The following is a 135,747-nucleotide window of genomic DNA, read 5'->3' as shown; positions in this document are numbered from 1 at the left end:
ATTTCAATTCTCTAGTTTGTCTTATTAATCTATTTCTCTCTTTTTAAACCGGTATCAGACTACTGCTTTATAATGTAGTATGAGGTGTGAAAGTGCTTTATCCTTACTTTTTTTCATCATTTTCCTTGATATTCTCTTGTTTTCCCAAATGAGTTTTATAATTTAACGAGTTCTGTAAAGTATTCTCTTGGCTATTTGATTAGTATAGTATTAAATGTAAATTAGTTTTGTAGTATTGTCATTTTTATTCTATTGGCACAACCTAGCCATGAGCACTGAATGTTACTCCAGCTATTTAAGTTGTTCTTTAATTCTTTAAGGAGTGCTTTGTAATGGAAGCTATCCAAGTGTCTTGTGTTCTTTGGAAAGCTGATCCCCAGACATTGCAGGCATTTTGTAGTTATTTGGAATGGGATTTCCCTTTTTGTTATTGCTTCTTGTGGCTTGCTATTGTTATATAGAAATGCTATTGATTTTTGAGGATTTATTTTATAGGCTGCAACTTTGCTGAAGTTATTATCTCCACAGAGGAACTATAAGAAAAAGATCTTAATGTCATCCATAATCCTTGATGGTGTAGGTATTGATCTAGAGCAAGACATCCTGGAGGATGAAGTCCAGTGAACCTTAAGAAGCAATAAAGTTAGTGGAGGTGATGGAATTTTAGCTGTTATTTAAAATCCTAAATGATGATGCTATTAAAGGATGATGCTATGCACTGAGCATACCAGCAAATTTGGAAAATTCAACATGGCCAATGGATTGAAAAAGATCAGTTTATGCCCCGATCCTAAAGAAGGGTAATGTCAAAAAATGATCAAATTACCAAACAAATTACCAAACTCATTTTTGTACAACAACAAGGTTATGCTTAAGATTCTGCAAGTTAGGCTTTAGCAGTATGTGAATTGAGAATTATCAGAAGAGCAGGTTGGTTTTCAAAGAGGTAGAGTAACTAGAGACCAGATTGCCAATATTTGCTGGATTATGGAGAAAGCAAAGGGGTTTCTTCTATGGACTTGACTAAGTAAAGCCTTTGACTGTGTGAATGACAACAAAATGTGGCAATACTGGAGAATACTGGATCATCTTAGTTGTCTCCTGAGGAATCTGTACGTGGGTCAAGAAGTAACAATTAAAACTAAACATTGAACAACTGATTGGTTTAAGACTGGGGAAAAAGCACAAGGCTGCATACTGTCACCTTATTTATTTAAGTTATGTGTAGAGTATAACATACAGAATGCCAGGCTGAATGAATCAAAAATTGGAATTAAGGTTGCCAAGAGAAACAGCAACAATCTGATATATGCATATGATATCACTCTGCTGGCAGAAAATGAAGAAGAATTAAGAAACCTCTTGATGAAGGTAAAAGAAGAGAGTGTGAAAGCTGGCTTGACACTTAAACATCAAACAAATTAAGATCTTGGCAACTGGTCCTATAATTTCCTGCAAATAGAATGAGAAGAAATGGAAGCAAATGTCAGATTTTATATTCTTGGGTTCAAAGATCACTACAGATGGTGACTGCAACCATGAAATTAAAAGATATTGCTCCTTGGAAGGAAAGTTATGGCAAATCTAGACAGCATAATAAAAAGCAGACCCATGACCTTGCCAGCAGAATATAGTTAAAGCTCTACTTTTTCCAGTAGCAATGTATTGGACTACAAGTGCTGCAGCATTGAAGCTTTCACATTGTGGCACTGCAGAAGACTTTTGAGAGCCCTCTGGACAGCAAGGAAATCAAATCAGCCAATATTCAAGCAATTGATTCAGACTATTCACTAAAAGGTCAAAGAGTGAAGCTACAGCTTAAATACTTTGGCCACATAATGAGAAGAAAATTCGTTGGAAAAGACCCTGATGTTAGGAAAGATTGAAGGCAAAAGGAAAAGAGGATGAGAGAAGATGAGATGGATAGCGTCATGGAAAGAAAAACATGAACTTGGACAGACTTCAGGAGATAACGGAGGATAGAAGGGTCTGGTGTGCTATGGTCCATGGGATCTCAAAGAGTGGACATGGCTGAATGACTGAACAACACACTGATGATCTCACTTAGTGTCTGCTGATTCCCTCGGATTTTTCAAGTAAACTATCATGTCATCAGCAAACAGAGATAGTTTTATCTTCTCTTTACCTATTTTTATTATTTTAATTCCTTTCTCTTGTCTTATTGCTATTGCTTACATTTCCAATACTATATTAAATTATAGTGGGAGAATATGCATCCTTGTTGAACTCCTGTATTTATTGGAAAAGGTTCCAGTGTATCCCTATTGCATATCATGCTTGCTTTTGGTTTTAAATAGAGGCTTTTGATGAACAAAGATCTCTCTATGCCTAAAGAGTATTGTACTTTGTCAAAGTATTTTTCTACATCTATTGAGATAATCGTATGGCTTGTGATGTTTTGGGTTTTAATATGATTAATTCTATTAATTGGTTTCCTAATTTTGAATCATCCTTATATCCCTGGTTTAAATCTCACTTGATCACAATGAGTGATTTTTTTGAATACATTACTGTAATCTGTTTGGTAAGACTTCATTTAAAAATTTTGAGTCATTCATTAATGATATTGGCTGAGAATTATCTTTTTGTTTCATTTTTCCTTGGTTTAGGTGGTAGGACTATATTTGTCTCACAAAAGAATTCTGTTAGGCTCTCACTTTTCCATTTTTTTGAGAATACTTTGTGAAGTATGCATACTAACTTTTTAAAAAGTTTAATAAAATTCTCCTATAAATTCTTTAGGTCCAGGGTCTCAGGGTAAACCTCCACTCCTCCCCACCTTTGGTAGTTTCTTCATTACTAGATCTATTCTTTTTTAATGAGATTGGGTTATTTAAGATCTCTATCTAATCTTGTGATAGTTTGGGTATTTTATATTTTTGAAAATATTCCTCTATTTCTTTTGTGTTCTCAGTTTTTCAAAGCATATAACTTTGCATAGCATGTGATGATTATTCTTTATATTTCTTCTAGTATTGCTTTGATTTTACCATGCTCATTTGCTCTTTTATTGATTTGATTTTCTGTTCCCAACTTCAAAATTAGAATAGCTAAGGGTTTGTCAATTTTATTAGTCTTTTTAAAAAAGCTTTTAGCTTTATTATTTCTTTTTTGTTTTCAATTTATCTATTTCCCTTCTAATTTTTAATATCTATTTTTGGTACTTATTTTAGCCTTATTTGTTTATTTTTTTAATAATTTTAAATATCATTGAATCATATCAACATGGAAAAAATCATATTAGTAACTCCAGTCATTAGATAAGGCAGATATTACTATCTTTAAAAGAAAGGTGCTTTTCTTATAATTTCTTCAGTGATATGATAAGGAATAGAATTAAGTTCATCTCATAGCCCTATACGTGAAGAGCTCCATGGAGGCAAAGTCTGGCAAGGGAGATGAAATTGCACCCAAAATGTAGTCCTAGTTTTGTGCAACCTCTCCATGGTTGACCACTTAAGGAAGTCAAAGTCAAGTGGAGGGCAACCAATAGGGTTGCAGCCTTGTGGCTCTAGCAGGGATGTAACAACTTTTAAAGTAAGTGCTTCATCAATTTTATGTAATCCCAGTCCCATGCCAATGGACTTTGGTAGAGATTAATGCCCTGCTCCTGCATGAAGGGCAAGATGGAGTTGTCAAGGGCGGAAGAGAAGAGAATGCTCTCTTTGAGCTAGAAAATCCCTTTGAGTTCTACAGTCACTTCTGGGAAGAACCCTACATGAGAGGAGCTAGCAGTCTTCATCATGCCCTTATCTCCCAGTTTATTGCCCTAGAGCCTTTAGGGCATTTTCCCTTGGATCAGATCTAGGACTCTCTTGGTTGAGCTGAGTTATCTTCCTCCCATTTTCACTTCTTATTGTCTAGTACATGTTCTCTTGTGTATACTTTCTTTGGTTTCTGTTTGGCTCTCAAATTGGATAAATGAGTTGTTTTTTGTTTTTGTTTTTGCCAATTGCTCTGTGTATTTGTTGTAGAATTGGTATTTGGTGGGAAAAGGGGTCAAATCTTGGATAGAAAACTTGGAGTCCTGTTTTTCTAATTAATGAAACAGTGATCCAAAGTTAGATTGCACCTAAAAACCACATCCCCTAGACTAAAAATATTTAAGGGAGCAGATATGATTCTAGCCCAGTCTTCCATCTCTCTGAGGAGAGCAGAGTGGTTAAGCCTCTGGCCTGCACGCCTGCTTTCTTTCCTGGCAGGAATTAAAGTCTCCCTTGGAGAAGGGTGGGAGGAGAAGGGGCTAGAAATGTCTATTCTGCCTCCCTTCAAGCCACATGATGACATCCATATACTACATGTGGAGGACAGCCCTCACCACATTTATAAGCAATGACTGGTTGATAGACCATATCTGGACAAAGTATATTTAGTGTCTTCTATGGCTTCTGCCTCTAACTTTTTTTTGTTAGGAGGAATTCATTACTTGTTTTTCAGGCTGGGATTTTGTTCACAGAGCCGGATTAGACTGCATCCCTTTGAAAGAGGGTCAGAAGATTTGGCTCTGGAGACAAATGTTGCTGTCTGGAGCACCTAATGATATAATCTTCTCTGTCCTTTGTTACTGTAATCATCACCTGAGTGGAGTTCATATCATCCAATGTCACGATGATGTTTTAAACAGATTAGTAAAAGCAGTGAGTGTCAGAGACCACTGAGGTTTCAGGGGAATCTAACTGTTCTTGGATTGGAAGAGCTACTTCAATAGAACTTTGTAATTTTAGATCATTAAGAACTTAATGGTTATAGCCACTGATACCACCTTTTCCTTCGAAAACAGATACTGTGCATCTGATTAGGCCAGAGCTGACAAAAGGTTAAAATACCCACTAGTGGGTCAGCATTTGATCCACGAGTCAGTACAGAGTATATAGTGACATTAGGTGGGAGCTTTGGGAGGTTGGCACCTGGACAATAAATCTATGTTATCTAGATTAAAAATTGAACGAAAGTATTGCAACCTTATGGGAAAGTTAATGGTGTTTTGTTAGATGAAGAAAGGGAAAAAACAAGGTTTAGAGAGGCAGTGACTTGGTGTGTTCAAAAATACACTAGCTCTAGAGTCAGAGGACACGAGCTCAAATCCCATCTATGATGCTTACTACCTGTGCAATGTTGGCCAACATTCCTCTGAGCCTCAATTTCCTCATCTGTAAAATTAAAGACTTAGATTAAATGATTTCTAAGATCCCTTCAGTTCTAGATCCACAACTTGCCCAAGATTATATGGAAAGTTTCAGTGACTTTCATTAAAATCTATCATAACTAAGTTTCCCACCAAAGCAGTGGAAAAGGATAATACAAACTGGTGAGCCCATTTACCCTATATTTAAAAGACACAGTTTTGGAGATTCCAAGTTTTTGAGCTCTCTAGTGACATCCAGAGGGCTATGCTCAGAAGAGGATATTGGTACCACTTACTACTATACCCAATAGCCTGTCATCTCAGTCAATATCATCCCTATCTACATATGAGGACCCTGATATAGGTTGATAGTGAATGAAGTTAATCCTAGGTAAAAGTCCAGAATTTTCCACCAAAGCTACATAAGTTACTGGGAGAAGGAAGGTCACTGGGCTCTACTTTGGTCAAACAGATGTATCTGAGTGAAGATAGGGGGAGTTAAAAGGGAGCTAGCCTAGCTGGGTCTAGTGCAGTTCTGCCCCCTGCCTGACTTGATGTTAGTGGGCACAGCCAACAGAAGCTCCTATTCTCTTCACACTCTCTTTCATTGCCATGGAGGGCCAGATCATAAACAACCATGGCCCCAGTGAAGACTAACATTTTGAACTGAGTAAAGTCTGTACTTCTCCTTGTCTCATCCTTATCTCCATGCCCAGGTACCCTGTTCCTTCCCTATTTGGAGGGGTGTGAGCTGTTCCTTTCGTCATTTCTCCCTCCTGCATTCCATTTATGTGGGAGGTATTCAGGATGATGAACCTGTCTAGAATGGCATTCTCAGGAAAGGGATGCTTGTCTCTAACTTCTGTAGAACTGCTTTCTCCATCTTTACCCTCCCCCCAACCCAACCCAACAAGGCCTATCTTGGTGAATGAGCCTCACTTCCTAAAACAGTAATCAGGAATGTTACTCAACTTCCACACATGGATCCATAGTCAAATTCCTTGTATCTGGTAGATCAATTGGGCACCCAGAGAATTCGGTAGCTGAGATAACAATTGCAACCTTACTCTGGTTTTAGTTCTGGGAGCTCTCATCTTTCCCCCAGAATGGGCAGACTTTTAAGTCTGTTGTCACTACCTGACCCAGTCCCTCACTACACCCCTCTAGGTGTAGGTATCTGAGTCTTGGGTTCCTTTCTCTCCTGACTTCTGTGACTTTTCTCCCCACCAAGACCATTTTTAGATCTTAGGCTCCAACCTGGAGGTTATAACCCTGAGGAACCACAATACCTCAATGTTACTTCCAAATGGATTTCATTTTTTTTTTTAGCTGAGAGCCATCAACAAGACTCCTCACCAGCTGGTACAAGCGCACTGACCCCAGAGTTCTGACTTGACAGGACTCTGACCCGATGGTTGTTTGGTTCCCCCATTTGATCTCCCATCATAGCTTTTCACAGAAAACAGGCTATTTTAGAGAGACCCTTGAGAGATACCATCATAGGCTGCCCTGATGTTGATTGCCCAAGTCTGACTGACAGTGTCCAATTGACAAATCCTGTCTGACTCCCTGATGGGTTCTACTTGACTGATCATTCCCACTTATCAGTGTGACTGTATCTAGTTGGCTGATTGACAGTTCTTGTTGTGTTTGACATCCTGAATAGTCCATTTGACTAGCTGAATGAAATATGGTTACCTAGTGATGTCTGATTGTCTGTGTCTCATTGACTGATTATCTGATGGGCTACACTGACAGTATCTGACTTGCTGATTGACTCTGTAGCACCAGATGACACTAGTTAAATGACTGATCATCTAACTGTATGTTTTTAATTGGTGGCTGTGTGTCTGCTATCGCAGGGCTTTAGCATGTAGCAGATGTTCAATAAACATATTTTAAAATTTGAATGAATCAATAGCCAATCAAGTGACTGTCCATGTCTGACTGACTTCAAGGCACATGAGCTAAACTTGGTTAAACGCTGGCATTTATTTAGTGTTTTAAGGTTTGCAAAATGCTTTATATGGCTTCTTTTATTTGATCCTCAAACAACACAATAGGGTAGGTACTATTATTATCCCCATTTTATAAATGGGGAAACAGGTTGAGTGATTTGTCCAGGATCACATAGCTAGCAAGTGTCCGAGGTAGGATTCAAACTCAGGTCTTGCTGAATTGAAGTCTAGCAATTTAGCCACTTAGCTACAGCAACTGAACTGTTGTTCAGTTACGTCTGATTCTTCCTGACTCTTCTTGGGGTTTTCTTGGCAGAGATACTGTAGCAGTTTACCATTTCCTTCTCCAGCTCATTTTACAGATGAGGAAACTGAGGCAAACAGGGTTAAGTGACTTGTCCAAGGTCACATAGCTAGTAAGTGTATGAGGCCAGATTTGAACTTAGGAAGATGAATCTTCCTGACTACAGGCCTGACACTTCATCCACTGTGCCACCAAGCTGCCTTGGGCAGGGCTGGGGCCACTACCTCCAGTTTTCTACTTCCCTCATCACCATTATCTGCTCTTTTCCTCTTCTCTCTTCCCTACTGCCCTCTGTGTTTTCCTCTTTTTCCTACTTCCCAATAGAACCAACTAACTGCCCTCTCTTGCCCTTCTCTCTAACTTCTACCCTGGCTCCAGGATCTGTTGTGACAGGACTAGGGTCCACACATTGTCTCTGGAAGAACTCTGATTTTAGAAGAAGTATGGGTTTGCATGCAACATTCAAATCTGTAGCATGTTTTCCAATCTCAGTTTTTTAAAAATTAATAGAAATCTATTTTCTCTCCCTATTTTTAACCATGTTGAAAAAAGGGGAAATGAAAAACAATTTTTTTGCAACAAATATGCATAGTCAAGCAAAATAAATGTCTTCATTGTCTGCATGCACACATATACATATATCGTGTATATAATTCATATATGCATCTATACATACCTATATACACATGTATGTTTCATTCCATCACCTAAGTCTACCACTTGGATGTCAGGAGATGGATGGTGTGTTTCAACATCAGTCCTCTGGAATCACGGGTAGTTATTGCATTGACCATAGTTCTTAAGAACTTTCAAGCTTGTTTGTCTTTACAGTGTTGTTTTTGTATAGATTTTTCTCCTGCTTCTGCTCATATAAAAGTCTTTTAAATTGTTCATTTTTATAACACTGATGTTATGGTATAAATCGTTCTTCAGGTTCTGCTCATTTCTCTCTGTGTTAGTCCATATATCTTTCCATGTCTCTTTGAAATCATTTATTTCCTCATTTATTATAGCATAACATTCCTTCACATTCATATACCATAATTTATTAAGCTATTCCTCAAATGATGAACAGTCCTTTAGTTTTTATTTTTTTTGCCTCCACAAAAAGAGTTGCTATAAATATTTTTGTACACATAGGACTGTTTCCTCTTTCTTTGATCATTTTGGAGTATAGGCCTAACCATGGTATAGTCGGGTCAAAGGACATGTACTATTTAGTAATTGGTGGGATATCCTTCCTAATTGCTTTCCAATATGGTTTACCTTGGGTGGGTTTTAGCAGCAATCTCTTCTTCCCTCTTACTTCATTCACTGTTTTTGCTGATGGATCCAAAAGTTTCAAAGTATTTGGGAGCTGGGGAAACGGAACCTGATCCATGCTGCAGAGTGGTGAATCTGGGTATCAGTGTTTTGGGAGGAGCTCTTCACCTTGCAAATTTACTGTAGGCATTGCTGAATGAAACCATTTTGGTGACAAAATGGTATTGTATAATGCTCTGTAGCACTGATACACCAGGGCAAGTCTGAGGTGTCTTAGAGTTGGTTAACTGTAGTTTTCAGGATATGATACCATTTTTTTCCTACCATAAATTGACTTACATTTAGCCAATGGCATACTTCGTGATGGTTTCTTTCCTTCCTTCCTTCCTTCCTTCCTTCCTTCCTTCCTTCCTTCCTTCCTTCCTTCCTTCCTTCCTTCCTTTCTTCCTTCCTTCCTTTTTCTTTCTCTTTCTTCCTTCCTTCCTTTTGTCTTTCTTTCTTTCTTTCTTTCTTTCCTTCTTCCTTCCTTCCTTCCTTCCTTCCTTCCTTCCTTCCTTCCTTCCTTCCTTCCTTCCTTCCTTCCTTTCTTTCTTTCTTTCTTTTCTTTCTTTCTTTCTTTCTTTCTTCTTTCTTCTTCCTTCCTTCCTTCCTTCCTTCCTTCCTTCCTTCCTTCCTTCCTTCCTTTCTTCCTTCCTTCCTTTTTTCTTTCTCTTCCTTCCTTCCTTCCTTCCTTCCTTCCTTTCTTTCTTTCTTTCTTTCTTTCTTTCCTTCTTCCTTCCTTCCTTCCTTCCTTCCTTCCTTCCTTCCTTCCTTCCTTCCTTCCTTCCTTCCTTCCTTCCTTCCTTCTTCTTTCTTTCTTTCTTTCTTTCTTTTCTTTCTTTCTTTCTTTCTTTCTTTCTTTCCTTCTTCCTTCCTTCCTTCCTTCCTTCCTTCCTTCCTTCCTTCCTTCCTTCCTTCCTTCCTTCCTTTCTTTCTTTCTTCTTTCTTCTTTCTTTCTTTCTTTCTTTCTTTCTTTCTTTCTTTCTTTTGTGAGACCTTATTCTCAAGAGTTGGGGCAGCTAGAGTGCTGGGCCTGCAGTGAGGAAGACTTCAGTTCAGATCTGGCCTTAGACATTTACTGTGACTTTGGGCAAGTCACTTAACCCTGTTTGCCTCAGTTTCCTCATCTGTAAAATGAGCTGGAGAAGAAAATGGTAAACCACTCCAGTAACCTTGCCAAGAAAATCCCCAAACTGGATCACAGAGAGTCAGATGTGACAGAAAGTGACTGAGCAATATTCTTGAGAGTAGGCACCACAGGGTACGAAGAAGCATTGGAGTGCTTGGGTTCTAGTCCCAATTTGATTACTAACTCACTTTGTGACCTTGCTAAGATTCTGCTTTACCTTTTAGGCCTCAGGTTTCTTTTATGTAAAACCAAGGGATTGGAGTAGGTGGCTTTTAAGGTCCCTTCTACTTCTTAAGGTCTAGGATTCTAAGTGTGTTGATGGATACAAACTGCTTAAGGATCTCATGAGTCCTCTAACACCTAGCTTCCTGGCTTCCTTTAAGACTCAAGTTTGTACCTTACCTTCCTCAAGAGGCCTTTTCCAGTTCCCCACTGCTAGTATCTTCCCTCTGAGATTACCTCCCATTTACTATATGTGTGTCTCTCTCTTTATCTCCCTTTCTTTATCTGTCCCTCTCTCTTTACATCCATTTATCCATCCATCTGTCCATCTTGTATGTACATAGTTATTTGCTATTTGTCTCCCCCATTAGAATATAAGCTCCTTGAAAACCCTGTTTTTGTCTTTCCTCCCATATTTCCAGCGCTTAGCAAAGTGCCTGGCACATAATATAAACGCTTGTTGACTTGTTGGCTGGAGTCTTTGTGGGTGAGCAGAAAGATAATAGATAAGTTTCAACAGAGAAGCTTTGGAGCGAGTTACCTTGAATTGTGCTGATAAGATGTGGGACTCTGAGACATGAGTTATGACCCAGAAAAGAGATCTTGAAGACACTGTGGATTATTCTCTATCAGTAGAGGTTTTAAATAAAGTCTGGGTATCTTTGGGGATGTTGTACTGGGACTTCTTGGTAAGGTACAAGTTGATTGGGTGCTCTCTAAGGGGTCTACTCCAACTTTGAATCGTAAGTTTAACTCATATACAGCTTAGAAATAAATGTTAGCACTCCATGGAACAGAAATGCAATTTGTGATGCTATGATATTGGCAGATTTGAATCAATACAATTCAATAAGCCTTTAGTAAGTGCCTACAGTATTCACAGCACCATGATGAGGGCCAGAGATGGAAAGTTGGACCTTCCTTCAAGTATTGATAGTTTCATACAGTGTATACATAAAGTAACAGCAAAATACTAGGCCTTCAAGAAAAGTGAGACCTGCTCAGTCTTTAGTGCACAAGGGATGATGATTTGATTACAGATCTGTTCCAGGGATGTCTCCCATGTTCCTTTTCAAACTGAGGTTTTTCTAATCCTAAAAGCAACAATCCTTCCTCTAGGGAGTCTTCATCCCTATATATAATATGTTCTAGCTGATAGCAGAATGCCTGTCTCTTTATGAATTTATTTCTTCCTTTTCCTCAGACCCCAAAGCAATGGGTTTTAGCATAGTATTTATTAATTACAAGGGATGGGGTAGAAGTATACATTTAGAGCTGAAAGGTACTTTAGAGGTCACTAAGTCCAATCCCCTTATTTTACAGAAAAGAAAACTGAGGCTTCAGAGAGGCTGAATGATTTATCCAGGGTCACATAACAAGTTAGCATCTGAAATGGGATTTGGAAGAAAGTCATCCTGAATTCAAGTTCAGCCCTTTCCCCATGATCCCAAGTGAATAAGAAGTTAGGGAGTGATATGAAATTATTTAGAGGAAGTGACTGAAGCTGTACCCTACAGAAGATAAAGGACTGAACTATGTGGTCACTAAGAGGGAAAGGAGAAGGAAAGAGAATAAGCATCTGTGTAGGGCTAAAGATGTACCAGGCACTGTGCTAAATGCTTTTTACAAATGTTATGTCATTTTATCCTCATGACAACCCTGCTAGGTAGGTGTTAATATTGTCCCCATTTTACAGTTGAGGAAACTGAAACAAACAGAGATCAAGTGACTGGATCACACAGCTACTTCTTATCTGAGGCCATATTTGAGGTCAGGTCTTCCTGATTCCAGGCCCAGCACTCTCTCTACTTAATGCCATGAGCTACCTCCAAGATCCCTTCAAACTCTGTAATTCTAGGTGCTGACAGTACCTGCAGTTTTTTGGCAGCATAGAAACAACAGAGATTAGCACTTAGACAGTAATTATAATTAAATAAAGTCGGTAGCTCCTAGATGGTAGCTGGGGTGAGCTTTTCTCATGCCCTAGCTTGCTCTCCTCAGCCAGGTGCACAGGAGGCTGATGTTTTGGGGTGTCCGTTTACAATCAATGAGACGATATCTCAGATTCACCTCCTGAAATGAGGGTAAGGTTTGTGCTACTTCCCTTGGGTACAAAAATTCCTAGTTACAGTTCTGGAGTCCAGGGTGTCTGTCTAAATACCTATTTTACTAGTAGGTGGAAATAACCGGGTCATCAGCTTGCTAGAATGAGTTTTATATACTCCTGTTCCTATCTTCCTTCACAAAAAGGGCTCCACAGTGTTGGAGACAGGAGCTGACTTTCCGGCATGTACTTCCTGAATATTCCCCAAGCCCCACTAATTAAGGAGCAGAGGATCATAGGTTAAGACTTGAAAAAGACTTCAGAGGCCATAAAGTCCAACCCCTCATTTTGCAGAGGAGGAAACTGATATCCAGGGAAATTAAATGACTTAGCCAAGGTCATACAGAGTAGTGTCTGAGGTGGGATTTTAGCTAAGGCACACTTTTCTTCTCTTGGGAAGTTAGTCATGCTTGGCTTCTCCCCTCTAATAAGCATGAAATCAAATGTTCATTATCCTTCCACTCCCTGAATGTGCTCTGCTCCTGTGAATGAGTCAGCATGGGATCAGCCTGAATGGAATCAGCCATTGGAATAAAAATGGATGTTCATAATCTCTACATTTCAGCAAAGCCCCATTCTGTCCCAGTTTCCAAAGTATACCTGGTAAAGCATTTCTTTGAGAGAAGATATCAAAAGCCCAAATTCCTGATGCTGGGGCAAGGGATAGGAGTAGTCCAAAAAAACTTATGGGATCGTAGAATCCTATAACTGGAAGACACTTTACACTTTATTTAGTTGAACATTTGCCCATATTATGAATTCTATTCACACCATCCAAGGCAAGTGTTTAGTCATCCTAGACTTAGAAATGATCTTAGAGATTACGAAATGATGGGCAGTGGTGCTGGACCTGAAGTTGGGGTGGGGTGAGCCCTGCCTCAGATATTTACTAGCTGTGTGACTCTGGACGAGTCACTTAACTTTCAGAACTTTGGTTTCTTTAGTTGTAAAATGGGGCAAATAACATCTCTATCACCTACTTTGTGGGGTTTATGAGATCATGGGATTGTAGATGTTGAGCATGAAGGAGCTCAGAGGCCATTTGACTCAATCCTCTTATTTTACAGATGAGCTAACCAAGACCAAGGGAGGTAAGAAGTAAAGTGACTGGCACTGAGGTCACATAGAGACCAGGTGTCAGAGGGGGAGTTTTTACTTAGGCCTCTGACTCCAAATCCAATGTTCTTTCCCCTGTGCTGCTTCGAGGAAGGGGTGGTTAAGTGGCATGGTGGGTAGTATTGGGTCTGGACTCAGGAAGACCCATCTTCCTAAATTAAAATCTGGATTCTGACACTTACTAGCTATATGACCCTGAGCAAGTCACCTAACCCTGTCTGCCTCAGTATTCTCATCTGTAAAAGGAGCTGGAGAAGAAAATGGCAAACCACTCCAGTATCTTTGCCAAGAAAACCCCAAATGGGGTCATGAAGGGTTAGACATGACTGAAACAACTGAACAACAGTTGCTCATGTGGAGTGGCTTATGTTGCCTTTGAGAGGAAAATGTTTTCAAAGATCTAGATTCTGAGAGAACTTTAGAGATCACCTTCCCAAACTTCTTTATTTTATAGATGAAGAAACTGAGGCCTAGAGAAGTCAAGTGACTGACTCAAGATCACATAGATTGGGAGCTTCAGAACCTGGCCTGGTACCTAGACCTTCTGACTCCAAATCCAGTACTTACAATAGCAGCACTTACCTTCTTGTTTTTCTCCAAGAAACAGTGGCCTCATTTATTGGAGATGGGCACCAAAATGAGCATCAAATTGAATAGACCTTTTCCGGTCTCTGCCTCCACCCTCACTCCCCTTTACCATGATCCTCACTTCCTCGCTGTGCTCTGATCTACTCCCAGCTCAGGGCTATAGCCCACGACCAGGGGAGAAAACTTTTTAGGAAGTACCTCACCTCTTCACTATTGTGAACTGAGCTCTTCACAACTGTAAGACTGGGGATTCATGCCGGGAACTTGGTCAGCCTTAAGAAAACCTTTGAGTGGAGACCATAAAGACTAGAAAATTGTAAGAATATCACTTTCCAAGGAGTGAGGATAGTCAGCTAGTCTGGCAGACTTTAAAAGGGCACAGAAATAAAAAAAATATAGGGAATAACACAGATGATCAATTGGCTTTAGTTAGCTAGCACAGGATGAGAAGACCATTCATTAAAGAGTGGGGCACCCGCAGGTGGGGCTATGGGAGTCTGATGGCTCTACAGTAACTAGGTTAGCTAGACTAGAGTCAGTCAGTCAATGAGTAGATTTATTTTCTATGCATTGCTGACTGCTTTTACCCTTTGCATACTTTCCTTGTATATTATACCTTTTTTCTTGTTGTGAATTAAGTTTTAGAAAATAGAAATTAATTTAGTCCAGGGGGTGGGGTGAAAATAAAGTGGAAGTGGATGCTGGAATCAGGGCATCCAGACAAGGAGGGAGGTAGGAAAATGATTAGGTAGCAGGAGATTAGGCACCAGGGTACAAGCTGAACTCTGAGACTGAGATCAAAGCTCATTATCCTGAGTTAGAGGCTCAGATGTTTATGGATGATAGAGAAGGAATTGGGGTCCTACGTAAGGGCTAGGGAAACACATATTCTGTTCTGATGTGAACAAGAGATCTTAATCTTTTTTGTATTATGGACCCCTTTGGCAGTCTGACTAAGCCTATGGAACTCTTCTTAGAAGAGCGTCTTTGAATGCATAAAATAAAATATGTAGGCTCACAAAGGAATCCAATTATATTGAAATACAATGATCAAAACAGTTTTAAAAAGTACATTAGACGCCAGGTTAAGAACCTCTCCCTAGAGTTTAAACATCCTCATCTTCAGAGAGTCATGGAAAATTAGTGTAGCTGGACCATCAGAATGAAAGGAGAGTAATAGACAGAAGGACCATAAGACAAGATTGAGGAGTTTGATCAGGTACAGTAGCCAGTAGGGAGCCACTGTATATTATTGAACAACTAAAGGAGAGGGAAAGAGCAGGAGGATATTTGGTCTGGAGAAAAAAAAAACTTAGGAGGGGCATGATAGTGGTCTTTGAGCTGAAGGGTAGTCATGGATTATTTTTAAATTAGAAGAAGGATTAGATTTATTCTGTTTGACTCCAAAGTGCATACTTAGAAGCACTGTGTTGAAGTTGTAGAGAGGCAAATTTTGGATAGGTGTAAGGAAAAAAAATCTCCCAGCAATTAGAGCTATCCCAAAGTGGAATGAATTTTTCTATTAAGAAAGCTTTTCATCTAAGCATGGGATTGGACTTGATGGCTTCTGAGATCCTTTCTAACTCTGAGATCCTGTGATTTTTCTCATTCCACCTGCCAGACTGAATTGAAATGACTTTACCCCCATGATGCATCAGGATCTGAAGAATCTGACTAGTGGCAGAACATATGGAGATCTAAAGCCTGGCCCAGGGATTGGAAGGAATCATCCTGAGAATCACAATGTCATCCTATTGGTCCCCAATTCCCCAAAAAGAATCAATACCCAATTGAGAGAACTAACTCTCAGTTACCTGCTCTTGGTTCTCTTCCTCTTCCCTCTGCCTCCAAACATGCATAAACTCCAAGATTGCCCATCTGTTTTAGAAGATATGGCAATTCCACTTGAATATGAGCCCTCTGACATTGAAGGAATTTTGCTTGGTAAAAAAGAGTATTTATATATGGCTGTAAGCAGTGGTGTGTTGGAAAATGCTTAACAACTGCCTCTCTGAAAAAAAATGCATGCATGGCATACTTTTAAGTTTAATCTGCGTTATTAATATTTTCTCCATCACCTTATTAAATCTAGACAACCAACAAAATAATAAATCAAGCCCTGATTTGTAGCATTTGCCAATTTCTGAGGTGTAAATGCTCACACTGAAAATTTATCAGTCAGCTCTCAGAGAGCCAGTATGAGCTGGTTCCAGCACACCCCTGGCTTTAAGCCTCCATAAAAAATCCTACTTTTATTTCTCATTGTGGCAGTCATGTTCTCAAAGGGTATTCCAGCCAAGCATAAGCTTTGGCAAGTTCTGCTATGATGGAAAGGCCTCAAGTATGATTCCAGGAATAGACCATCTGTTTTCTGTGGACCAGCCTACCTAATCCCAAAAAGGCACATCACCAGTAGGCTGGCTAGCCAGTGATACATCTGCTTTGGCCATGACCACTCAGGAATCAGAAAAATGAAAAATGTCCCTCAGCCCTTTTGCTTATGCAGGAAATTGTCAGAGTGATGAGAAAGGGGCAGAAGGTACTAAGAATTATAGTCTTTAGATCATCAACAAATTTTAATTTGACTGTTGGTACTCTAAAGATGAGATTTTTGTCTAATGAACAATGAGTGGACATATTGCTGGAGGAACTGAATCATATCTATCTTGACATTTTCCTATAAATGAAGTCAAAATAAAGAAGAAATTTGCTGCTAAATGGAAGGGATGGCTCACATCTTTGGAGAGATAAAGAGAGAAATTGGCAGTATGTGTTTTATCTTATGCCCTAAAGCTACAAAAACATTATTTCAAAGGACATTTGGCCATCATGCATTGCAATACTAATGAGAAATATCTGCAAAAAGTTCAACATGAAAATCATTACAGGTTTCACACAAACATCAGTTGCTGATGATGAAGTGGTTGAGAAAATTTATGAACAATTTATTGAGTCTCCAAGTCAAATGAACATACATCCTCATGCTGGCTTATTTCAATATGAAGATGAAAAAGGGTGAGGACAGGGGAAAATATTTGAGAACATATGGCCCAGAAGAAAGATATGAGAGAAACCAAAGATTCAGATGTCTCACACCTCTCCATATAGAACAGTTTCTTTTAAAAAATTTGTTCAATTATTATAAAAAGAATGAGTAGGCACTGGATGTAGTGAGCATCAAATAGTGTCACAAAGAATGGAAGTGACAACATTTTAATGTCCAGGAAAAAACTTATTTTGGACAAGACAGTCACCCGTCTGTGCAGTCAGATGATCAACTTGTCAGAGCTAAGATCAGAATTTATAATAAACAAGAAGGAAGAAGAGTAATGAAAAAAAAAAAAAGATATGTGCCAGTGATGTACTTTGGCTTTCCACCTATCCACCTCCCTTTTACTGGCCCATGTTCTCTTTCTATCATACAATTCCTAATCTTATTTGAAGTATTTCATTGGTTATATGATCACACAGGATTGTTACGAGGAATCTCATTGACTTGGAAGATCCCTCCAAAGATACAACTTGCAGTCCCTTCATGACTGCCCATTCTCTACGTGACTCTCATCCATGACATAAAAAATTCCACATGGGAGTTTTCTCCAACATCCTGGAAGTTGACCTTAGTCTCTCACAACATTGAGAAGGAAGGAAGAACTGGAAGGAAAGAAGAAAGGAAGGAGAAAAGGGAGAGAAGAAAAGGAAGAAGGAAAGAACATTTATTAAGTGCCTACTATGTGCCGAGCACTGTGCTAAACATTTTAAAAATATCTCCTTTGATCCTTACAATAATCCTGGGAAGTAGGTGCCATTATGATCCCCATTTTTCTAGTTAAGGAAACTGAGGCAAACAAAAGTTAAGTGACTTGCCCAAGGTCACACAGCTAGTAAGCGTCTGATGTCACATTTGAACTCAGGTCTGCTTCTGTTTAGGAATCAGAAGTTGTAGTTTTAAAACTTGGTTCCATTATTTTCTAATTGTAAATACACTCAATGTATATTTACTTGAAGTGTGTCTAACCCAGGATAGAGTGTAATGATTCCTTATTAACACATTTACTATAAGCCCCAACACCGTAAAAAGGCAGCTCAGTGTTCAGTCTGTGTGGAACTGCCTTTAGATTTCAAAGGATCTCTCTTCTTCTTGCAAAATCGGTGTAGAAAGAAAGAGATGCAAGATAGAAACCGATGGTAGGAAATGAAATGACAGCGAACAGGCTTGAAAGGGAACAGCTTTCCCAGTTTTGCTCTTCCCATCGTCAGTGACAACGGAAATCCTACTACATCAAGAAAATACATAATGAAGCTGGAATGATTGCTGTCAACAGACCCAGGACAAGGTTTATCAAGAAACCAAAGAATGAAAACAACTCTTCTTGAGCAGGTGCTAGCTGTCAATAAACATGGAATAAAGATATCAGAGAAAAGACACCCATGTGAGATCATTAAGAATTGATTTAGGGAGTGGGAAAGAGTCCCCACTCTGCCTAGAGCTGCCCTATTACGCCAGGGAGAGGAAAAGGGAGGGGTGGGATTGTGAAAATGGTGTGGATGCTTCCTTTGTCTGTATAACTTCCCATATTGGCCCCAAACCCCAAGGGTGACATTCACTGCAAAATATTTCTCCCACTATCTGGATGCCTGAAAATCCTGGTTTGGAGTCTCCTTCTTTCTGGTTGGTTCCTTCATTCTGTGTTAAAATCCAAATACCTCTGGAACAAATAAGCTATTAAACTCTATTAGAAATAAATTAGAAATTAACTGTTAGCTAAGGAGTTGATCAGAATCTTTTCAAAGTACCATAAAATGGCAAAGGTACTGTATTGCAGAGCACGCACGCGCACACACACACACACACACACACACACACACACACACACACCCCCAAAGCAAGCAAGTTTCGGTAGAGACAGAGGAAAGATGGCCTGGTTAGAGTGTTGCCCTGCAGGCCCTGACAAACCTCCCTGCTGAGAGAAGTGGGAGAAGGGGAAATGGGAGGGCTTTTTCTTGCCAAGGCCAACCCCTCTACTTACACAAGTGATCCTATTCTATCCCATCTTCTCTACCAGTTTTACGCCACTATCACGCATACTTTCTCACCTTTAATCTCTCCACATCTTCTAGCTGCTTTCCTATTGCCTACAAACATACCCAGGTCCCCTTCTTACTTAAAAAACCCTCACTTGACCCATCTATCACCACTAGCTATCATCCCATATTTTTCCTCCCTTTGGAAACTCCTTGAGAAAGCCATCTGCAATCGATGCCTTCATTTCCTTTCCTCCTACTCTCTTAAATCCGTATTCTGGATTCCCATCTCATCATTCAGTAGAAACTGCCCTCTCCAAAGTCACCACTGATCTCTTCATTGCCACATCCAGGTGCCACAGCCTTTTCTCATCCTTCTCGACCTCTCTGCAGCCTTTGACACTTGATCACTCTCTTCTCTCTGTTTTCATGACACACTTCTCTCCTGGTCCTCCTCCTTCCTGTCTGATCACTCCTTCTTAGTTTTCTTTGCTGTATCTACTAACCAAAGATGTCCCCCAAGACTCTGTCCTGGGCCTCCTTTTCTTCTCCCTCTATACTATTTCACTTGGTTGTCTCATCAGCTTTTATGGGTTTATTTATTATCTCCATGCAAATGATTCTCAGATCTATTTATCTAACACTAACTTCCTTCTTGATCTCTTTTCCTGAATCTCCAACTACCTAGTGGACATCTCCAACTGGAGGTCAAAACTGAACATATTAGTCCCCTCCAACTCCCACAACAGTTCCCTCTCCCTAACTTTCATATTACTCTTGATGGCACCATCATCATTCCAGTCACCCAGACTCACAACCTAGGGGTAGGCCTCGACTCCTCACTATCTCACCCTTCCATATCCAATCTGTTGCTAAGGCCCCTCCATTCTATTTTTGTAAAGTCTCTCATATCTCCCCAACACTGATATCACTGAGGTGCAGAGCTTATATAAATCCAAACTATTATCAAAATGCTATTGGAGTCCACAGTTTCTTTTTCTGATGATTGATCCACAAAGGACTCCTTCAGTTCCTCTTTAAGTGGGTGTCAGGGTCAGTGGAGATAGTTGGCAGCCAAGTTATTGATTATTCTGATGGCCTCTAACAGGTTTCTTTTAGGGACCTGTTCATTGAAGCAAAGGGTCTCCAAGCTAGAATAGGGAATCATAGGATCATAGAATGTTCAAGCTGGATGGCACCTTTGGAACTCATCTAGTCCAACCCCTTCATTTTATAGATGTGGAAATTGAGGCGCAGAGAAGTTATGACTTGCCTAAGATCACACAGCTAAACTCCTTCCCTCTCACCCATTTTTCCCCTCCTATCTTCTTGGGAGAGGAAAGTCAGGAGGAGCAGGAAATAGCAAGCAGCCTGGTGGAAATCCAGGGTTCAGGCCTGGGTAGAAGTCAAGAAAGGGGACCACAGTTTCTCTTTTTACTCAACGTATACTGGCTCCACAGACTTTGTTTTCGGAGGCCCTGTTTAATGTTTTCCAGGGCCTTGGGTTCCTGATCACATCAATCAATCAATATGCATTTATTAAGCACTCTTTGTGATAGCTGGTGTCAGTTTTGGTGGTGCCCAGGTGTCAATGCCATAATGAACAGGGGCCATGGGACTAATGTTCCAGACAGTATATGTCTATATGGATCCGATGGCCACATATTCTGTCACTATTTCTACAAAACCTTCAGGTCCTTTTAGGAACCTCCCTCTGAACTTCCTCCTCACAGTGCTAGGGAGGAAGGCATGGTGGTGCTGTGTCACTTGGAAGGATGAGCCTTACTCCCTTGAAAGACTGCTCCATTGGCCTGTTAGAGTCTGGAGGCTCTAGGATGAGTTGTCCACTACCAGTATGCCAGGGACTGAAAGAGTTTCTGGAGATAGGTGAAGATACTGGGGGTGGTTTATAAGTGCCAGGTCATTCTCCAAGTCACCAATCCCAGCAACTCTGGCTCGACGGTGTCACAAGGATTCTTGGCAGTTGAACTACACCAGTGGTGTCTCTGTCCCTGTGGTTGTACTGTTGGGAGAGTTGTTTCTCCTCTTTTTCCCTGACAAGGAGCAAAAGACAAAGCACAGAATTTGGTACAATTCATTTCGACAAACATTTGTTAAATGCCCATTATATGCCAAGCACCATGCCTGGAGATTTAGAAACAAAAATGAACACATCCCTTGTCCTTAAGGTGTTTCAATGACTCAGGAAGAGAGAGTGAGGCTGACTCTGCACAGCTTGGCTGCACTTAAATCTAATTCTTGCGCATATCATGCTGTGACATTATTGGTCCTCTTCAAAAATGAAGAACTAATAACAACAAGGAGCTTATATTCTACTGGACAAAGTATATAAACCTCTATAAATCTCAGCCTCTCTAGGTTGGGAGGACCCCCTATGTGCTATTTGGCTCTGGGCAGCCTTTCCCTAAATCATCACAGAAGACTATCTCTCCCAACCTTCAGAATCCCTAGAGAGGGGATTTCACAACCTTTCCTGTCTCACCCCCCACTCCTTAACATTCAGGAAGGAGAAGTTAATCTCAAGATCTAACTTCAGTCTCTCCTGATACAAATATATTCCTATAAACCACATGCAATTGGAGCCAGAAATGGAGATTGAGAACATTGTCTAACTTGGAAGTTCCTAACTTTTTTGATGTCACGGATCCCTTTGGCAGTCTGTTGACATGTCTGTCATTCTCTTTCTCAAAACAGTGTTTTTAAACATATAAGATACTTAGGATTATAAAGGAAATCAATTATGTTAAAATACAGTTATCAATATATACATACCTATATACATATACACATGTATGCATATAACATATATGTATATAGGTATATAACATATATACACAAGTATGTAGACATATATGACGTGTGTGTGTGTGTGTGTGTAAAACACTGTATGTATGTATATATAACAATTTTATGGCCCTCCAAGTTAAGAATCCTTATGAGCCCCTACCTTCATTTTATAGGTAAAGAGATGGAGGCCCAGTGGTGATTTGCCCAAGTTAATGGGAGAGCTTGGATTAGAACCAGGGTGTACTAATACTCAGGCCAGTGTTCTTTGAATGACATTATATAAACGTCACTCCAGGAGAAACCTAGTTTCTGCAGCCTTCACTATATGCTGATATGGTTTTCCTTGAAGTTCATAATCTATATTTGGTGGTGATATAAATGGACTTGAAATGACTACATCAGCCTTGCAAAGGATTTTCCAAGTTATTTAAACCTCTATTCAGTATTAGAAGAGGCGTAAAATATATCATCAATGACATACATGACCAAAAAAGGAAGTTGGCAGGCCATGAAATTCAAGTGTGAGAGACAACTGATGGATGGACAGTCTGAATGCTGTAATGGTGTTCATGATTTACTGCAAGAACTAGAGAAAGGTCTGCACTAGGTTGTTTCTCAATTCAGTTCAATTCCTCAAAGGAGAGATAAGGGAAAGGCATAGACAAGAATTCCAAAGGATGAGGAAGCATGAATGGGCAGTGTGGTGCAGGACAGAGTGTGCCATTTGGGGGTTCAATCCTGGCTCTAATACTTAACTACCTGTCTGACCTTGACCAAGGTCTAACTTCATGTCCTAGGGCCTCAGTTTCCTCATTATAAAATAAGGGAGTTGGGCTAGGTGATTTCTGAAGTCTCCACTGGTTCTTATGATCTATGATTTTGTGACTCTGCCAGGCTGACTCCTTCCTTCTAGTCTGTAAATCCTGCCCCCCTCCCAACTGAGAAGGCTGTTTAGCATAACGCATGCTCTAGCTCTTTATAGACAAGAATCCAAATGATTTCATCTTCGTGCCTTATCCTCTTCCCCACCTCCTGGCCCCCTCCTGCAGCACCATCAAGGAATCTTACCTGAGCAGAGGGCACAGTGCCAAATAGAGAGGATCCCAGCCAGCAGCAAGAGCAGAGAGATGGGCATTGCCACTAGCAGGATGTCTTTGTAGGACTGATCCCCTGGTCCTGAGCAAAGGGAGTTCAGGGTCAGAGTCAGGTAATCACTGAGCGCTTGAAGTTGCTGACCCTTCTGTGGAGCCAAATAAAGCACCTTCCCTTCTTACAGGTCCTATCTCCCTCCTGTGCCTCTTACCTTCTCTCAGGAGCCTAGGCATCATCCCTGAGGAAGGGGATGAAAGAAGGGCCTCTGTTTAAAGGGGTATAAGTAGTGGACCAAGAGCTCACACAGTCACTGATGCACTTGGGGGTTTAGAGAGCATCTTTTTTACAACATCCCTGTGAGACAGGGAGTACAAGTATTATCCCCATTTCGCAGATGAGGCAACTGAGGTCTAGGGAGATCAAGTGGACTCATTATAGGTGACTCCACTGCCATCAGAGCCAGGACTTGTACTCAGGTTTTCTGACTTCCAAGTCAATGAGTGCTGTTTCCACAGTTTCTACATGCATTGGTGTGTATCCTGCTCTTTAGCACCTGTCCACACATGATGCTCACACTCCTACAAACCGAAGAGCAAAATATTAACTTGTCACAGTGTCACTTAATCTAGTGGAGAGAGCATTGGAAGCCTATTTTTAGGTCTCAGGCCAAGGTTCCCTCTGGGGCCAGTAGAACGAAGGGCCAGATTCTAGGGCAGAGGTCACGTCTTCCCACACAAACACTCACAGAGAATTCAAAACTGTACTAAATATGCTCATTCTCAACTCTTAACATCCCTATGTTATGGGATTCTTGGTGGAAAGACCACTGAATTTGGAGTCAAGTCCTGGGATTGTCTTGTAGCTAGTTTTATGATCCTAGATTGTGGTGGGGAGCCTGTGGCCTTGAGGTCACATTGGCTTTCTAGGTCCTCAAGTGTAGTCCTTTGACAAAATCAAACTTCAAATACCCTGGATTTGTTCTGTGAAGTTTGGATTCAGTCAGTTGAGGACCTAGAGGGTGACAGGTGGCCTTGAGGCCATGGGTTCCCCACCCCTGCCCTAGACGAATCACTTAATTTTTCTGTGCTATGATAGTTTCTGCCACCTGTAAACCAGAAAGTTTAGAGAGAGAATCTCTCTCCCAATGTGTGGATGAGCGAAAAAACTATCAAACACTATGGAAATGCAAACTGTTATTACACCTAAGGAACCTTATTAATCCAGGGTCAATTACACTATGGGAGAAAAAGCTCTCCCCCCCTCCCCACTCCAATGTTTTTATCCAGATGAAGTCAAATTAAAAGGATAATTAAAAACAGGGGTTTAAGGGCAAAGAAGTTATAACAGTGAAGCTAGGCATGGTGGAGGTAAGGAAAGAGGAAACAGTTTCATCTCTTGGTCATGGTCAGGTTGGTCAGGATACTTGTGGAAACCTCTTTATAGAGTTGTGGGTTTGTTTGTGTTTTTTTTTTAGTCTCAGGGAGCTGTCCACTTCCTTCTCCCTACTCTTCCCCACCCAATATCTCCCATTGACTATTAGAGTGAGTAGAGCTTCCGTGGGTTGGGGCCCAAAGGATTGGTCTGACCATGTGGCATACCAGTATTCTGGGAGCAACTTTCCCAAGGGGTGATGGCCACTGAGTCCCAGCTGACAGGGTTGGACACTATGCAAGAGTAGACAGTGTCTTCATCCCCTGGCCCCAGGGAGATCCTTAGCACTTGACTATCAATGAAGAGACCCTGTTGGGTGTCCATAAGCTCAGCTGCACCCTCTCTCTGCCAGCTGTAGGTCACTTCGCTGCTGTTGGGAACCACACAGGAAAGGAAGACTTGGCAGGTCCTGGGTGGCTGGGTGCCACCTGCTATAGCAATGAAAACTTGCACCGTGGGTCTGGAAACTGCTTCTGGGAACGGAACACACAATATGGAGCTAAGATTACACAGGTCATTAATTACACTGGACACAATCATGTAGGGTGGACTTCGTGACTTCTATTCTGTCTCTTCTTTGTCTAGCTAAGCACTACTGAACCTTCCCTGATGTACAAGGAAGGAAGAAAAAAAACATTTATTAATCACCTACTATGTGCCAATCAGGCACATCTGGATTAAAACTCTTCCCTCTCAAACACCTGGGTTCTGTGACCCCAGGCAAGTGACTGAACCTCTTGGTGTTCTAGGCAACTCTGTGAGGCTAAGTTGGTGCTGACTTGTATTGGGTAGAGGGAGTATCCCCATCAGAGAATTCCCTATGCTCTGAAATTATGGGTCTATCCTCCCCATGCTCCATTCAAACCTATCTTTAAGCCCTTTATAGTCAACCCTATGAATATGAAGTGAAACATGCAGTTCATAGAATCATCAGTTTAGAGGGGCCTCAGTGATTATCCAGCCCACCCCCCTCATTTTACCGAAGTGGAAATTGAAACCTAGGAAAGGTAAATGTCTTAGTCAAGGCCCCACAGGTATTAAGCATCAGAGGTTGGATTTGAACCCAGGTCCTTTGACTCCAAAGCCAGGGCCTTTTTCATTTTACCCGGCTGCCTTCCATGGTTCACATATTATTTATTACCTCCATTTCTGATGCTTACTATCTGCATCAGAGGCAGCTAGGTGGATCAGTGGATAGAGTGTAGGGCTTAGAGTCACGAAGACCTGAGTTCAAATCTGGCCTCAGACACTAGTTGTGTGACCCTGGGCAAGTCACTTTATTCTGTTAACCTCAGTTTCCTCATCCGCAAAATGAGCCCGAAAAAGAAATGGCAAACTACTCCAGTATTTTTGCCAAGAAGATACCAAGTGGGGTGATAAAGCATCAGACACAGCTGACAATGACTAAATAATGTAACAGTTATATCAGTGTAGGTAGTTTGTTTATTCTTTCTGGGGCTCAGTTTCCTCATCTGTGATATGGGTTGTACTATATGGATTCTGATGTTCTTTCTGGTTCTAGATCTATGATCCATGACCCTAGGATCTCCATTTTGCAGATTTGGAAATTGGGGCACTTGTCTGAAATCATATTCTGACTCTAAATCCTGTATTCAGGCCTCCATACCAAAACAGTCAGGCATTAATAGCTGCGCAACCCTATTAGTCAGTCAATTAATAACATTTGTTAAATGCCTACTATGTGTTAGGTCCATATTCATTTTCCTTTTCTTGATCTCAGTTTCCTCTACCTATGTAAAAACTATGTCAGTGTGAGCTACTCTTTGGAGATTTATGGGAAAAGGTAAGGAAGACCAGACACCCTCCTACCCTCACCCCTGTGGAGTGGTAGGGATCTGTTTTAGTGGTAAGAGTATCCCCTGGACTTGGAGTCAGAAAGACCTGAGTTCAAGAGCTGTCTCAGATGCTTATCGGCTGAGTGATCCTGGGCAAGTCACTTGAACTCTCTGTGTTCCAATTTCCTCATCTTTAATATGAGGGGTTTGCCTCTAATGTCCCTTCTGGCTCTAAATCTGAGATCCTTTGAAGATATCAAACAGAGAGAACAAACTGCTTTTAAACACTTCAAGGACTTAAGAAATGCCCTCTGAAATTCAAACAATTAAGAAGCTAATTATAAATCATTGTTATCTAATCTCTAAGCAGATCCCCTAGGGCCTCCACTGGGCAGCCTTGTATGCAGAGTTTTAGCCACTGCTTATCTGAAAGTCATGAAACAGAATAGTATTTGAATACACCATTCAGAGGTTTCTGGAGACCAGTTTTCTGCCTCGTCCCATCTGTCTCCAATGCCAACGAGGGAATGTAAATCTGAAAAAGTTTTGGGGCACTATTGATTGTGGATTCTTTGTGTCTCTTCTCACCCTCCTTACAGGATAACTGAGATCTGGTCTTCATTCCCAGCATCTGGGCCTCTCAGCAAGGTTTGAAAATTTTGCCTCCTGTCAGATACTATCCAAACTCAGACAGTCAAACTCCTGTCAGATACTAACTCAAAACTTTTGAGTTTCATGTGGACTTATCTCAAAATAAATACCTATGAGCCACAAGGGAGAGAATTTTCTAGGAATGTGAATATATTACTTATAAAAAGAAATATTACAAATGCCTATCATCTCTTGATAGAAGAGTTACAGGCTCGAGGGGCAGAATGAAATCAACATTCTCACCCATGGCTACCATATGGATTTGTTTTGTTTGACTATTTGTTAAAAAAAAAAAAAAAAAGTTCCTCTTCAATCCTCTTAGCACCTAGCCAGCCAGGGCAGCTAGGTGGTGCAGTGGATAGAGCACCAGGTCAGGAGGACCTGAGTTCAAATCTCACCTCAGACACGACACTCACCAGCTGTGAGACCTTGGGCAAGTCACTTAACCCCAATTGCCTCATCCTGGGTCATCTCCAGTCATCCTGATGAATATCTGGTCACTGGATTCAGATGGCTCTGGAGGACAAGTGAGGCTGGTGACCTGCACAGCCCTCCCTCACTCAAAACAAAGTCAAGTGCAAGTCATGTCATTATTTCTCTGATGGCATGGTCTTCTTCAGCAACGAAGGACAAACACACACCTAGCCAACCACATAGTAATTAATAAATGCCTGTTGGCTGACTCTGTATGCCAAACGCTAGCTATCTGCCTACATTGCTTACCCCTATTCCCTCTTCTCCAGCCCAGGTGAGACTTTGAGAGTTGTGGGCTCATTCTGGCTCCTCTCCACCTGAGGTAGCAGCCCCCAAGACGCTGTAAGGATGTAGTGGGAGGCGAGATAGGGAAGAAAGGGAGGAGGAGGAAGGACTAAAGGCAGTCAGGTGTTTCAAGAAACCACAATCTCATCTGACTTTCTGAAGGGCAGTTGTGTATGTGATGGAGATAGCCTGTTCAGAAGGTGGCTAGAACTGAAACTTAGAAATGTCTATTTCTTCTGCTCTAGCATAATAATAATACCATTAATAAAATAGTTATAATTAGCAATAATAAAGTTTATGCAGTGCTTTAGGGTTGTTATTAATACAATTAGGTTTAATTTAAAATTCAGGTTTACTTACTAAAATATGGCTCATTATTAATACATATTATTAAGGCATCTCATAGCATCGCCAGTGCTTGGCTAGAGCCTGGCACATAGTAGGCACTTAATGAAAGAGCGCTGTCTAACCAGCAAGCACTTCACGTCTCATTTGATCCCCACAACCACGCTGCACGGTATTAGCCCCTGGAGGGGGTGATGGAGGGCTGGTGCCCGGGCCAGAGGTAGACTCCACTCACCGTACACGGTCAGCCTCAGGATGTGGCTTTCAGTCCGGCCCCTGGTGTCCACCAGCAGCAGTGAGAAGTTGCCGCTGTCCCCTTGCTCCAGCGGCTGAATCTCCAGGCTGAGGTTGCCGTGCAGCCGGGTCCTGCCCAGGAATCGCGAGTCGTACAGGATCTCCGGTGCCCCGCGGAAAAATGTGGCCACAAGCTTCTCTGAGGGCCACTGGGACCTCCAGATGGCGTCACGGACTCGGAAACCTGGGGGCACCTCTGCCTCCAGCAACGCAGAGCCCCCCACGAGTCCCTGCACCTGGGCCCAGACAGCTGGGAGCAACACTGGAGAGAAGAAGATACTATCAAGGTGGGGTCCCTTCCTCAGGATCCTAGAGCCTTAGGGTGGAAGGGTTCTTGGAAATCCACACACTTTCCCTTCCTCCATTCCACAAGTAAGGACGCTATGGGCCAGAGAGAGCTGGCACTTAAACCCGCGTCTTCCCATTGCAAATACAGTACTTTTTATTTTTTGCTGCATCACAGCTGACTTTATTTTAGGCCTACTGATTTCGAGAAATAATGATAGATAATAGATGGGTGATAGATAGCATTTATATAGCACATTAATATTTGCAAAAAGTGCTTTGTAAATATTGTCTCATTTTATCCTCACAACAACCCTAGGATTTGAGTGCTGTTATTTCCCCCATTTTACAGATGAAGAAAGTGAGGCATACGGAGGTTAAGTGACTTGCTCAGGTCTTCCTGACTCCAGGTCCACTGCTGTATCCATTGAGCCACAATGAGGTGCATAACAGATGGTGATGATGATGATAAATTGTCAGCGTTTGTGAATCACTTTAAAGGTTTGTTAGCAAAGCATTTTACATATGTTTATCTGTGGGGTTCCCTAGATTTAGGAGACCATGCTCCTGAGCTGTGTCCAGGGTCTCAGACCACTCATTTCAACAATTAGAGACCTATACTATGTGCCCAAAGTAGATAGACATGACACCTACTCTGCTCGTAATAAGTTTGTAATCATTTTGGGGGAGGGAGTGGTAGGAGAAGGTAAGAAGGGCATATTACAGCAATGACACTGCAACTGACTTCCTTGTGACCTTGGGCAAGTGACTTCCTTTTCTCTATGCCTCAGTTTCCTTATCTGTACAATGAGGGAGTAAAATTAGCTAATTCCCAAGGCGCCCTCTGACTTTAAATTTCTGTAATCCTCTAAGGGATAAAGCAATGGATAAGATCCCAAAATTCCAGATTGGCTGGATTTGAAGGAAAGTTAGGTTATTGTATCATCAGGAACAGATGTTGTACATCACATAGTCCAAACATCCCACTTTGCAGGTAAGGAAACTGAGGTCTAGAGAAGCTACATGACAGACCCAAGATTTGAATCCAGACACTCAGACTGTAAATCTATCCTTCTATGAGATATGTAAGCCACATTACTTCTTGGTTTTATGTCTATGTGTCTGTGAGTGTGTAAGTATGGGTGCCTGAGTGTATATGTGTATGTGTGTTATGTTTGTGTGTGAGTGTGTATGGATATCTGAATGTGTGAGTATATGTGTGAGAGTATGAGGGTATAAGTATATATGTGTGCATGTGAACATGTGTGCATGTGAGTGTATATGTGTATGAGTATGTGTGAGTATGTATGTGTGTGATTGTGTGAGTATGGGTATCTGAATGTATGAGTATATGTGTGTGTGTGACTGTGAATATGGGTGCCTGAGAGAATGAGTATATGTGTTTAAGTGTGAGTGTATGAACATATGTGTGTGAGTGCATATGTATGTAAGTGTATGAATATGTGTGAATGTGCATGTATGTGTGAGTGTGTGAGTATGGGTTCTGAGTATTTGAGTATATGTGTATGAGTGTATGAACATGTGTATGTGTGTAAGTGTATGAGCATGTATGAGTATGTATGTATGTGCATTGTCTGTATGCATGTGTATGTGTGAATGTGTATGTGACTTTGAACCTGCATCTTTGAGGGGCAGCTAAGTGGCATAGTGAGAAGAGCCCTGGACCTGTAGTCAGAAAGACTTGAGTTCAAATCTAGCCTCAGACACTTACTAGTTGTGTGACCCTGAACCAGTAACTTAACTGGTTTGCCCCAGTTTCCCCATCTGTATTTTCCAGAAGAGTTGTAAGGATCAAATGAAATAATTGATATAAATGACTTTACAAACCTTCAAGTGCTACGTAAACACCAGTCACTATCATTAGCCTCTAGTTTGGTGAAAACATCATTCCCTAAGCTTTCCACTGCAGTCCTATTGAGCTCAACCAATGTTTATAGAGCAAAACAGGGGTAAGCTGTAGGTGGACACAATTAAATTTATGAACACTTTTAAAGTCTAGACAACCAACAAAACAAGCCCTGATTTGTAGTGTTTTCCAGTTTCTAAGGTGTAAATGCTCACACCGAAAATTTATCAATCTCTTGGTCAGCTGTTTAGAGCTGACTCCAGCACACCCCTGCCATCCTTGGAAGCTAAAGGGAGAGATGTTAGAGCCCCAAACCAGAAATCTGAAAGACTGGAAGAGAGAACAAGAAAGGAAGTTGTTCGTCCTTTAAGCCTTCCAAATGGGCGACTCTTCCTGGCTCAGTGGCCAGTCCTCCTTGGCATACATCCTTATTCTTGTCTCAGAAAACAAGCAGCCAAGAAAGAATCTCTAGGAGCACAAGCTATTTAGCAAGAAGTGACCAGAGTATGTACTCAATCCCTTTACCCTCCCCCTCCTCCAATGTCTCCAAACTTCATAGGGTCCAGGAGGTCAATCAAGAACCTGTGGTCAAACATGCTCTTTAGCAGGAGACCTGTGCATACATCTATCCCCATACTGCAAGGGTGTGCCTGTTAGACCTGCAAAATGAGGTCATCGTACAAGACATCTTTTCTAGCTCTAAATCTTACAATAAAGGTTTAAAATGTGGCTCTTCCAGGAAGTATTTGCATTTTTGAAAAGGAGTTTCTGCTTTAAGAACAGAAATGTCTTACCTTCCTTTGGGGAGTGAATAAAATCTTGGCAATCCATCCCTGAGAGATTGCAAACCTCTAATCTAAACTTTCCTGGAACCCAGTTATATTTTCCAGCTGGTGCCACAGTCTGCGATAACAAGGGCTGTAAATATACTGAGTTCTAAGGGCACACTTAGTATCACCTGAGGATCATAGGATTTAGAGTTGGAAGGGGATTGATGACTATTCAGTCTAAATCATTCATTTTATAAATAAGGAAACTGAGGCCCAGAGAAGACCTAAGATTATACCATTTTATTCTTTCTTAAACTCCCTTCTCTGAGATTTTAAGGTTGCCTGTTTATTGTAGGATGTATTGAGCACTTCTATGTTCACCCTTAGCAATGAGTCATATTTTTTCTTGGCTCTTATCTTTCCACAGTGAGGAGTCCTAATCTTTTGGTCCCTGCCTAAAAGTGAATGGAAGTTATATCGTCTAAGCAAACATCTTCTGTCCGTGAGCTGAGTGAGGCAGAAAACCAGCCTAAATTAACCATGTGCCATGGATAAACTACAAAGTGAATGTGTCACATGGGAATAATTGAGAATTGATTAGAACCATCAGTTCTACCATCTCCTGATTCTCAAATTCTAATTGACTGTGGGTTGCCTGATTTCAGCAATAATGTATCCTCCCCTCCTCCATGCTCTCAAACTTAAAAACTCAGTTCATTTTTCAAAAGAGAAGATTAAATAAATGTTAAAAATATTTTTTTTAAAAAGAAAAGATTAAATATAGTGCAGTGGAAAGAATAATGGATTTGGAATAGTAGAGCCTGACTTCAAACTCTAGTTCTTGAACTAATTAACAATATGTCTTTAGGGAAGTCACAACTTTTCCAGGCTTCTATTTCCTTATCTGTAAAATACTGCATATATTCTCAGATTAGATGGATTAGATGATCTCCAAGGTCCCAATGATCTCTAAATCTCTAATCTGATGATTCCATGAAAAAGAAACTCCATCCTGGCTTTAGAGGGAAGATATATTTGTGATCATTGAAAAAATAGAGGGTTTCCTCCTCTGATGAGACAAGATAGGGCTGTTGAAATATATTCTCAAGATCCACCATTTTGTCATGTGGACAACTCCTCCCACAAATGAGGTGTTTAAATATTCTGTTACTCAGTGGATGACCTTCAAGTGTGGCTTTCACTGCCATTATCATCGATCAAGTTTCTCTGAACATAGCTAGAGTCCATTCATAGATGGCACATATATAGGCAATACCTAGGCACATCTGTCAGGAGCTACCAAAGTTTCTGCTCCTTTGACTTAGACTTTAACACTTTATTTACACCTCATGATGAGGCATTGAAGTAGGATTTTATTGGGAAAATTGGAGTACAGGAAAATTTAAAAGGAAAATTTTTGCTCAACAAAATAGAATAGCATAAGTATAAAAGTATAAAAACAAAAGCAATTTGTTTTGACAAAAATACAAATGGCCATCATAACCTATCCAAAATACATGAAGAACTAACAAATACAAATAAGAAGTCAAAAACCAGATTCTCTTTCATGAGTGATCAGAAAAAATGAATGGATATTTTACAAGTGAGGAGAAATTAGTAAATGATTTTCCTCTACTGGATAGAATGATGATCTTGACTTCAGGAAGACCTGGATTTGAGGCCTGTCTCTGACACTTACTAGCTGTGTGGCCCTGGGCAAGTCATTTAATTTCTCTGAGCCTCAGTTTCCTCATCTGTTAAATGGAGGAGTTAGACTTGGTGGCTTTAACATCCTTCCAGCTCTAAAGTTAATCCTTTCAGTCTATGAATTATTCCATGACTCTTCTAAGGCCTTGCAGTGCTGTGGTGAGGACTCTGGGTCTTCTAAGTCTATGCCAGTGGGTCACAAGCTGAAGAAGATGCTATCAAACTGGAAAAGTTTACAGTATGAGTCTGGAAACAGGCTATTTGTTATCCAAAGACCAACCTCAATGAGTTTGGAGAGGCTCATCACCAGAAAGTTGGGGGTAGATAGAGTCAATAAAGGCATGAAGACTGTGGTATATACATACATGTGTGTATATATATATATATATATATATATATGGCAGGTCACCTACACAGAGGAAAACACTCATCTTTTGAAGTACTTGAAGAAGGTCATGTAATAATAGTTTGCATTTTTATAGCATTTTATGGTTAACACAACATTTTATTCTTTCCAAACATTTCATACATTATGCCATTTTTCCTTACAATAACTCAGTGATTAGTGATACTATAAGTTATCCCTTTCACATCGTGACTTTTTCCATCAAGATTTTGGTATATCACAGGGTTGACATAAGAAGTTAAATGGGAATTTTTGGGGGAATTTTGTGGAAGCCACAGATGATGTTGAAGGCCAGCAAGTGACATAAAAATTTAGAAACTCAGAAATGTATAAATATATGTATAGCATTGTATAATATCAACCCAAATTTATGATAGGGTATTATGAAAAAAAAAAAAGCAAATCCGATTTCTTCTCTGGTATGAAGAGAGAGCCAAAAAAAATTTTACATGGATTTTCCTGATCAAGGGGTATCGTATCCCTAGCCCCCCATTTCCTGCAATGTGGAAGGAATAACTGTCACTAAATTAGTTTGAGTAAACTCTAGAATATTAATAACATAGAAAAAGAGTCAAAGAGTATGTGAATCAAAATCTCAGCCACAAAATCTCTAAACCTGGAAGGAAATGTAGATTATTGAGTTCAACCATTTTTTTTTTTTTTAGCATGAGCAAACAGACCCAAAGAGGTGATGGGACTTTTCTAAGTTTACACATATAAGGTTAAGTTGGAAAAAATTTCCACCAACCAACAAGGTAAATAAGTGGCAAACAGGTCTTAATGCAGTTACAAATCTGTACCCTTGAAGCTTATTAAGAGTTTGAGTTTGATACCTGATACACAAAAAATCTAAAGTGTGAGGATCTGAGTTTGAGTCCCAGGCTCTGCCATGTTCCAGCTGTGTGATTTTGGGCACATTATTTTAAACACATGAGTTATGGGCACATGAGTTTTAGCCTCCTGTATGATCTAGAGGGTGGACTAGAACACTTCTAAAGTCTTTTCCAGTTCTAAATTTATGATACTTTGAGTTTTGGTGTGGAGAACTCCCAGCATGGGAACTCTTTCCACAAGGCAGATTGCAATCTAGGAAATTGTCTAGTCCTCTATCTTAATATTGCTTCAAAACAAGTGACCACAACTACGTAAAAACAACACATATGCCAGGATTTTTTTTAAAGAAAAGTTTAGACACATGTCAGTAGTTCCTTTTTCCCTATAAAGTTGTGTAAATTCTGATCATGTGAAAGAAGGAAGTCTATAATAAACAGTGATCAAATTTTGGTCCCCTAGACATGAAAGAGGAACTGTAGTCACTAATCATTTGGATTACACAAGTTTCTCAAACACTGGAGTTTTTGGTTAAGAAGGCTAGTTCTATGTTGTCAATGTCATCCTACAGGAAACTAGCAAACCCAGCAGGCCACAGGTGACAGACATCTTTACCCTTTCACAGAAGCTTCTCATCTCAGTGAGGCACTTAGGTGGCATAATGAATAGGGTGTTGGATCTGGAAGCAGAAAGACCTGAGTTCAAATCCTAATTCAGATACTTACTAGCTGTGTGGGCTAGCAAGCCACTCTGTTTGCCTCAGTTTCCTCAGCTGTAAATGGGGATAATAAGAACATCTACCTCTCAGGGTTTTTGGGAAGATCAAAGGAGATAATCTCTGTAAGGTGATAGCACAGTGCCTGGCATGCAGTAAGGAGCTATGTAAATGTTAACTATTATCACTAATACTAATACACACTCCCATGCATCCTAACTCAAGTCTTTTAGTACTCCATGGCTATAGACAAAGGTGTTAGGTACACAGAACTGAGCAAAGAGCGGCTGCTAAATGATGCTCATTGAGTCAATTACATGTTGGCCAAGAGAAGACAAGATGGAGGATTCCACACTGGGGCTTCAAGTTCACAGGTGAGATCCTTTCATAACAATCTTGTATGTAGGTGGTATATGTGTTATCAAGCTCATTTTACAGAACAGGCTCAGGAGGTGAAGTTACTTATCTATAATTGCATAGTTTGTGTCCAATCTGGCATTCAAACATTGGACTCCTATCTCCAAGTCCAGTACTCTTAGAACTATAGCATTTCTTATACCTCTTAAGTGTCGAAATAGATAGTATAGTGGACTTGAAGTCAAGAAGACCTGAGTTCAAATCCTGCTTCAGACTCTTATTAGCTGTGTGACTCATGATAAGTCACTTAACTTCTCTGGTCTTCAGTTCCCTCATCTGGAAAAATGACGGTATTAGTCTTGATGACCTCCAAGTCCTCTTTGTAATTTGAAAGTGGAGCCGGAGGACCTAAGTTCAAATTTTTGATTCAGCTGTTTACACCACTGACCTGGTGTTTTTAGAGGAGAGGACACTGGATGTGGACTTAGGAAGAACTGGGTTCAAATCCTATCTCAACTCATATTAGCTGTGGGACCTGCTAATCACTTAATCTCTCTCTATCTCTCAGTTTCTTTATCTGTAAAATGAGGAGGCTGAATTTGATGGTCTCCTCATGTGTAGATGAAGGCGGCTTAATCCAATAAACATTTATTAAGAATCTATTGTATCTACCAAAACACTATATTAGAATCTGGGAATAAAAAAGACAAAAATTAACAGCCCCTGACCTCAAGGAGATTGCATTTTATTGTGGGGGTAGAGGGAACACAATGTATATAGAGATGACTAAATACAAAATATGAACAAAGTAATATAAAGGTATAAAAAATGCAGCAAGATGGCATAATGTATAGAATGCTGGACCTGGGAAGTCTTGAATTCAAATCCTACTTTAAATACTTGCTAACTTCCTGACCCTGGATAAATCACTTGATCTTTGTTTGTCTCAGTTTTCTCATCTGTAAAGTGGGGGCAATAATACCATCTATCTCCCAGGGTTGTTGTGAGGAACAAATAAAATAATGTTTGCCAAGTGCTTTACAAACCTTAAGTACTATAAATGCTAATTCTTCTTGTGATCATTATATCATCTCCATTATTATTATTCATAAAGGTGTGAAATCTGAGCTGTACTTTGAAGGACTAATGAATGTTGCAAACATAGGGGACCAGGAAGAGAGCTTGCATGAAATAAGATTAAAGAAGATAGGTGGGAGTCAGACTGTGGAGGGTTTTAAATTCCAGCCAGGCTAGGGATTTTGCATTTTATTCCAGATGCAATAAGGAGCCATGAATATTTTTTAGTATAGAGTGACCTGGTCAAATCAATATTTTAGGAATATCAATTTGACAGCTGTGGGCAAAGAGTATATTGGAATAAGGAGATGCTAAAAAGCAGGGAGACCAATTAGAAGGCTATTGCGATAGTCTGGGCAAGAGATAAGGGTAAGAACCAGGGTGGAGGCTGTGTGAGGGGAGATAAGCAGACAGATTGTGAGAGATGTGGAAGTGGAGTGTAGAAGACTTGGTAATTGATTGGCTGTGGCAGATGAAGGAAAGGAATGAGTCAAAGATAAAACCAAGGTTATGCACAGAAGCGAATGAAAAAATGGAAGCACCCTTTACAGCAAGAAAAAAGTATGGAAGACAGGTGCATTTAGGGGCAAGTCTAATGATCCATCTGAGATCTTGAGACTGGGGGAAGGGGGTTTAGAGGTGCTAGAAGGCCAGGACAGGAGGGTACTTGTAGCAATCAACAGAATTTTTTTTTTGCCTTGGAAGATGCAGATCTTCCCTTGGTAATTTTAGCAATCCCTTTTATTCTGTATCCGTTTGTTACTTCAACATAGAAATAACTAAAAGGGAAGGGTATACCTTCCTTCCCCAATTACCCTCTGAGGAGGCTTAACCCTTCCCTTCAAACTGTCTTTAAAAATAAAGTATTCTTGAGCTGTCCAGATGCCCCTCAGTGTTCTTACATCATCTCTGCCCAAGGGTCACCACTATGTCCCATTGCATTGACCCAAAAGAGTGCTCCTGAAGCTTTAGCTCCTCCTGAAGCTCTCTCCTAGGCCCCACCCCCCCATACTTCTCCATTAGTGTTTTTTCTTAGTGCTACCTTGCAATTAAAACTTGATAACATCTTGGCTTTGGTGGCTCTCCCCAATCTTTCTCTAGTCCTTCCTTGGCCCTTCAGATGCAAACTCACAATTAATCATGGTTTGCCTAGACCTATACTTAGATGGAATTCTAGCTTCCAGGTCAGTCCTCTTGAACCTACTCCCTACCCCCAAACTCTCCATACCTTCCCAGAGAAGGAGGCTTTGAAGTGTCCAGACAGCCATCTTGCTCCAACATGGGCGAAGAAAGGACCCAGGGAATGAGTGTGTGTGTGTATATGCGTGTAGGGGAAATAGTTCAAAAAGAAACTAACCAACTGGAAACTGGAACATCCTGGGCTAACAGGATGTGGGGAACCTCAGTGGGGCAAGTCATGGAAAATCCCATCGCAAAAAGGAGGAATCTTGACTCAGAACAAGATACCCAGAAAACAAATGCCCCCAAATAAAGTACAAGTTGGCTCAGACCAGAGTGGACTATTTTAAGAACAGATTCTTATAAATCAGCCCCTTTCTCATATTCCTATTCTGCTAATTCAACCATGAAATTTCCTGGGCACATTATTGGGAAATAAAATTGTTCACCTTGAAGCTCTGTCTTACCCTTCATTTACTAAAGCAGCATTTAAAATTGGCTACTCTGTGCTACTCAGCAAAAGGAGGAGAGGAAACCAGACTGCAATGGGTTAAAGGAAATGGTTAGGAAGGAAGACTTGGTAGACAGCTTTTTGTAGAAGTTTAACAGTGAAGAGAGATGGGCTAAAAGGGTCAATGGTATGGTTTACAGGCTGATTGGAAGGAGCTTGTGGGGTAGGTGTGTACGTTCATCCTTTGTTGCTGAAGAAGACCATGCCATCAGAGAAATAATGACATGACTTGCACTTGACTTTGTTTTGAATGAGGGAGGGCTGTGCAGGTCACCAGCCTCACTTGTCCTCCAGAGCCATGTGAATCCAGTGACCAGATATTCATCAGGATGACTGGAGATGATCCAGGATGAGGCAACTGGGGTTAAGTGTCTTGCCCAAGGACTCACAGCTAGTGTGTCAAGTCTCTGAGGTAAGATTTGAACTCAGGTCCTCCTGACCTAGTGCTCTATGCACTGCACCACCTAGCTACCCCTATTGCATGGGTGATCCAAGATTGAAGATGCAGGAGAGAGGGTCTGCCTGCCTCCTGGAGCAAGGTTCGGGAGGGATGACCGAGCTAGTGGAAGGGAAGGGTTAACTCTGCAGTTGGTCCTCCAAAGCCTTCTAATCACTAGTCCACAGCACTGCTCATTACCTAGCCACAGGGGGGAGTTCACTCAGGTAAATTAGTTGTGGAGTTCAAAGGGGCCACTCCCAACACTCTCTAATTAAGACAGCAGCTTGCAGCCGCTCCAGATCCCAGCTCTCTATTCCTCAGGGCTTTTTGGGAAAGCTAAATGTCTGCTACAAATGCAAGCTCAGTAGCTCCATCTGCCACCCACAACAGACTGGCTGCAGTTAAAAATGACTTTTTTTTTTTTAGAGCAAACTGATGCACTGAGGCTGGAGGAGGGGAGGGAATCTTTGTAAACAGAGGGCTCTGACCACCCTCCCTGGCCGCATTCTCCCCTTAACCCTTTGTTGCCTTGCTTCTTAGGGTTTCCAGTAGTAAAAGACTTTGATCACCTACTTAAACTAGAAGCCTGGGGAGGGGAAATGAGTTGCTCTAGTCACCAGGCAAGCAAAGCTAAGATTCAAACCCAAGTCTTATAGTGTCAAAGTAGAACACTTGGTATATGCTTGTGGCTCATTTACTAGTACTTCAGAAACACCAGACACACCCAGCGGTATGATGGTAAATGTTTAATAACTGCCTCTCTGAAAATAATACACTTTCAAGTTTAATCTTCATTATTAAGATTTTCTCTATCACTTTCTGAAGTCTAGACAAATAAAAAAACCAATCTATTGAGCCTTGTTTTGTAACATTTGTGGATTTCCAAGGTATAAATGCACGCACTAAAGATTTAACAGTCAGCTGTAGCTAACCAGTATGGGCTGACTCCGGCAGACCCCTGCTTACACATCACTATGAGTACAATGGAACTCTATTAATTGTTACGTGCAAATAATACAAATACTAGCTCCCTTAAGAACAAACCACCAACCTGCTTCTTAGATTGCCCACAAAGAGTTTTATACTGATGCTCAGCTGAAGTCCGTGTCTCTCCCCATGGCAGGTGTCTAGCAGGTCTCCTTTAATCAGCACTGCTCTGAAAGAATTCTAGAAGCTGAATCTCAAGTTTAGGGGAACAAAGAAGGTACCTGTCCCAGGAGCAGGCTTGGATCTCCAGTGGTTTTCTTACAGTTCTAGTTATGGCTGTTCCTAATTTGTTTACCACATAATTTGATTGTCCAGCTCATTAAATGTCATTTTTAACATTTTTTTTGCATTGATGATATGGGAGAAATACTTCTCTCTAAATCCATGTGGTAGGTAACCGCTGCCAAGATACGTTTAATACAATGTAAAAATTATAGACATAAAAACCAAGACTTTATTATGATGCTCAAGCCCAGGTTCAGACTTCAGAGAAAACAATAAATGTGAACGATCATTAGAATTCTAACAAGTCCTCTTATGGACAAAATTACAACAGAGTGACAGAGGAATAATTCTTTTATCATAGTGCCATCTTGTACATTCCTCTTAGGCCATAAAAATTAAAGAAAAGCTAAAATGACAATCCCATGCTTCCTTCAATGTCATAAAAGTTGAACAAACTTGGTTAAACAGAGTCATAATCTCATACATAAACAAACCTAGTTAAACAGACTCTATAGGTAAATTAAGTCAGATTAAACTACATTCAGAGGGCTCACAAATAGCCTGATTGAGGGGAAGATCTACATGTTGAAAAAAAGTCAGGGACAGTTAAGTTTCTTCCTCTGGCTTCTTATCTAAGGAATATTTAAGTCAGTAATTAATTTTTTATATCCCATGGGACAAATTTTCTTTAGATGAGGTTAATATTAAAAGAAGACAGGCTTTCAGTTAGCCAAAAGTTCCAGGAGGAATAAATAGAAATCAAACCCCCCAAATTCCCATTACAATATGTCCTATCAGAAGGTTCACACATGTTTACTAATTTTTTTTACTACATCATGTGTTACAAGTGCTTATCTTGCTATTAAAAAACAGCCTATATGTACAAAAACATTTGTAGGAGCTCTTTCTGTGGTGGCAAAGAATTGGAAATTAAGGAGATGCCCATTTGGGACTTGGAACTCTCTAACTGGGAAATGGTTGATCAAGTTGTGGTATATGATTGCGATGGAATACAATTGTGCTATAAGAAATGATGAAGGAGATAGTTTCAGAAAGACTTGGGAGGACTTATATAAACTGATTCAAATTAAAGTAAGAGAACTAGCAGAACATTGTACACGGTAACAGCAATATTGTAAAGATGATCAACTTGGAAGACTTAGCTATGCACAACAATTTGAAAGAACTCATGATGAAAAATGCTATCCACCTACAGAGTGCAGATTGAATTGAAGCATATTTTTTTCACTTTCTTCATTTTTCTTGCTTTTTTTGCAACATGGCTAATATGGAAATATGTTTTACATGACTTTATATGTATAATAGACATTGTTAATAAGGGTGGGGAACCTGAAACCTCCAAGCCACACATGACCCCTCTAAGTCCTCCAGTTTGGCCCTTTGACTGAATCCAAACTTCTCAGAACAAATCCTCTTAATAAAAGGATTTCTTCTGTAAAACTTGAACTCAAAAGGCCCCACCCAAGTACCTAGAATGTTACAAGTGGCCTGGAGGCTGCAGGTCCTCCACCCCTGGATAGTATTTCTTGCCTTTTCAATGGGGCAAGGGACTGGAAGGAGGGAAAGATTTTGGAACTGAAATAAAAACAAAACAAAACAATTTATAGGAAAACAACTTTAAAAAAAACAATCACAAAATGGGGGCTTAAAGCAAAATACGAAAGACTTAAAACTTAGTAAAGTTGACAAATTTATTCCCACTATATTACTAAGGTAATAAACTTATTCTTACTACACTGCTATTGTCCACTATGCCAGTCAGTCAATAAGCATTTATTGAGTGTGCTTACTATATTCTGGTCATGGTGATCAGGACAGGATTGCAAAAGCAATGTTTCTACTTTCAGAGAGCTCATGCTATTGATTACTATAGAGAAGTCTGGCCAATTGTTCATTGAGAGAAAACTAGATAAAATCCTGAGTGCTACTGGACAGTCAGGCAAAAGCAGTCTTCATCTTCTCTCTAGGGGTACCTGGAGACACACAATAGACAGAGGAGAGGAGGGGCAAGATGAAATAATTTGGATTGCCTTGATTTTTATCCTGGGTATGTGACTCCTAGTTGTGGTGGCTGGAGGAAAAGAGGAGAGTAGGGGCCGAGGGGAGGTTTGTGGGGAGGGAAGGCAAAAATAAATCACTTGGTTGTGATTGAAAAACTGGTCTAGGTAGACCTCTGCCACTCAACTCTAGAGTGTGTGTGAGTGAGTGTGTGTGTGAGTGTGTGTGTGTGAGTGTGTGTGAGTGTGTGTCTGTGTCTGTAAGTGTGTGTCTGTGTGTGTGCATGTGAGTGTGCATGTGTGTCTGTGTGTGTATGAGTGAGTGTGTGTGTGTCTGTGTGTGAGTGCATGAGTGTGTGTGTGTCTGTGTGTGTGAGTGTGTGTGTGAGTGTGTGTGAGTGCATGTGAGTGAGTGCATGAGTGAGTGTGAGTATCTGTATGTGTGTGTGAGTGAGTGTGTGTGAGTGTATGTGTTTTGAGTGTGTGTGTGAGTGTGTGTCTGTGTGTGTCTCTGTGTGTGTGTCTGTGTGTGTGTGTGTGTGAGTGAGTGTCTGTGTGTGTGTATGAGTGTGTGTCTGTGTGTGTGTGAGTGAGTGCGTGTGTGTGTGTATGAGTGAGTGTGTGTGTGTGTGTGTGTGTGTGTGTGTGTGTGTGTGTGCGTGTGTATGGTGAAAGGGCAGGCTATACAGCCCAATGCATTTTTCGCTTCAAGGGCCTTTCTCCACCCCCACTCCCCCCCCCAAAAAAGTCAGCCGCTCTTGGCTCTGATTTTGAAAATTACATTGAGAGAGGCATACAGTCTGGGGCTAGGGAGGTGTACAATGTCCTTTGTATCAAACCCTGGTCCAATATACATCTCCAGTAATGTGTCCATTCCTGGGTAGCATAATTTAGGAAGGAGATTGATAAACCAGATAGCTTCCAGAGGAGGGCAATTAAGATAGTAAAAGGTCTCAAAAATGTGACACATGAGGACATGTTGAAAGAGCTGGGAATATCTAGCTTGCCAAAAAGAAGACAGGGGTGATGAAGCAGCTCTCCTCAAATATTTGAAAGACTGTGGAAGAGGGAATCAACTCTTTGGCTTCAGAGGGGAGAATGGATAGAAGTTGTAAAGAGGTAATTTTAGTCTTGATGTCAGGAAAAAACCCCTAATAATTAGAGCCATCTAGATGATGAAACTGGGAGTCTTCAAGCAGAGGTATGTTGCAGAGGGCATCCTTGTTCAGATATAGGAAATAGATTATATGGCCTCTAAGACGCCTTTCTATTCTGAGATGCTATGATTCTGTGAACTGTACCATAAAGGTTCTTATGACCGGTCTCTAGGCACCAACTGGTCACTGCTATTAGCACTTAGTATTAGTATTAGTAAAAAAGTAATTGTCCAAATACCATATTAAATTGTCTACTTTGAACACAAAAGCAGACAACTCTCCAACCATGTCAAATTCATCAGAAAGAGCCAGAAGGGTGATAAAGAATAAAAAGATCTTTGGGCAGAAGGTGGGTGACCACTTGTTGGGATGTGGTGAAAAGAGGAGCTTCAGGTGGCAGAGGTGGCTTGGAATGAATGACCTCTGAGGGTGTTTACAATTCTAAGATTTAGAGTTTGGCTTCTATGAGATAATTGGGTGAGGTCCCGTAGGAAATGAACCTTGGTGACTTTAGAGGAAACTGTTCTAATGGAAGGAAGATAGTATAATAGCTTTGAGGAGAGGGTGGAAGCAGTAGAGTTGAGTTATAAAGTTTAGTTATGAAAAACTAAAGAAAGAGAGATGACCTGTTATTGGGAAGTGGCAACTGCTAGAATTGGATCAGGGTCTTTTTAAAGAAAGGGCCATAGTATCTAGGTCCAGAAAGAGGGTCCAAGAAGTCATTCTGTCCAAATTCCCCATTTCACAGATGTAAAATCTCAGATCTTTTGTCTCCAGTTTGGTTTTCTCCCCACTACTGTTAGCACTGAAAGGTTACTGTCAAAAAAATTGATCCATTTTCAAGTCTCTATCCCACCTGATGTTCTCCCCTCTAATCTCTCCTTTTTCCACCTGTCATGTAGGGAGCTAGGTGACACAGTAGTTTTGAACTGGAGTTGGGAAGATCGGAGTTCAAATCCTTTTTCAGTCCGAACCTGGGCAAGTCACTTAATCACTCTGAGTTTCCGTTTCCTTATCTATAAAATGGACATAATGATAGCACCCAGCTCACAGGGTTATTATGAGACTCAAATAAGATAAGGGGGAAGAGAATAAGAATATGCATAGTGCCTACTATACACCAGGCATGGTGCTTAGCATTTTACTAATATTAGTTTATCATCAGACTATGTATATACAGTGCTTTGCAAACCTTGAAATGTTATTTAAATGCTAGCTATTATTTTTATAATCTTCTACAGAGATCTAATCATGTCACTCCCTTGACAAAAAACCTTCATTGGCTCCCCACTATATTTAGGATAAAACAGAAACTTCTTAGCCAGCCTGGCCAAATTTAAGCCATCAGCCTATTCTGATTCCAACCTACTTTTTGGACTTAGCTCTGAGGTCTGGCTCAGGCATGATCTCCTTCGTGATCCTAAGTCCAACACTCTGTTTCGGGAAACTGGGTTATTAGATGCTTCAGGGTCTTCTCCTGTTCATTCCCATTTGTATTTACAGCTTCTGTTCCATCAACATCAGTGGAAATTCCTTTCTCTCTTCAAAGTCAGTATCAGGTGTCTGCTCCTTCTTAGAGATGTGGGACCATGAAGTAGATAAAGAACTGAACTTAGGAAGACTTGGGTCACACCTCTAACACTTTTTAGCTGTCTGATCACAGATGAATCACTCTTAGCTTGTGTCCTCATCTATGTAAAATGAGGACTTGGACTAGATGCCCTTAAAAGTCCTTTCTCCTCCGAATATGTCCTCTTGGAAGCCTTCTCTGAATTGCCCAGCTGATCTTCTCCCCATCAAAATGTTCTAGATCTTTCCTTTTGCCCCATCATATACCCTACCTTACATCATACTTACCTATTCAGAAATTATATTTTCTCCTATTTGACTGCAAATATCTTGAAGTCAAGGTCTATGTTATAACCATCTTTTTACCCTAATACCTTGTAACAGTGGCTAGGACAGGATAGGTGCTTAATAAATGTTTGTTGAAGGGAAAAGCAAAGGGACTAAGCATTTATTAAGTGCCTACTAGGTGCCAGGTATTGTGCTAAGCACTTTACAATTATTGTCACATCTGATCCTCACAACAACCCTGCAAAGATAGTGCTGCTATTGTACCCATTTTACAGTTGAAGAAACTGAGACAGAAGTTAAACAACTTGCCCAGGGTGACCCAGTTTTTAAAGTGTCCATGACTGGCTGTGGACTCAGGTCTTCCTGCCTCCATGATCCATGCTGTATCTGCTCTACCTAGCTGCTTATGTGATAGATAGATTAGAAGGGATGACATCTAAAGTACAGGAGAGGCTTAATTTTGAGGGTAAGAGAGACTTTTCTGTTACTTGAAGGAAGGAGACATGGGTATAAATTGAAGTGGAGTAAGTAGAATTGGAAAAGCCTCATTCCTACCCGACCCTCTCCAGCTTCTTATCCATCCATTCAATAAGTACAGACTGACAGCAACTATCATGTTCTTGCACTAAGCCTAGGGGAAAACAACGTTCAATAAGATCTCATTTTGTGATAGAACTAGTAGGTGCAAAACATGAGCCGCGTAAACATCTAATGGTCGAACATTCATTTTTCATTCAAAGCCACAGAATCAGCGATCACAGAGTGTGAAGGACAGAGTTATTTTCAACAAACAATTATTTTAAAAAATTGGAAATAAAACAGTCTTAGCAAAGCTAGAAAGGAGATGAGGAAGAATACAAATGGTATGCCCGCTCTCTTTTTGCTCCAGGATGAATGAAATATACTTCATTGCTGTCGTCTGTAACTAAATTGTAATTCCCCAGTGGGCAAGAACTGAGTCCATCGTTCCATCTTTCTCTGTGCTTTTGTGACAGCAGATGCTCAGTGAGAGAGATAATAGAAGTGTAGGCAAAAGCTGAGTTTCTGAAATGCGCAGTGGGGTCATAAGGGGCCAGCCCTGAGGATATTTGGTCTCATTTTTCAACCAGAGCTCAAACAAAACAGCTCCCTAGCTGTCTTGAAACAGAGGCAATGTGCCCAACAGACAATGTGCTGACATCACCAAACGGTGATGTTAGCCCGGCAGCATCGGAGGTGTAAGTTGTAAGGGTTCTTTCTGTGGGTGTCCTCCATGTAGAATTTCTTGGCCATACACTCAATGTGTCCCCTCTGTGCATATTCCTTGGTCATGTGAGCTCTCTTTATATATGTCATCTATTTGTGTCCCTTCATCATGTGTGTTTTCTGTGTGCCTTTCTCCACTGCTGATGTGGTGTCATGTATGTGACTCTCATCTTCCTATAGAGTCATCTTTAACTCTTCTTTATCCCTTATCCTTAAATTCAACCTAGTGCAAAGAATATTGATTCTATCTCTCCCATATTTCTCACATACAAATAAAAGATACTATTCTCCTTTAGGTCCTTTTCTCTTCTTACCTGGGTTATTTTAATAGTCTCTCAACTGGTTTCCCTCCCTCCAACCTCTTTTTCTAATTTGTTCTTGATGCTGCTAATGGAGTAATTTTCTTAATGCATAGATATAATCATGACATCTTCCCTCCCCTGTTTAAAAACCTTCAGTGGTTCCCTCTTATCTGTCCAGGAAAAGTTTACTTTCTCAGCTTCATTGTCAAGGCCCACTGCAATCTGACTTTAGTCCATTGTCCAGCCTGATTTTGTACTGCTTTGACTCTTCTCCTTGTGACCCAGGGCAAGTCTTTTAATTTTAGTTTGGAGAATGGGTGGTGAGGAAATTCACTAGTTTATATTGTTTATGATTTCTTGCATCACTAACTACTTTGATTCTACCCTTCCTTCACAAAATAATAGAATTTGAGAGTTGAAAGCAGACCAACTCATAACCCAACTGAATCCTCATTGTAATGTACCCCACAAATGGTCATCCACTTGGAGAAGGAGGAGAACCTTGTACCTCTTGAGGCAATTCATTACATATCAGTTCTATCTGGACTATTTCCCATTCCCTGTTCCTACCCCAGGGCCTTTGTGAGTGCTGTCCTTTTAGACATATCTCTGACTAATGCAATTTTTCCTTTCCTTTGAGGTCTAGCTCAGGCATGATCTTCTTCATGAAGCTTTCCTGGTCCCCTGATCACCTCTTCCTCAAACCTCTTTTGTCTCAGACTCATCTTGAGTACTTTTTGTTCAGTCACATCTGGCTCTTCATTACCCATTTGGGGTTTTCTTGGCAAAGACACTGAAGTGGTTTACCATTTCCTTCTCTAGCTCACTTTACAGATGAGGAGCCTGAGGCAAACAGGATTAAGTGACTTGCCCAGGGTCACACAGCTAGTTAGTGTCTGAGGCTGGATTTGAATTCAGGAAAATGAGTCATACTGTTTCCAGGCCTGGTACTATCCACTGTACCACTTAGCTACCCATTCTTATGTACTAATCACAGTTTAATTTGTGTTGCAGTTATGTACATCTAAGTCTTACTCCCTCACCAAATTGTAATTGTATAGTAGAGGACCAGGCTTGTGTCCTACTTATCTTTATCTTCCTAGCATCTACAGAGTGTGGTACTAGTCAAATTATGTTGAATTGAGGCAAGTTTATGATGTTGTAAAGGTTATGCTTATATCCTGTCTCCTGGTATAGAGATAAATGAAGACTGAGAACCTAGCAACTCAAGAGACAAACAGAGTGGGTTTTTCTGTCATCCTTCTCATTATATTTTTTTCTTCAGTGCATATTTTGAGAAATGGAAGAAACAAGAGACTCTATTTTAGAATGGTTTTTTAAAAAATCACTTCTGACAAATGCTGGTTAGAAGTTTCTTGCAGTGTTGATATGGGTGTCTCATGGCTGTAAACTTGGGTTTCAAGCTAATCCTTACATGAAGAATTTGGTACAATGAGGTTGAGAGAGGCAGTTGCTTAGGATAGGTAACCAGGTGAGGGTGGGGAGAATTTGAAAAGGTGGGAAGGGAGGAAGAATCTCCCTAGCTAATTAGTGTTATTCATACTTGATACATTCATTGCAAACTGGCTTATATGCTGTTTCCCCAAATTGCACAGGCTTTCTTAATGCCTGCTAAAGTTCTCTCCTCCCTTCTTTCTCTTAGATTCTTTAGCATCATTGAAGACTCAAATCAACTAACCATATCTTTCCGGGTCATTCTAGTTATTAGTATTCTTCACTTCCTTAAATTGTTTTGTATGTAACTATCATACTTGAAGCTTCTTCAGTCTGGCTCCACTTTCTTCCATCTCTACCCAACAGAAACTTGGAATCTACTCTTGGTTTCCCTGCCTCTGGTAGGGGAGCTTTTCTGCCTCCTGACTGCTTTCTTAACATGGCTCTATTCTCCTTTTACCTTCATCCCAAAGGGCATTTAGACCCCACCTCTGGGTCCCAAACCATTTTTCTTCACCATGGCCCAAGAGGGTGACATACATCCCCTTCCCCCTCATTAGCACACCTTTATGTGTTCTCTTCTCTCATTAGAATATCAGGTTCTTGAGGACAAGGACTGTCTTGCTTGCTTGTGTATCACCAGCACTTAGCATGGGGCCTGGCATGTAATAAATGCTCTGTGGGTCTGTCTATCCTTTCTATTTTTCATCTACTTGTTAATGTTCCCAAATGAATGTATTGCTCTCTGTCTTTACCTCTATCTCTTGGAATCTCTTCAAGGGTCAATTCAAGTGCCACCATCTACAAAAGGTGTTTCTTCTTTTCCCCAGTTATTAGTCTCTCCTGCCTTAAAAAATTTACTTAGTATTTGTGAAGGGATGGCCCCTTTATTTAAAAAAAAAAAAGTCTATTCACTGAATTGGCATTATCTCACTCAAAGTGAGAACCTGAAAAGGCCTTAGCCTGAAAGGGCCAGGGTCTCCCATTGAATCTTGGGACATCTCCAGTCATTCTGATGAATGTCTGGCCTATGGACCCAGATAGCTCTGGAGGAGAAAGTGAGGTTGGTGATCTTACACAGTTCTCCTTCACTCAAATCAAAGTCAACTGTAAGTCATGTCATCATTTCCCTGATGTCATGATCCTCTTCAAAAATGAAGGACAAACACAAGTATTTGTAAGGAAACAAATTTTTAGTGGCCAAAAAACATCACCAAAACTGGTGATATATATAATAAAGGTAGGAATACAAGGTATGTGGTTGGAGAGGAAAGATCTTACCTCCTTCATTTACCTTTTGCTCTGGTTCGAATTCATTTACATTCTAAGCTAAAAAAGATCTCAGCAATATCTAATCCTAAATAAGTTAGGCTTTAGTAACAGAAGACTTTGGTTTCTTCTAGAAGTAGGGATCAAAAAGAAAAGATAGTTTAAACCTAGGGGAATCTCTGTCTGATTTAAATTTTTTCTTTTTTCTTTTCAACTGGGCATGGCAGATATGACTTAAAAGCAGAGAGGTATTCTAACTGCTATACCCTAGCAGACTGGAGTTGAAAGGGATAGTGTGGTTCTGAAAAGCTACATCTAGAAGCTAGTAGCTGCTTGGAAACAATGATTTGCAAAGGTTACACACTTAGACGCCGTTGGATGATACTATGTGCCCAGTGGTCACCATGACACCATTAGAGATGCCATGAAAGGAGCACAGAAATGTGCCAGTGGAGATTACATGGTCAGCACTCACCAACAGACCAGCAGAGATATCACTCCAGCATTAAGCAGGCTGAGAGAGGGTAGTATGAAAATATCATCAGAAGACATCTCTTTTCCTTCAGCAATGGAGGTTTTCCTCTCCACATATGTGCCCTGACCATACCTAGTTTCTGTGTATGCTCCTAATGCACAATGCTTATGCATGCTAATTCTCCCACTGATGGGATGTGGAGTGGTAAGACAGTTCACCCTAGGTTTATGGGAGGAATGATTTATTATGAATTTTCTTACTATACAATTTCTTAAAATCCCTTTGCTTTTAATTAATCATGTGTTCTGGTTGGCTAAGAAGATGTAAAAATATCAGCTTGAGTTTATGAGCTATGGTTTTGTGTAGATGTAGGATCACAGCATACCTTCAACTTGAGGCAGCTGTTCTAAGGACTTCATGTATATGACCCAGGGGCTACATATTTAGTTTGCATTTACTTATTGGTGTATATGTTGTTTTTCTCCAGTACAATATGAATGCCTTAAGTGCACAGACGGGGTTTTTTTTTTTGTTTTTTTTAGAGTAGTGCTGAGACTTAGCGCCTGGATCTCTGATTACACTAACTCCCAGAAAAGGAAACTCACACACAATGAAAGTTAGCACTTAGAGTCTTTAAAAACAATGAGAAGCTAAGTGATTCTCCCCAGGACTATAGCCAGTAAGTGTCAGAGGAAGCAGTGAACCTAGTTCTAACTGACTGTCTATTCTGCCTCTCAGGGTGGAGCAGAGTCAAAGTATTTGCCACGAATATTTTATTAATCAAGAATAATTGCCAGGAGATTGAAGACTAGCAGATATGGCAATTCAGATATTCTTTAGGAACCATGGACCAAGGAACTTCTGACTTCTCTCAACTTGGAGACATATATATGGTCATAGTTCTGACCATAAGTAATAACTCATGTGATCCAGCAACATTATTCCCATTACCCACCCAGAGACTTCTGAAAAATTAAAGTCTTTGGTTTCCTGGGGGTATATGGTTGCAGACCTGAAGCCTGATGCAGGGATATGCTGGAAAATGTTTAACAACTACTTCTGGAGGGAAAAAAAATGTACCCATGATACACTTTCAAGTTTAATCTTTAAGTTTAAACTTTTATATTTAATGAAGTTAATACAGAATTAACTTTTTTCATCACTTTTTTAGGTCCAGATAATCAACAAAACAGTCAATTAGCACTAATTTGAGTCAGCATGGTATAGTAGATAGGAGCCCAGAGGAGAGCCCTCAGGAGAGCTCTGGCTGAGTAGCTGTGTGGCCCTGTAAGGGTGCAGAGAGGACTGAAGACCATGGCTGCCATACAAGGAACTCCTGAAGTAAGTGGAGATGTTTAGTTTGACAAGAGGAGATTTAGCAAAGCCAGAATAGTTGTCCTTATGTATAAGGTATCTCGATGAGGAGCCTTTAGATGTGTTTGCTGGGCCCCAGAGGGAAGAACTTGGAAAAATGAAGGGAAATTATAAAGAAACATATTGAGTCTGATATAAAGACTTCCTAATAATCAGAGCTGTCCAACAGTAGAGTGGGCTACCTTGAGGGCTGAGGTGGAGGAAGAGAATAAGCATATATCACACCTACCATGCTCCAGGCCCTGTGCTCAGCACTTTATAAATATCATCTCATTTGATTCCCACAATAACTCTGCGAGGTAAGTGCTGGTATTATTCCTATTTTACAGTTGTGAAGACTGAGGCAAACAGACATTAAGTAACTTGCTCAGGGTGACACAGTTATTAAGCATCCGAAGCTGGATTTGAATCCACTTTTTTTTTTTTTACTTCAGGCCCAGTCTTCTATCTACTCTGTCACCAGTTGCTTCCTTGAGAGAACATGTTGTGTTTGACATTCCTATGGGACATCCAACTTCTCAACTATGTCCTCTATGAGGCAAATGCATATTGGGGAGCCCACACACCATAAGATCAGCCGAGATGGTCTTCTGAGTACTGCTGAGTTTTTCTGTAAGGCTAGCTCAGTAAGGCCACAATGACTTGAAGGCCGGAGACAGATTGATGAAATGCTAGGGTCCAATGAAGAGTATCCAAGTTGTCCCAGTTTACAGATGGGAAAACTAAGTTACTCAGAGGAAAAATGGTTTGCTTAGAGATGTACCATAACACAGTTGACAGAATGCTGTAGTTGGAATCAGGAATACTTTGGTTCAGATCTTAGACACTAAATGTCTGTGTGGCCCTGGGCAAGTTACTCAACCTCTCTGAGCTTCCTCAGAGATAGAGTGGGCATAACAACAGCACCTGCTTCACAGGGTTATCATGAGGATTAAATGAGACAATGTATATCGGATACATAACAAACTTCAGAGTACCATGTAAATGTTTTTTTATTATTTTTGTTTGTTTGGGGACATACACCACTTTTATTCTTGACATGAAATCAATAAGCAAATTAAACAGTACATAATAATGACAAAACAATGGAAAATAAAATAATTACAAAGTGACTTGGGTACCTGCTGCTCTTCTGGACTCTAGAAATTCCCAAACTACAGAAATTACTTTGAACCCAGGAATCCTATAAAATGCAATTTGGGTGGACAAAAGAATGTACATGACAGAATACTGTTAAAAGCTCAATGTATGACACCTTCTGCAGGATCAGGTCAAAACTCAGAGACTCTTCAGGAACTATGGGCCAAAGACCTATGTGTTCTTTTCTCACCATAGAGATATGGACTCAGGAGAAGACAGACCTCTACGAGTCATTATTATTATCTAAGGTCACCTAGCTAATGGCATACTTAGGAATCAAATGCAGGCCTTCTGACTTGAAGAGCTTTCCCTACAATACCACGTTGCTTTTCTAAGAACCAGAATCACCTCTGGAGCCCTTCTCCACTGGGGGTAGATCTGAGCTGTTCTCCATCTTGCAAATTAGAACTCAACAAAAAGTTATCTCATCTGCTATACTTCATGGTGGGATAATAACACCCAGGGACAAATAAATACCACTCTCACTCAACACAGATACAGAGAGAAATAAGCACATAAGACCAGCTCCTAACTAGAGTGAAAGAAGATATGTTACTTTCATGTTATTCAATGGAATTGCCATGTCCCATTCTCATCTCTTGGGACTTGAGTATTTTCTGGGAAGTCTACCATGTTTCAGTCCTTGGTGATGACCTGGGTGAGTACCCAGGGGCTCCTCGAGTCTTTAGAGAGGAAAGAAAGGCTCAGTTTCATCTTCTAGGTTGGAGGATAGGGGCTCTCTTGTTGGAGGTAGTCTTTCTTCTAGCTTCTCTGAGGGGCATCTCAAGTTGAAGGATGATTGGTGGTGGGGGAGAATCAGGGATCACCAGGATAGAATTGTTATCATTTCTTGTATGTGCCTGGGCCTTATCTGCCTGGGGTCTCCTGTATATATCCCCTTAGACAGATGAGAGTTTCTGGTTCTGTGGCAATTTCAAGTTGGAATAGATGACAGAGAAGTCCTATAGAGAGGACAGACATCAGAAGAAGAGAAAAGGGAAATGGAGGAAATAAGAATACTGGGAAGCCATACTTACCTCTTCTCTTGGGGATAGACCTTTGGAAATGGCTGTGGAATAAAAAGGAAGGGCTCAAGTTTAGGCTCATTAAGGCTAATTTGCTCATCTCTTTCACACTTTATTCCTTGCTGTCCAGTTCTAGGGTGAGTGGGACTATTGTAGAAAATAGTGGAAAGTGAGATGACCCTAGGGAACATTAGGAGGTTGCCTTCTAGTCTACCAGAAGGCAGTGTTAACCATCTTTCCCCTATACCCCCATGCTCTGTCCTTCTTTGATTTCTGTAACATTATATTCTTATTCTTCTTTCTCACTAACTACTCCTTCATCTTATTTCCTAGATATTTTTCCCTTCCCCTCTTTAACTATAGCTTTATCTCCACTCCTCTTTTCTCCCTCCATTCTCTCTTTCTTGTGATACGCAAGACTTTAAGACTCAGTGTCTCCAGTCCTGACTCTTTCCCTGGCCCCCAGACAACCTTGCTAGAACTGCTTGGGAGACATCTTTATCACAATCAAATTTCTACCTGCATTTCAAGCTCAAGATGCTGTTGCCCCCACCTCAAACCTGATTCTTATAAAGCTGGTGTCATGAGAATTTCCTCCTTCTGTAGTTCCATTGTCTAGCCTTGGCTCAAACCCAAGACTCTATCCACCCTCTTCTTGGTTAGATCAGTTCATGATTGTGTAATGTACTTTATCTATCCCAGAGTAAGAATACATAGAAACCTTTCACTGGTATCCATAAAATCAGTTAAGTTTTCTCTTTTTTGGTGCCCACTTAACTCTCCAAATCACAAAGTCTCCTTCCCAGTGGCCTCACATGGAAGGTAAACTCTGTGAATGCATGTTTCATTTTTACTTTCGTATCCCTAGCACCTGGCTCAGTGCTATCCACTTAAAAGGTCTTTAATTTTTTTTAATTGAATGTCTCATCACTATTGGTCATAGAGCAGGATAAAGTTTGGGGTGGGGAGGGTGGATGCACAGAGAAAATCCTTCAGTGAGTCACTCACTGCATTTGGTTCTTCAGTGTTTGTATCTTCATTTGTGTCTCTTCAACGATCAGCCATTATTTGCTGAGTAAGGCAAGTTCCTTTGCCTGGTGTTCAAGCTCTTTTACAATCTGATGCTTCTCTACCTTCCCAGTCTACCTTATTATCTCATAGTGTTCAGTTCAATAAACTATTTTGGTGCTAAATGTTTATTGAATTGGTGTGACCCTGGGCAATTCACTTAACCTTGTTTGCCTCAGTTCCTCATCTATAAAATGAGCTAGATAAGGAAATAGCAAACCACTCCAGTATCCTTGCCAAGAAAACCCAAATGGGATCATGAAGAGTTGGACATGACCGAAATGATAGAAGAAGATGGAGAAGGAGGAGGAGGAGGAGAAGGAAAAGAAGAATGAAGAGAAGAAGGAGAAGGAGGAGGAGGAGAAGAAGAAGAAGAAGAAGAAGGAGGAGGAGAAGGTGAAGAAGAAGAAGAAGAATGAGAAGAAGGAGAAGGAAGATAAGAAGAAGAAGGAGAAGGAGAAGGAGAAGGAGGAGAAGAATAAGAAGGAGAGGGAGAAGAAGGAGAAGGAGAAGAAGAATGAGGAGAAGAAGGAGGAGGAGAAGAGGGAGAAGGAGAAGGAGAAGAAGGAGGAGAAGGAGAAGAAGGAGAAGGAGGAGAAGAATAAGAAGGAGAAGGAGAAGAAGGAGGAGAAGAAGGAGAAGAAGGAGGAGGAGGAGGAGAAGAGTGAGGAGAAGGAGAAGGAGGAGAAGAATGAGAAGAAGAAGAAGCACAACAATGACAAAATGTGCTACACACTAGGCATACAAAAGCAAAAATGAAAGTTCCTGTCCTCAAGGTGCTTACATTCTACTGGTGCATGTAACTTAATATACAATAAGTAAATACAAAGCACACACAACATAACACAAAGTGACCTCAAAAGATAGAGACAGAGAGGTAGGTGGAGTGGTTAAATTGTTGACAAAGGCTATTGAAAAGAGGAGGGAAATATGATATTATGTAAAATAGAGAGTGCCTGAAGGGGTCAGTTGGTCAGTCAAAAAGCATTTGTTAATCACTTACTATGCACCAGGTACTGTGGTAAGCACTGGGGATACAAATCTAAGCAAAAAGAAAGACTGTCTATGTCCTTGAAGATATCATAGTAATGGGGGAAGACAGTACATAAGAGGAAAGCTGCAAAGGGATGGGGAGTAATGAGATAACCAGGCAAAGGCTTGGTGGTTTATTCCAGGGAATCAAGGCTAGCTGGTCTGGGCACTTCCTAGAAATGGAGGCTGCAGGAAGAACTCACCAATGGGCGAAAAGGCCAGCAGAAGCAGAAGCAGAAGCAGAAGCAGGACGCTGAGGCTCGCGAGGGAATTCCAGAGAATGAGGGCAGTAGCAGATGCAAGACTGGAGATCAGAAGAAAGGTTAGGGATGGATAAGCAGTTTTGAGTATTATCAGAATAGAAATTATAATTGAATCCATGGGAGCTGATGAGATAAACTAATTGAAAGAGTACAGAGGGAGAATATAAGAGGGCCCAGAACAGAGCCTTGAGGGATAACCACAGTTAGTAGACATGACCTGAATGAAGATTCAGCAAAGTAGATAGAGAAAAGCCATTTAGCAGGTAGGAGAACCAGGAGATAGCAATGTTATGGAAACCTAGACTGCAGTGGTGAACCTGTGGTCTTGAGGTTGCAGGTTTGGATTTGGTCAAAGGGCCACACTTGAGGACCTGGAGGGTCATCTGTGGCCTCAAGGCCCCAGGTTCCCCACCCCTGATCCTAGACTAAGATGAAATAAGATCAGAAAACTAAGTGAGAACTAGATTATGAAGGGTTTTAAATGCCAGGCTGAGGATTTTGCATTTTATACTAGAGAATAAAGGAATCATTGAAGATTTTTGCGTGGTAGGTAAGAAAGTGCCTCAGTTTCCTCATCTGTAAAATGAGCTGAAGAAGGAAATAGCAAACCACTCAATATTTTTGCCAAGAAAACCTCAAATGGGGTCAAATAGAGTTGAAGGCGATTGAACAACCACAGTAGAGTGAGGAGGAGTGACATGGTCAGATCTTTCTTTCAGGAATGCCAATTTGGCAGCTGTGTGGAGCAGAATGGAGAGGGAAGAAGTTAGAGGCAGGCAAAGCAATTAAGAGGCTATTATAGTGCTCCAGGCAAGAGGTGATGATGGCCTGAACCAGAGAAAGGACTAATGAGTGAGGAATGGAGGAAAGAGATACCAGGGCAGAATCAACAAAATTTGGTAACAGATAGCTTCTAGGGTTGAGTAAGAACAAAGAGTCTAACTCCAAGGTTATGAACCTTGGTGTCTGTTAATATCACCCTCATTAGAAATGGGAAAATTTGGAGGAGGTGGGTTTGGGGAAAAGTATGATGAATTTCATTTTGAACAAGTTGAGTTTCAGGTGCCTAAGGGACATCCAGGTGGAGATGGCCAGATGGCTGGTGTTCAGGACAGAGATTAGAGCTAGATACATAGATTTAGGAGTTATCTTCATGAGTTAACCATTGAACCCTTGGAAACTGATGAGACCAGGCAGGAAGAGCTTATGTAAAGAGAGGGGCACCATGACACAGGCTTGGAAATGCTCACTCAGCGGGCAGCAGCAGCAGGAGGATTCTGTCCAGCAAAGGAATGGTCAGACAGGTAGAAGAGTCCAGAAATAATAGTGTGATGAAAGATAAGAGAGGAATGTCCAGGAGAAGGAGATGGTTGACACTGTCAAAAATCGCAGACATTGAGAAGGTTAAGAACTGAGAAAAAGCTTTGGAATTTTGTAGTTTAGAGATTGCTTGCCATCTCCTGAACAGGCTCCTACGTGTCTTCATCCCTTTCCTTTTTGCCTATTGAATTTTTACCTACTCTTTTGTTAATTGTTAAAATTATTATTATTTTTACCTATTCTTTAAATCCCAACGTAAATGCCTCCTCTTCTAGGAGTATCTTCTGATTCCTCCCTCCTCTCCACCCAGAAGCAGCATGATACAGAGGGGAAAAAATTCACTAAGAAATCAGACTGGATTCAGATCCTGGTTCTGCTACACTCAACTTGTGGAGCTGATCAGATTTCATCATCTCTTCAGGCTTGGTTTTCTCATCTGTAAAATGTAGGGGTTGGAATGGATAATTTCTAAGTTCTTTCCAAGAGCTAAATCCTGTGACCTTGGAGAACTCACATAGTACTTTGTTTTGCATCTCACTTCTGTGCTTAGAATCATAGAGTGTATAACTAAAAGGGACCTTAGTAAAACTCCTTCACATTATAGATGAGAAAGCAGAGACCCAGTGAGGTTGTGTAGGCAGGTAGTACAGTGATTTGGTTGTCAGAGTAACAGGAGTGATGAGTAGAGCAAAGGTTGTCAGCTCCACCGAACTCAGTCTTGTTCCTGAGCTGGTGATGTGCACGATGTCAGGCTAGGGACCAAGGGGAGTGATTCAACTTAACTAAATCCATTTATTTAACACTTACTACGTGCTAGTAGGAGCCACTAGGGGGTACCATAGTGCCCAGAGTGAAGGGTCTGAACTCCAAGCTGACTCATCTTCCTGAGTTCAAATATGACCTCAGACACTTACTAGCTATGTGACTCTGGGCATGTCACTTAACCCTGTTTGCCTGAGTTTCCTCACCTGGAAAATGAACTGGAGAAGGAAATGGAACACCATTCCAGTATCTCTGCCAAGAGATCCCCAAATGGGGTCACAAAGAGTTGGTCATGACTGAAACAGTGCGCTAGGCTTTGGGGATATAGAAAGAAAAACAAGATAATTTCTATCCTCATTTATGGGAGATTGGGGGCTAGCATCATGTGCACAGTTACACAAATATGAAATACATGAAATAAATACAGAATATATTTTTTGGGGGGTGGGGGAGGGAAATACCACCACCAACTAGTCCAATTGGAAAAGGTCTCTTGTTTGAGGTGGCCACTGAACCGTGAGCCTCAATGGGAGCTAGGACTTCCAAAAATCTAATTACAACGTCATCCAGCTCCCGAGCAGTTTTGCAAAGTAGAACTTCTGGGATGGGAGTTAAGGAGCCAAAGGAACAACTAGAAGTATGATGGGATTAAAAAAAAATGAACTGACCAGAAGTCAAATAAAAAATTTGGTTGGAGGATACTGAGCAGCAGAAGTGGAGTTTTAAAAAAGACAGACTTCATCTAAGCCTGATAGCTTCTGTTTTATTTTGCTGGCTGCCTGGATGAGTGAGCTGCAATAACTCCTGGGGCTATGGCTAACAGAGTAGAGATGTCTCCCTGCAGGGCAGAAGCCCTAAATAGCAGCTGCAATTCAGTGCAAAGATGGGGGAAAGAAAGAAAAAAAATAGCTGACTTGAAGAGAATGCATAAATATGTGAAGACCAGAAGATGGCAGCAGATAGCAGCTTCGAAGCAATCGGGGAAGGACTCCAAGTCCAGGAGAGAGCACCTCCCAGTGAGAAGACATCACCAGGGATACTGATAACATATCAATAACATATCTGCGGGGGAGGAAGCAAGTGGCAACACTGGAGGCAGAAAAGGGTTTGACTCGGACACCATCCGACAAGCATGATTTTAATGTCCATATAGGGCACACCTGGCCCTGGAATCACGAGAATCTGAGTTCAAATGTGGCCTCAGACACTTATTAACTGAGTCACTGTTTGCCTCAGTTTCCTCTTCTGTAAAATGAGTTGGAGAAGGAAATGGCAAAACCACTCCAGTATTTTTGCCAAGAAAACCCCAAATGGGGCCATGAAGAGTCAGATACAAATGAAACAACTCACCAACCTATTGTACCACCCTTGTACACCCAGTCATGTATGTGCCTGCCCAGGTGTCTTCCCTGACCATATGTGATCTCTGGTGATATGGTTTCTCGTGTGTTTGTGTATGTATGTATATGTGTATATATATGTTTCCTGGCTATGTATATTTCCTTTCCCATTAATGGTATGGTAATCGGTGGGAGAATATAACCCTGTTTGTATGAAGAAATCTTATTACTTATTTGACTGGACTGTTCAGTTGAATGATATTTTGTTTCTTTGTTTTCTTTTTTACTTTGTGCCTCTTGATTAACTATTTAAAATAGAACATTGGTAGGGACATGTGAGCCACGGTTCTGAGGAGATGCTCCCCTCACCACAATGAACCTCAGAACTGGGGTAGGATTCCAAGGGTAGTCCCAGCTGATTTACCCAGGGTTACAAAGATAATAAATGTCAAGCTTAGGACTTGAGCCTGGGTCCTCTGGCTCTAAATCAAATTCTCTTTCCATTATATCGCAGGTCATGTCTTAAGTTGTTTTAACAGGTACCTGTGAATTCGTCACATTCCCTTACTAGACCATGTGCTCTGAGAATGCACTGTCTTATTTAGCTTTGTATGTCTCCTAGAACAAGTGCTCTGCACAAATAAAGCGTTTTGTAAATGTTTGTTAAATTGAATTGGATTGAACTGAACCAGAATTTGGAAAGGGTTGGACTAAGATAGATGTCACTTTACTTCTTTCCCAAGAGAAGATCTTAAACCAGCCACACTACCTTAGTCCAGGGTAAAGCTAAATCTGTGGATAACCTGTGACACTTCCTTATTTTTCACACTGAGACAGTATATATAGCAGACCATTTCCCTTTTCCCTCTCCCTGTCAAGCCCTGACGGTAACTGTTCTCATAAGGGGACTTCATCTGTTGTCCTACAAGCCCCATTTCCTCCATGCCCACCCCTCCCAACTTTGTGCCCCAGGCAGTACCCATCCAGCTTCTGCTGGAGTGGGTAATTCAGCTCTATCATACGGGAGCCCTGTCAGCTCTTCAGCCAGATGGTGTAGTGAATTAGGAGGCAGCAAGGCCCCTCCTCCACCTCTCAGAGACAGTGAAGATTTGCTTCCTAGTCACATAACAAGGCTAAGAGAGAGGCCTCAGATTTTTCGGTTCCTAAATCTGTCATATTACAGCTCCAACAGCTAAAACTGTTTCTCCTTCAATATTAACTTACATTCAGATATGCCCTATTTTGACCAAGGCTTTTTGAGGTCAGAGATCAGCTTCACCTTCCTCTGTTGCCTCTTAAGAGGGCATTGTCAGAGGTGGGAATTCAAAGCTAGCTCCTTTCAATTCAGATTAACTGAGTACATGTAAGCAGCCAGTATGGGTGAGGTGCTAGGGGGGCAGTAGATAGAGTGCTAGGCCTGTAGTCAAGAAAACTCATCTTTCTGAGTTCAAATGTGGCCTTAGATTTGTAACCCTGGGCAAGTCATATAACCCTTTTTACCTCAGTTCATCATCTGTCAAATGAGCTGGAAAAGGAAACGGCAAACCACTTTGTCTCCACCAAGAAAACCCCAAATAGCATCGGACATGACTGAAATGACTGAACACGGGCAAGGCCCTATGCTATGTGCTGGGGTTACAAAGAAGAATGCTCAAATAATCCATGCCTTCCAGAAACTTACAATCTTAGGGGAAGGCTAAAGATGTGCACAAATAAGTGTTATGCAAGAGAAAATGTAAGAAAGAAAAATGAAGAGTCACGACAAAATGCTGTAAGAGAATTTGAGGAAGGGAAGATCATTTTTAATGGTGTGGATCACCAGTGGAAGAGGTGACACTTGAAGTGGGTCTTGAAGAATAAGTAGGCTTTCCACAGGTCTCAAGAATATGGAAAACATAGACTTTAGCCTGTGGGAATGAACTAAGTTGGGATGGGGCATGATGGGATCAGGGACCACTCCTGGTCCACTGTATCTGGTAGAATGTATGAGGGGAATAGAGAGGAAAATGCAGGAAAAACAGTGTGAAGAAGACTTCCTGGCATGATAGTGACATGAAAGAGCCTAGAGTAGCCCACCTCTCCTGCCAAACATCTCAGCAAGATGTAAAAGGTATCAGATGAAGTAATGGTCAAGTTGGCCAAAGAGAAACAGTAGTAGGTACTTCCATCTAGCCCAAGACCATACAAAGTAGCCAGAAACCTGTGAACTCCTGAGAGGAAGTAAAGAAGGAAAAGGGAGAAACCAATGAGGCTTAGTTAGTGGACCTGAAGTCAATGGAATCTTGGCCCTGGAGGGGTATGGCCTCAGCATGGGACAGAGCTAGTTCCTGATAGGCCATTCCATGAGGAAAGGGCCAGACAGTTTGTATAAAAATGAGGATTCTTCAAGAGACCTGAAACCAATATTGCCAGAGCCACAATGGGATGCAGAATTCATGAAATGCTTGTGTCAGGGGGAAGGGAAAAAGGTGGACTCCAGGGGGCCTGAGACCACTGAGATCTTGGACATCTGTTTGGGGTCTTTCAAGGCAGGAGTACATGATGGAACTGGCTCACAGTAGGTCACTGGGCAGGGAGCTGTGCTGGGCACTGTTTGTGTGCTTGGGGACCCTCTAAGAGAACAGGAGCCAGGGCTTCTTCCCCACAGCAGGAGACAGGACCAACTCAGTTTTAAGACTCCCCACTTTGGAGGAGGGGGAGAGGGTGCCCTCATTGGGGGTTGCATCATTTAAAAAGGAGAAATAGCTCCTAAAGGGATGACGATTTCCAAAGTGGGGTAGTGTGAGGTTGAATTGGTTAACTACAGGGTTGAAATTAGGAAGAAAGAAAAGTGAAGTCAGAGCAGAGGTCAGAACAGAAGAGGAAGGGAAAGTACTAAGGGAGGGGTGAGGCAGAGGGTAAGATGGAATAATAGGAGGTTTTGTTGTTTTTCAGTCATTTCAGTTTTGTTCAGCTCTTGGTGACCCCTTTTGGGATCTTCTTGGCAAAGATACTAGAGTGTCTTTGCCATTTTCTTCTTCAACTTATTTTATAAATGAGGAAACTGAGGCAAACAAGGTTCAGTGACTTGCCCAGGGTCACACAGCTAGGAAATGTCTGAGGCCTGATTTGAACTCAGGAAGATGAGTCTTCCTGACTCTAGGCCCTGCACTCCATCCATTGAACCACCTTGCTGTCCCAATAGGGGATTACAGTCAGATAAATTAATGCCAGAGTTTTTGGTTAAGGAAGTGAAATATATAGGTAATGACAAGATCCCATCCCTGTGCACAATTGAGGTGGAGTGGAAGAGTAGGCCACATAATTTGAGGAGACTGAGGGATGTAAAGTTAGGGTGTTTGTGGGAATATCACCATGGATGTTAAAGTTCCCCCAAAATAAGGGTCGGTATTCGGGAAGAGAAGAAGACAGTGAGCTAATGATGAATTCCTTCAGAAAAAAGGGAGAATGGCTTGGGATGCATGCATGTGTGTGTGTGTGTATGTGAGGAAGGAGGGAAAAATACCTGATAGTCTTCATTATCTGCAGAGGATGAAAAGTTTTAACAGAGTGAACTTCAAAAGGGTAGAGCTGTCGCTCAAAGGGAGAGTCTGGAAATGACAGTGGGGAGCAAGGAGTGGTCTGAGTCCTTTTTTAGAATAGTACATTGGGGGATGCAGGAGGAGGTACAGCCACACTACTGGAGAGGATAGCCAGGGATTCAGTGTTATCTGGGAGAAGCCAGGTCTCAGAGAGAGCAAGTGCCAGAGGAGTAAGAGAGGAAGAGGTCCTGAATGGAGGGGAGCTGGAATATTATGGATGGGAAACCCAGAGGGTACATACCAAGGGGGTGGGTGGAGCTGGAGCAGGACAGGACATGGGTGAAAGGGCCAAGGATGATGATGATGAGAAAATAGAATGTAGGGGGTCTTCAACATATATTGAACTCTTCATGCTTGTTAAGTACATGACAGAAAAAGAACCTTTAAGAAGAATAGACTGGAACCAAATTATGGAGAGCCTTAAATGCCAGGCTAAAGAGTTTATTTTCTCTTATAGGTAACAGAAAGTCAGTGAAGTTTTTTGAGTAGGAATGGTATGATCAGACCTGAGGGGTGGGTTGGAGAAGGTAATCTTGGGGAAAGGGAGGGTACAAACACAGTTGTCCTTGCTCCTGACCTCCCCGACCTCAACCACTCCTTGTTACTCACCTTTCTTTTTCTGCTCCCTGGAAAATACCACAGAATAAACCACATCTTCAATCTTCTTATCCTGAGGATTCACTGGAAGGAGAGATGAGGTTTCAGAGGTGATCCACCCGACCCAAGACCATGAATCCCATCCCCCTCTTTGACCCCTGCATGGATCAAGGTCTTTTCTTAAGGAAGGCACTTCCAAAGGGAAGGAAACTCTATGTGCATATTATCAGAACAGCAAGAGGCAGTAGAATGGCAAGGGAATTTGCTTTGGAAAAATGTGGGGCAAAAGAGGCTAAAAAAACCCCCTATAGATTACTATGGCTGGAAGGGAACCTACCACTGCTCCAGTCCGGTCCTCTCATTTTGTCCCTACTGAAATGGAGGTCCAGAGACCTATAGCCACTTGCCTAGGATCACACATCAATTTAATGTTAAAGTCAGGACTAAAACCCAGATCTCCAGATTCTTTGTCCTTTATTCTTTCCTCTATCCTCTCATGCCATCTAGTTCAAATTCACCATTTTACAGATTAGGAAACCAAGGTTGCCTAAGAGGTCTTGTTCATGGTCATGCTTAGAGTGAGTGGCAGTCAGGATTAGAAAGAGCCTGAGTCTGAAGTGGCTGATCTAGTACTTTGTACACAACAGCAGGTAGATTGTGATGATCAGACCTCCCTAGGTAACCATGGGTAGAAATTGGGTCACAGGTGGTTCCTATAGCTCTAGGTGGCCCAATAGATAGAGCACTGGCCCTGGAGTCAGGAAGACCTGAGTTTAAATCTATCCTTAGACATTCAGTCTACTGTATGACCCTGGGCAAGTCACTTAATTTCTGTTTGCTTTAGTTTCCTTAACTAGAAAATGGGGAAAATAAGTGTCTCCCTTCCAAACTGGGAAGACTAAATCAGACATTTGTAAATCACTTAGCACAGTACTTAGGTGCATAGCAGGCACTATATAAAAGTTACTTAATATTGTTATTGTCACACTACTCTTGCCATTGCCTTCTATCTCCTTCTCTACTAATAGCTCTGCCATGTTTGTGCTTCTTGCTCTCCATTTACCTCTTGTTGGCAAAAGAGCGGGAAAGATCCTGGTCTACCTGTGTGACCACACGCAAGTTACTTAACTCTTTGAGCCTCACTCAATCTCCATACCTGTAAAGAGGGGATAATAATATGAATACCACATAATACAAAGGGTTGTCGTGAAGAAGATATTCTATAAACATTAAAATAAAATGTATTTGTTGTTATTTAGTCATTTCCAACTCTTTGTGATCCCATTTGGAGTTTTATTGGCAAAAATACTGGCGTGGTTTTCCATTTCTTTCTCTATCTCATTTTAGAGATGAGGAAACTGAGACAAACAGGGTTAAGTGATTTGCCTAGAGTCACACAGCTAGTAAGTGTCTGAGACCAGTTTTGAACTCAGGTTCTCCTGATTCCCAGTCCAGTGCTCTATCTATTGTGCTGCCTAACTGCCTGTATATGTTATTATGATTAATATTCTCCTCTCAGAAGTGCCTGAAGAAGCTCTAAGGCCCATGACTCCTTCATCCTCCTTTTCAAAGAGGTCTTTTCTCTGTCTCTAGTGGACAGGCCAATCCAGCAGAGCAGCTTGACCCTTACCATTGACATACACTGGACAAGACTCCAGGTCCTGTGATGAGGAGGCCTTAAGGATTTCTGGAGTTCCTGGGAAGAAAGGACCACTAAGGAAAAGATAAGAATAATGCAAATGAACATTGAGGAAAGGTAAAGCTATGAAATAGATTGTGGATTCTGGGCTGGGTTGGGAGAAGGGGAGTATCAGTTCACACCAGGCTTAGGGCACTGCTCTTTTTGGGAGGGCCAGCCCATACAGCTATACACAGTTAGCTTTCATGAGATGATTTCTCCTAATGGTATGACCCAAGAAGAATCTTAAACCATGGGAAAGATGAACCATAGAGAACTGTAACTGATGTCACACTACTCAAGGCAATTGGTACCTCAGAAGCTCTTTAAAGAAGAACCAGGGATAGAGCCATAACCAGGATTTCTGAAATTCAGCTAAATTGAGTTCAGAGTAGAATCCAAAGTATAACCATTTCTGTGTGTAGCTAATGTAGACTGAAGATGGAGGTCAGGGGAACTGAGGATGATGAACATCTGGAAAGGCCAATTTAAGAGGCAGCAGGGGTTGGAATGAAGAAGATTATGAAGTAAGTACTGAATTTGTTGCAGAAGAGGGAGTGTGAACTCAAAGACTCTGGATGGTAACAATTAGAATCTGGAGCAACAAGTAGAATCTGGACAGTGCAGGACAAATTTTAAAGGAGGAGAGGTGGTTACTGAGTGACAATGACAGTGAAGAACAAGGAGTATACTAAATCCCCTTCCCAGACCCTGTGTGTCAGAAGGTCTAAGAGAAAGAATATCCAGTCATGAAGAGGGTGCCAAGTGGTGTGGTGTCTTCAAAAGAAAGCTAGGTTGCATCGAATACCAAAAAAAGGGGGAGGACTGTAGATAGAAGAGATCTAGGATGAAGGAAAGTTTGTTAACCACAAAGGAGGGTCCCAGAGGGCAGAGTGGAAAAAGGACAAAGGAAAGACTGGGAAAGACTGAGTTAGACAGAAATGAGAGTATGGTCTTTGAAGATGATGGAGAAAGCAGGCCAGCACTGAAAAAGATAGTTGTATTTGGATGCAGTCCTTGGAAGTGGCCCATCCCTTTCCTTCCCTGATGTCTATTATCAGCAACCCGCTTCCTTGACTTTTCCCAGAGTGACCTTCTCCTCCAAGGTGCAGTAGCAATAGTAGTAGAAGAAAGGGCAGCCTGTTTTCTCCTCCTTCTTCATCTCTGCCACCATTGACCTTGTCCTCTCACTCTCTCCTAGGGCTGCCTTCCTGTCCAAATCCCATGGAGGCACAAACAGGACAAGAACATATGTGATATATTGGGGCAGCTCGATGAGGACAAGGTGGTTCCTTGCCCTAGTGAAGCCTCTCAGCAAGATAGGGGTTGGGTCATGGGGTTTATACAACACTTGGGCCATTGCTGATATCTAAGGAATAGTCAATAACTCTCATAACATGAAGGTGGCAGACTTACCTGGCAGGATCTGGAGCAGCAGTTCCTTCTGTAAAATCAAGTATGTATAAAAATAACTAACAGGAATCTAATAGATATTTCACATTGTACTTTTGCCACATTTGTGTGTCCATGTTTCCATGGGAATGATTAGTCACAGAGAAGTTATGGAGTGGGGGCACATAGTAGCTATCTTCAATGATTTGAAATCCTATCTTGTAGAAGGGAGATTAGACTTGTTCTGCTTGGTCCCTGAGGTTAGAACCAGGAGCAGTTAGGAAGTTCCCGGAGAGACAGATTTTGGATTGTCTTAAGGATAAAAGACCCAACAATGAATCATGAGAAAATGGAAAGGGCTGCTCCTGTAGCTTCTGAATTCTCCACCACTGAAGGTTGAGTGGAGGCTGATTTCTCGTTTCCTCTTTTTTCCTTGAGGCTTCAGGCTTCACCTCTGACAATGCTGACTCTGATACTGGACAAGTCATGGAACCTTTCAGTGCGTAGGCAACTAACTCTCATGGACTCTAAATTGCAGGACAGGTGCCAACTTGCATTTGTAGAAGGAGTTCCTTCACTTAGGAGCACCCAATACCAACAAAAGCACAGGTTAGTCCTTATCCCTATTCCTGTCCCTCTTGTACCAATGAAGAACTTGGGCAATTTCTTCTGGGATGAGAAGAGGTTAAAGGAAGGGGCCAACAGCAAAGGAGAAGATTCTGAAAAGGAGACAGTGGTTTAGGACAGGCGAGAGTGAGGATGCCCTGTGACTAGCTGGAGACAAAGGCATTTGGGGCTGGATGTAGGGATCTGTAAACTTTTTATTGTGTGTCATGGACCCTTTTGGCAATCTGCTGAAGCCTATAGACCCATTCTCAGAATGCTTTTAAATGCACAAAATAAAATACGTAGGAAGACAATTTATGTATATATATATATATATATTTATATATTTAAAAAAACCCAGTTATTGAAATATTCAAACAAACAAACAAAAATAAGTGCATGAACCCCAGGTTAGGAATACTTGTAAGTGGGAGAAGCTTGAGACATAGCTATTAGCCTAGAACAGGGGTGGGGAACTTGCAGTCTTAAGGCCACACAAAGATTTGTTCTGTAAAATTTGGATTCATTCAAAAGGCCACACTTAAGGACCTAGAAGGCTGTATTTGTTCTGTAAAATTTGAATTCAGTCCCAGGGCCACACTTAAGGATGTGGCCTTTAGGCTGCAGGTTCCCTACCCCTGATCAATGAGGTCTCTTTCAGATCTATAGTAATGGTCCTATAAGAGTCAGAAGACCCTGGTTTAAGTCTTGGCTCTGGCATCTGCCAGGTGTGTATGCCCCTGTGGGAAAGTCACTCCTCCACTCTAAAGCTTCATTGCTCATCTATAATATGGAGATAGTACCTGCCCTGCCTCACAAAGTTGCCAGTCTGTGAATCTTAAAATGCAATGGAAAAGTGAACTAAAAATATTGTGATTACCTGTCTTTTCACACGCACATAGAGCTCCCCTTTTCAGAAGCACTGTTTTCAGATGTGGTCAGCAATGATCTAAAAGTTTTTAAACTATGTACTGCTTCTTGCCAGAGCGGCCTACTGGCTGACCTTTGACCTACTTAGCCAAGATTTTGTCATTGAAGCTGGCTGCTTCTTACCAATGTGCTATTATGGCCAGCATTTTTTTCTTTTTCAAGTTTTGATTTTTATAACTGTATTCTCCTTGGGTCTAGGGTATTCTTTGAGTGTATGTATGTATGAAATGTCAGCGCGCCCCCTTATGAGAAGTGAGAATAGGGTCAGACCATTAGGGAGTGGGTTTTAGGGGGCAGGGTAAAGGTCCGGCTGGGGTTCCAGCCAGGACTGGAATCTGTCACCAGAGGTTGTCAAAGGAAGATACTGACCTGTTTTCTTCAAGAGCCTGAAATATTGCAGAAGGACTGCAGTGATTCCAGTCATGCCAAACAGGGTCAGAGTTATCCCCAGAACCAGTTGGCTCCCCCTGTGCCCAGTGGGGACAGAGTGGGGAGACGTGAAGCCCTAGGGGAGAGAGACTTGGTTGCTGAGATTTTTCCTAAGTCATTTTAAGGGATAAGATAGGAAAGTCTAACCTAAGAAGCTGGGAAACAGGAAGGTCTGCAGGCTGCCTGGTTTCTGTATGTCCACAGGAAAAGGGAGATTGAGTAGAATGAATAGGGCAGCCAGTTCCAGGAGCGGTGTGTGAAGGAAATATTAATTTCTTGAGAAGTCTCATTATTTCCCCACTGAGTTCATATGTTTCAGGAATGAGATTAGAAGCAGAGAAAAGGAAGAACACACTCAGCCAACACACATTTACTGAGCAGCTACCAGGAGCCCAGGACTGTGTTGCACAGTGGGGTACAAAGCTTAATAAGTCCTGATCTCAGATACAGTCCATTTGGGGAGACTACATTCTCTCTTGGGAGACCTAGCTGCAGTCTCATTCTTTAAGCTAGTGGCTGTTTTCAGGAATAATTCCCTGTATTCTCCTGTAACATCACAGAGAGGAGGAAGGAGGAACAAGTCTTCCATGGGCATCTGAACTTGTTACCAAGGATTTCTCCTTTGTGGTGGGAAGAACCCCTTTGCTGGTCACCCTGAAGCTCTACTGTGTCCCCTACTGTGACACCATCAGTTAGGTGAAGGAATAATGAGATAATGGAATTGAAAGCGAAGACAAGTCAGAGAGGCTGCTGGACTCTGGATGCCTTCTGGCCTCCCGGGGGCATTGCACGTTTTACATTAATGGGAAAGGTCATTCTTTCCTCTCATCTTTATAGCTGTTACTCTCCCAGCTTCACTTAAATTTCCACTTTCAAGACTCCACAGGCAGCCTTTCTCCACTATGTCCCCGAGTCTGTTCCCACTCCCCTTTCCTACTCACTTGAATTTCCACCTCGAGGCTCTGTTTCTGATATTGGCCATCCTCAGTGGCTGCCACACACCAGTACAATCCAGTACCTGCCATTATGGTTGCTGGGATGTAGTATTCTGGGGACTGGTCTCTGCCTCTTATGGTCCTATTATCCTTATAGAAGGAGAAGAAGAGCTGGGAAGCTGATCTCTGGGGTGGTAGTTGTGTCTCACATCTCAAGGCCATTGGGCTCTCCTCCAAGGTTTCAGTCAAATTTTTGATTCTCAGCTCGGGTTGAGGGAACAGTTCTGGAGAGAAGTCAGACTTAGGGTCAAGGAAAAATTGGGAGGGGTTAGGTTCTGGGAGCTAAGGGCTTGAAAGAAAGACTGGAGGAAACTGAGCAGTAGTTCATTCCAGCTAAATGATTCAATGAACAGAACATTGGGTCTGGAGTCATGAAGGTCTGAATTCCAATCTAGCCTCAGACACTCACTAGCTGTGCAAATCACAGCAAGTCACTTCATGTTTGCCTGCCTCAGTTTCCTCAACTGCAAAATGGGGATTATGACAGTACCTAACTCACAGAGTTGTTGTGAGGATCAAATGAGATAATGTTTGTAAAGCACTTAGCACAGTGCCGGGCACATAGTGGTTATTCAACCATTTCAGTTGTGTCTGACTCGTGTCCTCATTTGGGGTTTTCTTGGCAAAGATCCTGGAGTGGTTTGCCATTTCCTTTGCCAGCTCATTTTACAGATGAAGAAACTGAGGCAAACAGGGTTAAGTGATTTGCCCAGGGTCACACAGCTAGTCAGTGTCTGAAGCTGGATTTGAATTCAGGTCCTGCACTCTATTCACTGTTCAACCTAGTTGTCCCTGGCACATAGTTGGCACTGTATAAATGCTTATTCTTTCTCCCTCTTCATTCCACATCTGCAGTGGGACTCCCCAAATCTGGGAACTCAATAACTTCAATGTAAGACCATGACCTATCCACCAGGACTTGTTTTCTCTCCTTAAACAGTGTGCTCTAGAATATTACTAAGAAAACAGCCTGAGCTGTGGTCTTTCTCTCTAAGAATCTTCTACCATGGTGATCCTCAGAGGATGGCTTCCTCTTCTGAGACTTCATAGTTTCCAGTGGCCCTATCCTTGGCAATTTCCATCCCATGGTCAAGTGATCTTACCTCGGACTTGAAGGACAACAGGATCAGAGCTTCGATTTGTCTTTCTATTATTCATGTACCCACTACAACTGTATTGGCCTCCATGGTCTATTCTTGCTGCTTTGAAGGACAGAGGTTTGTTTTCCTCAGTGAAGGAAATGAACTTTGTCCATTTGTGAAATGTAACCTGAGATAGCTTAGCTTTATTCCATCCTTGGCATTGCAAAATCACAGCATCTCCTTCAAACACGGAATAAGGAGCCTGGAGGATCAGCCAGCCTGAAACACATAGGAAGATACATCTAAGATTGTCCCTATTGGCCTTCACTTTCTCCTCTCCAGTATCTCTAGGCATGGTCAGCTAGGTGGTGCAGTGGATAGAGTACCAGGTCAGGAAGACCTGAGTTCAAATCTCACCTCAGACACTTGACACTCACTAGCTGTGTGACTTTGGGCAAGTCACTTAACCCCAATTAACTCATCCTGGATCATCTCCAGTCATCCTGATGAATATCTGCTCACTGGATTCAGATGGCTCTGGAGGACAAGTGAGGCTGGTGACCTGCACAGCCCTCACTCACTCAAAACAAAGTCAAATGCAAGTCATGTCATCATTTCTCTGATGGCATGGTCTTCTTCAGCAATGAAGGATGAACACACACATATCTCTAGGCATATTTCTTCCCATACTGAAATTCTACTCATCCTTGTATCCTAGCTTAGAGGCCACCTGAAGCCTTTTCTTATCCCTCCACTCTGATTGACTCTCAACAATAAACATATTGGTGGGGGATTGTGAGGTATGCTTTTGAGTGGGTGTGGAACTGGGATAACCAGTCTGAAGGCCACATATGTTGAAGAGGGATGCCCCAGGAACACAATCATAATAACCAATTATTGTGTGAGGATGATACTATGTCATATCCAGAAAGGGGAGAGATTATTGTTGGCTTGGGTGGATTAAGGAAGAATTCTTGGTAGAGTGGATTAGGGAAGAATTCTCCGTAGAGCTGGCAATTGGGCTAGCTGTTAAAGGATCAGTAGAAACTTAAATGGCAGAAAAGGAGGATTGGAGGATGTCCCGTGCATAGAGAATAAACATATAAGCAAAGGCATGGGACAGTCAAATGTGTGGTATGTACAGTGACTGGGGAGTAGCCTAACTGGGCTAGACGAGAATATCCATTGGCTTCTTTCCTTACTCCTTTGCTGCCTGCAGGTCTACTTCATTCTTTAAAAAAGAACAAAATAAACAAAAACCCCAAAACAAAAATGTCATTTGACTCTGACATAACTTCAAACTATCAGCTTTTATCTTTCTTTTCTTTTACAACTCTCAAAAAAGCTATCTACATTTACTATCTCTGCTTTCTCACTCCGTGCTCTCTTTCAAATGCCTTTGTACTTTGGCTTCTGATTCCCTCCACTTGACTTAAAACTGTTTTCTTCAAGGTTTCCCATTGTTTCTGAAACACTAAAACCAATAGGGCTTTTTTCAGTCTTCATTATAATTGACCTCTTTAGATAGAGTCCTCCTGGATCCTCTCTCCTTGCCTGGGTTTTTGTGACAGTCTTCTTGCCTGTTTTTTCTCTTTCCTGCATGATTTAATCTTCTCAGTTTCCTTTGCTGAATTCTCAAACATGTTGTGCCCCCAAGGCTCTGTCCTGCACCCCCTTCTGTCCATATACTCTCTGTTGTGGATCTTACTGTTTTCGTCAATGTGCAGATTGCTCTTAAATCTATGTATCCATCCCTCATCTTTCTCCTGAGTTACAATCTTGTGTAACCAACTGTCTGCTGGACATCTCAAATTGAGTATCTCACAGGCAACTCAAACCTACAGTGTCCAAAATCGAACTCCTTGTCTCTTGACAAATTCTCCCCTCTTCCTGAAAAGATAGGGATGGTGCTGGGTTGTGGAGGGATGGGAATGAGACAAATGAGTTTTAACTTTACTCAAGAGGCAATAGAGAGTCACTGAAGATTTTTCAGTTGAGAAATTGACATGACTAGATGTAGGCATGATACAGGTCTGTTAGTGGTGTGAAGGGTAGACTTGAGTGGGGAGGGAGATAGTGTAAATGGGAGGATCCATGAGATTGCTGCTGAAATAGCATAAGTGAGTGGAATTATTGGTTTTTGCTTTTTCTTTTTATCCCAAGCACCTCCTATATAGCCTGGCATATAGAAAGTACTTAATATATGTTTTTTTGGGGGTAAATTGATTAAATGGAGACTAGTATTAGTATGTTGGCAGTGGGAATAGACAAATGGGTACAGATATGAGATAATGCAGATGGAATATTGAGATATAAGGGAGAGTGAAGAGTTAAAGGTAATACTGACATTTTAAGCAGAAAAGCCTGTATGGATTATACTACTAATGAAATAATGAAGTCAGAGGGGGAAGGTTTAGAAGGGAAAATAATAATGTTTTCTTTGGATATGTGTTTGAGATGTCAGTGGAAAATCTAGGTTGAGATGTCCTGTGGGCTGTTAGAGACAAGTCTGGAACTTGGAAAATAGGTGTAGTTTTGAGCATTGTATGCATAGAGATAGTAATGAAGTTAGGGCAGTGAAAGAAATTACCCAGGAAGAAAGAAAAGACCAAGGACAGAACCTTACATTAGATCCACCTAAAGGGTCAGGAAGGGAAGGAAGAGCTAATATTAGAGACACAAAAAGAGAGGTTTAGAGGGTTAGGAAGAGAACCAGGAGAATCCAAGAGAGGAGAGAGTATTAGGAAGGATACTTAAAATTTTTAAAAAATGCCTTGAGAGATGTACTCAGAGTACAAATTTAAGCATATTTTCTTTCTTTTCCTTTTTTTTTTGGACATGGTTAATATGGGAAATTGTTTTGCATGACTGTATGTGTTTGTCAAGGGTTTTTTTCTTGTCTTCTCAATGGGTAGGAGAGGGGGAGGAGGAAGGAAGAGAATATGGAAATAAAAATAAAATTGAATAAAATTTTTCTATTTTCCCTGACATCTAGCACAGTGCATTTCAAATGGTAAGTACTTAATGAATACTATTACAATTGATAGATGCCCACCAACTGAAGAATAGCTAAAGAAATTGTGGTAAATGAATGTACTTGCATATTGCAAGAAACAATAAATTTAAGAAGTATAGAGAAACAAGGAAAGACATATATGAACTGATGCAAAATTAAGTAAGGAGAGTCAAGGAAATAAAATACACATGACTACAACAATGGAAATGGAAAGAACCCACAAAACAACTGAAAATGAATGTTACAAAATTACGAGGAACAAGGTTGATCCCAAAGAAAAGATATGAGGAAACATCTTTCTTTACTGCTTTGTAGAGGTATGTGTGTATATGCACCTGTGTGTGTTTGTGTGTGTGTCCATAGTGTGTAACATTTAATATAGTCAGGTGGTTTTTTTTTTGATATGTTGATCAATTTTACTGGTTTATTTTTTCTTCTTTTTCTTTGAAAGAAAATCTTGGTCAGGTGGGTTGGGTTGGCTCTCTGGGAGAAGTTTTGAGAGGGAAATGGGGAATTTTAGGGGATTTAAAAACAAAAGATATCAATAAAATGTATTTTAAAAACAACTTCCTGAGTAAATATTTGTTGACTATTTGAGTAATCTTAATGTCATTCATCAATGTTACACTAGTGATGACATAATTTTATGAGTCATTTCAAACCTCATTCATGATACTTCTTCCTTTTGTCTCCCTTCTCTAGGGCTTTCGTATTGGCTCCTGGCATATCCCTCACCAAGAGGCTGAGGTAAATCCCAGAGTGACCTCCTTTCCTCTCAGTGAGAGCCATGGGCCACATTTTGCTCTTCACTTACTGCCCAGGGTCCAGGGGCTATGGAATAACATTTCCCTTCCTTCCTTCCCTCCCTCCCTCCTTCCCTCCCTTCCTTCTTTCTTTCCTTCCTTTTCTTCTTCCCTGCCTCCCTCCCTTCTCTCCCTTCTTTCTCCCCCTTCCTTTCTTTTTTCCTTCTTTTCTTCCTCCCTTCCTTATTCCCATCCATTTCTTCTTTTCTGCCTCCTTAGTCCCAGATTTTCTCTGCTCTAACCTGGTACATTTCTGTCTTCTTTTCTTTTTCACTATTTTTTACTTGAGCACAAACATGATCCTGTGGATAGACAGGTACCTGAGTTGGGATGAGCTGGGCTTATGTCCTCCCTATGACACCTGCTGGCTGTGTGAGTCTGGTCAAATCACTTAACCTCTCAGGGCTCCTAGAGAACTCTGATTATAAATGGAAGAGAAAGCACCTATCTGCTTTAGCAAATGTTCCTTATCTGATCTCTATAATAGTTCAATCATAGAATAAATCTTAACTCATAAAAAATCTTCCTTACCTCCCCTTCTATTCCTATCTCTGAAAACCCTCATAAGGGTAGAACAAATGAATGCTTGTTACTGTCTAAGAACATCTCCATCATTCTGGTCACCAGGACCTGTTCCCATTGGCCTCCCCAAAACTTTATCTCTTTCACAAACTCTAGATGCAGATCAGGCTTCTACCAATTTCTAGAAAGAGTGTGGGATCCAAGGGGAGGGAGGAAACTCAAAGTTGAATCCCTAGTACATCCCCTTGGGATCTTTAAATGATAGACAGGACATGATCCTCTGGAGCCCCACTATTCCATTTGCTCACCATTAGAGAAGGTGATGGTCACAGGGTCACTGAGGTCAGAATCCTGGCTCCCACAGCTGTACTGTCCACTTTTCGAGATTACAGTAGTATTTCCAGAGGTTTGATCGAACTTCTTTCCCTCTTTGTACCATAGGATGTCTCCTATGAGATCCAGATGTCCGCATGTCAAATATACTTTCTCGTTAGAGAAGAAAGTGGTCCATGGAGGTTGAAGAGACAGGATGGGCTTTGTGATGACATCTGAGATGTAAAAGGAGATAATATGCAAATGCCAGGGACTGTGGCTCTGGATAATGAAGGAAGGGGAAGAGAGAGATCTGGGGTCCTTATTGGAAGGGAGGGAAGCTCAGAGTTCTTAGTCTGAGGATAGTGAAGCTTAGAATCCTTAGTGAATAGTGAGGCTCACGGTCTCCACTGAGAAGGTGGAAGGTTCAGAGTACTCTATGAAGTGGAAATGATATTCAGATGTTGCCCAGTGATGGGAAGTGAGATTCAGGGCTCTTAGTGAAAGGAGAATAAAGCTCAAAATAATTCTTAGTGAGGAGAAAGTTAGGCTCAGAGTACGGGTGGAGAGGAGTGAAATTCAAGAATGTCAGGGAAGGGAACATAGCTCAGCATAGGGAGAAATTAGGACTCTCAGTGAGTAGAGTGTTATACCCAGAAAGCCCAGTGTCCTTGGTGAGGGTGAGAGAAAGTTGCCCTGGACCTTTCCCTTTAGGTCAGAGATACTGTGCTGCAGAAGGACCATTGGATAAGCCAAGAAGCAGTGGGAGAGAGTTAGTTAATGCTGGCTCCAGCTCTGGAATGAGGGAATATTAGATTAGTGTAAAATTAGTGTTCTTTTCAGAGTCCTCCACTTCCTACAAAAGGCTCTGGGGAGTGAAGGGATTCTCCCTCAGACAGATGCTGTGACTCCTGAGGCAGGAGACAATGGCCAGGACACAACGTCAGAATGTAGGACTGAAGGGAGAAACAAGGGACGTGAGACTCACCAGACTTCCCAATGAATAGAGCTGTAAGAGAGCAGAAAGAGGGAGATTAGGTGAGACTCTAGGAAGGGTTTTCTTGTAAGGAGGAGGAGTTAAACTTTGAGTGAAATTGTAAGAAAAGTTTTTATTGCGTACCCACTTGTAGCTCAGCTACTACTGTGGGGAGGGGAAATAGAGACGACACAGTTCCTTCCTGCCCTAAAGGCTATGACATTATAGCTAGAGAGACAAGCTATATACATAGGAGAGCAAAAGGAAGTGTTTGGTGGGCTGAAGAATACCCCCCCCCCCCCAATAACTGTAGTTCTGTATTTAGGCACTAGTCAGCCTGGAAAAAAAAATCATTTAATTTAAGATCAATCATTACTGATTTAGAGAGGTGTCCTAAATGGGGAAGTATCTATCCCCATGCCTTCCAACATGTCTACTGCAAGACTGTTTTAGGTAACATTTGTAGGAATCTTAAACAACTTGGCAGTGAAAAGTATGGTGGATATGGGCTCTAGGTGGCATGGTAGATAGAGTAGAGGTCTGGATCTCAAGTCAAGGGGACCAGAGTTGTACTACTCCCTTAGGCACTGACAGAAAATTGTGAATATGACTGTTAATATAACAGCAGAAATTTCAATACCTAATGTAATGTTACCTGCCACTCCTTAAATGAAGTTAGCAATGCCAGAAAGTCAGTAACATGCCCAACTAGATAGTGCCAATTAGCTTGAGTTGAATAAGACTTTAAGTCCCATCCTGAAATCTTGCCTTGTGGGGCAACCTAGCTCAAGCTGGATCTGGGCCTTTGATGTCCTTGCCCCCTTCCACTGGAATTCATGGCAGGAAGGGCAAAACAGACAGAATAAAGTGATTTTACTTGCTCGGATTGCCTGGGGTGGCTGAGGTCTCATGAAGAGGCCAGGCTCTCTCATACTGTGTCCTCTCTGTCTCCCCCTAAAGTATAAGAAGTTTTTGCATGGGTTGGAATTGGGAAACCCACTGGACATCTCCCAGGGTGGCAGGTTTGCTACCCGGTTTATCTTAATTAAAGATGCTTTATTCTCCAACTCATGTCATTAATTTATTTCAGGAGTGGACAGCACTTACTAGCTGTGTGACTTTGGGTACATCACTTATCTGAAAAATGGGAATAATAGCAGCACCAGCCTCATAAAGTTGTTGTGAAGATCAAATGAAGTAAAATATGAAAGTGTTTCACAAAGCTTAAAGTACCATATAAACATTAATTATTATTGTTATCAGACGATCTGGGTTTGAACCTGGCTCTGTCACTTCCTATCTGTATAAGTAACAACTTCTCTGGGACTCAGTTTCCTCATCTGCAAAATGAGGGAATTGAACTAGATCAATGTTGTCAAACTTAGATAGAAACAGAGGCCATTAAACTCTACATACCTATACCCCTACTGGCTGTATATTTACTTAGAAAATAACAGTAATACAATGGATAATTTATTGTATTTTTTGTTTGTTTTGTTAAATATGTCCCAATTACATTTTAATCTGGTTCAGGCCACTCTTGAGAGTGTAGTGGGCCACATGGGGATCTTGATTCCTTTGTACCTTTCAATCTCTTCTATTTTCCTTAATTTATAATCCTGTGACAGCTGTGTTCATATTTTTAAGGGGCTCTCATATGGGAGAGACATTAGACTTGTTCTGCTTGACCCTACAGGGGGAAATGGGAGGAACTTACAAAAAGGCAAAGTTAGGCCCAAGGTCAGCAAAAACCTCCTAATGGAGCTATCCAAAGGTGGAAGAGGCTACCTTTCAAGGTAGTAGGTTCCTTATCAGGCAGTCAGTCAGTCAGTCAAAAAAGCATTTATTAAGCACGTACTGTGTGCCAGCATACTGCTAAGGATACAAAGAATGGCAAAAGATAGTTCTTGCCCTTGTAGGGAAATTGTAGTCTAATAGGGGAGATAACCTGCAAATAACCATGCCTAAATAAGATACATAGAGGATAAATTGTAGATAATCAACAGAGGAAAAAAGCATTAATTAATATTACTAGCATGAAGGGAAATTAGGAAAGGTTTCTAGTAGGAGACAGGATTTTAGCTGTGCTTTGAAGGATGCCATGAAGTAGAGATGAGGAAGAGGAATATTCCAAATATGGGAGGATACCTTGTACAAAATACTCTGAGTCAAAACATGTGTCCTGTTTGATCAACAGCAAAAAGTCCAGTGTCACTGGGCTGAAGAGTATGAGATGAGGGGGAAAGGCAAGTTTGGAAAGATAGGAAGGGGCTGGGTTCTGAAGAGCTTTGAACACTAAAGGAAGGATTTTATTTTTGATCCTGGAGACAATAGGGGTCCAGAGCAGTTTATTGAATAGGGAAACGATATGGTTTGGCCTGTACTTTAGGAAGATCAGCTTGATGTCTAAATGGCAGATGAATTGGAGTGGGGAGAGACAAAGCAGGCTGACCATCCAGCAAGCTGTTCAGATACTCCTGGGGTCCACAGGATAGATTTCAAGATGAAAAAAAATTCATCTTAATTTCAACATTATTGTCCTTTAAAATTCTATATATTCTGTTTTATTCATTTTAAAAACAGTATTCTGAGAAGGAGTCCATTAGGTTTCCTCAGATTGTCAAAGACTTGGGAAGGCAAGTAATGTATGATTTTTCACCTCAAGCAATAGAAGGCGGCAGAGAACAACTCAAGGTAGGTACTGGGTCATAAAAGGCGATCAATCTCCCAGAAGCAACAAAAGGATGGGTTAAAAGCAAAAGGAGGACATTTGAGCGCTCCCCAGAAAGAGAGAAAGGCAGGGTTTGCAGCCAGCAAGCCCTAGGAGTACATCGAAGGAGAGGAGTCAGATTTGCAAAGCCAAGATCTAGGACAGAATGGACAGAACTATAAATGGTTCAGAAGGCATACTGGTCAGACCCAATCATAAAGGATGTAGAGTCCCTGTAGGAATCCCTCTGGGGAGAATAATTACAAAGATAGCTTGCATTTATGCAGCACTTTATTTTTTACAAAGTACTCTATCTGACCCTCATAACCCTATCAAGTAGGTTATGTAAGCATTAATAGTCCCATCTTATTCATAAAATTTGCATTGACATCTTTTGTTTTTACATGATGTTCATTTCTAAAGACATCCCTCTCCCTGTTCCCACTCAGCAAGCCATCCCTTATCCCAATCTTATAGAAGGGGGGGTCTAGAAGGCATTTTACTGCTCTTATCTCCTTTTTTTCCCTCTTTTATTTTGAAAGGAGATTCTGGTCCAGACTCTGGTATTTTATTAAGGACTCAGACTAGACAAATTTCTAGTACTTTGTGTTAAACTTACAATTTGTGTGAAGTATAGTGAAAAAAGTGCTGGTTTTGGAGTGAAACAATCCAAGTTTAAACTTTTGGCTTTATTACTAATTATCTGTGTAACTTTGGGCAAGTTACTTCCCCTCTTTAAAGCCCGTGTTTCCTCATTTTTAAAATGAAGGATTTGGGCGGGCAGATGTCTAAAATTCTTTCCAACTCTAAAAACCTACATAACAGTGGCCATCCTGTAGAGTAGACTTTGGGTTTGGCCCCTTCTGATGAACCCCTTGATAAAAAGGACATATGGAACCAGAGGTTTCTGGTTGGTATCTAGGTGTTCCTCCACCCCATAATGGGGGTGCATTGGTTAAGGAAGAGGATTAAGCAGAAAGAACCTTTCACCCAGTGGACTTTAAAAGGAGAAACAACATTTACTCCTGCTCTCTTCTGAACATGTGGCATGGGATGCCAACAGCTCTTCTTAAACTTCCCATGGTGGGAAGTCCCTACCTCTGCCCTGGTAGCTATTGTGGGGGAAAAATAGGAACCCTAATTATTTTGCATCATCTTGATGGACTAATAAAATAAAAATCCCCCAACAGCTGGTGGCCTATTATTAGAAAGTCTCCAATCTCTGCTCAAGGACGCAGTAAAGCAGATGGTCTCATCTATGGTGATAACAACTGCTTGCTGTCCTTGAATAAGAGACCCTGAAACTTTGTCTAAAAGGGTTGTTTTCACAATTATAAAAGTGTTTATTTTTTCCTCTTGTCACCTGACCTTGGACAATGAATATTTTGTTTTTTTGATAATAAATCCTGCTATTTGTATTATACATGCTCCCCTTTTCTCCCTTGATCGACTTCCTTGAGTCTTTTCCTATCCCTCACTCTCCTGTCAAATGCTTTCCTTCATCTTAAATGGCTACAAGGGGCAGCTAGGTGGCACAGTGCATCATGTGCAAGTCCTGGAGTCAGGAAGACTCATCTTCATGGCTTCAAATCCAGCCTCAGATACTTACTAGCTGTGTGACCCTGGACAAGTCACCTAGCCCTGTTTGCCTCAGTTTCCTCATTTGAAAAATGATCTGGAGAAGGAAATGACAAACCACTCCAGCTATTTTTTTTTTTTAAGAAGAACAGTGGCATCTGGTAATGTCATGAACTGCACATGAATTGGATTTAAATGAGGCAGAGTTGCACCAAGAAATCCCCAGATGGCTGGGAAGAGTTGGACATGACTGAAACAAGCAAATGACAACAAGAAGAAATTGCTACCAAAGTGTTTCTGATTGGCTGTGTATGCAAAGCAAGCCAATCTGTACCCCAGGAGTCTGACTGCCATCAGGGAGAGCAGATTTGTTACTTTACTAATAAAGCTCTTTACTTTCAGTTTAGCTTCCTGTCTTTGATCCATAGTCATGGGAGGCCTGCTGACAGCTATGGGTTTCCCAAGAAGTTGAGAGAATCCCTTAACGTTACTCATGGCAGTGAGAACATGAACTAATCTAGATGAATTTGAGAATGGATCTTCAAGCCCTACCTTTCTCTTTTGCTTTGTTTCTTTGGACACAGATAGTTGAACAGCTGTCTTGAGATGGATAGTAGGTTGCCTTAGGAGCAACTCTGTGAGTTTGAGAGATTGAGAATTCCTGGGTTCTGGTGAGGGCTGTCCAGAAGGTCACTTCTTAAAAAGTTTCTTAGGGGTGATGACCAACTCCAGGAGGATGAGCCTAAACCATGTTGTGGTTTGCCAGAAGATGTGGACATTGAGGGAACTACTGAGAAGAACCAAGATAAAGGTGCTGTGTCTATTCAGCGATCCTATGAAATGTTTTGTGTTTTAACATTTTAAATATTAATTTCACAGGAGAGTACCACAGGGATATTGGCTGTTATATTTTCTTTTGTGTATTTGTTGATCCATAGTTAGGAGTTCAGTTTTCAGTATTTCTTTTGTGGTAGAAGAAATGAAGAGTTGTTCTATGTCTGATCTACTTTGTATAACAAGTGAGATAATATTTGTAAAACACTTGTAAAGATTTGTAAGCACAAATATTTGTAAAGTACTTGAGGCAGTACTAGGGGGTACAATGGATAGAGTACTGGACCTGAAGTTAGGAAGAATTGAATTCAAATCTAACCTCAGATATTATTGTCGGTGTGACCTTGGACAAGTCACTTAGCCTCAGTTTCCTTAATTGTAAAATCGGGATAAAGAACCGCACCTAGCTCCCAGAGTCGTTGTAAGGATCAGATGCAGATAATATCTATAGAGTACTTAGCACAGTGCTTGGCACATAGTAGGCATTTAATAAATGATTATTCTTATTCCCTTGCTTTATAATGCCTTTCTAGAAGAGACTCTGTTAATCCCTTTTGTATAGACCCTAGATATGAACTAATCTAAGCTTTAAGAGATTTTCCCAGGGCTCTATGGGTAGAAATGTAATGAGCCAGAGGGTATGAGATGAGCTGGATTTCTCTCTTTTAGAAGTCATATTCCTCTGGGACAGAACTTTATTCTTCATGAACCCAGAGCTGGGCATCCCTTAGTAGGGTAGGGTGCTCTATCCTCTGGTTCACAGAACTATTGTCACAGAAAAGATAAAGGTCATAGGATAATTGATTTTAGAGCTGGAAGTACTTGAAGCTCAGTTCAAATTCTTCCTTTTATATGAGGCTTTTTCTGATTCTCCCAGTTCTCCCCTTGAAATCACCCTGTATTTATTTTGTATGTCCTCATATATGGACACTTGCATGTTGTCTTCTTTGATAGAATAAAAGCTCCTTGAGGGCAGGGATTCTCAAATTTGTCTTTGTATCCCTAGTGCCTAACAAAGTGCCTGGCACATATTGCTGGATCTTGAAATCATACCATTCAACTCATTCCCAAACAAAAAGTCTTTTTAAACATCCTGATAGTCATTTAGTCTGTTCTTAAAGATTTCAAGGGAGGTGGAAGCAACTCTTATGTTCATACTGAAGCAATATGGTGGAATGGAAAAACAAAACAAAATAAATTGGTAGAACACTTCCAAAAGGTCAATGATCAAGTTTCTCATGATGTCCTCATTGTGTGGTGTTGAATTTGTAGCTGATTGAATAGTTATGTTGAAAGAGTCTTAAGTTACCCCATCCTTAGCCCTATCTTTTCAATGTTAATTTTTTTTTTTTAAGCAATGACTAACCAGTATTTGTTAGGATACAAAACTAGGAATGATAGCTGGTATTTTGGATGACCAAAATGAGAGTCAAGATCACAGGATTTAGAGCTACAAAGGACATTAAAGAAAAGAAGGGAATAAGCGTTTATAGAGTACCTAGTTTATGACAGACCACAAACTGGGGCCACAAACTTTTTATAAATATTATCTTATTTAATCCCTCCAACACCAAGGTAGGTGCTGCTATTATTTCCATTTTATAGTTAAGGACACTGAGAGAGAGGTTAAATGACTTGGCCAGGGTCAATATAACTACCAGGAATCTGAGGTCAAATTTGAACTCAGGTCTTTCTGGCTACATGCCCAGAAAGCTAGCTACTGCATCACCAGCTGCTTCGCAAAATAACACCTATTTCAACTCCTTAATCTTAGGCTGCCCTAAGAAGTGTTTAGTGTTCAAATTTTAGAAAGTTATAATCTAGCCCACCTCTAACACTTATTAGCTGTGACCATAAATCAGGCACTTAATCTCACTAGTACTCAGTTTTTCAAGTTGCAAAATGGAGATAATAATACCTGTAGTACCTTCCTATCAGAGTGAGCATAAGGTTTGCGAGAGATAATATGTGCAATATTCTTTTCAAAACTTAAAGTAACATATCAGGTGTCCCAAAAGTCTTAGGGCAGTTCTAAGCAAGTTTTGGGACAGCATTTCAGATACTAGTCAGATCTTTCTTCTTTACCAGAAAATATCAGTATTCCCACCAGTACAGGCTCACAATGAACAGGAAGCCATGCAGTAGGAGGAAGGAAATGAGATCTGCACTTTGGCAACCAGAACTGATTTTATCCCCTTCCTTTCTTTACCATTTGAAGGAGTCTTCCTGTTTGCCATGTTAGACAAAAGGAGGTATAGCATTTGGACTAATACTGGAGGTGTGGCCCTCTACAGGAACTTTGTCTACCAAGCTCAAACCCTGCCTGAGGCCAAAATGTCCCCAAATGATCTGGAGCCTGGAGACACCAGCAACTAACCAAATCAGGGAAGGGAGACTGGCAGTTATTGTGACTCCTTTCATATGGATGAGAAAAGGGGAGGACTGATCTCTCTCCCTGCACTTCCTCTGTTTTCCCTTGCTTAGTTACAGTCCTGATCCTGAGGTGGGGGGCAGACATGCAACATCTCCCTTTGTTCTTTCCCCACAGCTTGAGTGGCAGTGGAAGGCTTTGGGATAATTGCTAAAAAAAACTAGGAGGGTAAGCAGGAGGAGGTTTTGGGGTATGGCTGGTGTCAGAGCTCCCACATAGAAGTGCTGAAACCCTTTCTTTTTTTTTTGGCATTTTTATTATGTTAAATAAATTATGTAGCCATAGTGACTGCTACATTTGCTGATTTCCAGTACCTTGGGGATTTGGGGGGCAGGAGACATTTGTCCACCCTGAGAAAGTAAAGTTCAAATATGATGTTCAGGGCTGGTTCTAAAAGGTGTGCTTTCATAAAAATAATATTTAATTATTCACTAAATTCAGAACTAGACCAGTATGAATTTTAAACTTGCCTAACCATCAGTACCATCCAGTTTCCTGGTGTGGGAAGCTCTGAATGCACACTGGAGTCCTTGATAAGACCACTTAGTTGGTGGGCTTGAGTATAGTGCCACCTAGTGAACATCTCAGATATTATAGTCCCTCTCTGGATAAGTAATGTAGTGACATGCTACCTTTCTGTAGGTTTAAGGAAGGAAGCTGATGAATGAATTTCTGCTGTAGGACCAACAGAATTTTAACTGCTGCCAAGTTTTCCATAAAATCTAGTTCTATACTCCTGTTAGCAAAGCATGTAAGGATGTATTTGCAATTTAGGATTCTTGTAACTTCCCAACTGCAATATTGTCACTTTTCTTCCCTGAACATAAATGAACTGAAATTGCTTGCTACAGAGCGTATATGTGTATATGTAGCTATATTAATGCACTGAAACCTTTTTCTCCTTTACATTGGAATTCTTGTTACTTTTCCCTTACCCACTCAAATGCCTGTTATTTAGGTCAGAATTCATATGTAGAATTCAAGGGGAAAGCTGAAATTCCTCTCTTACTATCCCATCCCATCCCATTCAGCCAACCAGAGACCTAAAGTTTGTTTTTGTTGTATCTTCTCCCTTAGCACGTAAACACCTTTTGAGTAGGAATTATTTCATTCATTTTCCTTGAATCCCCAGCTGAGCCTAGGGCCTGACATGTAGGAAGCGCTTAATAAAGACTTGATTGGTTGATTGAAGGCTGGCTACTAGAGTGTTTTGCACATAATAGTTGCTTAACAAATATTTGTTGAATTATTTTCTGGGTTAAATAGATAGGGTAGGGATTTTTTGATAGGGTAGAGATCTCTGGCAATATTCTGAAGCTCTAGTTTCTAAGGAAAATAAGTTCAAAGAGTTCGACCAATCAGCCTGCAGGGTGGTCAATTCTACAAACATTTTATGAACTCTTACTATGTGTAAAACACTGTACTAATAGATGCTTGAGGAGAGCACAAAGATATGACTCAGCTGTCCTAAGGGAGAAGGATTCAACTCCTGTTTAGTCCCAGAGACAGTGAGAGCAACGTGTGGAAGTTGCAGAGGAAGATTTAGTTATATATAAAGAAAAAGATCAGATCACATTGAAAATATTGTTTTCAGTTCTGGGTTGCACATTTTATTAGGGACATTGATAAGGGAGAAGCCTTTTTTCTCCAAGAGAGCTGAGTGAAAGTGGACTGCCTTAGGACGTTGTGGGTATCCTGGAGCTCTTCAAGAATAGGCAGTAGGGGATTTTATAGAGAAGATTCTCATTCTAGTATGGCTTGGACTAGATGGTTTTTTAGGTCCTTTTCAACTCTGAAGTTATTGGATTCTATGATTCTCTGATCGCCCTGCCAGGGAGCCAGATTTGGATGGGTTGGGAAAATGAACCTATGCTCATATCCCTTATTCTCTTTCATTTCTAGCTCTATTAGTGGACCCTGTTGGATGAGAAAAGCTTGAGTTCCCAGATTTCCCATCCTGGAATTCCTGTCCCCAGACTCCTAGGATGTTCCCCTGGGCTTACTCACCCAAGAGCAGCAGAGCCACCTTCAGCAGCATGGGGCCCAGGAGGAAGCCGGTAGACACAAGTTCCTCAGTAGAATGTATGTCAGACTGGAGGCAGGTACATCTGTGTTGATTGCGGTTGTGATCTGATTATATGGGCCCCAATGGCATTGGATGGGTATAGAGGAAGTAGAATACTCTAATTTCAGATAATTGTTTCTTTTCAATATGAGTAAGTGTCTGTGTCCTGAGTTTTCTTTAGGACCCTCTTCTCTGAATGTCCATTTGTTGTAGTGGAAATGGGGATGGGATGAGAAAGGAAGAGTATAGAATATGAGCAGTCAGGTCAAACCACTCTTGGGAACTCCAGAAACTCAGGTCTGGAGTACTTGATGATTAAAAGAATAGTAAACACAGCCAGAAATAATGATGATGACAACTAGCATTTATATAGTATTTTAAGGTTTACAAAGCACTTTAAAAAAATCTCATTTTATATTCATAAACAACCCTAGAAGGTAGGTGCTATTATTATTTCCATTTTATAGATGAGGAAACTGAGGCAGGCAGGTTAAGTGACTGCCAAGAGTCATATAGCTTGTAAGTGCTTAAGGCCAGATTTGAACTACAGCTTTCTGTTTCCAGGAGCAGTGCTCCTATCCATTATGTAACCTAGTTAAGATAGCTAAAGGGCACAAGTGAATGTTGAGATCCATTTTTAAAAAATCACTCTAACCTAAGTTTATCTTAATGGATCAAACTTTGACCACAAATAAGATTATGGGTTTCTAGAAAATGAGAGTCATAGTATTCAGCCCAACCCTTAGGAGAGATCAGGAAAAGGATCAGAGGCCAGGATCTGTTGTTTTATGCTTAGAGGTGTCCCTATCCATCCTGGATTCAAGTTGACCCTCCCTGGTGTTGCTGACATCAGAGGATTATGAAATCAGGGGTATTTTTTCAAAGTCTCTGTGAAAGAAGTTATTTAAGCTGGGCTACTTAAGGAAAACCATCCTAAAGGTTAGAACTGTCCCAAAGTGTCCACTTACTTGAGAGGGACTTGGTTGTCCTTCCTTGGAAGTTGCAAGCAGAGACTGAATGATCACTTGTCAGGGATGTTGTGGAGAAGACTCCTGTTCAATTGATGTTGCTTTTTTCAACTCTTAAGATTATGTGCTTATTCTCATTTTACAGATGAGGAGATTGAGGCTCAGAATCACAGGGCTAGTAAATGGTAGAGTCAGGATTCTACTCTGTTTAGAGTTTAAATCTAGAACTTAGGTCTTATTGGTCCTCTCTGAGAAATTGGGATGGATGAAACTACAGATTTACAAAGGAGACAAACCAAGACCAAAACAAGAGGAAAGAAAGGTAGGATGCTCCAAAGGAAGCTGGATCAAGAGGGATGGGAGATACTCCAGAATGAAATTCTGAGGATATAGAGGGAAACAATTGGATTTATCAAAAGGGATCTATGGGGAAGTACAGAGAACTCACCAATCAACTTAGATTTTTTAAGATTAATGTCCAGAAAATAGAAGCAAGGTTAGGTTACAGATGATGGTTGTAAGAACATGTGTCAGGAATGATAAATTTCTGAATCTGTTAATGAAAACTAAGGACAATGAATGCGGCCACTTATCAAAGATGGGATAGGACCTTTGCTTAGAGCAAGATGGAACAATGATAACTACTAACAGAAAGTAGGTAGGCTGCTCAAAACTGTTTTTTTTTGGTTTTTTTGTTTTACTATTTTCTCTGTCAGGGAGAATGACATTTGCTATTATAGTAGTGGAAATGACACATTTCAGGAGATGAATGATGGATTCTTTCAATGACTATTTTGCTCTCTGGATCTAGGACCTCTGGGCAGTTTTCCTTGATGATTTCTTGGAAGACATTGTCCAGGCTGTTTTTTTCCTCATGGCTTTCTAGTAGACCAATAAATCTTAGATTTTCTCTCTTGGATCTATTTTCCAGGTTAGTTGTTTTTCCAATGAGATATTTTACATTTTCTTCTATCTTTTCATTCTTTAGATTCTGTTTGACTGATTCTTGATGTCTCATAGAATCATTAGCTTCTACTTGCCCAATTCTAATTTTTATTTAATTGTTTTCTTCAGTTAACTTTTGTATCTCCTTTTCCATTCGCCCAATTAGTCCAATTTTCCTTTTAAATTCTTCTTTGATTTCTTTTTTTATATTTTAAAAATCATTGGCCAGTTTTTCTTCTACTCCCCTAATTTGGCTTTTAAAATCCTTCTTGAGTTCTTCCAAGAATGATCTTTGGTCTTGAGACCAGTTCATATTCCCTTCAGAAGTTTCAGATGAGAGATAGTCTCAATGCTGAATTCTTTGATACTCTTCTCTTGTCCCTATAGAAAGATTCTATTGTCTTTTCTTTTCTGGTTTGTTTCTCATTATGATCACCCTTTTCCTGGCTTTCAAAGTGGATATCTGCTTCTGGGGCACAGGGGGCCCATAGTTCTTGTGCTTAGAACTTGAGGCTTTGTGTATTGTGGTCTCTGGTTCTTTCAGCTAGAAGCTAGAATGTTGTATCTTACCTGATGCTGAACTGGCTGCCAAAGCAGAGGCCAGATGAAGTCTTTCTGAGTTTCCCTGAAGTTACCCTGGAGCTAGCTGTGTTAAGTGTCGGGGAAGGAGTGGTCACACAGAAGGTCTCCTCTCCTGAGCACAGGCAGGTTCAGTGGTTGATGAACCTGTTTGTGCTGGTGTTTTCCCAATTCCCCTGGCTATGCTGAGGCATGCCTGGGGTCCTGGTGTTGGTGATTACGGGTTCCACTCCCCTGGGGCTCAGGATCTCCTCCTGGTTCACTGAGGTGGGGCTGTCTGAGACAGCTCTGGTCCTGCATTGGTCCCCTTCAGTCACAGCAAGAGGGATCCCTCTTTTTGATTTTCCTAGTCTCATGGGCTGAGACTATTAATCCCTTGGGCTGATCTCACTGTTCCAGGATTTTTCCTGGGGAAATATTCTCTGGGTTTTTCAAGGTCAACAAGGGGAAAGCTAGAGCATTTACCTATTACTTCACCATCTTGGCTCCTAGAAGTTTAAGGAGGTGACTTACAGACATTTAATCTGCAGGCTGATAGTCTCAGGAGAGGCTGCTGCAGTTACCTGGGGTTCTGCAGTTCTCTCTTGCTCAGTTCCACTGGACTCCCATCCTGGGCTGATATATTTGAGATTTTGCAGTGCTGCTGCTATTTCAGACTGCTGAGGGCTTCCTGCTAGACTTCGTTATGGTGAAGTCAGCACAGTACTTGAAATGATGAAACCAAAAAATGGCTAATAGAGAGTTGATATCCAAGATCAATGTAGAGGTAGTCAGAGTATACTAGCTGTTCTTGATGAATTCAGGTGATCTTGCCTAGATGAACTGCTGAAAGAAAAATTCTTCATTTGGGCTTTCACCCAGATTAATGAGGCAAAACTCAGGACAAAGAGAATTGAAAGGATTTTATTATAAGTACCTCAAGGTAGCAAACCTTGAGGTTACTCACTGAAGATCAGCAATGGCTTCTAGGTGGGGACAGTTTTTATAGGTAACTTTAAGATAATCCAGATAGGTCCACCTTAGCAAAAGAGGTGAGGCCCTTGAATCTTAGTTCCTCTACAAATTAGAAAGAAAATGGCAATTTGCATATGGGGTACATGACAAAAAGCAGGTGATACAAAAAGTTGCAGACTTGGTGTCTCCTTCTCCACTGAAGCCTCCTCCAACACTGTTTGATAAGCAGGGCTGGGAACCATGGGTCACTGAGACAACATAACCTTCAACATAATTATGTCCTCAGGTACTAGTAGAACTGAGATATGATTGCTGAGCACCTGACAGTGATATTTGAAAGATCACTGAAACAGGAGAGGTATCACAAGACTGGAGGACAAATGTCCCAATTTTTTGAAAAAGAGAAGAAAAATTTTTTTCAAAAAAGAAAAGAATGGAGGCAGCTAGGTGGTGCAGTGGATATAGCACTGGTCCTGGAGTTGGGATGACCTGAGTTGAAATATGGCCTCACACACTTACTAACTGTGTGACCCTGGGCAAGTCACTTAAACCCTATAGTTTCTACCCTGCCTCCCCCAAAATAAATACATTTTAAATAGAGAGAACAGAGTCTTGAAACTATGGGCCAGTGAGTTTGACTTTAATGCTTGGGGTGATTAGAGATAGCTGGCAGGCATCTAGAAAGGAAAGTAGTGATTACAAAGAGCTGGCATGGCTTTGTCAAGAAAAGGTCATACCAGACTAACCTCATTTCCATATTTTGACAGGATTATTAACTAGTAAATGAAGGGAATGCTCTGAAGTTTGGCAACGATTTGCTAAAGTATCTCATTATTATTGTGGAGAAGATGGAGATATATGGATTAGATATACAGTTAGATGGATTCAGAAACGATTGTGTGGCAGGACTCAAAGAGGAACTGTGAGTTAAATGTCAATATGACAGAGGGTTTCTTCCAGGGATCCCTGGGATCTTGGCCTTGTGTTGTTTAACATTTTCCTCACATAAACAAATGTCTAAATGACATTCTCATAAAATCTGAAAATGACACAAAACTGAGAGGGACAACTAACTCACTGAATGGTTGACAGTTGGCATCTGGAAGGATGAGAATGAATCTAATGAGAGAAAACTGAGTAGGGATAAATGTAAACCTGTACATTTAGGTGCAAAAAATCAATTTCACAAGTACAAAATGGAGGAGGCATGGTTAGACAATAGTTTGTCTGATAAAGATCCTTGAGTTTTAGTGGACTACACATTTGATATGAGTCAGTAGTGTGATGTGGCAGTCAAACAACAACAACAAAAACCTAATGTGTATAAAAATATAACTTCCAGAAATAGGGAGGAGATAGTTACACTGTACTCACCCCTCCTTAGACCTCATCTGGATAACTGTATTCAGTTATTGACTCCCTCCCCTCCTGTCTACCCCTAATCACTATGTTTAAGAAGGATATTGATAAGTTAGAGAGTGTCCAGAGGAAGGCAACCAGGATGGTAAAGAGCCTTTATTCCTTGTCATAGAACAATTAATTGAAGGAACTAGGCGTGCTAAGACTGGTAAAGAGAAGACTCAGGTTGGGGCATCAAAACTGTCTTCAAGTATTTGAAATGCTTTGTATGTAGGAGGTATGAAGACTTTTTCTGTTTGTCCCCAGAAGGCAGAAGCAGAATCAATAATGTAAGTTGCATATCTCTTCTTAGCAATGCAAGGCTCCAAGACAACTCCAATGCTATCTACATCCAGAAAAAGAACTATGGCATCTGAATGCATCTGATTGAAGCATATTATTTGCTCTCTCTCTTTTTTCTTTTTCTGTTTCTTCTTTCTCATGGTTTCTCCCATTCTTCTTTACAACATGACTAATGTGAAAATAGGTTCAATATGGATGTATATGTAGAGGCCATATCAAATAACATGCTGTCTTGGGGTGGGCAGAAGGGAGAGATGGGGCAAAAATTTGGAACTCAAAATCTTATGGAAATGAATGTTGAAAACTAAAAATAAATAAATAAAGCAAATTAAAAAAAAATAGTGAAAGTTGCAGAGGCCACTTTAGGTTGGAGGTCAAGAGAACCTTCCCAGCAGTTTATTTCCCGAGCAGGTCTGCTTGGTTTTGACTCCATAAACACCATGCCTCCTCCAGGATAATCTCATCACTTGAAATCTCATCATCTTGGAGAGGGTTCAACTTTGATACCTCCTTAACACCCTCAGTTGCCTCTCCCTTCTGACTGGAAGGTTGGAGGGAGGAGGGATACATTCCTTCCAAAGCCTCCTTTTATAAAGGACTAACAATTTCTTGGTTCCCACTACAAAAAAATCATGCCCTCTGATTCTCATACCTCACCACCCCCCCTTCATTTTTGTGTATTGTCTTCCTCCATTACAATGTAAGTTCCTTGAGGGCAAGGACTGTCTTTTTCTTATTTTCTGGGTGTAGTAGGTGCTGAATGAGTTTGGAATGAGCTTTCTTAGGAGAAGATAGGTAAAACCTCCTTGGATTTCTTCATACAGAGGCTGTATGAGAACTACTTGTCATACAGTGGGGATTCCTTTCATGTATGGATTGGATCAGATGGCCACTGAAATCCCTTCCAACCTTCAAATTCTTGGTTTTATCAAACAATTAACTGAAAGGTTTCTTTACAGACTAGGCTACCCCTACTGTACTTTAAAGCAGTGCCTAGAAGCAGGTCTTATGGAATCATATTTCTGAAAGTTTAACTTATACACATTCATTTAAGGAACTCAGATAAGAACTTAGCACATACACCTCCCATACCTAGGAACATTTTAATGTACCGAGCAATGACAAATTCTGAATTCATTTCTGTATATTAAGTTATGTAAACCCCATCAGTTTTGAGGTTAGCTCATGGCAGGGTAATGCTGGCAATACATACTGTCAGCATGATTTTGCATGTATCACAGGACATTTGGGTACCCTGGAACTCCCTCAGCCTTAGAGGTCTCCTTAAGAGCTATATAGAAGGGAAAGCTCCTCTAACAGAAAATTATATTTCATTTCTTGAGAGAAGGAGCTCTGAGAAATTTACCCAGACTCTTTTTAGGGATAAGAAATACTGGTTGGGAGGTTTCTGGGGATATTTTCCAGGCAATTATTGGCCCTCAGAGCTGGGAAAGAACTAGTCCAGGAATCTAGGTACCATGGTTGTGAGAACCTATTGTCAAGAAAACTTGGGGGTGGGGGTGGATCTATTCAAGTCCATATGTCTTTAGTGTCTTGTGATAGAGGAGGAGTAGTTAAAGATATGAGAGGGAAGGGACAAATGGACAAGTGCTAACCTGAGAGGATGGATGTGGGGGATGAAGAGGGGTCAGATAGGGAAGGGACAGGGAAGATAAAACTTCCAGTAGTCTCTTTAAAAGGAGAGGAAGGAGGAATTGTGGGAGTACGGCAGCATGTTAGGGTCCAGAGAAGATCAGATCCCCCATAAGCAGTCCAATAAAGTTCTAAAATGTAGCAAATGTAGCAGAAGAAGCAAATGTAAGGAAAAAACAAAAATAATTAGTTATAAATCCGTCTATCTAGTGTAGGAATGCATAGAAGACTTCCAGAACCCTGCAGAAACTCTGATCAGTGACAAGCCAGGGTAGGGGAAAGGTGTATGAAGGGACCCAGGCCCATAGCAGGAGTCAGAGCTAGAGCATTCCATGATACAGTGACCAAGAAGTCTTAGCCACAGGAGGAAACAGGGTCAGTGCAGTAACTAGACAGCCTGTACCTAACCTAGTATCCAGGCAACCTGGGTTTGAATCTCAGTAGAAGATAAGGCCAGACAATTTCAGTATGAGGTAGGGTCTTATCTTAGCCATTTTACTCAGGAACAATTGGGACCTGCTCACAACATCTAGATGTACAGGAGTGGAGTTTAACATAAGGACAGGTCCCCCATCCTGAAAGTAAGGTTAGAGATATGAGTAAACAGAAGAAAATACCAAACACAATGAAAAAATATCTAGGCCTGAAATAAGTCCAAGGCAGGATAAGCCCTGAATGAGAGAGTAGCCCCATAACAAATCCAATGAGAACCTCAGAGAAAAGAATATCTTGGTCACCAGGCCTATAAGAGTACTTAGAAGAATTGAAACAAGAAATACAAAATGAAATAGCGAGAGAGGAAAGAATGGCAAGGAGAATACCTTAGAATAGATAGTAGTAAATCTAACCACAAAATTGAACTCTGGAAAATTAGAATGGGTCAAAGAGAAAACAATTCCATGAGACACCAATAAATATTTTGTAAATAAAATTTTATTTTATTTTCATATAGATCTGACTTCTCTCCCTCTTACCTTTCCCCTTTCCCTATCATAGCAAAAGCAAAAAAATAAAAATCTTTGTCGCAAACATATATAGTTAAGGAAAATAAATTCTTAAATTGGAGTTCTTCCCCCAGCTCCACCCCCTCTTCCCCAAAACCCAAAAAACTATGGCTCAGTCTATACTCTTGAATCTGTCACCTCTCTTTCAGGGAGTGGGCCACATATTTCATCATGAGTCCTTTGGGATTGTGGTTGGTGTCTGGAGACATGAATAAGATTAAAATGAATTCTAAAGATTAGGAAAAAATAAGAAAATATAATGCATATATTATCATAAACAAATGTCCTGGAAAACAGATCAAGGAGTGATAATCTAAGAGTTAACAGACTAACTGATGATCAAGACTAAAGAAAATGCTTTTCCATAAAGGAAAACTGCCCAGGTCTCTTAAAACCAAAGGTCAAGTGAAAATAGAATGTCATTGGTCAACTCCTGAAAGAAATCCCACAAAACGAAGATTTCCAAGAACATCAGAGCCCAAATCCAAAGCTTCCAAGGATGATGATGATGGTGGTGGTGGTGATGGTGATGATGATGATGGTGGGGATGATGATAATGGGGATGATGATAGCATTTATATAGAAACAGCTAGGTGGTGGAGTGGATAGGGCACAAGACTTGGAGTCAAGATAACTGAGTTCAAATGCTTAATAGCTGCATGAATCCTAGGCAAGTGACTTAACCTTTTTTTTAAATTTCCATTTCCTTATATGTAAAATGAGGATAATAATAGCATCTATCTCAAAGGGTTATTGTAAGAATCAAATTAGTTACCACATGTAAAGTGCATTGCAAACTTCAAAGCTATTTAAATAAATGTCACTATTATTATTAATTATTATTATCTTTAAGATTTTCAAAGTACTTTGCAAAAATGGTCTCATTTTACCTTTACAACAACCTTATGAGGGAGGCATTACTATTATCCCCATTTTATAGATAGGGAAACTGAAGCAGTCAGTGGTTAAGTGACTTGGTCACACGATTAGTAAGTAAGTGACTGTGGTAGGATATGAAGATCTTCCTGACTCCAGGTCCAGCACTCTATCCACTCCATTATTTAGAAAAAAATACTTTCAAACAGTCAAAATTTAACAAAAGAAGAGCTTGAGTACCAAGGAACCAAGGTCATGATCACACAAGACTTGGAAGCTGTCACATTAAGGAAAAGGGGAGCTTTGAGTATGACATTCCAAAAAAAAAAGATAAAGGCTTATGGCCAAGATAAAGGCTTATTTGGCAGAATTGAGTACAATCCTATGGGGGAGGGTGGTGGGGTGGTGCCAGGTGGGCATGGGAAATGAGTCTTTAATGAAATAGAGGCTTTCCAAGCATTCCTGGTGAAAAACACAGAACTGAGTAGAAACTCTGAAATGGAAACAGAAGAGTCAAGAGAAACATACATAAGTAACTGTATCTGATCAATTGAAGGGGATTGTGTAACAATGAATTATTACATGCTAACTGGAGAAGAAAACAGTGCCCTCTCAGAAGCCTAAAGTTTTCAAGGATGATAAAGAAAGTTAAATAAGACAGACTGAGGATCTTGAGGTCATTTTGGTTTTATTTCATGACCTTCGGAGAAGACAGAGAATTGTGGTGGAGAGGAAAGGAGAGAAGAAGGGGAGGAGGCTCATTACATCACATGATAAGGGTGCATGAAATTGAAAAATATGTAAACATTTTTGAAGAAATGAGATCGGACATCATTTCATTTGGTTTGGACAAAGGAAATCTGAACACATACATATCCATGTATACAAAAGTGTGGTATAGAAATACATTAACTTCAATAGATAGGGTCAGGAGGAAGGGATATGGGTTTCAGAAGAAGAAGCAGGGTGAGTGAAAGAGTAATCCTGAGCAAAACAAACTTCAGTATTTGAGAGGGGACACCTGAAATGAGACATTAAAATCATATAAGGAGTAAGAGCCTGTGATCAGGGGGCCAGGCAAGGGGAAGAGGAGAGGGATAACAAAGTAGGAATACAGACTTCATTTATACATCACAAGTATGAATCAAGTTCCTCTTTCCTTATGCTTTTTGTACAAGGGGGAGTGGGAGAAAAGAGAAGAAAAAGAATAAGCGGATAGGATTGAGGAAAATATACAACTATAAGTCAATAACTTTGAACATGAATGGCAACCAACTCATAAAACAGGAGGAATAGCAGAATCCAACAATATCTTGTTTACAAAAAATATATTTGAAATAAAAAGATTCACACAGAATTAAAATGAGTGGCTGGCCTGAATTTATTATGCTTCAGATAAGTGTCAAATCAACAATAACAACAACCCCCTCCCCAAACCAGGGGTAGCAGTCATGATTTCAGACAAAGATACAACAAAAATACACAAAATAAAAAGAGATAAAATGGAACCATACATAATACTCTAGATAATAACCACAGATAAATACAAGTACCATGGATAGTACTTAATATATAAGAGCCAATTGGAAATAGCATAGAAATACTTAGAGGAAAATTTAATCAAAATGCAGGGAGAATTGGATAATTATAATAGAGAGGGACCTCAATGTATTGCTTTTATATCCAAACAAAGTTAACCAATAGATAAATAAATAAGAAGGAATTTAGGATATAGATAAGACTTTAGAAAAACCAGAGACAATATATCCTTTGCAATTACTGAACGAGAACAGGATTTTACATATTTCTAAGCTGTGCATGGAATCTTTATAATATTGAGGATGTATTAGGGGGGTCTATCAACCTCGAAATCAAAGACAGAAAAACCAAACATATACTTTGTTGATCATAGTGCAATAAAATTATAATTAATAAAGGGCCTGAGAAGCAAGAATTGAACATTAATTGAAACTTTGTCCTAAAGAATAGTGGGTCAAAGAACAAATCATAGAAATAGTAAAAATTTATTCAAAGAAACTGTCAAAAATGAGACAATATACAAAAACTAATGAGATAGAACTAAAGTAGTCCTTACTGGAACAGCCTAAATTGGGGACTGATAATAAAAGGCCACAGAATTGAGTGGTTTTTTAAATAGTATTTTTTTAAATATTCACTTTTTAATTTTGACTTCCAAATTCTCTCCTTCCTCTAACTCCTTTTCCACCCACTGAGAAAGCAAGAAATATGATGCCCATTATACCCATGTGAAGTTGTGCAAAACATATTTCCATATTAACTCTGTTGCAAAACAACAACAAAATAAAGCAAAAAAAATGTGCTTCAACCTGCATTAGGAGTTCATCAACTCTCTCTTTGAAGGTAGATAGCATTTGTCACCATGAGTCCTTTGAGATTTTTGTATTGATCGCAGTAGCTAAGTCTTTCACAGTTGATTATCATTATAATTGAGCAGGCAGGTGGTACAGTGGATAGCGTGCCAGGCCTGGAGTCAGCAAAATCTGGTGTCAGACATTTACTAGCTGTGTGATCCTATACAAACTCTGTTTACCTCAGTTTTCTTATCTGTAAAATGAGCTGGAGAAAGAAACAGCAAACCACTCCAGTATCTTTTACGTAATTAGGTGGCTCAGTGGATAAAGTACTGGTCCTGGAGTCAGGAAAATTTGAATTTAAATCTGACTTCAGAAACTTACTGTGTAACCCTGGGCAAGTCACTTAAGACTCTGTTTACCTTTATTCTCTGGGGAAGGAAATTGCAAACCACTCCCCTCCTTTGCCAAGAAAACTCTGTAAAGGGGTTATGCAGAGTTGGACCTGAGTGCACAGCAACATCATTACAATATTGCTGTTACCATGTACAATGTTCTTCTGGTTCTGCTTACTTTACTTTGCATCAGTTCATACACATCTTCCCAGATTTTTCTGAAACCATATACTTCATCATCTCTTATAGCACAATGGTATTTGATCACCATCATATGTCACAATTTCTTCAGCCATTCCCCAATTGATGGGCATCTCCTCAATTTCCAATTCTTTGCCAGCATAAAAAGAACAACTATAGCTATTTTGTACAAATGAGTCCTCTTCCCTTTTTTTTTTTAATCTCTGAGATTCAAAGCTAGCAGCTATATTGCCAGGTCAAGGAGTAAGCACAGTTTTATAGTCCTTTGGGCATAATTAATGTTCTCCAGAATGGTTGGACCAGTTCACAACTCCATCAACAATGCATTAGTGTCTCTATTTTTCACATCTCCTTTAGAATTTGCCATTTTCCTTTTCTGTCATATTAATCAGTCTGATAGATGTGAGGTGGTACCTCAGAGTTGTTTTAATGTGAATTTCTCTAATCAGTAGTGATTTAGAACATTTTTTTTCTTGTGAGTTGACAGCTTTGATTTCTTCTGCCTTTTCATATCTTTTGACCATTTATCAATTGGGACATGGCTCTTGTTTTCATATATTTGACTTAGTTCTCTATACGCATGAAAAAAATGAGACCTTTATCAGAGAAATGCTGTAAATTCCGCTCCCTCCAATACATTCCAGTTACCTGCTTTCCTTCTAATTTTGTCTGCATTGGTTCCATTTGTGCAAACCCTTTTTAATTTCATGTAGTCAAAATTATCCATTTTACCTCCTTTGAGCTTCTTTATCTCTGTTTAGTCATAAACTCTTCTCCATAGATCTGCCAGGTAATTCTTTTTCATGCTTCTCTAACTTGTTTATGGTATTATCCTTTACATTTAAATCATGTACTCATTTTGATCTTAATCTTAGTATATGGTATGAAATGTTGGTCTGTTATGTCTAGTTTCTACCAGACTGCTTTCTAGTTTTCCCAGAAGTTTTTGTGAAATACTGAAAGCCAAAGAGAGGATTTTATATTTCATCATAGAGGTAATTCAGAGGGACTGGAATTTATTGAATGGAAAGTGACATGATCAGACATGAACTTTAGAAAGATTAATTTGACAGCTTTAGTGGAGTACTGGGGTGGGTTGTAGTGGATTTAGTAGATTGGAGTGGGGAGAGACTTGTGGCAGGTATATGAATATTGTTGAGTCATTTTCCAGCTGTGTTCAACACTTTGTGATCCCATTTGGGATTTTCTTTGCAAAGAAACTAAAGTGGTTTGCTATTTCCTTCTCTAGTTCATTTTACAGATGAGGAAATGGAGGCAATAGGGCTAGATGACTTGGCTAGAGTCACATAACCAATAAGTGTCTGAAGCTAGATTTGAACTCAGGAAAATGAATATACCTAACTCCAGGCCCAGCACTCTGTCAACTGTGCCATCTAGCTGTCCTGATATAAATACAACTACAGGAATAAAGGCAGAGCTAAATAATTAGAAAAAATTAATTCCTTAATTAATTATTTTGATTAATTTATTTATTATTAATTAATAATTAATGAGTAGGCTGTGTCAAAATAATAAAAATGATAATACTATTTAAATTTATTTATTCAGCCCCATGCCAACCAAACTGCCAGCAGACTGCTTTATAAAGTTATAAAGGTCAAGAATCTCAGTGGAAATTGAGAAAAAAAAATACTCTGAAAGATTTGACAACTATGATCAGTACAATGACGAGTCACAATTTCAGGGGACTAATGATGAATCATGCTACCTACCTCTTGACAGAGAGGTGGCAGTTTCAAGATGCAGAATAAATGGGAAGGGATCCATAGGCTCCACCAGACTGCCAAAGGTTTGTATGACACAAGGAAGGTTAATTTACTTTTGGACAAAGCCAGTGTGGAATTTGTTTTGCTTGACTATATATTTCTCACAATGGCTTTTTTCTCTTTTTTTCTTTCTGTCTTTTTAAAAAAATCTCATTGGGGTAGTGGGAGGGTGAGGGGATAGAGGCAGAGTAGCTAAAAAAGACAGAAATCAAGTAAGCAATTAAAAAAGGAAAAAGAAAAGAAGGAAGAAAGAGAAAAAGGAAAAAAAGGAAAAAGGGTCATTATGTCATCTTTTTAAGATGCATAGAACAGAACAAAAAGAAGAAACTTTATTATATATTTAAAAACAAAAGTAAGCTATATGCAATAGGAATACACAGTTTCATAAAGGATGGAAGCTAACAGTGAGGAAGGAGAGATAACACACTCAAACGGAAACCAAAGCAATAGAGAAAGAAACCCTTGCTGCTTATCAGGTTTACCCTGAGAACCCTAAAGCGGAGATGTAGTTGGCCTCACTTTGAAAGAATGAATCCAGAATCTTGCAACACATGGGAAAGTAAACACAAAGTATTTTATAAAATGAAAGGAGGGAGTGCAAACGTAGTACAACCTACAGAAAGGCACAGAGATGTCATTGAACTTTGTATACAATAACTAGGATTTTTTTTTTTTACAAAAGAAACTTACAGTTAAAACACCAGTGATAAGTGCTCCAATTAATGTCAATTAGATTTTACTGTGATATTTATTGAGAAGACATAGCATGAGCAGAAATACAAACTTTTCCACACATTAAGATTTTGGTGGACATTCTCCTCCTGTGCCATCCAGTCCCTGGGAAAATAGATTTAAATTTAACAGTTTCTACTAAGTAGGAAAGGTATTTCCCATATTTTGGCCAATATAAGTAGTAGCATAAGAAGGGCCAGGTAAGGTGGTAGCAGCAAGTGTCTGTAAAGTCACTTAACCTCTATCTGTCTTGGTTTCTTCATCTGTAAAATGGGGATGTTAACAGGACTTATCTCACAGGGTTATTATGAGGATCAAAAGAAATATAGATGTTATTACTGAATAAATTGTTCCCCTGGTTCTGCTCACTTTACTATGCATAATTTCATATATGTCTTCTCAGGGTTCTTGGAAATTGTTCAATTCTTCATGTCTTACCATACAACAATATTCTATTACGTTAATACACCATAATTTATTTAGCTTTTCCCTAATAGTTTGCTGTCCTTTACTACTACAAAAAGAGTTGTTATAAATAGTTTTGTATGTGTGGGTCCTCTTAGTTATCCTTTGGTCTCTTTGGGGTCTAGTGGTGATATAGTTGGGTCAAAAGACATGCATAGTTTAGTGATGTTGGAGGCATAGTTCCAAACTGGTTTCCAGAGTGGCTGGACTAATTTATTACTCTTCCCACAGTGAATTAGTGTGCCTGCTTTCTCACAGTCTCTTCAGTATTTGTCATTTTTGTCATCTTTCCCAACTGGTAGAATCTTAGAATTGCTTTAATTTGCATTTTTCTAATTATTAGTTATTTGGGGCATTTTTCATAGTGGGGAGTTGCATAATACATGCATCTGGGGCATACATTCATCTTCATATGAATGCATAGCTTATAGTTCTTTTGTACATGCTTATAGTCCAACATAATTATATCTGAAGCCTTTCTCCCACTATCAGAGGTTTCTAACCTTGGGGTCCATGATCTTGCTTGTTTAATATTTTATCACATTGTTCTATATATTACCCACTACAGAACAACCTCCCCTCCAGACTTCTACAAAGGTCCATAACACAAAGAAGGTGAAGAATTCTTGATTTATATGTAATTTCTTCCAGACTGCTTTCCAGATTTCTCTGAAGATTTTGTCAAACAGTAAGTCTTTATGCCAGTAACGGGGGTCTTTGGGTTTATCAAAAGCCATGATACTGTATTCATCTTCTTCTCTGTGTTGTGTACCTTTGATCAGTGACTCTTTTTTTTAAAGGAGCACCATATCCTTTTGAAGAATAGTTTGATATCTGGTCCTTGTAGGCTCAGGTCTCAAAAAGGCAGCTGAGAAAGTTGAGATAAATGACTGGGGAACGGGACTGTATCCAAGGATAGCTGAGAATGTTGATTCATGTTAATTCCTATTACTGGACAGAGTGTTGTATTTGGAGTGAGAAAAACCTGAATCAGAAACCTGTCTCAGACACTTAATACCTGTGTAAGACTCTGGATAAGTCACTAAACCTCAGACTAGTTTCTGCAAAATGGGAATAATGGTATCTACCTTAGACAAGAATTGCAAGGATCAAATACATTAACATATGTAAAGCGCTTTTCAAATCTTTCAGCTCTATGTAAATGTTAGTTGCTATTATTAAAAACTAAAAAGAAGGATCGTATGCTGCTTTGGGGAAAGACTCCATCTTCAGATTCTGCTTTTGTCCTGGCTGGCTCCCATGCCTGGAATGTATTTCCTTTTCAACTCAGAGAATCCTTTTCCTTCAAGCGGTAGCTCAAGCACCACTTTCCACCTTTCCTGATTCCATCTCTCCAAATGCTAATGTTCTCCCTTTCTAACTACCTGATTTTTAACTACTTTATATTAATTCTTTTTATATTTTTCTATATGTGCTTACGTGTGTACTTGTCTCCAGATAAAATGTTAGCTCTTTGAGGGTAGAGACTGTTTTATTCTGAAATGTAGTACTATTCAGAGGAAAGATAAAAGTACCAAGGGATAAAGAGGTATTTTTTAAAATAAAAAGATGACACCCCCTTTCTGAATACTCTCTTCTGGAGGTAGTCCATTTGGCAATGTCTCTCTCAAAGTGTAGCACTCAGGGAATTGTGGAGAGATTAAATTCTTATGCTCCTAGAGGAGGGTCTTTTCCAGATTGGCCAATTCATCAGCCCTCCTAGCTTGCTAAAACTCCACATGGACTGCTTGCCTAACCCTGGATGCGGGCACTCTTCTTCCCAGGTTCCAGTCCCCCCTTCCAACCCCACATATTCAGCTATACACCCCAGCCAGAACCCTGGGACAACTTCACCCTGATGCTCAATGATTCTTGCCTAGAATCTCCATCTAGTGCTTAGTTGGAGGCTAGTCTAGTGTCACTAATCACTCTTCATCATAAGCTCATTGTCCAGCTTCCCCACTTTTACACCAGATGCCTGACCTGCTGGGAATGATGACCAGCCTGAATTTATTCCTCAAAGATTAGGATACTCCCACCCTATCATATCCATATTAGAGATTCTGAACACCCTTCATTCTCTACTACCTCTTCCCTTTTCTCCATCCCTGTCAGTCCCAACCCCCCTCTCCCAAATGTTTCCCTCACTGTCTGCCTGCCCTTCTACAGTGCTCCACAAGTAACAAACTTGTTCTCATCTTAAGCCTTTTTCTTTCTCACTCCTTCCATCTTCTTGTACTCACTGAGACCTGGCTCTTCCCTGCTGACATAGGTACCCCTAGGTATCCCTCCAGCACTCGGCTGCACTTTCACTCATACCCTGCTGTGACTCATTGGTCATGGTAGGGGAGTCACAATACTCCTTGCTTTCTACTGCCATTTCCAAGATCACCCTCTATCAGCATCAAGTCTTCTCTTCATCTTTGACATTTATTTAATCTCTATTAGCCAGTCAAGACTTTAGAAGCTGATATACCAAACTGCCGAACAACTTCCTTTCTTCTTCAATGAATTCACTCCTCCCTAACTCTTGCCCTCATACCAGGGGACTTCAACATACATATTAATACTTTCTCAAATACCTTGGGGTGTACAGTGTGTTCAGGGAAGACTAGTACTTCTGGTGTGAGGGCTGCTGAGCCCTTTCAGGGATGCTTTCCACCTTTGGTGTCTACCTGATCCACCTAACTCTCACCTGTGATTCCAAGAAACTGTAGCATGTGCAGCAGCCACACCCTGGTAAACTGTTTTGACAGAGGGGCTAAACCAGGCTGAGGGTAACAGAGGAGTCTCAAACCCACAGGTGAGTTAGAGGGGTGTCTACCCCATGTGAAGGCTTCCCTTGGCGGAATGAGTAGATGAGAACAATTTGTTCCAATGCCATGAAGGTAGCTGAAGCAGGTACTGTAGAGTGTTTAGAGTTTGATTATACACCAAAGACATCAAGGTCATCCACTGCATCTTGAGCCACCACCAATCATCTTGACTCTGTCCTGCCACTAGACTGTGATGATTCTGGAAGAGAAAGTGAGGCCGCCAACTTCATGCAACACTCCCTTCACTTAAATCTAATTTATGCATGAATCAAAAGACATCACCCATACCATTTTACCATTTTATCTATCTCAAAGTCCTGTAGTTACAGGCAAGTGATGAAGCAGCAGGTATGGATACACTGAGAGTTGTAGCCTACACACAGGTAGCCCAGGACATAGGGTCATTTTCTCACTGGAAGAAGCAGTGGGATTTGGCAGCCCCTAGGTGTCTGAGAAGTCTTTTAAGGACTGAACTTCTCAACTCCTGGTGTGGAGAAGGGGCTAGAAAAGGTGCCCTAAAAATTGTCTACTTACCCATCCCTGGCCTGATTGCCCATCCTATGGTTGAAACACAACCATAGGATTCAACCTATGGTTGAACTTCTGCAAAGATGATTCTACTTATCATTGCACAATATGTGTACACTTAAAGACAACACAAAATCCAGTAGACCTGAAAGACAAACAGCTCTTGTTGCCAGAGAACTCAGCAGGTACTGTGTCCAAATAGCAACCCAGAGTGAAACAATGTTGGCAAAAGAAGGCTAGCTTACTGAAGTTGGAGCTGGATACACATTTTTTCTGGAGGGGTTCACAGTGAAGGGGAGTGCCATCAAACTGGTGTAGGTTTTGCAATCAAAACTAATTTAGTCAACAAGTTTGTATACCTACCAAAAGGAGTGAATGACAGGCTCATGACAATGAGATTGCCACTTGCAGGAAACCACCACATAACCATTATCAGTGCCTATGCTCCTACCATGATGAACTCTGATAAAGATAAAGATATATTTTATGAAGACTGGGAGATCCTTATCATTAGTGGGCCAAAAGAGGACAAGTTTACAATTTTAGGTGATTTTAATGATAGAGTAGGCTCAGACTACTAGTGGCAGAGTCCTTGGGGGGAATGGAGTTAGAAACAGCAACAGCAATGGTCACTTGCTACTGAAGACTTGTACATCTTATGGCCTTCTCATCACCAACACCATTTTCCATTTACCTAAATGCAATAAAACTTCATAGATGTATCCTTGCTGCAAACATTGGCATTTAATAGGCTATGTGATTGTAAGGAGAAGAGACAAACAGGATGTGAGATTGATGAAGGCAATATGTGGTGCAGAGTGCTGGACTGATCACAGACTTATCCTCTCCAAGCTAAATATTCCATTCTATGGCTCCAAGGCAAAATGATGACTTAATGTCAACAGATTAGAGTGCTTCCCTGAGCAGGGGCCAATTTGTTGCTAACTTGGAAGGAAAGCTGAGCCAACACATGGTTGCCAAGAGTGGAGCAGAAAAGAAGCAGGCAGCTTTCAGAGATTTTGTGTACAGTACTGCATTTGCTCATCTGGGTCAGAACACTTGCAAATATCAGGAATGTTTTGATGAAAAGGAGGCAAAATTCAGAAGTTGGTAAATAAAAAATGAGAAATCCACAGGATAGTTCATCCATCTCTAGGAAGGTAGCATTTAACTCCATCAAAAGTAAAGTAAAAGTGAAGCTTAGAGAGATGCAGGATTCTTGGCTCAGTAAGAAGGCTAATCCTTCACCTGGAAGCTGGTATGGCTTCAGAAAGGGCTGAAAAATAGGTGATATGGTGTTTTCTGCCTAACAACTCCAGGAGAAATGCCAGGAGCAAAACACAGGTCTGTACACAATGTTTATAGACCTGACCAAGGCTTTTGATTCTGTCAGACATGAGGGTTTATGGAAAATTATGTCAAAGTATGGTTGTGCTGAGAAGTTCATAAGTATTGTACATCAATTTCATGATGGCATGCTTGCCTGGGTTCTGGATAATGGATAGTGTTCTTGTATTTTCCCAGTCATCAACGGAATGAAACAAAGGCTGTGTACTTGATCCCATGCTTTTTCGCATGATGTTTTCAGTCATGTTATCAGACATCTTCAGTGAAGATGAATATGGCGTCAAGATCAGCTACCACATAGATGGTAAATTCTTCAACATGAAAATGCTACAAGCTAAGACCAAAGTGGAGGGAGTGTTGGTGCATGATTCTTTGTTCACAGATGATTGTGCACTCAGTACAGCCTCTGAAACTGAGATGCAACAAAATATGTATTAATTTTCTGCTGCTTATGCTAATTTGGCCTAACAATTAACACTAAGAAAACATAGGGGCTCCATCAGCAGCACTATACCACCTATATATGGAACCATCAGTTACCACAAATGAAGAAGTTTGAATGCTGTGCATGCTACCTTGGTAGTATACTTTTCAAGGATGTACATATTCATAATGAGGTTGATGCATGCATTGACAGACCTAGCTCAGTTTTGGAATACTCTAAGGGAAAATGTGAGGTATTCGACTGACTACCAAACAGAAGATCTACAGAGCTGTTGTGCTGACCTCATTGTTTTATATCTGTGAAACCTGGACAACCTACCAGCACCATGCCAGGAAATTGAATCACTTCCATTTGAATTATCTTAGGAAGATTCTGAAGATCACTTGGCAGGATAAGATATCAGACACCGAGGTCTTTTCTCAAGACCAAGCATTCAAACTATACTTCAAAGAGCGCAACTCTGATGGGCTGACCACATTGTTCAAATGCCAAATGTATACTTGCCTAAAAGACTACTTTACAGAGAACTCACACAGGGCAGGCACTCACACAGTGGTCAGAAGAAGTGATACAAGCACACTCTCAAGGTCTCTTTTAAGAACTTTGGAATTGATTGTGTGACATGGGAGACAATGGCACAGAACTGCCCAGCATGGCATGCCCACCTCAGAGAAGGTGTTGTGCTCAAAGCAGAATTGAAGCTGTTCAAAAGAAATAGGAGATGCACAAATTTAGGGAACCCACCCCAAATGTTCATGTAGACTGTTTGTGCCCGACCTGTGGTAGAGCATTCTGAGCTCACATTAGTCCGATCAGCCATAGACAATGTGCTGTACCTTGGCTCTAACACAGTGATGTCACTTTGATCCTCTTTGAGAAGGACAGCTACTATCTCAGACACCTTCACTGCCCTGTTCTTCAGCTTCTTCATTTTCCATGACTTACTCCTCCATTTCACCTCAGCCACACCCAGACCCTTTCTTCCCCACCTATTCCCCCTGCTGAACCAGTTCAACTCTACAGTATTCTATTTTCTCGAGTTCCTTGCCCCTTTATACTGTTGTTGCTCTTGCCCTGCCAAGCATCAACCTTGGATTACATCTACCATTTATTGCTTTTGTTCCAGTTCACATCAACCTGTCCAGATTTTCCCAGACAGTCCCAGTGTTAGTGATACACACACACACACACACACACACACACATGCACACAACATACACATATGTATATGCAAATATACATATATGTAATGTAATGCAGTTATAATTAGCACATCTGTTACTGTGTATATAGATAGATATGCATATGTATGTATACACACACACAATCACTATTTAGTTATTTAGCCCATGGAGCTCAACTTTTGATTCGAAAATATAGCCACTCTAGTGACAGTAGTTTGTTGAACACATAGGGCTAAAAGATACATAAATTACATTGGGGACATTTTAGCTCAAGTCAAACAAGCCCATCTACCACATAACTTCTTTCCACAGGGAATTTTAGCTCTAATACAAAGTCCTAATGATACAAAAGGCAGGTGGGAGGGGATGTTTACCCTTCTAGGCATTCAGACAGATTTGTCAGGGGCCTAGAAGTCCTAATGCTCCCTTTAGCCACAGGGATGGAACAATCTTCAATAGAGATTAGAAAGTTCTTTCCATGTATCACATAGTAGTGAGGAAAGTGCTTGGTGAATTGTAAAGCATTTGTCCTCATTGTCTTTCATGGATACTTCTGGGGTAATGGACCAGAGTCTGAGGTTTCAAATAAACAATCCCTTTCATAAAAATATACTTAATGCATTGTTTATGCATAAATAAAATATAATATATGTATAATAGTTATATTTGCTATATTTATAATAAAATATATAGTATATTTCATAATCTAAAGTATATTTTTATAAAAATAAAATATATAAAATAAAACATATTTAATGAAAAATACCTCCAAGTAAAAGCCATAGGCAAGGAAATTATAAACAGACAGCAAGGAAGTTTTCCTGGGCTCCAAGAACCCTTCTTCACAGTTTTACAGCTGTCTCCCTAGCGGAGCTGCCCTTTTCCACCAGCCCCAAAGGCTGCTATGCCCCTCTCCTTCCAAAGAGAGAAAAAAAGTCAGGTTTGAAGACCTAGACAGAGAAGGGAGTGCTGAAAGGGCTTAGCACCAAACACCTATCTAAAGAAAAAATGTATTTATATTCTCTAGCTTTAGACTTCCTTTCAATTCTTCCATTCACTTCTGGCTGAGCAAAGATTCACATTTTCTGATGCACCTAATGTCACTGCAGGATATATTGGGGAAAAACAATAGCCTTAGACGCAAAGAGACCTGGGATCACATGTTCACTAGTTCTCTGACCCTGGGTAAGTTACCTCTCTGAGCTTCACTTTCTCTATCTAGAAAATGGTGATGATAATGCTTGTTGAATCTACTACTGAGATGATTTACAGGATCACAGATTTGAAGGTAGAAGGGGCATTAGAAGTCATCTGTTCCTGCCAGGCCTAGAGGCCTGTGTGGGCTACCCGAGTCTTCTTACCTCACCTCCGAGGTCTTCGGTTGGCCAAAACCGGATGCTCATATGAGAGAAAGGACGTTCCAGAGTCGAACAAGGGTTGAGCTTTATTTCAGGGTCTAGTTACAAGTGCAGGGGGGTCTTCCTTAGGAGGAAGAGGGGGAGATTTCCTAAGGAGGCTAGGATCTTAAGGGATTGGAAGTAGAAGTACAAGCGGGGAGAGAGGGGGAGGGGAGAGAGGAAAGAAGAGAAGCGGAGCCTACTGTCCTCTTGGCTCCTCACGTGCTAAGAGAGCTTTCAGGCTTCCTCAATCCTACTTAACCTTCAGCCACACAATTTTGCATCTGAATACCGTGCTGTTAGGTAACAATAGTGTGCCCAGATCCGGGACGACCTCGAGGGCAGGGAGACTCCACCCATCACGTATCTCCCGGGGAGAGGCGGAAATACCCGAGCTAGCTGAGCTAGCTCAGTCTGACCTTCTCGAATCCCTGCTGTTCATGGAGGGCCTCGTAAGACTCTAAGATTTAGAAGTCCCACTTTTACCCGCCCGAGACCGTCCACACGGATTTGAACTTCCAATCCCAACAGTTCCAATGCCCTAATTTTACAAATGAGGCCTCTGAGACCTAAACACAGTAATTGACTTGCCCAAAGTCACATAGAGAGTAAGCAGGAGAGGTGGAATTTGAACTCAGACTTTCTGATTCCAAATCCATACTCTTTCCACCGTACCACAGAATTATGAATAAAACACTTTGTAAACTGTAAAATGCTACAGTGCTACATAATATTACAGTGCTACATAAATGATTAATTAAAAACATTATTTTACCCTACCAACAGGTTCACCAAAGGTTTCATTCTTCTGATCTGGGGGTCTTAGTGAACTGTAAGCTCAATTTTAGTCAACAGTGTTGTGGGGCAATCAAAAAGAAAAAAGAAAAGAAAAGGTCATGGAATCTTGGGTTATATTAAGAGAAGTATAGGTTCCAGGAACCTATGATATTACTGTTGTACTCTGTTTTGGTCAGACCATTCTGGAGTATTGTGTTCTGTTCTGGGCACCACTGTCTAGGAAGCACATTGATAAACTGGAGAGGGTCCAGAGGGCAACCAGATGGTAAAGGAATTTGAATTCAAACCATCCAAGGATTGGTTGAAAGAACAGGCAAGTACAGCATGAAGAGAGGACTCAGGAGAGACAGGAAAGCTGTCTTCCAGTGTTTAGAAAGGCTGTATGTAGAAGAGGGATTAGACTTGGTCTTCTGCCACATAATAGAGAACCAGAAGGATTGACTAAAAGTTGCAAAGAGGAAAATTTAGGCTTGATAACAGGAAAAACTCCTGAACAATTATAGCTGTCCCAAAGTACAAAGGTCTGGCTGGAGAGGAGGTAGACTCCCATTCAGTGGAGGTCTTCAAGAAAAGGCTCAGTGACGCTTGTCATGTGTATTGTCAAATGAATTCTTTTTCACCTCTGGGTTGGTCTATATGGCCTCTGAGTTTCCTTCTAACTATAAAACTTTTATTCTGTGTAATCCTTTGATTCTAGTCCTTCCAGACACATTTTGACATTACCATGGAAAAAAGAGGTCAATAGGAAAAGTGGTGGAAAAGCATTCCTGTTGTCTCCTTTTCTGACTATTGCATTACTGAGAAGTGCTAAATATACCTCCTTCCTTATTTTCTTCTTTGCTATTTGGCTCTTCGGTAAGGGGTTAGGGTAGTGGTCACCACAGTAGGGACTACGCAGCTTCAGGGGGATATGTTATGATCCCTATGTCTGTATGATTATCCAATCAGAGAGGGTGATAAAATAGGTCACATTCTACTCTCCCTGTGATAGGAAATCCTGGGCTAATCTCTAACACAATTATATAAGCCTTTTCATTCATTACTGATTCAATATTCCCCTCCTTTCACTGCTTGGTGGCTAATTGTTGATTGTTGACCTTCATACTTGAAGAGGATCAAAATGACATCATATCCAGTTGTGGCTGATTAGTCCAATTCAAGCTCTGAAGGCTCTACCATAGGTCGGGCCCAAATAGTCCACATGAACATTTGGGGTGGATTCTCTAAATTTGTGCATCTCACATTTCTTTTGAGCTACTTCAGTTCTGCTTTACTCACAGAGCACAGGGAAACCACAAAGAAAGCTTTGATAGGGGTACACCATGCTGGCTGGTTCTGGGCCAATGTCTTCCAAGTCTCACAATCAATTCCAAAGTTCTTCAGAGAGACCCCAAGAGTGTCCTTGTATGACTTCTTCTCAATAACCTATCTTGGAATCATTAGGTTTTATCCTTTCATGGCAATTTCAGCAGAACCCTAAACCAGGACTCCAGAAACTGTGTAGGAAAAATTCCCTGAGTCCCACCCCCCTACCTCCATCTCTTTCCTCAAGCACTATTTTCACCCATGAATCTGTAGGTCACCTCATGGCTTTGACAGGTGCCCTTCAGCATGCTATAGGCTCTATGCTTCGGTATAGTGGTTGGTGAGTAAGAGCCCTGTACTCTCATTTAATTTTTGTCTGGACAGAATGAGTCACATAGAATGAACAGTCATGGATAGGTTGTGATCTGCAACACAAATCTTGTTACTTTATGTTTCACTCTCAAAATACCTCTTTTCCAAGCTTCCCTATTACTGTCAAATACCATCATCCTTTTGGTCACCTAGGTTCAAGAACTTAATGTCATCTTCAACTATTTATTCTCATTCACCCCACATATCCAATCAGTTGTCAGATCCTAATATCTACAGCATTTCTCACATCTGTCCCCTTTTCTCTACTCACACAGACACCATGCTATTTCAGGCCCTCATCATCTGTCGACTGGACTACATTGTAAAAGCCTTTAATTGGCTTGCCTGCCTCATGTTTCTCAACTCTCCAATTTCTCCAGTATACAAATGCCAAAGTGTTTTTCCTAAGCTGCAGGTATGACTAAACCATTACTTTACTCAATGAATTCCAGTGGTTCTCTATTGGATCTGGAGTGAAACATTTTATCATATTTATCTCATTTTTAAATTAATCATCATCTTTAATACCTACTTTTTGTGTAGGTTTTATGTAAGGCTTGAATACCTCAACTACATATGAAGAAGATGGGGAAAATGAATTTGTCCCAAGATTCAAGCTTTTTTTTAACCCCAACCACTCATCTGAATAAAACCCTAACAGGAATCCAGGAAGTATAACTGGATGATTATTTTAAGTAAGGATGGAGTTCCTCACCGAGTGAAGGGGAAGGATTACTGAACTGGAGAGGGAGGTTAGAGTTTCCCCATTTCTTTGTTAGCAGTGACAAATCTCAAAGTGCAAGCTCTGGGGGTGTCAAAGAGTATTTTGCCAATCCTAGGCTAAGAGTCTTCTCCCTTATTTAAAAATAAAGAATTTTTAAAAGTTCTATAATACTCCATTTGATAAAGAATGCTGTGGTACTTAGAGGCTGAAGGTACTGAAAACTTACACAGGCCCCCTGAAGAGTACACTCAGGAGATTGACATGTCCAGCAGAAACATTACACGTTGTGAAGAGGCCAGTGAGAGAGATCTGCCCACCCCAGCCCAGGAAGCAACAGCTTCCTGATGCCCATCTGGGCTTAGTACAGCAGCTACCTAGTGGTAGAACACCGTATTTAGTCTAACCCAGAAGTAGCTGACCAATCATCTGAGTGACCTCCTTAACTCAGCTAAGGGCTGCAAAACCTATTCTTTACAAATTTTATAGCTACTGCCAGTTAAAGGTGCAAATGCAGAGGGTGTGCTGCATAATTATTAGTACATGCACATGATTTCTAAGTAGATATGTACATACCAGGTGTGCATGCTCAATTTGTTTTTCTTTTTTACAGGTTAGAATGCATGATCAAAAAAGTCTAGAGATTCCTGAGGTAGGGGAGGTTGAGCTAGTTTATCCAGGTTGGGGGTGGGGGTAAGACTGCACACACTGTTTCTCTCAAGAGATAAAGCCAGTAAAGACCAGTGAAATCCTATCCTATTTCTTATGGAAAGACACTTCTTCAGTCTAATCAGACAACCCAGTACTACTTTTCTGAGACTTTAGTTTTGGTTTTAACTCCTTTTGTAGGCTCCCCACTAGAATTAGAATACAATAAAACTGTCACAGAGGTAATAATCAAAGCTACCAGAGGAAGGATTTGAACTCTAGCCTTCTGACTCTAGAACTTGCCTTTTAATTACACCAGCTGATGCAAAGTGAAGTAAGCAGAACCAGGAGAACACTGTACGCAGTAACAGTAACATTGTGTGATGTTCTACTATGACAGACTCTTCTCAGCAATGCAATGATCTAAGATAATTCCAAAAGACTCATGATAGAACATGCTATCTAAATCCAGAGAAAGAACCAATGAGTCTGAATGCAGATCTAAGCATATTATTTTTCATTTTGTGTATTTGTGTGTGTGTTTTTTTTTTGGTCTGTTTCTTCTTTCACAATATGACTAATATGGAAATATACAGTTTTACATGTATAACCTATATAAAATTGCTTACCATCTTAGGAAGGGGGGAAGTGATCAAGAAAAAGAGAAAATTTGGAACTCAAAACTTTTAAAAAAGAATGTTAAAATTTGTTTTTACATGTAATTGGAAAAAACAAAATATATTAAAAAAGAACTTGTCTGATTGCCACTAGCCCATGTTTACTTCATGGATAAATTTAATAAGAAGGATGATAGTGTAATTTAGTGAACTAAAAGTGGACTAAGCACTGGGCTTTAGACTTGGCAAGAGTTTTTTTTAGTCTCAGCAAGGAATAAGTTTTCTCCTATGTAAAATGGGAATAATTCTTGTTACCAACTTCACAAGATAGTTAATATTATCAAAGCTAGCTCAGTGTTTGGGAGACTCCAAAGGAAAGTGTGGGAGAGAAAAGGTATTAGACTGACTACCAAGCTCAAGGTCTATAGTGCCACTGTGCGGACCTTATTGTTGCATGCTTATGAAACCTGGACAACACACCAGTGCCATGCCAGGAAATTGAACTGCTTCTATCCGAATTGTTTTAGGAAGATTCTGAAGATCACCTGGCAGGATAAGGTACAAGACATTGAAGTCCTACTGTGAGCTTAATTGCCAAAAACTCAAACTTTCCTATGGAGAGCACAACTCTGATGGACAGGCCATGTTGTTGGAATGCCAAATGCACATTTGCCTAAAAGACTATTTTACAGAGAATTCACACAAGGCAAGTGCTCACATAGTGGTCAAAAGAAGCAATACTCTCTAATGAACTTTGCAATTGATTATATGACTTGGGAGATACTAGCAAAGGACCACCCAGCATGGTGTACCTGCATCAAAGAAGGCACCGGCTCTATGCAAAGCAGAATTGAAGTAGCTCAAAAAGAAACATGAGATGCACAAATTTAGAGAATCCACCCCAAATGTTCACATCCACTAACTATTTGTGCCTTATCTGTGGTAGAGCATTCCAAACTCATATTGTTCTGATCAGCCACAGTTGGACACACTGTGACTTGACCCCAACAAAGTGATGTCATTTTGGTCCTCTTAGAGAATGAAGGACAACAGCCAATAAAATAGTTTGTGTTTCTATAACACTTTAAGGTTTGTAAAGCACTTTACAAATATCTCATTTGATCCTCACAACAGTACTGGGAAGTAGGTGCTATTATTATCCCCATTTTACAAATGAGGAAACTGAGGCAAACAGATGTTAAATAACCTGTCACACAGCTAGTCTGTGAATGGATCTGAACCAGGTCTTCCTGCTTCCAGGTCCAGTGCTCTATTCCTCTGATCCACCAAGTACCTCTAGAGGGGAGAAGGGTACTTTTAAAGTCATTGGCAACATTTTGCTCCTCCTGGTGAACCCAGACTATCTAATGCCCAAGAGGGCTGGAACTTAGACCAGCCCTGAGTTAGGTTCAGAAGGGATCTATCTACAGGGAATCAGGATACTCAAAGAATGTTAGCACTAGAATGGATCTTAGGGATTATCTAGCCCAATGTCCTCATTGGATCCATAAACTCTGACTCAGAGGACTTGTCCAAGGTCACACAGGTAAGTCTTTATCAGAGCCAGGATTTGAAAACAGGCTCAGAGTAAGTGCTCTTTCCATGACACTGAGTCCCACTGCTGGAGACCCAGGGCACTGGGACAGACCTAAAAGGTTCATGGTATCATACTGGAAGTGACAGCTAAGGACTGGTCTGGGCTTCTGGGGACAGTAAACTTCCCTCTCTGTCCCATGAGGCAACTGGACACAGATGGTCATCTTGGACCTCTGCTCCAGAACCTAGGTCAGACGGATGCTGGAAGAAGAAAGAAGCCCTTGCTTGGGCAAGGATTGCAATGCACCCTTGTGGTCACATAGGGAGATAGCAGCCCCAGAGAAGAAAGCTTTACTTAGTATCCTAAGAGCTAGATGGGCTCTTAGGAGTAGCTACTTGGCTCAGTGGCTAGAGTCAAGGAAGACTCATCCTTCTGAGTTCAAATCTGGCTTCAATCACTTACTAGATGTGTGTCCCTGGGCAAGTCACTTCACCTTGTTTGCCTTAGTTCCTCACCTGTAAGGTGAGCTGGAAAAGGCAAATCACTTCAGTATCTTTGCCAAGAAAACCCCAAATGGGACATGAAAAGTTGAACAGAAAGGATCTTAGAGGTCGTTAAGGTAAATGTACTGATTTTTACAGGGGGAGAAAACTGAGACAAAGAGAGATAAAGTGTGACTCAAGGTAGGTGTTAAAGGTGGTTCTAGAACCCAAGTCACCTCAGTTAAGGGACCAGTGCTTTGTTCACTATGCCTCAGAGATTTTTTAAAAATGACATTGAATAGTCACTCTGTTATCTATCTACTTTCTCTATGTGCTGGTGATGGTAAATGTTTAACAACTGGCTCTCTGGAAATAACGAATTCAACATACTCCTAACTTTTAACATTTCCTCCATTACTTTCTTAGACAATCAACCAAAATGTAAATCAGTTTGCTGGTTTGTAGCTTTTGCTGTTTTCAGAGGTGAAGAGCTCTCAATGAAAATTTAACAATCAGCTCTCCCAGAGCTAATCTGAGAGAGCCATCTCACTCATGCAACACTTCCCCACAAATGATCTCATTTGTATTTGTGTTCATTCATAATATCTTCCTCAACTCTCATTCTCTGCTGGCTGACTTCACTGGGGCATGCAATTTAAGGTACCCTAAGTGGATTTCTGACCCCGAAATCTCATAGCACACTCTTAGTACTTATTGTAAGAGTAACAGTACTTTGAGTATATTTTCAGAAAGCCCTAAAATGTTCATGTTTTCTGGCATCATAAAGGGCCCACATAGTTGAATATTTTTTGGTCAATTCTTTCATGCATTGAATGTAACTTAAATTTGATCTTTTCACCCCCTGTTTCACTAATACTTCTGTGGATCATTGTGTATTATTGTATTTCCACAATTAGTATTGGTTTCTAATTTGCTTACTTCCCAAACATTCATTATTTTCACTTATTAATTTCCCTTTCTGGGGGGTCAGAAACTTAATCTTTTGAATCACCTTTTTATTTAGGATGAAGCAATAAGAGCAGAGGGCTTGTGTCAGAAGACCTAAGCTTGAGGTCTATGAAGACACAGGCTATTGTAGAAACATTGATGCAGGGGTAAATGGTGCAGCTCAACTCTGCTGCAATAATAATTATGGTAATAATAATATGCTAACACTTGTTACCACATAATACTTATTATATCACACTGGTCACAGATGTTTACTATATCTGTGTTCTTCATAACAAATTTCACTCCACTCATAAGACTGTTGTACTGGTTCAGACCCTCATCACCTCTGTCCTGGGATACTGTAATAGCCTCTTCATTGGTTTTCCAGCTTTCAGTGACTCCCATCTCCAATTTATTCACTATATATCTACCAGAAAAATCTTCCTACATCAAAGGTCCCATACTTAAAAATTTAATTTACATTTTACAATTTACATTTACAATATTCTTCATTGCCTTGAGGATAAAAGACGGGGTGACATAGCACATAGAGGGTCAACTTGGAATTGGAAGCACCTGGGTTCAGATTCTGCCTCTGACACATACTAAGTTATGTGACCACGAGCAAATTATAACCTCTGGATTTTAATATACTCCTCTATAATAGGAGGAGGGTTGGGCTGAGTGATCTCTAAGGTCTCTCAACTCTAAATCTATATTCCTAAGGTTGTCTAGTAGATGATTTTTTTCTTTCTTTCAGTTTTTCTTAAAAATAAAACGAACACAAAGCAACTCAAGAGCGTAAGCAGAGGCAGAGAGAGTACCCACAATGAGGAAACGACCTTTGAAGTATAATTTGCTATTGCTAATGATCTGAAAAACCTATGGATGATTTTAGTACGGTAAGAGGTCGTTGCTTAGTTGTTTTTCAGTTGGGTCCACCTCTTCATGTCCCCATTTGGGTTTTTCTTGGCAAAGACACTGAAGTGGTTTGCCATTTCCTTCTGCTGCTCATTTTTACAGATGAGTAAACTGAGGCAAACAGGGTTAAGTGACTTGCCCAGGGTCACCCAGTATCTGAGGCCAGATTTGAATTCAGGAAGATGAGTCATCCTGACTCCAGTCCTTGGACTCTATCCACCACACCACCTAGGGAAGCGCAGCCAAAGCATAGAGCAGACCTATCTAGAGTAGAATTGGAACTCAGGTCTGCCTGACTGAAAGCTCTGTCCATTGGACCACCTGGCTGCATCCCAGAGCGAGGTGCAGGAGGAAACATTGGAATTCCAGAATGGCTGGAAGTGAGCTCAACGAGAAGGGGGCGGTAAATTCATTCAAGGTGAGGGAAACTGACTCCCGGCCTCCTTGCCCGTGATTGGCTCCAGCCTGTCTCCTTCCACGCATCCATTGACTGAATCGGTTGTCAGTATCGAAGCCGGCGCTGCAGTAGCTTCCGGTATGGGCGCAAGGCACGCCGGGAAATGTAGTGCGATTCGCGCTGCCTCCCAAGTAGGGCAGCCCGTGCCTCCAGGTCCAGCAGTAAAGGGAACCGAGGTACTTGGATTTGCAACATCTGTTGTGCAGACGGGTGTCTTTGCCCTTGAGCTGGAAACGAAGGAGAGTGTCCTTTTCGTGGTTTAGAGGTGGGAGGACAGGACTGGATCCTGGAGCTCTGCTCCTGAGTTTAGCAGCCTAGTCTGGACCCACAGGGACCTTAGACTTTCCTCCCGCAGGCAGTGCTTCCCGGCCCAGGAAATGGACCTCGTGATGGGGGAGGGGATGATCTTCAGGAGCTGCCCTCAGCCCTCCCCCACCCCCCACTTTCTTCGCCCCAGAAGCTGGGAGGTGATCGGGGAGGACATTTCCTTGAAGGCAGATCTAGACTTTGCCCAGTACTCTCCTAGTCTCCCAGCCGTCTCATGGAGGTTAGTTTTCCGTCACTCTTAGCTTGGGGTGTGTGGGATGGCTCAGGTCCCTACATAAATCAATTACTCAGAGGCCTCTCAAAGTGATGACAGAAAAGTGATTTATTCGATTCTCGAGAACCGGGGCTCACCTGTAGGAGTAGGAAAGCTGAAGACAAAGAACAGGACAGTGATTTATATAGACCCTAACGCAAGTCCCTCCCCCGCCACTGACCATTCTCATTAACTGAGAATATGGTCTTACATTCTAGACACGAAATCTAACCAATCCTTTTTGAAATGAAGACATCGAGGAATTATGTGAGTTTTGTCCAGTCATTGAGACCCTAATACACTACACAGTTTTATATCCTTATATGGAACTATTCTATTCTAAAAATATTGTAATCTTGAGCCTTTAGGCCTTACCTCACCCCTGGGAGAAAAATTACAATCTGAGGAGTCTTCACTAAGTCTATCCCACTCAATCCCTCCTCTTATTTTATCAGCCTGAAGACTTCTCACGGATGTTTCAACCAAAGTTCTGTAACATAATCTCACACTGTCTATTAATCTCCTCATCCCAATCGGGATCATTCATGTCTCTTGTCTCCACAGGTGCCCAACCTTCCTTCTTTAATATCATCAGTCGAATGGCTCCTTCAGTCCTTTCTTCTACTCTAGCAAGTTTTAGTAAAGAATTTCTAACTATTTTAGTAATTAGTGAAATCAAACAAGATAAACAAATAGGAAGTAATGCAATACCACTAATTGCTATAAGGCCAAACCACAGTAACCTCTTCTACCAGCTCCCCTCAAACCAGGACCACCAGGATGTATTGAAAGGGGAGCCCCAAGTTTGTATGGGAACATGAGCAACTTTCCTGATATTCTTGGTGATCTCTTTCACTATCCTTCCATTATCATCAATTTTTAAGCAACATGTAGATAAATTGAGTTTCCCAATGTTAATATTTAATATAAATTTTAGACTTTAATAAGGGTCAAAGTTTGAATTAAGAAGAGTCTGGACCTAATAGTCTCCTTTGTTTAGAGGAAAACACAGATACCTGGGGTTGTAACTTCAGCTTTTGTCAAACTCTGTTAAGGCCTGTTTAGGACAGGATGTCTGTTATCTGGGTGATGGGACCTTTTCCTTATCTTGAATCGCAGAGACATGCTGCAGAAGGAAGATGCCCATAGCTTGGGATCATAAAACCCAACTGACACCACTTTGTTTGCAATGTGTTTATCTAAGAGAATTCCTTCCTCATGGCAAAATGTACTTAAGACAGTCAATTTCTGTACTAAGGCAGCCAGTTCTGATCCTGGCTCCATAGCGCTATGACCGTTATCTTTAAGAGAGTATTAATTAAATAATAACGCATGCCTATTAGCCTGATGTCTTTTATTTAACCAAGTTTTAAGGTTAACACCACAAACTCCTCCTTCTTCTGCAAGTAAATAATCTAAGATTAATCTATGTTGCAGTACTGCTTCCCTAGTTTGTGTGGCTTGATCAGCCAATAAGTCCAAAGCCTTTGCTGTTTGATTGGTAATAATTTCAACTACTGCTTGGAATCTGATTAATCTATTTAATAGATATATCCAGGCCTAATGGTCCCCCTTTCATGATCTCTGACTTACCCTTCCATAGTTGTTGTTTCCTTTTCCATATACAATGTTGATAATTCTCCCCAGTTCTATTGATTACACTCCAGAAAGTATCAAACATCATCCTATGTGTTCCATTCTCCCACTTCCATACCCATTCTTTATATTCTGTGTTATTCTTAATACTATTCATGTATATATATATCTCCACAAATAGTCATGGTCGTGACACCCTTCACATGGTTTTCTGGGATCAGAGAGGTTGTAAAACTTATACCTACAACTTTTGTGATATTCCCCTTTTGTTCTCTCTTCGTATGAAGAGGGTGGGAAAAATGAATGGGTACAGGGAATCACCCTACCATCTGAACAGGTAATACCGTTCTGATCCCATCTGTTTGCATACTGGGCACAATCAATATGAGCCAGGGTTTCTGGCCTTTGTGTGAATGTCCATTTACAATTACTTTCTCCCAGCCATGTCTCCTGCAATTCAGGTCCTGTTTGGTTTAAACAATGTTCACCTGGAACTGATTCGGACAAAGACCCTTGGTGTTTCTCTTGGCTTGTCCAGAATCTTGTTCTGTCATGTACTACAGATCTATTACTTAAAATCCAGACTGGACTCAGCGGTACTGCTACCCATGGCCATTGGCTTAACTGCTGAGGTCCCCCCACAAATCCAACAATCGGATACCTCAGAGGTGTCCGCAATGGTCTGAACTAGGGCCAGGAAACTATTTTCAGGAGGGGGGGTTGATAACTGGGGCCTGGTGTCCCAGCAGTGGGAACAGGATCATGCCTAAAAGGGACATTCCCAGGGTATTACATTTTGGTTGCATTGTTCCCACGGTTTGTCAAGTCCACCCAGTCTTAATAGAAGAGTCCTGTTTAGATATTGTGATTAATGGCTTAGGACAATTGCTGAACAGAGAATCCTGTTAAGAACAAACAATAATAATCCTAGTATAGTCCCCAAATAACAAAACTTATAATGAATATATATATATACCTCATTGGCTATCCCTTTCCAAATTCTGTGTGTTCTCACACACGCTTCAAACGGAGCTTTTAAATACTGACAAAGTGTGTCTCCAAGCATGAAGCTTGAGAGTTTAATAACTAATAGCAATAATTATAAATGAAAGTAAACAACTTTAAAATTTTTAAATGCAATAACCTTCCATAACTTTGTCTACTGGCTTCCCAATCATGCTAAACATTTTCTGAATTGGGATGGGGGAATAAATAGTTCAAGGTTCAATCTTACCCATATTCCTCCCCTCCTCTTCTTTATTCCTTTTTCCATACCTAAATCCAATCATTAAATACCTCTTCACATTCTTTCCCTTATGAATCCTTCCCTTCATCTATCTTCCTTTTTTTTTATGAATTTGGGAAGGAAGCAAAGTTGACTGACACATTAGCAAATTACAGGGGGGCAGTCCCCTTGTCATAAGTACAGATACAGAGATTTAAATTAATGAACTGTCCATTTAGAGGTTCCATCTCATACAGCAGTCTGGGGAGAAATATCATCTTATGCAATTTTCTGATCTGGATGCTCCTTCAAACAGCCTTCAGCACAGCATTGCACCATCTTCTTTTCTTTATCTTCTTGTAGAAATCCAGATGTCCACTCTCCTATAGAACTGAACTTAATACCATCTTAGATTACCACTCCTATCATTCTTACAAAAGTCAAAATTGAAACTTTGACAAATTGTCATTTAACAAAAAAAGAAAATTCACATTAAAATGAAGCTTCTACATTTCACAGTAATTCATTATTCATTCCCTCATTAGGAAGATGAGATTTCACTAAGGAGTCAATACCAGGCTCCAGTACTTATATAAATACAATAAATAATCATTTTTAACACAGTGCATATCACATCATAAAACAATTCCAACTTCTGATCATGTGATGCATCTTTTAAAGCATTTACAATATAGTCCACAAACCATTTTTCATTTAACATTAACCAACTAAGACAAAATAATAACTGTGCATGCTAGTCTCACAAGCCCTTGACCTAATCATCTCCACACTATTACTAAGAATTAGAGGACCCTAACTTATTGTTGTTGGTCTAAAGTCCTAAACCTGTTAGCTCAATTTTAGACTTAACCTCAGATGTTCCCCTACCAACAATCTATTATTCAACAGATCTGGTATTATTACTTACAAAACTTCTGATTTTAGGAATTTGCCACTAAGAGTAGGGACACTGCAGGGAAACAACATCTCCCTTACTTCATGCCAGTTCCAGGCAGGAGTAGATTGTCAACTGGCATTCAGCCAGGCTTCAAGTCTACCAGGTGTCAGTGGGGAAATTGAGTCAGGAGAATCCTACCTCAGCCCAGACTGAACAGTCGCTCTCCCGACCTTCCCATGAGATCACCTTTTTGCAGTTCATACCAGCATCTCACAGGCTTATTGGCATCATGGATCAGTGGCTCAGACCACCTCTCTTGCTATCCACACCTGGAGTTAGACTCAGAAGAACAGTCAGTTAATAGTCCCACAAAAATCTTAAAATAGCCAGCTCCAATAATCAGTTTCAGACATGACTAATTTCATATTGGCCAAGGAACATCTTTGAAGCAGGTCTAAGTAGCCTACATGCCTTTTCTATACATGTTCTAGTTCCTGATTGAATAACAATCATAAGTCATTGCTCTAGTAGATTTATATCTGTTTCCCAAACTACTTTATCTCTAACCCTGCTCAATCTAAAAGAATGAGCTACACATGTGATAAGTTCAAACACTAACTTGAATTTTTATGTTCATGTAATGAATTCAAATCAAAACAATCACTTAACTTTCAATGCCAAATATTACCAGAGGCTACCTACCTCTAAGAAAATTAGACTGAAATTCTTTTTCCCAAACTGAAGATGTCTCTGATTTAGTCTCAGTAATTAATTCAGTTAATTGTTTTAATACTAATTGCTTTTACATCATTTTGTAACATGTAAAGATCTCATTCCAAGTTGGGACCTTTGTCTATTACCCCAAAAGAGTTTTAGTCCCATTTGTCTAAAGGCCTTGGAAAACCTCACCTTGGAAACTCCTTGGTTTTTTTTTTTCCACATGAACCGGCTCTCCTAAGGTCCACTCTTATCACTATGCCCAAGTCTATTCTACTTCCCACTCTTAATTCTATCAGTCCAAATCTCCAGTTTACTGGCCACTCCCATCAAGACCATTCCTGGAGCTCCCAGACCACTTGGCCCCCCCCCCCTTTTTTGTAAGGGATTCCTTTCCCTGAATCCCCCTGTAAATAAAATACAATTACAATTAACTTTGAATCCCAGTTTTGTTCTATGTAACAATGATACAATATCTACTTATTCCCATTAGATTTAGAAAGAATGTTCCCAGGGATTTTATTTACCTCTTAGATCTTAAATTTGCCCTAAAAAGCCAATCACTGAAGATCATTTCTTGTACATTTTCAAATTCTCACCAAAGCAAGTTCTATAGACAATCTCCTCAGCTGCTGGGGCTGTACTTGTTACTAGCCTGAGGACTGCTTCTTTTCCCACATATACACACAGTGTACCAGCTTTAGGTTTTAGCATTAGAATTACAAATGGCAAACATAATTTTCATAAGTGATAACAAATTGTTTTAGCTATGAACCCGAACAATAAATTTCAGATGACATCAATTGCATTTTCATATCCTATTAGAGAAACTAAATTCTTCCCACTTTTGTAACTTACAAATACAAATTGGATAGGTAGGCCTTTCAAAAACCCATATGAAAGATTTTACAAAGTATTTCTTAATACAGCAAATATTTCCTCTCTTACGAACAGTTTACAATTTATCACAATCCCCTTGAAAACTAATTGACAGAAATCACAAGAAAAGACCTAAACCCAAAGCCTTTTCACATTTACCCATAAACTTTCTTTTACAAAAATAACTTTAGAGTAAATGCTTGATTCATGGCAAAAACAATTTTAGCTAAAATTTCCTTTTCAACAACAGAAATAAACTTTTAACATAATACATGCTCAGATGAAACAGGCTTGAAAATCACACCTACATATATATACATGTACATTTTTAAAGCGTTCTCATTTTCTTAATGCTACAACAAGGAAACTCTTATAAAAAAATTCATAACATCTCTTCTTAACCAATTCATTAATTAACTTAACAATGCAGTTTCTAATACAATATTTAGATGGATTACCTAAAAATTTAAACTTATTTAAGTTTACTTAAAACTTAAAAGAAGCCATTAACCTATTCAGCTCTTTTTTTATAACCAAATGTAAGTTTCAAATGATCAAATTTCTATCACATCTTTTTAAAACCCCAATCTATATGTAATAAATTACAAAATTTAAAATCATGTAACAGTTACATTAGATTAATGTTGCATCTAACAAATACCTATCCTTTAGTTACTGGATCTAACATTTTTGGCAGAAATGCTGCTCGGTGTCTCTGCCCTCCTCTTATTTATGCCAGGATTCCCAAGGCCACCCCTTTCTGGCCCTCCCACTCTGCAAAGAAAAAGAAAAACCTAAACTTATTATCTTTTTACTTTAAATACATTGTCTGGCATCAAATATATTGATCTAATTAAACCTAAATCCAAAACTCTCAGCTCTAAGTTGCTTACTTGAGATTTTTTTACTTTCTAATCTTCTGCTTACTTCCACCAAACTTTAATAAATTCTAACCTATCTGAAACATTAAATTAAGAATGACACATTTCACCTATTCACAATTCCAAATACGACCAGAATGAATTCACTTCACTTTCTGTTATTTCCCATTACACTAAAATTTCTTCTTTTGGGTGAGGCAGGAAATGGTTAATTGGTTGCTAGCATGCCTCTTAGGTCTGAGGGAAAAAGATTTTTTTTTTCCTTTCTCTCCCTCCTTGTCCCTCCGCCCGTCTGAAACTAGTCTTCAGGGGTTGAAGAAAGGGAGTAACAGGAATTTCAAGGACAGTTCAGCTCAGCCTTTCTGCTCCTGCTGGCTGGCTGGCTAAATTTACAACCTTATCAGATAAAAACAGAGACACACAGACTTTCATTCACACAGAAATACCAACACAACATATACAAACAAAACATTTAACAGAATAGAATAGTACATATAGGTTTAAATTTTTGGCAAACCCAGTCCTCGGAGGAACCATATTTGGGCCAGATTGTGCCTCCTCCTCCGATGTCTTTTCACCCCATATGAAACAACAATACTTAATCATCTTTTTCTTGTCCTTTCCCCTATATTTTGATAATTCATGCCAATTTTGTAATCGGTTTCCCAAGGGACTATTTACCGGTATTTCTTCCTGACTCCACTCCGAAGCTCTATTCTTGGACTGCTTTTGTCCCATTTTGGTCGAGGGTTGTCGCCAACACCTCCAAGTCTGAGACTCAACGAATTATGCTAGCTCCCTTGCTAGCTCTCCTGCTAGCTCTCTTGCCAGCTCTCAGGTGAGGGTCGCCCGTCACCAGCAGTCACCCAGCAAATGTTTTTGGGAGGGCCCTTCACCCTGGGGTCCCGGCAGTCCACTAATTTGGTTGGGAGTCGTCACCTTCTCCCCGAGTCTGTCTAAGACTCAACGAATTGACCCCCAGGCCCCACCCCGCGCTTACCACTGGGTTGTATACGCGTACAAGTTGCCTGACTGCAAACTTCAACACTAACCGGTTGGCATTTTTACACACTTCACAGCTTCGGAGTCTTTGGAGTCCCTATCTCTATTCTTTTCTGTCTTCACTGAGTTCCTCTGCTTCGGGTCGTTACCTTGCAGAGAGGGAGGCCTGGCAGCCCTTTTCAAGGACAATGGGAAAATCTCCCCACGGGTGCCCAGTCTTTGAACTGAGCTGTCAGCTGTCTCTCAGAAAGGTCACAGATCCCAGACGAGCCCCCAAACTGTGTGGGATGGCTCAGGTCCCTACATAAATCAATTACTCAGAGGCCTCTCAAAGTGATGACAGAAAAGTGATTTATTCGATTCTCGAGAAGCAGGGCTCACCTGTAGGAGTAGGAAAGCAGAAGACAAAGAAAAGGACAGTGATTTATATAGACCCTAACGCAAGTCCCTCCTCCCCCCACTGACCACTATCCTCATTAGCTGAGAATATGGTCTTACATTCTAGACACGAAATCTAACCAATCCCTTTTGAAATGAAGACATCGAGGAATTATGTAAGTTTTGTCCAATCATTGAGACCCTAATACACTACATAGTTTTATATCCTTATATGGAACTATTCTATTCTAAAAATATTGTAACCTTGAGCCTTTAGGCCTTACCTCACCCCTGGGAGAAAAATTACAATCTGAGGAGTCTTCACTAAGTCTATCCCACTCAGGGGTAAAAAGACAGGAATTTCTGCCCATTGGGTCCCCAGCTCTGGCTACCAGGCCATTTGCTTTCTGTTTTCTTCCCTGTGGGAGGATCTTGTGTTTAGTGCTGGAAGCTAACCTAGAGGTCATGCAGTCCAAACCTTCATTTTACAGATGGAAAGGAAGAACCAGGGCTAGACCATGTGACTTGTCCAAGATCAATAGATCATAATTGGTGGAGCCAGGATTCTAACCCACCAGCTAGGAAAACAAAGCCATGACCACCCTGCTATCAATTCAGTGTACCTGAATTCAACAAATATTAATTAAGCATTCACCAGGTTCTGGAGACTTAGAAAGATGTGACCCAGCCTCTAATGCAAGAGCTCATAATCTAACAGAGGAAGTACAAGCAAATACAATATCACCGTATAAGTAAAAATATGGGAGAAAACTGAGGAAGGGAGAGATCACTTTCACTTGGGGATGAGAGGATCTATTTATAGGAAGGACATAGTATCAGAGATTGGCCTTCAAGGAAAAGGATATCAGTAGATAATGGAGGGAATCCATTCTCTGAATGAGAATTGGAAGAGAACTGGGAAACAATATTGTTCAACTTATATGTAAATTTGAATCCCTTTGGTAACATACAAACCACCACCTCCTGAGGCAGGATATTCCATTTTGGGTAGCTCTAATTTTAGGAAATTTTCCTTAAGTCAAGTTGATGGGGTTCAGACTCTGGGAACCACCCTGAACTCCCCTTGAATCTCTGCACTTAACCTGACCTTTCATTCTCAAATTTGTAGCCAGGTCCTCGGGAATCTTTCATATTCAAATCTGTTGCCCTTGACCTAGCCTGGCCTTTCATTGTCTGTTACCTCTGGATTGCCCCACCTGCTTCCCACCCAAACCCTCCATTGAGTGTCAGCTGTTTCCAACCCTTGTCCAGTCCCATGGAGGTCCTCCTTGGACTTCTCCTCAAGACCCTCCCTAAACCCCTCCTCCCATCACCCTAGGCCACCAGACCACCCTTAGATTCCTCCTACAGTCGTTTCTGTATTTAAGTTCCATTTAGCCTCCATGAAGGTGCTCAGGTTTAATCCAGCACAGACTCTGTCTAGCTGAGATTCCATCTGGCCGGCTTGTCAATATGAGCGTTACAAACGGTTAGGCTCCTTAAGAGTCAACCCAAGGTGTCGAATCTTTAATAAATTTTGTTTTTCTTTGGCTTTATGAAGGCTTGTGTCAAATTCATTCGAGCAGGACCCAATGTGTTGGTATTTCGGGGTCCCCAGCACCCCTAAACCTCAACAAAGCCTCAAACAAACTAAAAATTTCTGTCCTGTAGGTGTAAGCAAAACAAGTTCATTCTTCTTTTATGACACAGACTTAGTTAATTAAATTCATTTAAACAAGTATTTATTAAGTATCAACTATATATAAGACATTGACTATGTTGAGTACTGAGTATGCCCCCCTTTCTTCCCCCCCCAAATTTTATATAGCAGTTTAAAGTTTTGAAAAGTAATTTACAAATATTATTTCATTTGATCCTCACTACTACCCTGGGAGGTAGGTGCTACTATTATCCCCATTTTACAGGAGGAAACTGAGGTGGAGAAAAGTTAAGTGACTTCCCCAGGGTCACACAACTCTAAGGCTGGATTTGAACTAATGCCTTCCTGACTTAAGATTTACCACTCTATCCACTGCCCCATTTAACTGCCCCAAACAAAGTCTCTACTAGACTAGGCAGATACAACTCTACACACAGATAAGTCACTACTGAATAATTTTAAGAGGGAGACAACATTATTAACTTAGGAGATCAGGAAAGTTTTCAGATAGCAGGTGGCACCTGAGCTATATATTAAAGGAAGTGGGGTATTCTGATTTGCAGAAATGAGGAGGGAATGCATTCTGTACTTGGGAAAACACCTAAATGTTATGAAGGGGAGTAGGGTAAGACTTGAATCTGGTAGTGTTGAGGTTAGGGGTGGTGAGGACCTTGAAATACTGACATACTGGGACTTGCTCGAATGAATTCCACACAAGCCTTCTTAAAGTCAAAGGAAAACAAAGCTTATTAAAGATTCACCATTTTGGGGTGACTGTTAAGGAGCCTAAGCATTTGTAACGCTTGTATTAACAAGCAGGCCAGATGGAATCTCTAGACAGTCAGAGCTGGATTGAATCTGAGCACCTTCATGGAGGCAAGATGGAACTTAAATTAAGAAAAAGCCTGAAGGAAGAATCCAGACGTCACCAAGTAGTCTGAGGTCCCAGGGATGGTCCTGATAGAGCAAACCCAGGGAAGATCCTAATGGGAGTGGCTGGTAATAGGATCAAAGGGAGGAATATCAAAAGAATGCTAAACAGTCTGGACAACAGGATTTTGATAAGATAGGGAGTATCTGGGCTGGGAGAAAGGAAGGGGAATCCAAGGAGCCTCCCCCACCCCAAGGCCAGACTTTCTGGAGGCCCTTCAGACAAATGGGACAAAAGCCCTCCCAATCCAAGGGAAAAAGGTCTTGGCTTGGGCTGGTACCCCATCAGTAGGAGCCAGATTGTTAAGGGTTTTCATGCTGAAGATTTTATATTTTGTCCTAGAGGTAATAGGGAGCAACTAAAGATTTCTAAACAGTAGAATTATATGCACTTGTTAAGGTTTGAGGTGCTGGGGACACCAAAATACCGACACACTGGGTCCTACTTGAATGAATTCAACTCAAGTCTTCTTTCAGCCAAAGTAAAACAAAGTTTAGTAAAGATTCACCATATTGAGTTGACTCTTAAGGAGTCTAAGCATTTATAACACTTGCATTAAGAGACCGACTAGACACAACCTGAGTTAGATTGAATCTGAGTGCCTTCATGGAGGGTGATGGAATTTATATACAGAAAGACCATGGGAGAGATCTAGAGGTGGTCCAGTAGTCTGGGAGGAGGGTTTTAGGAGGATCTTGATGGGACTAGTAACTGGGGTAACTAGTAATCCATGGTGGGAAACAGCTGGAGGCAATTGGGAGGTATCAGATGATGGAGGGCTTGGGTGGGAAGCTGGTGGGGCCAGGCTAGGTTAAGAGTAACAGATTTGAGTATGAAAGGCTAGATTAAGTGGGAAGATTCAAGGGGAGTTCAAAGAGGTTCCCAGAGTCTGTTCCCTATCACCCTGATCTGTGTTTTAGAAATATTAATTTGATGGTTAGGCAGAGTTGACAGTGAAGAGAGATCTTTAGTAGGGAGAATAATTAGGGTAGATAGAAGCCATATGAACAGAGGGAAGAGGATGAATGTGAGAGACTTGTGAGAAAGTAGCATTGATAAGACCTGGCAACTGATTAGAAAGAATCAAGAAAGGTTGTGAACGTGGCTATCTGCAATGATACAGAAATAGGCAAATTTGGAGGGAAATATAATGAATTGTTTTATGAATGTTGAAGACATGATTTATAGGACATCCAGGTAGACAGCGCCAGACTGGTAGCCTGGGACTGGAATTTGGGAGAGATTAGTGTTGGATATATAGTTTTGGGAATCAACTGTAGGGACACCTTGAAGATAGAAACAAAAAGACTTGACAACTGATAAAGTATGGAGAAGGAGGTAAGAATAACTTTGAGGTTGTAAAACTAGGTGACTAGAAAGATGGTGTTGCCCTCAGAAATAGTCAGATTTGGAGGATTGTCTTGTTGGAAATGTGAATTCCAATTTTGACAGATTGAATAAGATACGCCTACAAGACAGTGGATGGAATGCCAGACCTACTCAGGAAGACTCATCTTCCTGAGTTCAAATCTGGCCTCAGACATTAGATGTGTGACCCTGGGTCACTTAACACTATTTGCCTCTTTCCTCATCTAAAAATGGGCTGGAAAAGAAAATAGCAAACCGCTGCAGTTTCTTTGCCAAGAAAACCTCCACATAGGATCAAAAAGAGTCAGACATGACTCTATCACAAGGCATCTAGATGGAGCTGTTCAATAGGCAGTTTGGTAATGTAGAACTTGAGTTCAGGAGAAAAGTCAGGTTAAAGATGGATTTAGGTGTTACCTGCATCTAGAGAAGATAATTAAACTATGAAAACAGATGAGGTGATAAGATCACGAAGAATGTGTTCATATATATATGTATATATAGCTGTTGTTTTGTCTTCTGGAAGAAGACCATGACATCAGGGAGGTGAAGAAATGTAAGAAATGGCCTCTTTTACCAAGTTAAAAAAAAAAAAGAATCACTCTGAGAAGGGAAGACCCTCAGGCTTTCTGGCCAAAACAGAAATAACTGCTATTTACATTCACTCTTAGCCAATCAGGGACCAAACAATGACCAAGTGGGGCTTGGCCTGGGAACTATTATTGGCCAATCAATGAGAGCCAGAGTGATTTGGATTTAAGGCTGTTGGTATTTGTCCTTCATTCTTGTAAAGGACCATGACATCTGGAAGGTGATACCATGACTTGCAAGTGAATTGGGTATAAGTGAGGGAGGGCTGTGCAAGGTCACCAGCCTCACCTTTTTCTTGGGAGTCATCTGGGTCCAGTGGAAAGATATAGATCATGACAACAGTGAATCTAGGTGGAAAAGACTTCTAAGGACTAGGGAGATCAGATCCGGAAAGCTTTACTGAAGGGTGTGGCATTTGAGAAGAGGCTTGAAGGAAGCTAAGGATTCTAAGAGGTCAAAGTAATTAGGGACTGCCTTTCAGGTTTAGGAGACCTGCCGAAGCTAGGACTCAGAGGTAAGATAAAATGAAAAATGCAGGAAACAGAAAGTAGACCAATTTGGCAGAGTAATGATATCCACCCCAAATATTCATACAGACTATCTGTGCCCAACCTGTGGTAGAGCATTCCAAGCTCATATTGGTCTGATCAGCCACAGTCAGACACACTGAAATTTCACTTTACAATAGTGATGTCATTTTGGTCCACTTTGAAGATGAAGGACAACAACCACATATACAGACATGTATGTGTATATAGACATACATATACTACATATGTATGTATATATGTACACATATATGTGAGAGAGACTGAGAGAAATAGAGAAATTGAGAGAGACAGAGATACAGAAGAGAAGATGACCCAAGACAGAGCTTTTGGGGAATACCTATGTTTAGCGGGCAAGATGATGATAACTGTGTAGGAGCAATATTCTGGTACCTCCCCCCCACCCCCTGCCCCATGTAGTTTAGGCTAATTTTTCCCTAAAAAGTATTCTTAACATTCTAAAGACTTTGGCTCAGGGGATTAAGTGCTCAGACTGTTAATATTCCTTCTTCATATGGGTACAAAGCAGCTTTGAGGACCTTGGTGGGGGTGGGATGGGTGAGCTCAGAGGTTTGCCTGATGAGTCATGATGGGTAGCATAGGCAAGGAAACTTTTCTCGGATAAATCAATTCAAAGTGTTCTCAATGCCTACTGAATGTTCTTCTGCTAAGTAAATCTCCTTTTGTTAATCACTGAATGATTTATGAGTATCTCATTTTGTTCCAATATCGAATCTCAACTACTGGAGGACTGGCCTGAGTTAGGCCCAGGCTAGAACAAAGATCAGGCAAAGGAATCTGAGAACGAACAGTCAAGCAGATATGAGGAAAAGCTTAAGAGGGATGAGAGTGTTTTGCAGCCAGAGAATAAGGCTATATCCAGGGATGGGTCACAGGCAAAATCTGCAGAGTGGTCCAGTTGAATGAGGATTTTTGTAAGAAGCCATTTTGTAAAGCTTATTACCAGAAACTGACTGCTGTGAAATCAATATTTTTGACTGGAATAATTTGTAAAGACCATCAATAAACATGTAGGGGTAATTCGTACAATGTGTTTTTAAAAATTTCTATATTTTATTTTTTCCAATTATATGTAAAAACAATTAACATTCATTTTTTAAAATTCTGAGTTCCAAATTCTCTCACCCCTCACTTCTTGAGAAGACAGATAATTTGATATAGATTATACATATGCAGTTATGCAAAACATATTTCTGTATTAGCCATGTTGCAAAAGAAAACACACACACAAAAAAGTGTAATTTGTAACATAATTTCCTGTCATGGTAGAAGCTTTCATGCTGCTGAACCATAGATTTTTTTAAAAGTATTAAATAAGTTAATGCTAAACTCTAAATGCTGGTGGCTAGGTCCCCTGTTAATCTGCTGGCTGAAGTTGTATTCTCTGCACCATTAGTCAGTTGGTTTACTAGCTTAAAAAGGTGGTGGGGATGGGGGTGTTCTGCTTTCTACTGAGGGGAGTGGATTCTCTCTGAGTCCTGAGGTTCAAGGTCTAGGGACATTGAAGGGGCACTGCACCCGAGTCAGCTCTCCTTCAGGATGGATGTTTGTACTTGGTTTGCCAGATTAAAGAAATGTTCTAGTCTAGGGTTTTAAAATGTGAAGTCACTTTGTAAGTCAGAGCAGTTAATGTGCAGGAGCCTGGACTAATCACCTTTGAAAAAGTACACCTTTCCAACGAGTGGGAATAGTGCTCACTTAAGATTCTCGCCCTTTGGAAAAGCATTAAAAAATCATAACTTGTAAGCCCAGAGGGTGAACACTTTGACTTAACAACCCCTGCTCTTTCTTTTGCTGAGCATTAAAGAAACCATTAACTTCCTGCACTAGGGGATAGCGGGTGTGCCCTTGGCCCTCAGCTTTCGTTTGAGAAGCACTCAAAACCACCAGTGGTAAATCCAGAGGGAGACCTCTTCCTTTACTTAAAGCTCTTGTCTCTCTCTTGCAATGTTAAATTATAAAAGGAAAAGGCTGATGCTAAATCGTCTTGTCAAAATAGAGCCAGAGGAACCTGGAATTGGTGAAACAGGGCTGTAGTTTTTCCCTGTAGTGACTCTAGGCTGTCCAGCACATAAACTTCTAACCCTTCTGCATGAGCTTTGACTCTTGCAACCAAAAGCTCCTTCTGTTCTCCTGTCCCCAACTTTGCTGATTTCTGGTTAAATACTGTTTGAAGTCTCTGCTTCCATCCAGGAAAAACTTTTTTAAATCTTCTTTTCTCTTACCCATTTTTGCAAAGAATAACACAGAATCTTAGAGTAGGGAGGGACTTCAGAGGCCACCCAGGGTAGTCCCACCTGAACAAGAATTCCTAACAAGGAGTCATCCAGATTTCACTTGCAGCCCTTTAGGAAGGGGAATTCACTACCTCTTATGCACTTTAGGATAGCTTTATTTCTTAGGAAGTTGTTCCCTTATGGTGAGCCTAATAAATCTGTCTCAACTTTAGGAAATATATTAATGAACCTAAATAAAACAAGAGGCGCTGAAGCTGTATGGTGGGTGAAGAGGGTACAGAATCAACACATCCAGCTAGCTATGTAGGGAAACCACCTTACTGAATGTACCTGGGGAAGAGGATCCTGCAGTAGGGAAACACTGGAGAAGGGGTAGGCCTTTTGGTGGTCAGTGAAGCAAGAGATATATAACAGGAATAATCTCTCAAATTTAGGGCCTAAGAACCCAGGAGAAAGGAAGGAATACTGCTGAGTGGAACAAGATGCCTATTTTAGAACATAAGGATTACTTTTTAGAATTAGGGGAGACCTATAGTCTTGAGGCTCTCCTATTCTAGGTTGCCAGGCCCTGAAATGGTAGGATTGGGACGGTGGAGGAATTATCTTGTCTAAGACATTACTCTTTTTTTTCTCCATCCCTATCTCCAATCCTTGCTTAAGGCTCAGCTCTGCCTCAGAACTGGTTTAAGCTGGCTCTGATCAATGCAGCTGGTCCTCTTTTCACACTGGTGAGCTCCTTCTAAGGGGCCTTAGGGATGGATCCAGCTGGGCCATACTTCACTGTCTTCCTGGTTGTGCCTCTGATTCTCTGGGCTTAGCCACCATTTCCTCCATTGTACACTTTTCAGCTCCCTCTTAGGTGTTTTCCCCACTAGAATGTAAGCTTCTTGAGGATGGGACAACTTTTCTTTGTGGTTGTATTCCCAGAGCCCAACACAGTGCCTGGCACACAGAAGCAATTATTAAATGCTTGTTGCCTGCCTTCAACTCTTTTGTACATAATTCTTTATAGCTGTATTAGCACATTTCTTCCATTAGATTCATTATAAGCTCCCCAGAGAGAGGAACATGATAAACTTGATCATCTGTGACCAGACAGTAGGCTACAGCAGGGCCTAAAGAGGCGAAGGTGGTAGGCTTAATTTCTTTGTGGGCCACTTAGCTTCACTTTACTCCATGATCACAGGTTGCAAGACCCGGCTCACAAAGATTTCCCTGTGGTAAAGAAATCTGATCCATCATTTTTGGAAAAAAAATAGCTCAAAGTGCATACCTTACTGATGGCAGGCAGGAGTTTCATCTGCATGTGAAAGGCTCCAGTGCCCAGCATGGGGTTCTGTCGACAGGGCATGTTCAATAAATATTGACTTGGGAGATGGGCAGGATTTTTATTTATAAAAGACTAAAAATAAAACAGGGCAAAACAGAATTAAAGATGTTTAGTCTGGAGGAGGGAAAGTTGGGGAGAATATGCTTATTGCTTTTATACATTTGAACACCTACCATACAGAAGACAGATTAGATTTATTTTGCTTGGGTCCAAAGTGTGCAATTAGCACCAATGGGTAGAAGTTACAGGGAGGCAGATTTTACTATCAAGGAAAACTATCCAGCAGTAGAGTAGACCACCTCAGACAGTAGTGAGTTCCCTGCCATTGGCAGTATTTAAAGTCAAATCTGGATGGTCATCTGTCTAGAAGATTGTGCAAAGGATTAATTTCTCAAGTATAGGTTGGACTCAGTGACCTCAAAGGTTTCTTCCCACTCAGAGACTTTATTATCCTCACCACAAGGAATCTCTTAGAGGCAGTGTTGGAAAGAATGCTAGATCTGGAGCCAGATGACCTAGGTTCCAATTGTGGCTTTCCTACTTGCTACCTTTGTGGTCTTAACCAAGTCACTTAACTATGCTGTGCATCAGTTTCCTCATCTGTAAAATATGTGTATTATGTGTGCATGTGGGGGAAGGACTAGCTACCAGATAACCTCTAAAGTTCCTGCTGTCTCTTCATCTATGATCTCATAATCCATACAATGAAAACGGAGAGGTGGCATTAACCACCACGAAGTCAGAGAACAGCAAGGAAGAGGTGTTGGAGTGAATGGCTGATTGTAATTCATGTTCCTGGCACAAGAAGACTCAAATCATCTAGCTCTGCAAACAAATCAGCAAATTCAAACATGGAAGTACGCTAGGCAGCATTTCCTGAAAGTTTACTTGCTTTGGTAAATTATACCCAGAGGATGCTTTGAATATGTAAGAAGCAGAGTATGTTTAAAAGGTAGCAGGGGAAATGCTTGCGTAACTCATTTCAGGCCCAATAGCTAAATCTATTGTTGACTGTACTGGAAGCCTGAGACAAGAATCTGTTAATGATGTTGCCCAAACAGGCACACTTTCAATTCAATTTGAGCCATCTAGACCAAGATATGACTGCTGGACACGGAGAAAAACTGAGAATCATGGAATCTGAAGTGATAGGAAGCTAGGTCTAAGGAAAATATGATGCTGCGCTAAGATAACATCATACTTCTGAAAAATGGTAGAGAAGCTCATTTAACATTTGTTATGAAAGAGCATTTCATTTTATTTTAGTTACCTTCCCCTCTTCCCTATTATCTAGGACCTGAATTTTCAAAGAGCAGATGCAATACTGGCTGTGTCACTCTGGGCAAATGTCTTCATCTCTGTGCCTTGGTTTCTTCCTTAAAACAGGGATAATAATATTGATACTAAGCACAATGGAAATGTGAGAGGTTTTTATTTGGGCTTTTAAATTTGTGTGGCTGCACTTTTGAGGTCATACAGCTGGCATGAATGCCATGCTGACTATTGCACATGGCCCTACTATTATACATGTAAAGTCATGCAAACAGTCCTTGAAATCTATCTACCAACCATAACATTTAACTGAAATTGCTCTCTACCAGGTTACTGATGCTCTCTTAACTCATGAGGCCTTACAAAACCTTTTTTTTGACCCTCCTACCTTATCGCTCTATCACATTTGACATTGTTGACTACCCCTCCTCCTGAATATTCTCTTCTTCTTTGGCTTCAGTAATATCCCTCTCATTAAAAAAATTTTTTTTTTCTCAGTTATTTCCCTTCCACCCCTCCCCTGAAAAAAAGAAAAATAAAATCCTTGGAACAAATATACAGTCAAGCAAAACAAATTCCTCTATTGGCCACGTCCAAAAATGTTTCTCATTCTGTATATCAGTCTATCACCTTTCTCTGTCTGGAAGTAGGTGGCCTGGCTGATCATTGCATTGACCAGAGTTTTCAAATCATTCAAAACTGTTTTTTACAATGCTGTTGTTATAGGATAAATTGTATTCCTGGTTTTTCTCACCACTCTCAGTTTATACAAATCTTCGCACATTTCTCTGAAACTATGTCTTTCATCTTTCTTTTAGAAGAGTAATATTTTATTACATCTCTGTCTGTTCAACCATTCCCCAGTTGATAGACACCCTCTTATTTTCTAGTTCTTTGTTACTACAAATAGAGTTGCTGTAAGCATTTTTGTACATATACACTTTGATCTTTAATCTTCTTGTGGTATTGGCTTACTGGTGATATCACTAGATCAAAGAGGATGCAGAATTTAGTAACTTTTGGGGGCTGTAACATTACTCTCACTTGCTTCTCCTCACATCTTGCCCCTTAGTTTCCTTTGCTGGTTCACCACCTGTTCTGGCCTACTGATTGTGAGTTGACTCCAAGAATCCACCTTTGGCCATCATCCCTTCTTACTCTGTCCTCTCTTCTTGATAATCAGGCCTCATGGCTGTAATTATCTTTATGCAGATGAACCCTAAATGTATATGTTCAGCCCTTATCACTGCAGTACTACAGTCCAACATTGCTAACTGCCTCCTGGACAGCTCCACTGCGTATCCTGTAGGAATCTGAAATTCAGCATGTTCAAAACAACTCAAATTTCCACCCAAATCAACCTCTCTGCCATATTTCCCTATTTTTGTTAAGGGCACCACCAGTATGTCAATCACTCAGGTTCATAATCTTGCATTTATTCATCACTCT

At 40.6% G+C, this 135,747-nt stretch overlaps 2 protein-coding genes and 1 long non-coding RNA gene across 5 annotated transcripts; 1 reads left to right on the top strand and 2 right to left on the bottom strand.

Annotated features, from left to right (window-relative positions):
• Positions 1-20,314: 20,314 nt before the first annotated feature.
• On the bottom strand, positions 20,315-37,405 carry SLAMF8 (SLAM family member 8). Of its 2 annotated transcripts, none has more exons than XM_072647365.1 (5): positions 37,314-37,405; positions 28,012-28,332; positions 24,393-24,698; positions 22,771-22,878; positions 20,315-20,948 (listed from the first exon to the last, which is right to left on the bottom strand). In XM_072647365.1, exons 1-5 carry the CDS (start codon positions 37,351-37,353, stop codon positions 20,884-20,886), a joined length of 840 nt encoding a protein of 279 aa, XP_072503466.1. In that variant the 5' UTR covers positions 37,354-37,405; the 3' UTR covers positions 20,315-20,883. The 2 variants fall into 2 exon arrangements, with proteins under 2 accessions (XP_072503466.1, XP_072503467.1); XM_072647366.1 differs by lacking the exon at positions 37,314-37,405 and adding an exon at positions 31,017-31,490.
• A 14,147-nt stretch (positions 37,406-51,552) lies between these two features.
• Positions 51,553-74,549, bottom strand: FCRL6 (Fc receptor like 6). Of its 2 annotated transcripts, XM_072647364.1 has the most exons (9): positions 74,468-74,549; positions 69,840-70,097; positions 68,683-68,960; positions 67,682-67,817; positions 65,801-65,828; positions 64,337-64,419; positions 62,719-62,790; positions 52,756-52,787; positions 51,553-52,680 (listed from the first exon to the last, which is right to left on the bottom strand). In XM_072647364.1, the coding sequence occupies exons 2-9, from the start codon at positions 69,892-69,894 to the stop codon at positions 52,618-52,620; spliced, it is 747 nt and encodes a 248-aa protein (XP_072503465.1). In that variant the 5' UTR covers positions 69,895-70,097; positions 74,468-74,549; the 3' UTR covers positions 51,553-52,617. The 2 variants fall into 2 exon arrangements, with proteins under 2 accessions (XP_072503465.1, XP_072503464.1); XM_072647363.1 differs by lacking the exon at positions 74,468-74,549 and having other exon boundaries at positions 69,840-70,255.
• LOC140528997 (uncharacterized) lies at positions 64,415-80,136 on the top strand. The gene is made up of 2 exons (XR_011975386.1): positions 64,415-66,385; positions 72,814-80,136. It is a non-coding gene; the product is annotated as an uncharacterized lncRNA (long non-coding RNA).
• The last annotated feature ends 55,611 nt before the right edge of the window (positions 80,137-135,747 follow it).

Source organism: Notamacropus eugenii, chromosome 2, assembly GCF_028372415.1.
Source record: "Notamacropus eugenii isolate mMacEug1 chromosome 2, mMacEug1.pri_v2, whole genome shotgun sequence".
In the NCBI taxonomy this organism is placed as follows: domain Eukaryota; kingdom Metazoa; phylum Chordata; class Mammalia; order Diprotodontia; family Macropodidae; genus Notamacropus; species Notamacropus eugenii.
This window is presented reverse-complemented; position numbering and strand designations above follow the sequence as displayed.

Coding starts and splice junctions, on each gene's coding strand:
- SLAMF8 (XM_072647365.1), bottom strand. CDS start 37,353: ATGGCTGTCTGGACACTTCAAAGCCTCCTTCTCTGGGAAG. Junction 28,333..37,313: donor AAGCCTCCTTCTCTGGGAAG/GTATGGAGAGTT, acceptor TCTTCTCTCCAG/TGTTGCTCCCAGCTGTCTGG. Junction 22,879..24,392: donor AAGTTGCTCCCAGAATACTG/GTATGCCACATG, acceptor CCCTTTGCTCAG/GACCAGGGGATCAGTCCTAC.
- FCRL6 (XM_072647363.1), bottom strand. CDS start 70,173: ATGCCTAGAGATACTGGAGAGGAGAAAGTGAAGGCCAATAGGGACAAT. Junction 64,420..65,800: donor GCTGCTCCAGATCCTGCCAG/GTAAGTCTGCCA, acceptor TCTTTTCCTTAG/TGGTCCTTTCTTCCCAGGAA. Junction 52,681..52,755: donor GTCTATCCCCAAGAGAAGAG/GTAAGTATGGCT, acceptor TCCTCTCTATAG/GACTTCTCTGTCATCTATTC.